General features: G+C 38.3%; 1 protein-coding gene and 1 long non-coding RNA gene across 3 annotated transcripts; both read right to left on the reverse strand.

Moving 5' to 3' along the window:
- Positions 1-6572: 6572 nt before the first annotated feature.
- On the reverse strand, positions 6573-92059 carry RDX (radixin). Of its 2 annotated transcripts, XM_023644764.2 has the most exons (16): positions 91756-92059; positions 75863-75935; positions 66472-66555; positions 62271-62366; positions 61455-61729; positions 56820-56903; positions 56463-56609; positions 53649-53745; positions 52610-52773; positions 46300-46430; positions 38588-38748; positions 37619-37711; positions 33029-33271; positions 31926-32086; positions 9606-9699; positions 6573-7190 (listed from the first exon to the last, which is right to left on the reverse strand). In XM_023644764.2, exons 2-15 carry the CDS (start codon positions 75872-75874, stop codon positions 9633-9635), a joined length of 1815 nt encoding a protein of 604 aa, XP_023500532.1. In that variant the 5' UTR covers positions 75875-75935; positions 91756-92059; the 3' UTR covers positions 6573-7190; positions 9606-9632. The 2 variants fall into 2 exon arrangements, with proteins under 2 accessions (XP_023500532.1, XP_070128856.1); XM_070272755.1 differs by lacking the exons at positions 52610-52773; positions 53649-53745; positions 56463-56609; ... (4 more) ...; positions 75863-75935; positions 91756-92059 and adding an exon at positions 46899-46998.
- Positions 92060-103834: 11775 nt separating this feature from the next.
- LOC111774102 (uncharacterized) lies at positions 103835-112880 on the reverse strand. Its single transcript, XR_011441201.1, has 3 exons — positions 112785-112880; positions 104611-104669; positions 103835-103998 (listed from the first exon to the last, which is right to left on the reverse strand). It is a non-coding gene; the product is annotated as an uncharacterized lncRNA (long non-coding RNA).
- Positions 112881-144179: the final 31299 nt, after the last annotated feature.

Consider the following 144179-nt stretch of genomic DNA (forward strand, 5'->3'; position numbering starts at 1 on the left):
CTCTCTACACGCTCTGTATGAAAGCTAGCCACTTGCAAAATCGGAGGCCAAATGCGTAGCTTTGCCTTGTCCTTCAGGTCTCGTGTGCCAGCCAGCTTGGCCCACATCCTCTTCCCACAACACGGTCAAGGTTTTCCCCTTAGTCCCAGCTCTGGGCCTGGGCTCATTCCTCCCCTGCTTCTCCTTTCGGAATGTTCCCCACCCCTCCAGGCCAGCGCCAAGACTGCTCCCCGGAGGAAGCATCCCCCGCTGACAGGCTCTCCCATCCCGCACTTACGGCAGGTCTCATCCTACACTGGTACCCGGCTTCCTCAGGCCACCTCGTGGGACACAAAGAGCCCCAGGATGGCCCTTGTGAAGCAGCACTGCTCTGGCTCTGATCTGTGGGACTCCAGCCCCGTCACTGGGCTTCTTGCAGCATCTTCAACATGCCACACACCCTCCCATCTCAGGGCATCTTCGTTTGTCTTCCCCTCTGCTGGTGTTATCCCCCCAGGTGCCGCATGGACCCTTCCCGCACTTCTCGGGGTCTCTCCTCAAGTGTCACCTTCTCAGTGAGGCCCTCTGCCCACAGGGCTCCCTCTGTGACGTGCCCCCTTTTAAATGTCCTCCACAGCACTTTTCACCACCTGATGGGCCATGTTGTTTGTTGGTTGCTCATTTCCCTCTACTGGAATATTAACTCCATGAAGGCAAGGACTTGATTCATTTGGTTGCTCAGTACATATATGATGAACAAATAGGCAAAGCTCCTTTTTGCCACACTCCCCATGTCACCTTGGAGTGTGTCTGGATCCGCCTGGGCGAGCACAGGTTAGGTGGTGGCTGGGCCACAGGCTACACACATTGCACACACCATGCGTGGCTCAGGGCTGTGGGTCCCAACCCTCCTCTAGGCCATGAGCTACTTGAGTTTGGTCCACTCCCAGGATGCCCGCTGCCCCCTGTCCTGGGTGGGCAGAAGATCGGGGGCCTAGTGGAGTATGGATGGTGGAGCCTGAGAGCTTGGTTAGGAATGGGGCCATGGCCCTGTGCCCTGTGTTATGACGTGCAGACTTGAAGGGTATTCCCAAAGACAGCAAAGCACAGAGTCAGGACCCGGGCTGCGTAGTCCAGAGCTGAGCTGTCATCTCCCAACAGAGCAAGGACAGGGAGGTGTCCAGGGCCCGGTCACCACACACACCAGGGGGACATTCACTGGGGCAGAGGCATTTTTAATGAGCTCCACCACCCCCAGCGGCAGCCTGGAGAAGAGGCAGCTTTACTCCCAGACACTGTTAGTCACCTCGGACCCAGGTCCAGGACACACCCGGGAGGCAACTCATGATGATTCAGGTTCAAGTGCTTTGTCATGTGGTTGTGCATACACTCCAGGCCCCCTCCTTGTCCCTCTCAAAGCCCACCTTCTCCCTGCCTGGCTGGCTTCAGGACTAGGCCAGAGCAGAAGGGCAGGTAGACGGCAGGATGAATAAAAGAAAGTTGTTCTCTCAGGTGACTCTGTTCCTCATGGCCACGTGCACTCACTTCTCAGAACTTGTACCAAATCTCTTCATTTCTATCTGTTGGGCACCTTCTGGCATGAGTCCCTCAGGGCTAGGTGAACAGGCTGCCCCAGGGTAACAGGATCCATGACTAGCATTGCTGTGTTAAATTAGCCAAAAGGAACCAAAAATGGGTTCTGAGCACCTACAGATTTTATCTATTTGAGGAGAAAAAAATGTGTTATACAAATCAATTCAGTCTTTGACAGGTGTAGAAATTAAAGTCCAGAGAGGTTAAATGAGTTACCCAAAGGCACACAGCAGAAAATGGTAGAGTTGGAATTAGGAGTCTCATTTCAGACCACAGAAGCCAGTCCACTGTGAGGACAGGGACTAGCACTGACTCACTCTTCGGAATTCCGGTTCCCTTCACCTTGGTTCAACCACCACACCAGCAAAAAAGCAGTGCCAAAGAAATATGAGAGCTTCAGGGTCCAAGAGGTCTGGTGTGCACACTCCCAGGCCCAGGGTCCTGCAGAGGCCCCCCAAAGCCGGGGTGGCCTGCAGGCAGTGAGGAGTGTGCCAGGGGAGAAGCTCCTCCTGGCTTCTGCCCACTCTGTGTGAGGCTGGGGAGGGGGTTACGTATACGGTCAGGGCCCTTCTTTCTCTGCCTCACTCCATAACCTGGTTCTTTCTGCACTTCTGCACCGGCAGCGGCCAGGCCACGCCCACAGGCCCGCCATGACCCTTTTCCACACAGTTGCGATCTGGTGGGAGTAATACAACATCTGTGCACAAGGAAACAGCCCCTGGACGGCCAGGGTCCCATCACCCCACCATGGACATTGGGGCTGGGTAATTCTTTATTGTGGGGCCGTCCTGTGCCCTGTAGGATGTTTATCAGCATCCCTGTCCTCCACCCACTAGATGAGGGAGCTCACACACCCCAAGTGCTAACAATTGAATGCGGCTCCAGACATCCTCAAATATCTCCTGGGGAGACATTTGTGCCCCTGGCTGAGAAGCAGTGGTGTAAGGAATATAAATACTGGCGAATAAGGCCGAGGAGAGGGAGCACGATGAGTGTCGCGGGGCAAAGGGGGACATAATCTGGCCTTAAGAATGGCGGGTCCTTGCAGTGTGGCAGAGACAGCGATGCTCAGCAAATATTCCCTCGGCTCCCCTCCCTCTCCCAGCCCCCTGTGCCCAAGAGTGTCGTGTATAGTTCTGACGACTGAAATATGAGCAGCGGAGACAAGTATGGCTCCTGGGCCCCAGGGGGTGGAAAGCCCGTGCCGGGTTCTCCCGCCTCAGTTTCCCCCGCGATGGTGCCTAAGAGACCCTGTGCTCCGCAGGAAAACCAGATCCCCCCGGAACCGCGAGGAGCAAAATGCCCTCAAACGCGCGCAGAGCAAGGGATGGGCGTCTGCGGGGTGAGCGCCGTCTGGGACCGGGCTAGAGGCTGGCCTGTCGTGACCAGTGGAAATGGGCAGATGGGAGAAGGGACGCATTGCTGATGGCGGTGGGGGAAGCCTGAAGGACGACCTGGAGGAGGCGAAGCCCAGCTGTTGACAGCGGCTGTGCTGGAACAGCCGCGCTGTGCACAGAAGGGGGACGAAGTGTGCAGCGGGCAGGTCGCCGCCCGATCACGGAGGCCGAGAGGCGCGCGGGAGCCAGGGCGACGGGGTGGCCGCAGGACAGATTAGGAAAGTGGTCTTTAAGAATTCATGGGTTTGGGGGCTGGCCCCGCGGCCGAGTGGTTGGGTTCGCGCGCTCCGCTGCAGGCGGCCCAGTGTTTCGTTGGTTCGAATCCTGGGCGCGGACATGGCACTGCTCATCAGACCACGCTGAGGCGGCGTCCCACATGCCACAACTAGAGGAACCTACAACGAAGAATACACAACTATGTACCGGGGGGCTTTGCGGAGAAAAAGGAAAATAAAATAAAATAAAATAAAAAGAATTCATGGGTTTGTTAAGTAAAAGAAACCAGGCCGTAGAGAGTGCATGCTGAATGATGGCATTTTTATAAAGTACCAAACAGTCACACATCCCTCTCGCCCTAGAATTCGAGACAGTCCCTACCCTCAGAGGGCGGGGCTAGTAACCGAGAAGAGCACCTGGAAACTTTGGGGGTAAATGTTCTCTTTCTGCTCTTGTGCGAATTGCACTGGTGCGTTCAGTGTATGAGGATTCTTCCCGCTGTCCACTGATGTGCAAACGTCTGTATTTTATATGTCAATGAGAAGGGTTTAAATGCGTTCTTGAAAAGCCCCAGGGAAATATTTATTTGTGCTCCGCGAGGTTTCGTCAAAGGAAACTACACACGTCTCTTGGATTCTGTTTTTAAATTGGCATTTCAGAGCTGCTTTATGGCTGGCATTGCTTCATCTCGTGTTCTGCTTAGAACAGAAATGAGTTCAATCCATAACCATTTGTTTCTCCCCAAGGCCGTGGGCTACAGGACGATGTGGATCTGTAAGAGTTACTCACACTGACCCAAGAGTCGAGCGGAGGACGCTGGCTGACTCAGCCTTGAGAACATTCAGTTCTGGACACTGAGGGCACCAGTAGATGGAACTCCTTCTCTCAGCCACGCGCTCCCTGGGTCTGGAAGCCTGGTCCCCAGTCAGCAGCCACAGCCTCGCCCGGGAACTTATTAGAGAGGCAAATTCTCGGCCGCCCCTGACCTGTGAATTAGGAACTCGGGCAGTGGAGCCCAGCACCTGTGTTTTAACAAGTCCTCCAGGTGGTTCTGATGCACATTAAAGTGAGAACCACTGCGCTGGCTCAATTTCGAACTAAAGAATATGCAAAAGAATACTCAGGTGAAGGCCATAGACCCCGTTCATCCGAGATAAAGCTGGTCCTGGGGCATGGGGGCTCACGACTGCGCCAACTGGGCTTCCCGATGATGAACTCCAGATTAGACAGACTTACCCTCTCTCGGGGGAGCCGGGGCCTGCCTCCCTAAAACTAGGGCGTGGAGGAGCAGACATAACAAACGTGTGCTTCTTGAGGACAGCCAGCCCCCTACAGGAAAAGAGGAGAAAAGGACTGGGTACACAGCTCCTCTCCAAACTCACCAGTCAGGCACTCATCCCACCTGCCCAGAAAGGGTTGAGGGTGGGCCAAGAGGGCGGGGGCGCTGTGCTAGAGTTGTGTCTATGCTGAAGGAGGGAAGTGTTCCTCCCGGTGTGTCCTTAAGTGTGGATGTGGGTAATTAGTGGTTGGAAGTGATCTGCTCTTCTCCCTTTGGGTTGCTGTGCCACTGTCAGTTTTGCCTGACCAGGACTGAATCCAACAGTTCACAAGGGCCAGGCACACTCTTCATGCCACTGCCCCATCCGGTGGCTGTGGGTAGTCTGTGGAAAAAAGTGGCTTCTTGTTCTGAGGCTTCAGCTTCCCACCCATGTGCCCCAATGACAAGCATACATGGCAGACTCTCTGCCCTCTGCAGAAGAGACCCCACGAAGAAGTCTGGCCAACAGGATGTGAAAAGTGAGAGCTGAATATGGCTGGGCGGTGCTTGACTTGCCGTGATCTTAATGCATTTCTTAGCACCTGAAAATAAATGATCTTCTTAACTCTCTTCTGCCCTCAATTGCCCATTTTTGCCATCCCATGACCTTCCTCTTTAGCATTAAAAGTATGCTACTCCCTTCCCTTTCTCAAAGGAGGAGAGACTCGAAGAACAGAAAGGATCTTAGAAATCACTTAGTCCAGACACCTGATTTTCCAGCAGATGAATCAGAGGCCCAGAGGGTTAGAGTGACATGTCCAGGGTCTAACCACTAATTAGTGGCAGAGCCACGACCCACGCCCAGGTTTAACACCCACAGGCTGGAAATCCTCATCCTCCACAGCTCCATAAGCAAGCTATGAATGGTGGGGATCCAGCATCATCTATCACGGGGCTTATCTCTTATCACACTGTAACCAAAAGCAGCCGATAATTTGTCATGGATCATTTTTAATAATTTCCCCCTGTAACACCAGTCGTGGCCAGACAAGTCTACATGTAGAGAAGGTTTGTCTAGTGGTATTGCACGAGAATTTGCTGTGGAAGGCGGCAGCCCACACTGTGACCTCTTTATCTTTTGACCTCAAACCTCAGGTTCTCTGATGAATCTATTAAAAGGTGAATGTAAGAACAGACCTGGCCTGATGGTTCTGGTAATTATCTGATCAGTCCTTCAAAGGGCTCAACCAGATGATTTCCTCAAGCGCTCCTGGTCGATATTCTTTTAATACATAAAAAGCACTCCTTCAAGAGCTGCCTGTGAACGCCTGCCATGGGACCCCCAGCTTCCCCCTCCGCTGCAGCCCAGGTCTTGTGACTCCAGAGTGGTTTTACACCAACTTCTGCTTATAATCAAGGAGAGGCCTGAGAAGGAGCAATTTGATAAGAAACCACACAAAGTATGTGGTTATCTTTTAAGTTTTATAAAAATGCCTGATAACCAAAGATTTCAAATAAATTATGAGACAATTTGGGAATATTCCTTGCTATTAGATAAACAACATTATTTTTGCCAAATAGAAAGTTTATTTGCCTATGTGTCCCCCTTTAGAAGGATACCATTTCTAAAACAACTAGACTTAGTATCCTTGAACAACATCAGGGACAGGTGGAAAAATCAATATCGTGTTGGCATATTTTGTGTGGTTTTTCTGAAAATCTTTAAGGGGTAGCTTTGTGCCCGGCAATAAGTACCTGCCGTGTAATTGCAACACAATACATTCTTGAAGGATGTAAGAGTGACTATGAAAATAGCTGACTCATGTCACGGACTGTCACTCAATCCTCTAAGCTTCAGTCCTTGGACATTCAAGCTGCCTCAGTGCCCGGAACAGTGCCACCTAGTGAATTAGTAATGCTGCTTCACGTCCCAGCCCTGCCCCCATGCTCCTCAACCTTCTTTCTCCAAACACTGGCCAACTCCAAACTAAGACTTTGTGAAATCAGAGAAGATGAGAACCTGAGATGGGGCAGGCAAGCCCCTCTGGTCAGTAGGGCAATTCCTCGAGAATGTGATAGTCACTGCCTGCCATCAGGATGCAGAATCAAGTGGAAAGCAAAGCCCAGGCTGATGTTAGAATATATTTATTGCTACATTTATATACAATTATACAAACAGCCCCAACAGGAAAGGGAATGTTGCACCAGTTTCTCCAGATTCCACAGATGTGTGCAAGTAAACAGAGCTGTACACCACAGAGTTCGCTCTCAGGTCGAAGCCAAAAACAAGTCACATACATTTTTTGAAAAAGTGGAAAATTCCTGGAAATTCTCTCCATATAGCCCTCCTCACAAGCTAGTCATGCAGAAAAAAAGTGGGTTCTCAGAAGCTGATGCCTGCCAGCATCTGTTTGGGGGGTGGTGCCAGGAAGATGGGCTGCGGTGGGTGCTGGCCTGGGACTGCAGGGTGCAAGGCAGAATTCCTAAGTCCTGGCCCATCTTTTGAAGGTCTGTCCCAAGGAAAGGAGTCCAGAAGGGTTTGGAGAGAGACAGAATAGCAAGAAAGGGAAAACCAGCAGTAAACTGAGATGTGGAGAAAACCGCCAGCAAGAGCCCTGGTTGAGGGGACACTCATCCGTCCAGCTCAGCTGAGATTCTGGACTTTGGGGGATATACACATTCGGAACATCAGGGGCGTCTGGATACGTTTTTATCCTAAAGCTCACCATATGTCAGATACCAGGGACCTGCATGAAGACACAGAGAGTAAACAGGAAAGTTAGGCAAGAAAGAAGAAAACGAAACTTAAATATTACTGTAATAGGCTTGAAAAGGGCACGAGCCTGAACCCCTTTCTGCATTCTGTAAGTACCATTTAGCTGTGGTTGAGTTTACTCTTGATTTATGCACAGATTGCACCCAAACAAAGGAGGTTCCACAGATTCTGCACTCTGACCTCAGCCCAGCTAGAATTATTTTTTGGTCTCAAAGGGAATCTAACATAGTAGATCTTGCAACGTTCAGATCCAGAATTGTGATGCGGATATGAGATCATGGTTTAAACACACTCCCTTTCATGTCACCATCATATAAACCTCTGTGTCGTGAATCACAAGAGTTGAGCAGCCCATGGGGCAGGTGTGCCCAAGGGATGAATCACTTTACTGACATCAGCTCCATCTTTCCCATTTCTTACCCCTGGGATCCAGGAGAGAGGGTCTTCAATCAGGTCTAGCCTCCTAAGCTAACAGCAGCCTAGTGCCTCAGAGAAAGGACACGACCTGCAGGTTGAGAGAAGAAGCCTGGCAGTCTGCACACACCAGACGGCCAGGGGCCTTTGAGGCTGATTAGTAACTTGGCTACAGCTTGGTACCTGAGGCTGTAGGGCATTCTATCCCAGAAGAAACCAGCAGCCATAGCTGGTCCATGGCTGTAGACGTCACCTCTAATTCCTCCTCATAATCCCATAAGAAGACAGGATGAGAGTTCTGAGGGAGAAACCCTAAGGACAGCGGGCAAAGGACCAGAAAACCACTCAGAAGTCCCTGTCCTTTTCCTTGAGTCACTAACATTATACTCAGCTATGGAGGCGCCCAGCAGTTCTTTCAAGGCTGCCAACTATGTGACATTTCCAGTTGAAGGATGTGATGGCTGCCAACTCCCTTGATTCTTTAATAAATGCATCTCTGGATAATTCAGAACCTCTGTCATTTGCTCTTGACTTTTCTGGTGAGTCATGCAGAAACTTTCTTTCCCTACTTCTGACGACAACAGCACAGAGTCAAACTCACTGAAAGGATTCGCTCTAAAAAGCAGAAACATTAACGGGTGAAAATCAACGAGGAAAAATTGCAAAACATCAGGCAGATTTTAACTTGGCGGATTTTACCAATCGGCAAATAAAATGGAGAGAGTTACATAAATTCCTACACTGGAAGAAATGGGTCAAAGACAAAGAGCTAAGAGGAGTATCGTTGGTGGCGATCTATGGAACGTTGAGAATGGGTTTGAACCGAGGATATTCTCTCAGATGTCAGGAATAAGACTAACTGGATTCTGTGAATTCACAATCAGCTACACCCCTTTCAAAATGATGCGAGCAAATGAGGATGGATGTGTCACAAGCCCTTCAGGTGGATTTTGAAGCAATGAAAAGGTTTTGGTGACATCATGGCATGTCAGAGATTCTTGCATGACCTTAACTCATTTCAGAGCAATCCCAAATTCAAAGCCAAAGCAGCAGGTCATTTTAAAAAATTCCTCACCCACCTGAAGTGAACATATATGACCATTTTTTTATGTCACATAAAAAATCTAAAAAATAATATTGTCGTAAAGGCCATTATTCCACATCTTAAAGTATTATCTGAAATAACTTCACAGATAGCTAGAGTTAGGTTTATAGAACTTTGGGAGGCTTAATCAGCAAGTTGGGGGAACTGAAATGTACCATTCAAGATGTACAAGATAAACTGTATGCTGTGGCTTTATTTAGACATGGGATGGGTCAAAACAGTCTCTGCCAAAGAAATTAAGGAATTTTAAAACGATCTGTTGTCATGGTAATCAGGTTGATGAATGATTTTTAAATATTTCCAAATTGAGATCAATGCATAATACTAACCTGGTTTATGAACCAATTCTGGAATTCTTCTACTCAATATGTATTATGGCACTCCATTTTGAAGTAAATCTGATTTTTTTTTAAATAAGAAAAGACTGTCCCCAGCACATAAGTGTCACACACGTGAGCTTGCACTTTAACCCTCACTCCACGTCAAGAGGTGCTTTCACAAAGGAAACAGTCTAAAACAGCAAGTGCAGTCAGTTCACCAAGAGTACAGGTAAGATCTCATTTTAATAAACTCTGAGCTCAAAATTACTAAACTGGAGGAAGACGTTCTTGATTGATAAAGAGCCCGAGAGATGCAAACAGTTGAGAAAGCATAAGGAGCGGGAGGAATTAGAGGCAGTGATGATAGGAGTTGCTCCGGGTCAGCTCCTTTGACTGGGAACTCTCTAGCCTGGATTAAAGGCTGTGGGCGGTGGATGAACAGATTTGGGTTTTACGGGTCCCGCCAGCATCCTGGCCGTGGAGAGGTGTGGCAGGTCTAATGGGAGGTGGCCTGGGGGCCCTTGCCGTGGCTGTCAGCTGTACTTACCCAGTGAGGGAGGGCGCCTTCTTCCAGTTACATTTGCTTTATACTGCTTTGGCAAGAACGCATCTGGAACAATGCGTACAGTTTGGGTCCCCACCTTTCAAAAAAGATATCAAGAGGTTAGAAAGCATTTAGCAAAAGAACACAGAAGGCAGCCAAATGGTACAGAATGCCAGGAGCACCCTTGTCACTCTGGACTCTGTAGGGCTTTCTGGGTTACCAAATTGCCAAAGTAACCTTCTTAATCTTTAACCTCTTTTTTTTTCAGTTTACTTTTGGATTTCCACTATTGCAATGTGGAAATGAGAATAACTTTAAATCTCCCTTTTAAGTAGATGCTAGAATTCTAATAGTTGCAGCAACTCTATACAAACTAATCAGTTTCACAAGAATAATGGATCTCAAAGCCACACACGTCACAGCTTTACAGGTATCAGAGTAATGCTGAAGATCCGATTTTATGTTTTATTTTAGGTTCTCTCTTGATTAATCTAGGCACTATTAAAATGTCTTTCAGGGGCCGGCTGGTGGCACAGCGGTTAAGGCCGCAAGTTCCGCTTCAGCGGTCTGGGGTTTGCCAGTTTGGATCCTGGGTGCGGACACGGCACTGCTTGGCAAGCCATGCTGTGGTGGGTGTCCCACATATAAAGTAGAGGAAGATGGGCACAGATGTTAGCTCAGGGCCAGTCTTCCTCAGAAAAAAGAGGAGGATTGGCAGCAGATGTTAGCTCAGGGCTAATCTTCCTCAAAAAAAAAAAAAAAGTCTTTCAGGCACCAACCACTCTTATGGACCCAAAATACTTTGTGGTGCTTACTTTGAAATCAATACTTGCTGTCTTTGAATAAGCAAACTCTCAATGTACTGTACCTGCTGACTAAAAGACTGGGGTGGCTTAAGACAAACAAACAATAAAAACTACCTCCCCCGCAGCCATGTTGGCAGTGCAGTGGTTAAAGAGGCCAGGTTCAGCCCTACTTTCTGTGGTCTGTCTTCTTCAGCTGACTCACCTGCCATTCTCAGATACGGCCCTTAGAGACACTGAAAACAAAGTCAGGATTAACTCTAAAACGAAACTGCGTCAGTTGTCTGACTGGGGAGAATATTGCTCACGGTTTTTCTATGCTTAAGGGTTATGCAGTTAGCAATGCAATTACTGGCAATGTCTATCTTATAAATGGGTTGGATACCAAAAGGGCATCTGTGGTGGGCTGTTTCCCATGGAAACCATGTTATAGATGGTTAGTTCAGTTTCCAAGCAGTTTAACCCATAATGAAAAAGTCTTGGCAATAAAATACAGTAGAAACCTTAAATTTGTCAAAGCCAGTACGAACACAGAAACAATGAAACTTATAACAGTCATCATTTTTCTTTAATCCTTGAGCTTGGTGTTAAACTGGGCAGAATTAATTAGAAGATGATTAAGTAGTACTTGAAATTTAAGAACATTTTAAAGGGATTGTTAAGTATTTTCAGGGACTTTGAAGGTTAGCAGAGATGGCACTTTATCGTATCAAATGTCATTTAACAATGTATTGCTGTACTTTTTCCTTAGTCCTCAGCACTACTTTCACTATGATTAAGCATAATTGAGGTAGATTTATACTCACGAAGGAACAAAGGGAGAGAGAAAAAGAGAAGGAAAAGAGAATGATTTGCGTGAGTATAATGAGAAAATTTGCAAGAGCAAAAGAGAGGAGGATGGAGGAGCAAAGTGGATACATTTAAGGTACAAGAAGGAAAACAGAATTGAGTGAGGCGTTACAAGTGATAACAGGAAACTACATGGCACGTTTCCCTGAGAGAGGCGGTACAGACATCAAGTCAGAAATTTCCAAAGTTTGCCACCAGGTGGCGCCAGAAGCTTAAAATACCTTCGTTGAGACAGCAACCTTCTAAGAGGAATGAGGGGAGAGAGATACAAATCAGAGGGCAGGGCATTCACAATACACGTGGCTCTGTATTCACGGAGCGCCAAGCCATAGGACATACATCATATCAAGTTATCCCAGGAATGCAAACTTGGTTTAACATGAGAAAAATCTATCTAATTCTGCATGTTAATAAATAAACAAAAAAAAAGCACATACACATATTATCTCAATATGCACAGAAATCGCATTTGATAAATTTTAAATTCTTTTTATTAAAAAAAACTCTTAGCAAAATAGGCATATGTATACAAAAGGAAGTTCCATTAACCTGATAAAGGCATGTACCAAAACCTACAACAAACATATGCAGGGCAAAATGTCAGAAAAGTTAGAAGCATCACTCTTAAATCAGAAATGAGGTGCCACTTATGTTCAGCATTGTACTGAAAGTTTCAGTCAAATCACCTCAGTAAGATAAAAGAGTAAAAGTTATATGGATTGAGAAGACAGACTGAGAACACTCATTATTTGCAGAAGACGACTACATGTGTAAAAAGCCCGAAAGACTTCACAAATTATGAAAAACAGTAAGAATTACACAAGGTTCCTGAATATAAGGTCAGCAAACAAAAATGAGGTTCATTTCTATACACCAGCCACAAACAGTTTTAAAATGTAACTCTTAAGAAGATAGTAAAAATAAGATGCTTAATAATAAATCTAACAAAAGAAACACATGATCTTAATGCAAAAATTTAAACAACTTTACTGAAAGGTATTAAGGAAGACATCAATAAAGGCAGAGATATAACATATTCGTGACTAGGAATCCTTAATATTATACAGATGTAATTTCTTTCCAAATTAGTCTATTAGGACACTTCTAACCAAAAGGGTTTTTTTCCCCATACAATTTAAACTAATTCTAAAATTTATGTAGAGGAACAAAGAGTCAAAACTAGTCAGGAGTTTCTTATTAAAACAAGGTGAAGAAACTTTTAAAGAAAACAGGCAAAAAAGCAAAACAGCCATTTCAAAGAAGAGGAAAGAGGCCCAAAATACAAGAAACAGGCCCAAAAATACTAGAAAAATTCTCAACTACATTAGTAATCAAGAAAATGAAAGTCAAAAGCACAGTAAGATACCATTTTAAACCTATCAAATTGGCAGGAATTTAAAAATCTAGCGATATGAAATGTGGTAAAGATGCGGCTATAGCCTTACTTTGGCAACCAATTTGATGGACACACGGTCAAGCCACATACCCTGTAACTGAACAGTTCCCCTCCCGAGGTCTCAGCTCACACTCACTAGGAGACATGTACAAGAACACGTGTGGCTATACTGTTTGTAAGATAAAAAATACCGGAAACAATCCAAAGATCCATCATTAGGGGAATGGATACATTCTAGTGCATTCATAAAAAATAATACACTCGCAGCAGTGAAAACGAATGAACCACAGCTCATTCATCAAAATGGATATGTGTGTGTACTGAAACTATATAAAGTTCATACATGTGCAAAACAATATATTACATTTCTGTGGATACAAATGGTAAAAATTAAAGAAAAGAATGATGTTATAGACGAGGAATACAGAATGCCAAAGTTACTGACAATGTGCTATTTTTTAAACTGATACGTGACTATTTATTTTATATATATATTCAAATATATAACATTATAATATATAATGTATTATATGCTGCATATAATAATATAAATATTCCTTTATTTATATTTCTCTTTCCCTAACACTGTTGTAAAATAGTCTTTAGCTTCTAAGTGTTTAAAACAGAAACCGATGGAGGAAAAATACTACACCACATAGGGAAGTTATAAATTTGGTTCTAATTATCTTTGGTCTTTGAGCTGTTAGAATTTTGACGGTCTCAAAGAAATGATCCAGGTGGAAAAGTCAATAGTCACTCTAAGGACACTGAGTAAAAGAAGCAACTGCGTTACTCCCACAGTGTCGGGCACCCTCATCTCTAAATCAGTGATTCTCAAAAGGTGATGCCAGAACAGCAGCGGCCTCATCTGTTAAGAATTCAAATTCTTGGGCTCCGCATAAACTTACTGAACCAGAAACTTAGGGGGCGGGGCCCTGCAATCCGCATGTTAACAAACTCTCCAGATGATTCTGATATATGCTAGTCTGAGAACCACTGCTAGAAGTCTTTCAAATGTGTAAGGAAACCTCTTCATTACAACAAAAGAAGACCCCTCTATGATCCAGTCAAAAATCCAGACAGCTGAGAAAGCCACACCACTGGCCCTCGGAAGAACGTAACGGTCTTTTTTTTTTAAAAGATTTTACTTTTTCCTTTTTCTCCCCAACGCCCCCCGGTACATAGTTGTGTATTCTTCGTTGTGGGTTCTTCTAGTTGTGGCATGTGGGACGCTGCCTCAGTGTGGTCTGATGAGCAGTGCCATGTCCGCGCCCAGGATTCGAACTAACGAAACACTGGGCCGCCTGCAGCGGAGCGCGCGAACTTAACCACTCGGCCACGGGGCCAGCCCCAGAACATAACGGTCTTTTAAGTCCTTTAATTCAGAGGTCAGCAAACTATGGCTTGTGGACCAAATCCAGGTCCCCACCTGTTTTGGTAGAGACTATGATTTAAAAGTCAAAAGAAGATTTTATGACAAAAGTTACATGAAATTCAGGTTTCAGTGTCCATAAATAAAGTTTCATTGGCAGGCAGCCATGCTCATTCATTTACACGTGCCTATAGCTGCTTTTGCACTATGACAGCAGAGCTGTGTAGCTGTGACAGACTATTTGGCTCACAAAGTCAAAAATATTTAATATCTGGACCTTTACAGAAAAAGTTCGCCAACTCCTATTTTAATTCAGCAATTAGCATCTACTAATCTTGAAGCAAAATATAAAGCAATCATAGTGATTTTTTCTTAAAAATACAATTTTCACTTTAATTCTATAGGGAAAAATCTAATAGTTTAAAGAATCATAAGGAAAGTTAAATCGGATTCATTTTTATCCACAAAGTAAATCAAATAACCCACATAGAGCAACTGGAAAATGTTATTAATTACGCTTCCTCTCTTCAAATATTCTGATAAGTGACAAAGAACTGACAGGTGAATTGTAAGGAAATACTCTATCACGTTTAGTTCTGAAGACTAATTCAGCAATCCCCTCCTACAGATCTTGACTCAGATCATTCTTTTAAGCTGTCAGCTTGTATTGAAGGCTGCACGTGGACTTCCTTTCTGGAAAGGCCTCACACTGGGGCCACCTTCCTCCCCGGCTCTTCCCCAGGCTGAAACTCTGCAGGCAAGAGCCTCCTTCAGGACCTCTGATCCTCAACCTCTTGAATTTTTTCTAGATCGAGTTCGGTTCCTGTCACTGAAGTCCTGCTCACTGAGTTCCTGAAATATTTTATTCAATGTCTCTTGGTGGCCCAAAAAGTGTATTTCTATCCATGTCCATCTTCACATCTCAAATTTCATTTTCCTGTAGATTTCTGAGATCCCTTGAACACAGACCCTTCTTTTGATTTTGAAGGCCTAAACACAATAAAAAGGATGCTTTCTCACTTCTACAAGAGTAAATCATATATTTCAACTTTAAATCTTTAAGTTATATTCACCTTCTCTTGAAAAGGAGAGCCCTGAACTCTCGGTGGGTTGGTGTTACTAGCCCACACAAAACAGTTGAATGAGTGGGTCTTCAATTTGATGGGGTTTGATCTTCAGGTCGCTGTTACTGTGTATTCAACTTAATATTTAAAGCATTCTTCTTTGGCCTCTAAACTAATGGATACATTCACTTTGAGTTAGGCAGACAAGAAAATCCTCCAAAGGGCACTGTGATGTAGACATCTCTCAACTGGAAAGGTCGTGAGTGTTCTGTAGTCAAAAGGATATGGGCTTCCGTTTCAAAGAAAACCAAAAGCCAAATGCAGACTCTGCCATATGGTTGCCTTTGGGCAGGTCACTGACCTGTAAAATGGAATAATGCACCTACCTTCAAAGACACCGCAGCATTTATGACATCTTTGTGTGGATCCGGAACAGGTGCCCCTTCTTCCAGGCAGGTGCAGCCCCGTGCTGCCCCAGGACACATGCTTGTCGAGTCCACACTCCATCTGCACTTGTGTCCCTGCTCTTCTGTCCCTGTGAGCTCCTTGTGATCTGGATCCCTCCCAGCTTCACCTCCCACACACTCTCCTCCAGGGTCACTCAGCTCTGGACATACTGCCCTCCTTTCTGTTCCTTGAACAGTCAAACCCTTTCTTGCCTCAAGGTCTTTGCATATGCTGTTCCCTCCACCTGAACTGGTTTAAGGCAAAGATTGTAAATTGGTGTCCAGTGGGCCACTTCTGGCAAGCAGAGACATTGTTTGGCTTGCAAAACATTTCCTAAATTTTTTCAAATAGCTGACGTAAAATTTGGGAGATTTCACATAAAATTTACATTTCAACTTAAACATCTAAAGCATTATTCTTTGAATGCTTTTTTTAAAAGTTGTTTTCTCGCTTATCTTAGAAAATCAGAAAGTATAACCACACTGGGTCTACTGCTTCTGAGGGGCTGATGTCCTCTTCAGACACGGCGTGAGCTTCCCGGATAGACACAGCCCCCAGCAGGCCCAGGACACTCACTTGATCCTGCTGACATTTGCATTCACCACTTTGATTTAAATAAAAGAAGAGGGGGCCGGCTCCGTGGCCGAGTGGTTAAGTTCACGCTCCGCTGCGGCGGCCCAGGGTTCAGATCCTGGGCGCAGACATGGCACTGCTCGTCAGGCCACGTTGAGACGGCATCCCACATCCCACAACTAGAAGGATGTGCAACTAAGGTACACAACTGTGTACAGGGTGGGGTCTGGGGAGATAAAGCAGAAAAAAAAAAAAGATGGGCAACAGTTGTTAGCCCAGGTGCCAATCCTTAAAAATAAATAAATAAATAAATAAAAGAAGAGAAGCAGCCAGCCTTCTCTTCTTTCAAGTGGCAACTTATACGCCACCTCCTCAGAGACTTTTTCTGACCTTCTTATCCCCAAATTATCCCTGCATTTTCCCCAACTCAGTCCCCTGTTTCTTTCAGAGCATTAAGTTCATATAAATTTGCTGCTGTTATAGGCCAAAGATGGTTGAATATTGGCAATTTCACGATTCAGCCTAATGCAGTTTGTAGCTTTTTAATTATTCTGCTTGTGCTTCATGTCTTTCTATAGAAAGTAAGCCCATTAGGACAAGGATCTAGTCTTAGTCACTAAGATATTCTCAGTGACTGGTACGTACACAGTGCCTGGCAGGTCCTAGGCACTAAAATATTTAGATGAATGAAAGCAAGGACTCCTCCCAGGAAAAGTCCCCCTGCAACTCCAGAACATAAACGAAATCCCTCTGAACCCTTCCTGAGTTCTCCAGAAGCAGCCCAAGTATGAGGGACTTCCTAACCCCCAGCCCAAGGCAGTCCTGCCACCACTTAGCAGGCCCCCTACTCAGCTCCGAGCTGCCTTCACTCCCAGACTGCCTCAGCCTCGCTGCTCATAGCTGATGCTCCTGGTTCTAGCACTGAAAGTTACTCTTACGTTGTGATTTTTCCTGGAACCCCTGTGCAAACCAGCATTGAGACCACCACTGGACACCCACTGAGATGTTCCCTCAGCCCTACAAGCAAGCCGCGGGGCAATGGTCCTTGCTCCTGAGGCAACTGCTGACAATTTTAATAACCTCTACACCTTTGGAGATGTTAGCAAGACATTGGTTGCTGGCCAGATCCTTGTATCTCTCATTTACTTGTCTCATTGTCACACTATTTCTTACCTCTTCTGTCTCCTCCTCTAGATTACAAAAGTCTTTAAAAATTATCTATGAATTCTCAGGACCTAACTTCAGGCATTTAATAAATGTTTAACAAATGAATGAAATTATTTGAATGGACTAAGTGCCACGTGGAGCATCCCTAGCAGGTAAACGTGTAAACAGATTTCCACTGACTAAGTGTAATCTCACGGACTCGAGCAGAGGTGTGGGTGGGGATTACTAGATGTAATTTCATGGACTTGAGCAGGGTCACTGTGGGGTGACCACAGTGTCAGACATCTGGAGTGGACAGAGGACTCTGCTAGAAAGAACATTTTCCTGTTCTATGCATAGGTTTGTGGGAAACACTTTCCAGAAGACACCATACAGTTAAGCTAAGTGAAAAACCATTCTAATTCCAAGGAAATTGCTCTGTTCAATGATTCTATTGCCAAAGCCAGTGTCCATAGTGTACGTTTTAAATACTGTAGTAGACCTCTCGTTTTCATACAACGCTAGAGACCACAGCAGCTCTCCAGCTCTGTCCTGCAGTGCCTGTGCAGTCCTCGCTCCAGGGGTGCCTGACGCCCTCTCTCCTGACGCACTCACGTGGCTTGGGCAGTACTTCAGTGCTGGTGCGCACCACGGCCCTGTACCAAACCCAGTTTTTCTCCTGACTCTTTCCCCTTGGGAAATTTCATCTGACATTCCATCAGCATCCAAACTTAAACTGTCCAAGAAATGTCACAGGTACATCCACACTAGCTTCCGCTCATATTTTCTAGTGTTCCATGGTACCACCCTCTGAATCTTGAACTTTATACTTTTCAATACTAATGGGCAGTTCAGGCACACTCTAAGTTTTCTTGTGCCTTGATGTATTTGCCTATATAGTTCCTTCTATCTGGATAGCCGTCCTACCTTTGCCCCTGATGAAGAATAACTTGTTCTTAAAGACTTGGCTTAGGAATCATCTCCTCCAGGAAGCCTTCCTTGGAACCCTCTAGCAAGATTAGATACCTCTCTTCTGAGCTCCCAGAATTCATCCATCCCATTTGACACATACTATCGAGCATCTGCCACATGCCAGGCATTGCTTTAGGCGCAGAGCACATATCATCGCACAAAACAATAAATTTCCTGCCCTTACGGAGTTAACATTGCAGTGGAAGAAGACAGTAAACAATACAAATACGTAAAATATACATTATGTTGGATGGTAAGTGCTATAGAGAAAAATGAAAAGAAATGGGAATATCGGGGAAGGTGCACTTTAAATAGGGTGGTAAGAGAAGGCCACACTGAGGTGACATTTAAGCAAAATCCTGGAGGTGGCAAGGAGGTGAATCATAAAAACATCTGGGGAAAAAAGGCATTCCAGGCTGAGGTAACAGGAGTACTGGCTAAAGAACAAGAAAGCCAGCTGCTTTCAACTTAATGAGAGAAGGGAAATCAGCAGATGAGATCCGAGAGCAACAAGGGACCAGATGGTGTCAGACTCTGAATGGCCATTGAGAAGGATAGGGCTTTTACTTTGAGATGGGAAAGCTCTGGAGGATTCTGAGCAGTGACAGGGTCTGACTTACCTTTTTAAAGCTGCTGTCTTCACAGACTGTAGAATAGCAAGAGAAGAATCAAGAAATCCCATCCGAAGGCTCTAGCACTAATCCCAGCAATCCTGGTGTATGGAACAAGATGTACGGTCATTTTCGGGATATAGCTGACATTTTGACCACTGGGCGAACAGGGTTGTGGTTGGATTGGATGTGGGTTATTAGAGAAAAAGAAGTCCTATATGCAGTCAAGGTTTTGGCCTGATTCACTGAAAAAATGGACTTGCCACCCACTGACTGAAAACAGGAAGACTGAGGCAGGACCAAGTCTGAGGGGAGAAGATCTTGAGTTGGTTTGACAAAATAAGTTTGGGATGCTTATCAGATATCAAAGCAGAAATGTCAGGTAGATAGTGGATTTATACATCTGAAGTTCAGGGGAGATTGTTCTGGCTGGAGATTTGAGAGTTTTCAGCATACAGATGGTATTTAAAGCAGTAATACTGGACAAGGTCTCTTAAGAGAGCCAACTGTAGACAGAGAAGGCCTGGGCCTTGGGACACTCCAGTATGAAGAGCTTGAGAAGGGAACTTCACTTATTCATAACACACAAACACGTAAATTATTTACTTTCTCTACTGAGAGTAAACTGTGAACTGTCACTGCTCAGGACAGACCACGTCTCTTTTTATCTCCTCATTCTTAGCACACGGCCTGGCACACTCTCAATAAACATATGCTGAGCAATACCTTCTAAGAGAATCTCAAGTAAAATCCTTAAAAGGCAAACAGAAGACATAAAAAATGGAATCCAGGGACTGGCCCTGTGGCCTAGGGGTTAAGTTTGGCGTGCTCTGCTTTGGCGGCCTGGCTTTGGTTCCCGGGCGCAGACCTACACCACTGGTCAGCGGCCATGCTATAGCAGTGACCCACATACCAAATAGGGGAAGAATGGCACAGATTTCAGCTCAGGGTGAATCTTCCTCAAGCAAAAAGAAGATTAGCAATAGATGTTAGCTCCAGGCAAATCGTCCTCAGCAAAAAAAAAAAAAGGGAATCCAAATCCAAAGAACTTGGGTACAAATACTAATATCCACAATACTGACAGAGGAACAAAAATATGAAAAACAAAGTAAGAGAAGTTACTAGTTATTAACACCTTTCATATACCTGGCTGTAAACAAAGTATTCCACGTATATTATTACAATCAATGTTCATAAGATAAATAGTGTTACTTCCACTTAACAGATGAGGAAACTTGGGCTCAAAATGGCTGAGTGGCTTCTTAAAGTCACACAACCAGTAAGTGAGTGGCCAGGCCAGAATTCAAAGCCAAATGCAATTAACTCTACATGATGCTGCTTCGCATCTATCCCAAGATAACCCAAAACTCTGACAGCCAGTCAGACTGGCTATGTATCGAATGCGCTCTGAACTGATAAAACCTGGATCTAGGTGTCTTCTGTGAAAAAACAAAACGTTTGCTGAAGCAGCAGGAGATTCTGGGGAAGGATGCCTGCCCCGCTAGATTGGGGATAAGCATAGGCTACCGAGTCTGCAATTTGACTGCTGACAGTTTCTGGGCATGCCTGAAAAACTAGGCAGGAAGAGCAGGGATCAGAACTCGGCAGCGCTGGGCAGCTGAAAGAGCAACGGGCAGATGGTGACTACTAGAGGCTACAGACTCAGCCTTTCTGCCTCTCTCTGCTACATCAGCTTAGAATTTAGTGTGGATCTCTGGGAAGGGTGGGTGAAAGGGAGACCGCAAACCACAAAGATCTGTATTTTTTCTCTCTGATGAACATGAACTACCATCAGCACTTTTGAAACAAATCTAGGCTGTACCCTTCAAAGCATTTGGGGCCCAAGAAAATCATTTCAGCTAGGTCAAAGTTTATAGATACAGGAGCAGTATTTGATAGAAAAAACAAGCTCTAAAATCAAAGGACATTTTCTTTTTTTTTTTTTTCACCTGGGCTAACAACTGTTGCCAATCTTTTTTTTCTTTTTCTGCTTTATCTCCCCAAACCCCCCCATCCATAGTTGTATACCTTAGTTGTGGGTCCTTCTAGTTGTGGGATGTGGGGCGCCACCTCAACGTGGCCTGACGAGCGGTGCCATGTCTGCGCCCAGAATCCGAACCCTGGGCCGCTGCAGCGGAGCGCAAGAACTTAACCACTGGGGCACGGAGCCGGCCCCAAAGGACATTTTCTTAACTTCAGAAAGATCGAATTAATAATACAAGTCAAGTTTATCTACGTCCTTAAAAATCAAAGAAAACTTGCAGAATCAAATATCTGTGAAACACTTTTGCTGCCGTTTGGTGTTGTGGTTAACTGCCTTATGTCATTAAAATGTTTTGCAATGATCCGAGCTTGTCATTTTCCATTTTAACAAAAGTAGGCAAATGAAAACTCTAAGAACTGAGGAGATGGTGGGAATCAAAGGAAATTAAAATCCAAAAAGCTCCCAAAGTGTATTTAGAAAATCCCATCCTATTTATTTGCTTCTTTTTAAACAATGACATTTTCTGATTATTAAGATTTGCAGAAGTCAGAGAAGTTTTAATTACTGGCAGAACTTTTTCACTTGGGCCCTTAAAAGTGAAATATTAAGACCTTTATGGCTGCATCATCTTTAAGTAAACCTGCAATACAGAAATTCAATTTATGAAAAAGACCAGTGTCTACTTTTCTCACAAACGTGCTTCAACAAGGACATATTACTGTTTAAATTTTTTCAAAGGTAAGCAGCACACCTATATAAGTAAAAATTTCCTATCCTAAAATATAGGAAACCTTATGTAAACTTACCTCATCCACTGGACTATAACACAATTTCTTAAACAGGATAAAACACAAGCAGTGTTTGCACAAGAATACATGACAAAACTGTTCCTAATAGGAAAGAATTGGTAAAAACATAAATGTGCACTGGAAGTAAGGGCCATGCATACAATTAAATACCAGGGTATTTTTGTACTGATATGCAATGACTTCCAAAATACACCCTTCAGTGAAGAAGCACAAACGCGCGAGTGAAGAATGCTCTAATTCACATAAGCAACACAACCACATAACACGCTGGTGCGTGTGCAGCTCTTCTCCGGGAGGCAGACGACCAACACACGAGTTACTCTGGGGCAGGCGGAAGACAGAGGACAGGGAGAGGCTTACTGTTCTAGAGTTAGCCCAGTGTACCTACTGAATTTTGTTTCATGTTCATGTATCACTGATTTTTAAAAACTGTAATGATTTAACCAAGTTTTTAAAAATGAGGCTTCAACATCAAGTAGCTAAGTATGACCTAAAGCACCTTTAGTATTTAGCAACTTCAACACATGATAATACTGGAAGCCAATGAAAAATATACATTTCCTAAAAACATTTGTAATTTAATACCTACTTTTCTAGTTTTTTAAAAACAATTATCTCTAAGCATAGCTGAAAATTGTTTCATTAAATTAAAAAAGGAGAAAATTTGGCAATAACAATTATTTAAACGCTTAAAAAAAGTCCCCCCCCAAAATCCTTAAATATCTGTTTTCTGATGCTTTTGTTATGATACAAGTTACTGCTACACAAACCTACAAAAATTAACACAATCAGTGTTTGAGAAGGAAATTTTACCAGTACTGCTTGAGGTAATGGATAATCTGATAGTTATAGAGTAGAAAAATAATTTATAGTCAAGAGTGGTAAAATTACTGTCAAGTTAAACACAGTAGTTAACCTAAAATGCTATATGAAAACTCTAATATTAAATTACATTTCATTATTGGCTATTCTAATATAAACCATTATTATTAAGGTTGCTTATACTCAATAGACTCTACTACAAGAAAACCAGACACATTTGTATTTGATATTAAAGAATATGCAATTCTTACTGGCAGAGAACCAAGTTAACAAATCTAAACTATTAGCTAGCCGACCTAGTGATAGATTTATAACTTTCAATGAGCCCCAGCAGCAATATGAAGAAATGAAGAAAACATTTCTCAACTTTCTTAGTCAAATCACTATCATGCTGCTTGTTTGCTAATTAGCACCTAAGTGACCTCTCATTTCTCTAACTTCTGTACATTTTATCTCCATTTTTCTTCTGGTATTTACTTTACTTTCTATACCTTAATTTGAGTCCACGTCTCAACTCTCTGACTTAACTACAATTTCCTACAATAGTCACAAGGTCTCGTCTATCGCCCCTAACTCTAACAGCGCTGTGCATAACCAGCAATTGCTCCATAAATCACTGGAAGAATGAATGCCTCTGTGAGCACACATGTATGTATGGATTAGTCTTATTACTTTATGGGAAAAAAGGAGGAATGTTTCCCATTCAGCATTCCTTTCATAACACCATTAAATTGAAAACTTTTTAAATTTCTAATGGCTAAGAACTAAAGCACAATGGCTCAAAAATAAGAGGTGGCAGATAACATGTTCTTACCTGCATACATCACACCACTAATCTAGAAGACATACTTGCTTCCGGTCTTCCTAATGATTGAGAATATTCCAAAAATATTAATGCCAAGAATCTCCTCTAAAGATGCAAATCTACTTTTCCAATGGATACATCTTCTTCACAGATTGATGCAAAGCCTTTGATCCAGCCTATGTCCCCCAAATTCATTATCAATATCCTTAAAACATCAGCTAATATGAAATATATGTGGCCCAGCACATTAAACTATACTATAAACTATACAGATGATTAAGTTCTGGGTTCTAATTCCAGGTTTTATACTGTTTGGTACTGTAAGTTTTTATAAAATTGAGGTATTTTCTCATGCTATTTTGAGAATGTATATAAACTGCTAAGCAACAGTGATTTTATGTTATTTTGCACCTATCAATGAAAACATTTTTCATACTTATGATCAACTACTTTTAAAAGATGTTAATATTTCTCGGAAAAAAATGATAGTTTAATCAACGTAAAGGTTCTAAGAAACTAAAATGAGCTACTATCATGTACTACATTTAGAAATATTAATGAAACAATTTTTAAAAAGTAAACAGACCACTGAATTATGATTTCCTTTTGCATACATTGATTTTGTCTTTTGATAGAAAGTACTTCTAAAAGACAAATTAAAAAGTTGCAAAATTCTACATTTAATCTACATACCAACAGTAAGTCATCATATTTTAAAGTCAGTGCCAAAAAAGTTAACTTCAAAGTTTTCTTTAAAGTTAAAGGAAAACCATCCACTTGTAATTTAGATTACCAAAGGATTATATTTATCTATACGCAAAAACTTCTATGGCCTAAAAATTGAGAAGTATATTGTATTAGGAATTGTCTGGGGAAAACAAGGAAAAATAATAAGATAAAAAACTAATATCATTTGGGCATAAGCACATGAATCAAATCATTCTTCTAGCAGAAGCTAAACTGAGTACAATCAAACGTGATTCTCAACTTTAAAAACCCTACAGAAATTTCCAGACAAAGTAAGTTGTTCAAAGCTGTCACAGCCAGTGAATAATTGTGTGTGTATACTGAGATAATCTTCACTGAGTTGTGTTTTGGTGAATATAAACCCTTCATAATGATCTAAAAGAACTATTTTTCTAAACCATTAAAACCTGTTTTAAAAAAACACTTCAAGTTTCTTTCAGAAACTACACTATTAGGATCATCTTGGAGCAGAAAGGATATTGATGGAACTGTCGTAAACACACTCTGTAATGGTTCTTCAACTAGAAACAAGTATTAATAATTCAAAGTACATGGATATTAACCCTTGGTCAGGCATTACACACTTTTTGGGAAGACAGTGCATTGGTATCTCAGTTTCTAGATCTGATTCCACAGAAATACTCTGAAATAGACAATCTGATTCAGAAGTATGAAACTGCTTATAAAAAACAAAGCACAGGTATAAGACCTGAAATTAGAACTCAGAATCGAAGCCATTTGTGCTTGGGTGTCTTTAATTTCTAGTTCTCGTTTTTGTACCACTAAAGAACACAGTCCCAAAACGTCATGAATAAAAGAATAAAAACAAAGGTTGAAACTGTCCCAAAAGAGGTCACTTGGAAAATAGGCAGAAGAAAAAAACATTACTACATACAGCAAACATGAGAGCAAATTACATCTAGCTATTTCCTTGAGATGCTCAGAAGGTAGGGCTGTAATTCATTCCCATGCCCACAGCCTTTCTTCAGGCTAATTACAGCACATGTAGTTCCTCTATGAAGCTTTCTGTATCCTCTGCACTTGCTAGTATACTATACATAGCAGCACGAATTTTCCTTCGGAGCAAAGTTTAGTTATTATTCCTTTCCGTGACCGCGTTCCCAAAGGCACCACATGTCTTCAAATCAAATTAAACCAGAAGATTCAAGTCTCCAGAAATCCCTGGCCCGGCTCACTCCAGCTCCCCCGTCCCACAGTCAGTGCACAGCGAACCACATTTTCTATTCCAGTCAAGACAGCCTACTTTCCATCTCTCTAGACTCTAACCACTGTACATAACATATGTTCTGCTCTGCTTTTCAGTAATACCATCCTCATCAAAATAATTTTTTCTCTTTAAAAAACATGAAGACTAAAAGCACAGGCAACAAAAGGGAAAAATAGATAAATTGGGCTTCATCAAAATTAAAAACTTTTCTGCATCAAAGGACACTATCAACAGAGTGAAAAGACAACCCACAGGAGAAAATTTGCAGCTCATATATCTGATAAGAGATTAATAACAGAATATATAAAGAACTCCTACAACTCAATAATAAAAAACAAACAACTCAATTAAAAAGCAGACAGAATGTGCATAAACAAACACTTTGGCAAAGAAGATATACAAGTGGTCAGCAAGCACATGAAAATATGTTCAACGTCAGAGAGAAAAATACATCATTGGAAAATGCAAATCAAAACTAGAACGAGATACCACTTCATCTACCAGGTGGCTATTATCAAAAACAAACAAAAAATAACAAGTGTTGGTCAGGATGTAGAGAAATTATGCATTATTGATGAAAATGTAAAATGGTGCAGCGGCTAAGAACAATAGTATTGGCAGTTCCTCAAAAAATTAAGCATAGAATTACCACATGATTCAGTAATTCCATTTCTGGGTATGTACCCAAAAGAACTGAAAGAAGAGACTTGAACAGATATTTGTACACCAATGTACAAAGCAGCATTGTTCATAACAGTCAAAATGTGGAAAGAATCCAAACGTCCACTGACCAATGAATGAATAAAGAAAATGTGGTATATACATCCAACGGAATATTACTGAGCCTGAAAAAATAATAAAATTCTGATACATGCTGTAACATGGATGAACCTTGAAAACATAGTGCAATAAGTCAGACACAAAAGGGCAAATATTACAGGAGTCCACCTATATGAGGTACCTAAAGTAGTCAATTCAGAGACAGAAAGTAGATTACCAGGGACTGGGAAGAGGGAGGAATGTGGAGCTAGTGTTTAATGCGTACAGAGATTCTATCTGGGATGATGGAAAAGTTCTGGAGATGGACAGTGGTGACGGTTGCACAACAAGGTGAACGTACTTAATGTCACTAAACTGTACAGTTGAAAATGGTTAAAATGGTAAATCTTAGGTTACGTATATTTTAACACAAAAAAATGAAGATTCAAATGAAAAGTAACTCCATTAAACTCCTCAATATTTAATATAGTTATAACTAATTACTATACTTAACTGGTTTGTCAGTTGTGTAAAATAAATGAGTCTTCCTAGAAAGTTAGAAAAACTTTTAAAATTAGGCACTTTATTTTTTAGGATATCTTTAAATATTGACCAATATTTAAAATTTGACCTATAAAATAAAAATTAATTTATCAAAGAACAAGCATACTTGAGAAACTATCCTGTATACTCTTCTTATCAGTCACTAATTTTCCTCTATCGATCTTACGTTGTAGTATTTTCTGTCATCATACAATTGTAGCTTTTATCCAAATGAGCTAAAATTTAAAAGTAAATAATTATATAAACGGAATGACGGCATACAGGTTTCCAACGTTAGACTTGAATTACAGAGACTTTTCAGTATAAACAAAAGGAAAGGGAGGGAGGAGGTATTGCCTTAAGAGTCTAAGGCACACACGCACTGCTAGGTCTAAAACAAAAGATAAAACATCTTAAGTTGCAAAATAGTTGAAAGATATCGTGGTATACATTATAACACAGTGCAAGCAGCATTTCATATAATAAATCCATGTGTTATCAAAAGGAACTTTCTCAAGGATCATCACATAAATCTCAGAAATTGTGATCCCATATTACCACTAGGAAGATGGATTTTGGCTATATAAACTTAGTAAACGAAAACCAGTATCACTATTTTTAGGAGCAAACTAGATGACATGCATAAATAACAAAGTGAATCTAAATTTTTAAAATAATCATTAAATAAAAGTGAACAATTAGAACAGAGTAATAAAAATAATAAATTACATGGATGGAAGCAACTGACTAGATAAAAGCACGGAAGAATCTGGGCATACAAATAACATGAATCAACCAAATGGTGTTGCCATCATAAAGAAATCTAGTATTGTAACGGATTAATGCAAATGATCTCAGAGCTAAGATAAATTAATATTTGAAGTTCCACATTTTAAGATAAGCCAAAACAAAGAGGTCACAGCCATTCTAATTTTGCTTCTATATCCTAGAATATAGCAGGTGCTTGATAAAAACGTATTGGCTAAATAAGGTCATTAACTAAGAACCTGGAACCATTTAGTGGCTATTGAACTCCGGAGGCAAACATAAACCTGAATTTACAAGATATGCCATAGGGTAATTATCTCAGTAATGATCTTTAACCTTAAAATTTTATGGGAAATAATGATGGATACTTCAACTCCTAAAGTAGTATATACGTAACTCAAATCAGGAAACTCTTAATCACCAAGTTTAAGGGAGGTTAAAACATTGAGGTGACAAAGCAAGGAGTCATGATCTTTCTAGAGGGAAAATGGCACTTTTTAAAATCTTGAAAGATGGACATACTAAGAAGCAGGTCCACTAGGAAAAAAACGGGACTTAAGATTATTTAATTGGAAAAGCCAAGGATGGGAATGTGATAAGCTTTGACATAGGACACACTACTATGAGAGAATTTTTCCTTGCTACCAGTGTAGAATGTGAGGAGTCAGTTTGCCTTGACATTTTATGAAGTTAACAAAACATCTGCAGAATCCACTGCGCTTTTGAAACGTACTAGAATACCATCATTCTACATGGTAAACTACATAAGAATATTTGATAACCTTCTGGCTAAAAAAAGAATGAAGAAATAAGAAAATGCTAAAGTTCTGTTCATTTAGAACATAGTTAAAGACGAAGGGAACCTGTCTACCAGTGTAGTTCCATAGTTAAATGTTTTCCTTTATTCTTTTTTTCCCCCACTGTGGAAGATTGGCCCTGAGCTAACATCTGTTGCTAATCTTCCTCTCTTTTTGCTTGAGGAAGATTAGCCCTGAGCTAACATCTGTGCCAGTCTTCCTCTATTTTGTATGTGGGATGCCACTACAGCATAGCTTGATGAGCAATGTAGGTCAGCACTCAGGATCCAGATCCACGAACCCCAGGCCACGAAAGCAGAGTGTGTGAACTTAACCACTATGCCACCAGGCCAGCCCCTCCCTTGTTCTTAATAAAGATATCTAAGCTTTGGTTTACTAATCAGTTCAGTAAATCAATGCTAAAGGCAGAAATTCTGTATATTTAAGCTTTAGATTTTAAAGATTGTTTTCATCATGTATAGACAGAATGAGATGCTTTTGGACCTAAAAAGTTTTTTTATATTATCTTCATTTCTAAAAACATCACCCATCAACAAGGTAATCAAAACTGAGACAGAAAGTGGTGGGCATTTTTTATTTTTAATCACAATATTAATATTGAAACTCTTTTCTAATGACGATCAGGAGTGAGTTCCAATACAGTCTAAGATAACTTTGTAAGTGGTAATTCTAGTTAAGGAAAAACTAAGATATAAAAGACATATAAGGCAAAATCTTACATAAAATTCCCTTTACTTTTTTGATAGGATCAGAGTAAAGAAAACACTACTTGCCTTTGGGAATAGAAATAATAAAGTGATACGTAAATATTACTATAAACTGAGAAGATACCTGGCTTTTACTATGAGAATAGATTTATCACTTTAAGAATCATCTTTATGTTAAAAATTAGTAAAAAACTTTTACAAAGAGAATTAACTTCTAAAATTATGCTAACTGCTCTGTAACGTAGCTTTGAAGTAAGAATACGTATTTAAGTAAATGCACTTAGTATACAGTTCGTTAAAGAACATTAGCATTTTAATAGCAAGATTAATCAAGGACAATGAAACTATTTTCCTTAGGAAAAAGAAACTAAACACTATAAAATAAAAGCAATGATTGGAAATCTTAACTGATTTTATGTTATCAAGAGAGTCAATTTAATTTAATTATTTAATTTTTCCACAGAACTAACAATCGGTATTACTTCCATACCAAAAGAGATATAATCTGGGGGAAAAGAGTAAATCTATGAAGATTTTGACATTTTCCCTATCCACTTCTCATTTTTAAGATGTGATGATTCATAAGTCTAACAGAGATTATAACTTTCAGGAAATATACAAGAAATCCATGTTAAATAACAACAGTGGACCTCGAAGGCATGAGCTTTTGTCACTTTATTGTTAACCAATGAATGTTATCCAAAATTATAGATGTAATTGTAACTTAATTGTACAACACAAAATTATGCTAATGGTAAAAGCCTGTTGGAATTTACCAAATACTCATTAATATATTTTTACATTGCTATATGAACATGTGCTCTCAATTGCTAATAATAAAAGTTATAATTGGTTTAATCACTATGAAAACCTATATTGCAAATAGTTGTTCCTGTTTAGAAAAATTCACACAGCTTTAAAAATGGATTAAATCCATTTTAATCCTAATCTACAAATAGATTATAAACAGCAAATATAACTGGTAATTTTTCAACACTGATATCAAACTGATGTGACAATGGTAGTGCACACAATTCAAAATGAAGAAAATTAATAAAAATCCAACGGAAGTCCAAGTTTTCCCCTTTATGGCAATTGTTTTAACGCTCTGGAAAAGTGAACACAGGCTTGAAAGCATCAACAGCAGCGTTCACCCTCTAGTCCTCTAGCATGCTGCAAGCAGAAACATTCTCTTCCACAGTATTTTGAAGCATATGCACAACCACCGTACAACAGTGACTTCAAGGGTAACCAGTTATCTTTTGTCCTACAAAGTCCAAAAAATATATTAAATGCAACCTTTCCTTTTCATTATGTCTGCCCAGATTAATCCTTTTAAAGTCAGCAAAATCAAAAAAGCACAAGAGATATTTTCAGACACAAGTTGGATCTACTGTGCATGAAAAATGTTTAACAAAATGGCAATTTTAATAGATAAATGTAAATTTGAGTGCATAATACCAAATGGAAAGTAGCTGAACCACCCAGAGAAAACAAGGCTTTTCTTATCTCCAAATCTAGATATTTTACAATAAAGAAAATGTTAGAACACGTGAGTATTAGAACATCTTTCAAACAGGAAAGATTTCCTTGTAAGACATAATTGAGCTTAATATAACCTAACATTATAATTTCTAAAATAGGTTTAAAAAAACAAATTTAAGTATTCTTAGTTAGAGATTGAAAAAAATAAGCACAATGATTTAGAAATCAAATATGCTAAAATGATTATGTAACAATTACATCAGGAAATGAAGGTACAGACATTCTTCACATGCTACAAGGGAAACCTCTCTCGCTCTCTCACACACTCACACACACACACACACACACACACACACACACACACACATACTTACTTCCTCAGGCATACAACACCCCTCCAGGAAGATAGTATACCAGCAAGAGCTTACAATTTTAGTACAAAGTCCCACAATTCAGCTCAACAAAAAGGCAGTTAAAAATTTAGCACTCTAAGATATTCTGAAGATAAAAGGAAATCTCAAAAATATTCCTTCATGATTGAAAGCATCACTATGTATTATAAAACATACAGCTGACACACTCTGTTGTGTTTGAACAACCAGTCATCGCAGGTGTAGTAGTGAGGTAGTATTTATTGTCCCTTCTCTGGGACTAATGTTTTCATAGGCTGTCCTTCCAGAAAGGTCCAAGTTCTTTTTAATGATTATAATCAATTACCAACAAACGATATTTTCTTTTATTAAATATCTCTTTGTCTAAATCAATCTATGAAAGAACAAAACTTTTAAATCTTTCAAAGATGACTGTTATTTGCAGATAACGTTTCATCAATAAATTTTCCTAGGGACCTACTACCTGCTGTCTACACCTTTGTGAATTGGTAAGTAAAGAAAGCCAAAGGGTGACAGGAGATGAAACACCAATCAATTCAGCTGTCAAAGATGACTGTAATTTAGTAAGCAAACATCAAATATCCAATAATGTAATTAAATTGGGATTTAAAAACTTAGCCACCAGCTGCACACTACACCATTCAACATTCTAATCCTCTTCATGATTGATATCTGTTTTCTCACAATGATCAAACACTGTCCACCCTGTCACCTACCCTCATTTTAAACACTGCCAATGATCTGTATGGTGGTATGGCAAGATACAAGGAGACATTGAGAAAATATGAATGAGAAAGAATGTGAAAATATGTGCAGATAAAACATGGGAGGGGCGAGGAAAACCAGAGTGCTCTACCTAAACACTCAGTAAGTAACCATCATCCTTTGAAACATACAAAGTGCTTAAATCACACATACACATTGGTCAGACGTGATAATTAGTGTTAATCTTCAACAGAAAAAAAATGGAAAATGAAAATCGTGAAAGGTGATGGAACACTGTTCTCCATTCCCTGGCCCAAAAAAAAAGGAAAACCAAACATGATATCACACTGCCTTAATGAGGAAGAGTTCCCCTTAGATACGTCTGTTAGTCACCACAGTCAAACTGGTATAAGTGCTTTGGCAAGGTGGGATGCACTCCATCACATCTGCAAAGGCCTGCTTTTCTCTGTTGGTGGTTCAGCTTATGAAGAACACGTATGCAAAATAACAGCTCTCACATTGCTTCAAACTCATCAATACGCTGCTTTGTATTGCCTTGTCGAATCTGTCGCAGAGTCTTGTACTTATCACGGCCTGCTTTAACATTCTCAGCATGAAGAACATCATTTTGTGTTTTCTTTGTTTCATCTCTGGCTTGGGCTAATTCTGAACTTAATGCCTATGTTTAAAAAATAAAAATTATGACTATGATTTTTTTCCTTAGATTTTAAAAACATGAAAAAGTTTAAAGACAAAAACATACATATAACAAATCTGACTTTTTTAGTACATTAAAATTTCCATTGTAAAATCTTTTTCTTTAAAGTGTGTAAGTTTGTTTTACTTTTAGTAATAATAGGGGTAGTGGTTAGGAAGGAATACTCATGGCCTTTCATTTCTACACTCATCAACCATGACAATTTTGTGTATTATTCTAAATTTCCTTAAGTTTCTCCAACAATACTTGAAATGACTTACAAAACGTGCAATGTAGCCATTATAGAATAATTTATAGATAAAAATCTACACCACTAGAAACGCTTTCTCCAAAAGTCTTAATATTTTATTCAACTATCACCTCACTTTCTTTATTAATATTTAAAGATTTCACCAATTAAAAAATTATAGAACTTACCTGGAAAGAAAGTTTAATATTAAAATTTCCTATTTTATTCTAATTATGCAAATTTAATAAACTGACCTTTCACCATTATAAAATCTGAACAAATAATTCAGATGATATAATGTCATACAACTAGTGTATTAAATTTTCATTGCCTTTAATATATACTTTACTATTTAAAAATTAAATTCATTTGCTTTTTAAACACAGCATTAAAATATTATCTTTTAACAAGAGTCAAGCTATAGTTAAAGAATAACTTACTGGTTAAGGCCTGATTACACAAGACTAACAAACAAGGGTGTGCTAACAGGATCATACAATAGATGAAATGAAATAATGCAACTGTAGGCCAAGCACCCACAAAGCAATCACAAGACCAGCTAGTGTTCAAGGCTTCCACAAAATCTAATGATCATTTTTAATAAGTTTAACTTAATAAAAAAAGAAAATGTAAACTATATTTTAAACGTGCATACAACTGCAAATTTTAAATACCTGGAGTTGCTTCTTAACACGCTCATTTTTCTGTGTTTCTGTTACACGTTCCTCCTCACTTCTATGGTTCATTACCCCATCATTTGATAATTCAGCGCTAGCCTCAGCATTATTCTCATCATGTTCATCATGTTCATTTTCTGTTGGAGGAATGACCGGTGGTGGTGGAGGTGGAGGGGGGGCAGACATCACAGTTTTTAACTCTTCTTTGGTCTTTTCCAAGTCTTCCTGGGCTGCAAAAGCCTGAATATTATAAAATAAGTTTATCAGCAACTTACTTTTAAAACTTATAATTAAAACAATCATGCTATCCGTCCTTTCTAACAGAAACTATATTGCAGAGTAATGAAAATAGACCCTATTGATGAAAGCTCTATTTTTATAGAAGAATGACAACAGGTAGGAGTGATAGAATTTAAAAACATCACTTTGCACACCCTAACAGAATTATTAATTCTGGCAAGGATTATCAATTGTTGCTAAAATTGTTCTGCAAATAGTCGATGAGAAATGGATATTAGTACAATGCCAAAGAATGCTACACCTAATAGATTACATTTTAGCCACAAAGAGGAAAATGTAACCAGACAGTGGAGGAATCAGACTGTCATTATTCTATTCCAATGATCAATTAAAATCACTAATGGTGGGTTAACTAGATACTGTCTTCTGATATGATACAACAGAAGAATCCAGCATCATTCATTATTTGAGTGACCATATCGTGCTGGTTTGCCTGGAAAATCTTGCATTACACTGTTGTCATGATGTCATGATTAATAAAACTCCCTTTCACTCTCAAAAATGTTCTAATTTGGATGATAAATGATACGGAAGTCTTACCTATAAGGCATTGTAGCCAAAAACTTAACTTGAATCATTCAAGGTTTTAGGTCTATCTTCCAATTTACAGGAAATATTAACAATAAAAGGACAAGCTGAATGACATCATGAGGAAGAAAGGAGACAAATATAAGAGGAGGGACAATCTGAAGGTCCTTTCAATTACTTAGTATCCTAAAAAGAACTGGCCTACTTTAAAAGAGATTTAGAGCAAACAGACGCAGTGCAAAGTCCTACTTTGGACACTGGCCTGGCAAATTATCTATAAAGGACTTCTTGGGTCAATTTTGAATATAGTCTGCCCAGAAATATATATATGGACAACTAATTTACAACAAAGTAGCCAAGAATGTACAGTGGGAAAAGACAGTCCCTTCCATAAACGGTGTCGGGAAAACTGGACAGCCACACGCAAAAGACTGAAACTGGACCACTATCTTACACCATACACAAAAATCAACTCAAAATGGATGAAAGATGTGAACCTAAGACCTGAAACCACAAAACTCCTGGAAGAAAACTTAGTTGCTCCTTGACGTTGGTCTTGGCAATCATTTTTTGGATTTGACACCAAAAGCAAAGGCCACAAAAGCAAAAAGTAAACATGTGGGACTACAGCAAACCAAAAAGTTTCTGTACAGCAAAGAAAACCATCAATAAAATGAAAAGGCAACCTACCAAATGGGACAAAATATTTGCAAATCATATATCTGATAAGGGGTTAATATCCAAAATATACAAAGAACTCATACAACTCAATAGCAAAAAACACAAATAATTCTATTAAAAAATGGGCAGAGGATCTAAATAGACATTTTTCCAAAGAAGACATACAGATGGCCAACAGATACATGAAAAGGTACTCAAAATCACTAATCAGGGGAATGCAAATCAAAACCACAATGAGATATCACCTCATTCCTGTTAGAATGGTTATTCTCAAAAAGATAACAAGCATTGGCGAGGATGTGGAGAAAAGGGAACCCTTTTTTCTTGTGCATCATTGGTGGGAATATAAATTGGTGAGGCCATTATGGAAAACAGTATGGAGGTACCTCAAAAAATGAAAAAATAGAACTACCATATGATCCAGCAACTCCACTTCTGGGTATTTAACCAAAGAAAAGGAAATCACTAACTCAAAAAAATATATGCACTCCCATGTTCACTGCAGCATTATTTACAATAGCCAAGATATGGAAGAAACCTCTAAGTGTCACAGTGGATGAATTAATAAAGAAAATGTGGTGTATACATACACAATGGAATATTATTTAGCCATAAAAAAGAAGGAAATCTTGCTATTTGCAACAACATGGACGGACCTTGAGGACGTTACATTAAGTGAAATAAGTGAGGGAGAGAAAGATAAATACCATATGATCTCACTTATATGTGGAATCTTTTTTTTTTTTTTTAAGGTATGCTTTCTGTTGAGGAAGACTGGCGCTGAGCTAACATCTGTTGCCAATCTTCCTCTTTTTTTCCTCCCCGAAGCCACAGTACATAGTTGGATATCCTAGTTGTAAGTCATTCCAGTTCTTCTAGGGGAGATGCCACCACAGCATGGCTTAATGAGTGGTGTGTAGGTCCACACCCAGGATCTGAACCAGCAAACTCCAAGTCACCAAAGCAGAGCACAAAAACTTAACCACAGCCACAGGGCTGGCCTCTATACATGGAATCGTAAAACAAAACAAAACTGAGCTCATGAACACAGAGAACAGATTGGTGGTTACAAGAGGTGGGTATGGGTGAAACGGGTGAAGGAGATTAAAAAGTATATAAACTCCCAGCTATAAAATAAACACGTTCTGGAAATGTGATGTACAGCATGGGGACTAGAGTTAATAATATTGTATTGCATATTTGAAAATTCTTAAGAGAATAAATCTTAAAAGTTTTCATTACAAGAGAAAAAATTTTACAACTATGTACGGTGATAGATGCTAACAACTTATTGTGGTGATCATTTTGCAATATATATAAATATTGAATCATTATGTTGTATATCTGAAGCTAACAAAATGTTATATGTCAATTATATCTAAATAAAAAACTGAATATAGTCTAAAATTAGATAAGATGAAAACTGACTAAAATGGAATAGTATGCACAGTATGACCTCACTCTGAACATATAAATGTGTATGCATACACATACGCAAACAGGAAAAGATCCTGGAGGGATATGCACTAAGGTGTTAAAATAGTGATCCTAGTTTGTAGGAATGTGATTTTTCTTTTGAGTGCATTTTCTAATTTCTACAGTTCACAAGATTTGCCTCTATGATATGTTATTTTTAAAAGTTTATGTGTTTCAGGGGCTAGTTCCGTGGCCGAGTGGTTAAGTTCACGTGCTTCACATCGGTGGCCCAGGGTTTCACCAGTTCAGATGCTGGGCACAGACCCAGCACTGCTCATCAAGCCATGCTGAGACGGCGTTCCACATAGCAGAAACACAAGACCCTACAACTAGGATACACAACTATGTACTGGGGGGCTTTGGAGAGAAGAAGGAGGAAAAGAACGAAGATTGGCAACAGATGCTAGCTGAGGGCCAATCTTTAAAAAGAAAAAAGTTTATTTGTTTCTATAAAATTCTAATAAAGAAAGTAGTGTAACAGTAGGTTAACAGAGTTTTATTCCTTTTGTGGAGTTATATACACATGAATACATAATTCTCAATATATCAAAAACTTACTTATAAAGTTTAAACTGCTACAAAGAAAATTTAAGCTAAGAGTGAAAGAAACCATATTCACATTTTATTTTAGAAAAGTCATATACCTTCGGGTGTACAAAATTATTATTATAGTTCCTATTATCATAGTTCCATTTAAGAGTTAATGTTATTTAAAGTTTGAATTAAACTCTTATGATTTTAAAATCCCCCAGGCCTCCAACTAAAGCCTGATTTTTCACTTGTGTGCTATTTCAGACAACAGTGGTTTCATCTACTTAGAAACTCATATTAGAAATCTCAGTATCATCTTCACTGCATCCCTCTAATTCAACTTTATATCCGATCATTTGGTTGCCACACCCTTTTGAGTTTACCACAAAATGTCTCTCAACAATTCCTGTTCGTCTTTACTCTGTTACACCCTAGCTTTGGGTCTTTAGCTCGTAAGTAATCCTACCCTTCATCCCAATCCATCCTTCAAACTGATTGCTAAGTTATTTTTATAAAATCATACCTGATCACACTACAATCCTGTTTTGAAACCTTCAGAGCCCAATGTCTACAAATACTCCCCATAATCTTGCTTAGCAGGGCATTTATTTAAAGCCTTTCACAACCTAATTTCCTCTCTAACTTTCCAGCCACATCTCCCAAAATTTCTGAACCTATAGTCTAAGCTTTGCTCACTTACTGGTTGTCCTCACATCTGTCATACTTCCTATACTCATTCAGTTCCCCTGTCTGGAATGACTATCTTTTCAGTCTCTAACCACTCCCAATCTTTCCTACCTCAAAATTGAATTTATTTTATTCAAGACCCACCTTTAACTTATAAGGGCTTCCCCAACACCTGCCTCATTCCCACAGAAATTAATCACCTCTTTTGTATTCCCAAAGTACTCAGCTTAAATCAATAGATTAATATTTACTACAATACACACAGATATCTCTTCCCCTCCAAATTGTGACAGTATCTGATACTCAACTCTATAAATTCAGCATACTGCTGGGTACAAAATGGGTATTCAATAAATGACAGTGAATGAACAAACAAATCATTACTTTGTGCTGCCACTCAGTAGCTTCCTCTTCCTTTTTCTTCTTGGCTTCCTCTAGAAGTGCAATCTTGGCAGTGAATTCAGCAAGTTCTGCTGCCTAAAATGAACAATATAATTACCAACACTAAAAAGCTTAATATATTTCCAATAATTTATATTAAGTCGTCAAAGCTTTAATGTACAATCTTGGGCTGTTTTACATGTTTTTCTTAGACAGACTTCCATTTTAAAAAATGGTAATATTTCTTTAAAATCATAAATATTTATAATAGGTCTAAGGAGCTAATAAGGAGGCAAAGTAAAAGAAAATTATTAATCTACAGACTAGTTATTTCTGTTTCAGTAGGGGGAACTTAAAATGTGCAACTTAGGAGCTACTTTTTAACTTTTATCAATAATATATTTGCTAAAGCCTACAAAAGAAAAAATTGTATTTATATAATGCTTTATAAAGAGCATTTTGTCAAATAATCTCATTTGATTCCCCAACAATCCTATTAGGTGGTATTACTCCTTTTTCAAAAGGAGGGATCTGAGGCACACATCAAGTAAATGCTTGAACCAATATTTAAATCCAGGATCTTCTAAGTGTCATAATACTCATTATTTGCAAGTCCACCAAACAAACAAAAAACCCAATCAATTATGGCCTACAGTTATCTTACAGGAGTTAGAACATATTGTCAATTTATCTAAAGCAAAACATGCCAGTGGCTTATGCAAAGTTTAAGTGAATCAGAATCTTTTGTCAGCAACAGATTCCACTTATCTTTTATTCTGTTTTGCTTTTAGTTTTTTTTTTAAAAGGCAGAAATAGAATTTCTAGGTTTATTTCCACCCTTTATTATTAAGTTACTTGTATCTTTGGTTTGCTTTCCAGAAGGTATAATATACTCAGTCTTGCAAGGTTCACTCCATGCTTTTGTCTAAATTATTCTTTTTCTCTAAGACAGAACTAAGACAGGCGCCTTACTAGCTGCTCCTGATTCTTCATCTGGTCGGCAGCTTGTTTTGCTATAGCAGACTTGGCCTCTTCAGCAGCTCGACGCTCCTTTTCAAGCCTTTCTGCTTCTTCTTTCGCTCGTTTTCGTTCCTGGTCCAGTTCCAGAGCTTTTCGAGTCTGTTCTTCTAGTTCTGTCAAATATATGTATATCCCACAAAACAATGTTTAATTCCAATTACTCTCAATATCAAAAGAAGCCAAAATAGTAGCAAGGAATCTAATCTGTACAGCTTCTAAGAATTAGCACAACTACAAATGAACACTTACCTTGTTTTTAACTTGGCAAAAGCCTAACAATTAAAAAAAATCTATTACATAATTAAATATGAAGAAATGAAAATCCTCTGTAATTCAAGTTATGTCATAAAGCTAGAAGCACATCCTCTATTTTATTTTTAAAAAAATACTCTTTCCAGGCCAGCTGGATGGCGCAGCAGTTAAGTGCGCAAGTTCTGCTTCAGCGGTCCAGGGTTCACCGATTCAGATGCTGGGTGCGGACCTATGCACCACTTGGCAAGCCATGCTGTGGTACGCATCCCACATATAAAGTAGAGGAAGATGGGGATAGATGCTAGCTCAGGGCCAGTCTTCCTCAGCAAAAAGAGGAGGACTGGCAGCATACGTTAGCTCAGGGCTAATCTTCCTCAAAAAAAAAAGAAAAAGAAAAAAAATCTCTTTCCAGAGCCAGCCCTGATGGCCTAGCAGTTAAAGTTCAGTGCGCTCTGCCTTGGCAGCCTGGGTTTCAGTTCCCAGGTGAAGAACCACACCACCTGTCTGTCATTAGCCATGCTGTGGTGGCAGCTCATATGGAAGAACCAAAAGACCTTACAACTATACACGACTATGTACTGGGGCTTTTGGAAGGGCATGGGGAGGAAGAAATAAGGAGGAAGATTGGCAACAGATGTTAGCTTAGGGCGAATCTTCCCCAGGGGGGAAATAAAAATCTCTCCAAAGTTTTATTCTCAACAACTTGCCATCTGTTCCAAAAATCTATAAAATAACACACTTTAAAACTTACATAAGTTTTTACTTATCTTAAACTAAGTATCAGATAAATAAGCTCATGACATTAAGATTGAAAATAATTCTTCTAATTCAATATAGGAATTTTGATGTGAATTATATGAATTACTGAAAATTTTGAGTTATTAGTACACAGCCATTCCTCAGGCATGAAGAAAATTAATATCTGGAGATGAATGACACAGATTTTAATCCTTAAGTGTACAGATCATACACACAATTCTCTTTTCTTATTCTAATGAGTTAAATGAGAAAGGAAAATATCACTAGCACAAAGCCAAAAGTTTTTAAATGAGTTTATTTAAATATTATTCTGACAAGTCTTGGTTAATAACAAGGACGTTTTGTGACAGAAGACAATAGAATGCCACCTATTAAGAGGGTACAATGTCTTAGAAAGAATGACTCTCACTTTCTGCACACTATAGAGAAGAGGAAAAGCAAAATTTGTAAGTCATGAGCTTTGAAAGCTAACTAACATACACACTTCTCCTTACTATTCTTAATTTTGTTGGTCTTGGTCAGAATTAATTTAAATAACTGCAGTTAAGACTTGGGAGGTTTTGAGGCAGTTAGGAAGGAAAATGACTCTGGTTAGGCTTTAAATATTGTAAAACTTCTATGAGGCTATTTGACCATAAAGAAGAAACATATATTAACAATGGATGTTACCAGAGCTGAATTCTAGGATTATTCACCTAGAATCTGCCTTCTAAAACTTAGATATCAAGCTAACCTACCAAACTTTTCTTATGGTTCATTCTTTCCATCTAGTTGACTGATATATAAAATAAAGCCCACAAACATAAACTGAAAGCCATGCCTCTGAGAACAGGAACACGTCAAGGGTGTCCACTCTCACCACTCTTATTCAACATAGTACTGGAGGTTTTGGCCAGAGCAATCAGGCAGGAAAAAGAAATAAAAGGAATCCAAATAGGCAATGAAGAAGCAAAACTCTTGCTGTTTGCAGATGACATGATCTTATATATAGAAAACTCTGAAGAATCCACTGGAAAACTATTAGAAATAATCAACAACTACAGCAAAGTTGCAGGGTATAAAATCAACTTACATAAATCAGTAGCATTTCTATATTCTAATAACGAACTAACAGAAAAAGAACTCAAGAACATAATACCATTCACAATCGCAACAAAAAGAATACAATACCTTGGAGTAAATTTAACCAAGGAAGTGATAGACCCATACAACAAAAACTACAAGACCTTCCTGAAAGAAACTGATGACATAAAGAGATGGAAAGACATTCCATGTACATGGATTGGAAGAATAAACATAGTTAAAATGTCCATACTACCTAAAGCAATCTACAGATTCAACGCTATCCCAACCAGAATCCCAATGACATTCTTTACAGAAATAGAACAAAGAATCCTAAAATTCATATGGGGCAACAAAAGACCCCGAATTGCTAAAGCAGTCCTGAGAAAAAAGAACAAAGCTGAAGGCATCACAACTCTTGACTTCAAAACATACTACAAAGCTACAGTAATCAAAACAGCATGGTACTGTACAAAATCAGGTCCACAGATCAATGGAACAGAATTGAAAGCCCAGAAATAAAACCACACATCTATGGACAGCTAATCTTCAACAAAGGAGCTGAGGGCATACAATGGAGAAAAGAAAGTTTCTTCAACAAATGGTGCTGGGAAAACTGGACAGCCACATGTAAAAGAATGAAAATTGACCATTCTTTTTCACCACTCACAAAAATAAACTCAAAATGGATCAAAGACCTAAAGGTAAGACCTGAAACCATAAGGCTTCTAGAAGAAAATATAGGCAGTACACTCTGACATCAGTATCAAAAGGATCTTTTCGGACACCATGTCTTCTCAGACAAGGGAAACAATAGAAAGAATAAACAAATGGGACTTCATCAGACTAAAGAGCTTCTTCAAGGAAAGGGAAAACAGGATTGAAACAAAAAAACAACCCACCAATTGGGAAAAAACATTTGCAAGCCAGATATCCGACAAAGGGTTAATCTCCATACTATACAAAGAACTCACACAACTCAATAACAAATAATCAAACAACCTGATCAAAAAATGGGCAGGGGACATAAGAGACATTTCTCCAAAGAAGATACACAGATGGCCAATAGGCACATGAAAAGATGTTCAGCATCACTGATCATCAGGGAAATGCAAATCAAAACTACACTAAGATATCACCTTACACCTATTAGAATGGCAAAAATAACCAAAACAAAAAGTAACAAATGTTGGAGAGGTTGTGGAGAAAAAGGAACCCTCATACACTGCTGGTGGGAATGCAAACTGGTGTAGTCACTATGGAAAACAGTATGGAGATTTCTCAAAAAATTAAAATTAGAAATACCATATGACCCAGCCATCTCACTACTGGGTACCTATCCAAAGAACTTGAAATCAGCAATTTCAAAAGTCCCATGCACCCCTTTGTTCACTGCAGCATTATTCACAATAGCCAAGACGTGGAAGCAACCTAAGTGCCCATCAACTGATGATTGGATAAAGAAAATATGGTATATATACACAATGGAATACTACTCAGCCACAAAAAAGGATAAAATCGTCCTATTCACAACAACATGGACGGACCTTGAGGGTATTATGTTAAGTGAAATAAGCCAGATAGAGAAAGACAATCTCTGTATGACTCTACTCATATGTGGAAGTTAAACATGTAGACAAAGAGAACAGATTACTGGTTACCAGGAGAAAGGGGGGGTGGGGGCGGGCACAAAGGGTGAAGTGGTGCACCTACAACATGACTGACAAACAACGTACAACTGAAATTTCACAAGGTTGTAAACTATCATAATCTCAATAAAAAATAAAATAGAAAAAGAAAATCACAATGAGTTACCACTTCATACCCATTAGGATGACTATAATCCAAAAGACAAACATCAACAAGTGTTGGTGAGGATATAGAGAAACTATACATTGCTGGTGGGAATGTAAAATGGTACAGTCACTTCAGAAAACAGCTTGGCAGTTCCTCAAAAAGTTAAACATAGAGTTACCATATGACCCGGCAATTCCACTCTCAGGTTTATATCCCAAAGAAATGAAAACATACAAATACACAATAACCAGTACTTAAATGTTCATAGCAGCATATTCACAATAGCCAAACAGTAGAAACAACCCAAATGTCCAACAAAAGATGAATAAGTAAAATGTAGTATATCCACAAAATGGAATATTATTCAGCAACAAAAAAGAATGAAGTGCTTGACACATGCTATAACATGGATGAACCTTGAAACCATTATGCTCAGTGAAAGACAGTCACAAAAGACCACATTTTGCATGATTCCATTCATATGAAATGTTCAGACAGGCAAGCTTAGAGAGAGAGAAAGTAAATCAGGAGTTGCCTAGGGTTGGGGGAGGGACGACTGGGAAGAAATGGGAGTGACTGCCAATGGGTTGGTATTTCTTTTAGGGGTGATGAAATCGTTCTAAAGTTATAGTGATGGTTGCACAACTCTGTGAATTTAATAAAAGCCATTAAATTGTACACTTTAAATGGTTAATTGTGTGGTATGTGAACATCTCAACAAAGCTATTAGAAAAAAATAGGGAAGGGGCCAGCCCGGTAGCATAGGAGTTAAGTTCACACGTTCTCCTTCGGCAGCCCAGGGTTCACAGGTTCAGATCCAGGGTGTGAACCTAAGCACCACTCATCAAGCCATACAGTGGCAAGCATCCCATGTATGGGGTAGAGGAAAATGGGCACGGATGTTCGCTCAGGGCTAATCTTCCTCAAAAAAAAAAAAGAAAAAGACGACAGAGAAAAAAATAGGCAAGATTAAACTCTATGATGATATAAATCAGAATATAAGTCACATTTGGGGTGAAAGAGTGACTGGGAAGGGACACAAGGGAGACTCCCTAAGTGCAGGTAATGTTCCGTATCCTGTTCTGGGTAGTTACAGGAATAAATTCACTTTGTAAAAATTCATTGAGCCTTACAGCTAAGAGGTACGCACATTACGTATGCTATAGCACAATGGAAAAAAATTTTTTAATGTAACTACAAATTTCAAAAAAATCTCAGAAAACTAAGTTGGAGGTTATTTACTTCCATTTGAGAAATTAGGAACCTAAGAAAATCAAGAGGTTAAAACGACTTGCTTGTGGTCATATTTTAAGTAAATGACAGAATTAAAGCTTGGCTCCTATCTGTGAACAATGTATACCTAAAGAGGACAACCCCTTCCTACTCACAACTACTCCTTTAATCACATTATCATGCTTATTTCCTTCAAAGCTCTTAAAACTACACAAAATGATTTTTATTATATGTTAATTTAATTGCTGTCTTTCCCTAATAAAGTGTAAGCCACCTGACAGCAGGAACCTTATCTGTTCAGCGCAGTACCCCGATACCTAGAACAGAGCCTAGTACACACTAGGTACTTAATAAGTATCCAGAATGAGTGAAATCACCATACCCCAACTCTTTCCTGTGGTTTGTCTGTTTGAAGGTGGGAATTCACTTTGATATCTGTTGGAATAGTAACTGAATGCAAGTCTGGCTGTATTATACTTCAAATACAGTCATTAATATATCTTAAGATGGTTAAAAAATGATAAAGATAAATAATTTAACAATGATGAATTATGGAAAAGCAAAATGGTAGAATGGTTCTATTTAATGATTTGTGACATTTCAAATAATAATGACTTCAATAAAAGAATTAAAAAATAAAATGACAATAATGAAGTATAGAAAAGTTTCTTCTCAAGAAAAAATTATATGTTCATCTACTAAATATCATGGCTTAGATGGCCAGAGTTACTGCATTTGAATGCAAATTTAGCATAAATTACAAGACAATCATGCAGATTTTAGGACAGCCTGGGAAAGCTTTATTATTAGGGGAAAAAAACAAAAAAACAGATTGCGTCCTCTGCCTTAAGAGGACTGATGTGACACTGTCTTGATAGGGATGCTCTATATTCCGTCTTATGTTCTATCTTCCTTATGTTCTTTAAGTGCTTTACTTGAGTAGTTTTCTGTGTGTAAATCATTAATACTTTTATTACACATCCTAAATAAATAAGATTGAAAGATTTAGTAAGTAGCTATTCTCTCAGAAAAGGTATTACGTAAATGAAAAAGTGCTATCATTCAATCTTTTCTTTAAAATCAGACTGTCATAAATTTCTTTAAACTTCCCTTTTTAAAAACACACTTTAGTACATTCCAGATTTTTTTAAAGCCTTCTTCCTATAAAAGTACTGCTTATGCTATTCACACGGCACCTGGTACACATTATCTCCCTTTATTAATATTTATGTATATAGCTTATTTCTGCCAACCACACAGACTTCACTCCCATGCATGCTGTATATTTGTATCCTAAAACTCAGCAAAGTAAGCGCTTCAAGAATGTCTGCTTTAATTGATGAAAAAGGCATCTAAAGTGGTAGAAAGAGCATCAGGTTGGGATTCAGGAAACAATTTCTGCCCTTCATGTTGTGGCCTACAAACAAGCCTCTTTACTATCCCCGCGCTTTGAACTAAATACTTTCTAGGTCTTTTCGAGCTCTGAGAAGTGAGGCTTCTAATGAGTTAGAATAAAACCCAGGTTTTTTCCTATTTTTTTCTCTTAGAAATATTATTTACAATCCTCTTAAAATTGGAATGATAAACCAATTTGTGGATTTATAGCAATCTTTGTGACTCCTCTTCTAGTACCATGTGCAAATTATTCTACCGACCGCTAAAGAGCATTGCTCCAACATGGTAAGCTGGTCTAAGAAATGAAAATAAACCTTGAATAAGGTTTATTATTTAATAAACGTTAAGTAGACTAATAACCTTATTCTAATTCCAGCAGAACTAGTAGCTGATTCTACTAGTTGTCAGGAAAGCAGGTATTAATTCTAGTTTTATAAATAGCATAGATTTCATGTTACCCTCAAGATCCTACTGCTTAGGAAGGAGGAAAACATCTTATTTTGCTATCTTTTTTGTTTTGTCTTCTATTTGATATTTGAAAGTAGAATATTCTAGAGTTAATATAAACCACAATCTCTAAACCCAATGTATTCTTTCTATACACTGTAGCATTTTGGTTTACATACTCTAGGAAATAGGTTCTTCTAAACACATTACCAAAAACAACCAAAAAACCCACAACTCTTCTATATGTTGTGTATTTTTTTTAAGATACTGAAATCAAATTTAGAGACTGAGTTTCAAAAGAGTTTATATAGTGAGAATAACTTAAAATGCCTTAAATTACTTAGATGACTTAAAGTACTTAAATATCCATAAAGCACTGCATAAATGCTTTTGTTTAAATGCCAGAAAAGTACTGAAAATATATTTTTGTTGATGGAACCCTGAACAGTAAGAGTAAATAAAATAAATACATACAGTGATTTACAATATATAAGAGTGCACATGAAAATATTTGATTATTTAAATGAAAGAGAAAGAACACATAAGCATTGTATAGTTGAATAATGAAACATGTTTATGATCTGAGTCCACTAAGCATTAATTTGACAAATAGATGTAATTATCTTACATAAGACAAATAAGATTTAATAGTGGTTAGGAAATACTATTATCTGACCACAGAGCAACAACTTTGAATCCAATGTCAAAAAGAAATTTACCTTTCTGGGCTTTCATTGTCTGTTCTTCAATTTGCCTTAGACGTTCCATTAGCTCTTCCTTTTCACGTTCTATTCTTTCCTTTTCTTTTTCTGCTATTTCTCTTTTCTTCTTTTCATTTTCTAATTGCGCCCTTAAAAGGAATTGCAAGTGCTATGTTACAAATTAATAAATAGAAATTTTCACATGAAACCTAAGTACTAACTGAATCAACTAAGAAGAAACTAAAGCACAAACATTTTAACAGTTTCATTATATTTAGCTGTGTTCAAAAAATCATACAGTTAAAAATATAGGATTACTCTGTTATATATACATATACTGGATTACAATGTATGTCTTACTGTGGGGTCACAATAAATATAGTCAATGACTGTTAAAAAAATTAATAACAGTCATTTTAGGAAAATTCTCAAAGGACAAATTTAAAAACTGCTAGGAAAGTAAAACTGTCAAATACATCCCTTGTGTGCAAAGCATGTTTTTAAAGCAGACTTGAGTAGGGGAAAAAAAATGGGAGATTTATCACTTGTATAGTCAATGAACTTTGACAATCAATTATACGCTGGCACAAAAGGAATTAACTGCACAGTTGCCATACCCAAGAAAATGCCTTCTTTAGATTAGCAGCAGCCTTCCATTGCGGGAAATAACAAAGGCTTGAAGGGAGCACACAAGGCTGTTTCACTTTAAACAGTAAAATAACCTGAGAGGGCAACAATTTTCAATCATTAACAACAAATTAATACAAGTTTAATTTCTAAGGTAGTACCAATTTATGCTTAGATATAAGTTGGCAAACAGGTTTAATCTCCTTTGACAATTCCATTCGAATGATGGTAGGTATCTAATGCTGTTTAAAAAGATCTTCATGAGAGCTCGGTGGGGAAGACTGCCTCCATCATGTACCTGCATCTCCCATGAGCCTATGAGACTGCTTCTTTTAATATAGCCAAATTCATTCATCAAACACCTACCAAGAGCCCACCACAGGTCAGAGTCTATGCTGAGAGCCAGAAATATAAAGATTATAAAGAAAAGAGTTAGAGGAGACACTATGTTAACTATCAGATAATATTGTCTACTTAGGTTTAATCAATACTCAATATTCCCATTACTTTAACAGAAATAAATTTTTTTTTTTTAGTAAAAAAGAAAGCAATATGATTTCATCTATGAAATTTATCTGAGTATATCTAAATGTTGTCAAAAAAGACATCACTGCCATCTGGTGTCAATTCTGAATTTCAGGCACAAAATCACGTAGCTTCTCAACTTCCAGTCTCTAATAAACTTAGTGGCAAAGTTTTATCATCAAAGTTTTTTTTCCTTACCCTATAAACATAAACTTAAAAATTCCTGCAGCTCCTAGATACCTATCTGCCCCCAACACTGAAAGAGAATCCAGCTTTGGGGCAAACCGGTAGGGCTGTGACAAGCCAGCAAGAGGTACGACAGATAACTGACGGTGTCCTCCAGTGCACTTAAGACAAAACATGAAGTCTAAGGGGCACCACACCTCCCCTACTGGTTTTAGTCAATCTTCAAGCATTTAAGAATCCAGGGCCTGGAGTTCATTCATGCGGGGAGAGCTCTCCCTCTGTTCTGGAGTTCCCTACAAGGTACTTTCTCAACAGCCAGGAGGAAGAGTCAACAACTAACCCCGCCCCCACCTCAAGACTTGGGCTCATTCTGAATGGAGCACCTTCACCTCTTTCTTCCTATCCTATTTCAATCTACAGAGGACATACAGGCAAAGAGATCTAAGGACTTGGGAGCCCCCACCCCTCTAGAAAACATGAGTGATAGAGGCCTAAAAGAATGCTTGAGTTCCTAATTTCCTTGAGCAAAAGGGCCTGGGGGCCGCCACTGAGGCTAGTCCCCTTTCAGCCTTCTTTAGAAAGCTGAAAAAGCAGGCTGTTCATGAAAGCAAAAGCACAGTACTTTTCAAGCAATTGGCAGTATGAGCTACTCGTTTCCATGCCCGCCTGCCTGTCACCCCAGACCACTGATTAGCCCACCCGACCACATGCCAGCCTCTGCTCAATCACATCTAGTGCTGCCACAGATCCGCAAGACAGTTAGCTTCCTCTTTCCTTCCCTGAGGCCCTGAGACACTTCACAAAGACTCACACAAACCAGATCTCAAGACCCAAAGGCAAAAATATCCATGAACTCAGAACCTTCCAGGTCCAGCTCTGGCACATATATGGTCCCCTCTGGAGACGGTTGCTGGTTTTATTTAGCTTTTCCCAATTGATGTTTCATTTGTTCTTCCTCAAGGATGGAGGACGTAAGGAAATATGGAAGCAGGAAAAAAGACTGAAGGTAACCTGGCCACAAGCAAGTTGGGGGCGGGGGCAGGGAAGGTTAGTCTTCATACTGAAAAATGAAATAAACTTACAGCAGATATTTAACTTGATTACAACATTTAAATCATTTTGCAAAGTTTATTCTGCTGCACTCTTATGAGGCTTGTGTCTCACATCTTATAAGAATTCTCCCCTGACTACAGCCACCACCAACTAACACTCCATTCAATTGACACAAATGCCTTTGGCTCTCCACATCCCTTAGTGGTCCCTAGTTTGGGCAGGCCTGTCTTGTCTCCCTTATGAAACTGGAAGCGCTTGCTTTGCTCCCAACACTGCTCACTTGGGAGGACCAACCTGGTTCACTGGCCCCTAGGCATGCTGTGTATATTCTTTCTCTCTACACATTTGCTTATGGTGGCTTCCTCTTCTGAAAGTATCTTCCCCTTCTCTCTAACTCTTAAGCCTATTTCTAACTTCCAAGCCTTAGGAAAGTCCCACTCCCCCCATGAAGCCTCTGGTGACTACTCTAAACCACAGACATAAACATTTTTATGTAGAGTCTGGGTTTGGAAACACTCATTTGACCAAGCTGTTCTATTTCAAGAATGTAAATAACATATTAATAAACTATCAATTATCTGTACAACCTGTAAAAAATATTTTACAATATCTTACTTTTTAAAGACTATCAGATGAGCCCAATTACATTTTTCTTAAGTGAAGATCAAAAACTAATTTATACTCAACTTCTATTCAGACTATATTAATAATATTAATAATTATTATAGGGGCCAGCCCGATGGTGTAGTGGTTGGGTTCTGTGCTCCACTTCAGCAGCCCAGAGTTCACAGGTTCGGACCCCGGGCGAAGATCTAGCACCGCTCATCAAGCTACACTGTGGCAGCATCCCACATAAAACAGAGGAAGACTGGCACAGATGTTAGCTCAGCAACAATTTTCCTCAAGCAAAAAGAGGAAGACTGGCACCAGATGTTAGCTCAGGGCCAATCTTCCTCACACACACACACAAAAATTATAATAGCTACTATTTATTAAGCACCAGGCACTTCGCTAAATGTTTGTGTACCACTGTCATTATTTCTCACACAAACTCTTGGAGATAGAACTGTTATTTTCATATTAAGAGTAAGTGAAGAGTGGCTCAGAAATTACTTGTTCAACAATGTTAGAAAGAGGATTCAAATCCAGACTTATCTAGTTCCAAAGCCTGTATTCTTTGTGTGGCACCAGCTGCGTCCTAGTGATATAGACAGCCAGTCATGACACAGAATATCCCACAGCTAACCTACAACTGGCGCATGGATATCTGACTCTAAATAGTAAATCTGAGGGTCTCAGTTTTTAAATTTGGTAACAATTTTTCCCACACACAAAAAAATTTAGGAATTACAGAATGAGTCATTATTCAATTTGGATGTAAATAACTTAAGAGCACAGACTACAGAGACCAACAACCCATGGTATATAATCTCATTTCACTGCAAAAATTCCAAAGTTGTAAGAGCTATGGGGAGAGAATATGGCCACATATACCAAAGTACTGTAGGGCAAGAGGCTTCCTTGCTGCCCCTTCCCAACTACTGTTCTAGCCCCAGAGATTCCAGCAGCACAGACAGCATATCTCTGAGCATTCCCCAAGTATGTCTGCTGGCTACTTTGCCAATGGGCTTGACCAAAACTGTTTCCACATATACAGTTGTCATTTGTCTCTCTCTGACCTATAACTCAGGGAATAAATGAAGACTTGGCATGCCATTTCTGAAAGATCTGCCAAATCACTCTGTAGCTAGACTAATATAAAATATCCTCTAGGCATGCAAATGAATTAAACAGCTACCGAATTCCTACTGTGTACAAGACAGCCAATAAATGCTTGCTAATGAAAGGTTCTAAAATTTATCCAAGACAAGAACCATGGCACTGTTATTTGTGACAAAAAAGAAACTTAAAAGTCTTCCACTTTCATTTAAGCCTTAGAGTAACTCAAATACAGCACCATCACCAAACAGTACTTATTAATCATACTACATATACTAGAAGCCACACAGCACTCCTCTCTGTGTGTGAGAAATAAAGGACAAATAGACAAATATATTTAAGTTAAGAATGTAAATAATATATCAACATTACAGACAAGCAGAACAGTGAGGACATATTATGGAGTGATGAATATGAGAGAGAATTTATCATTTAACTCATGATGGGAGACCTGAAAGACAGGATGGGAAGGGAGAAAGAAGGTGAGGGTGGAAGGAAGGAAAAAAAATCTTTGTCTTTGAGAAGCAGATGGAAAGGCTATGATAGATAAGAATATATAGAAAGTAAAGCCAACAAAGAACTATTTTAAAAAGCACATTAAGGGGCTGGCCCCGTGGCCGAGTGGTTAAGTTCGCGCGCTCCGCTGCAGGCGGCCCAGTGTTTCGTTAGTTCGAATCCTGGGAGCGGACATGGCACTGCTCATCTCATCACACCACGCTGAGGCAGCGTCCCACATGCCACAACTAGAAGAACCCACAACGAAGAATACACAACTATGTCCGGGGGGCTTTGGGGAGAAAAAGGAAAAAATAAAATCTTAAAAAAAAAAAAAAAAAGCAGCACATTAAGACTAGAGCCACAGGGGCCGGCCCCGTGGCCGAGTGGTTAAGTTCATGCCCTCCGCTGCGGGAGCCCAGGGTTTCACCTGTTCGGATCCTGGGCGCGGACATGGCACCGCTCGTCAGGCCACTTTGAGACGGCGTCCCACATGCCACAACTAGAAGGACCTGCAACTAAGATATACAACTATGTACCGGGGAGATTTGGGGAGATAAAACAGAAAAAAAAACTGTCTTTCCTTGATGAGTGCTGTTCCAAAAAAAAAAGACTAGAGCCACAATGTGATCCTAAGCCACATGAGAGCAGTAAAAAAACGACAGAGCACAGTCAAAGTAACAATCCAACTCAGTATCTTTAATGGTGGGGTCAGGAATTACTAGCAAGTTTCATGACTATATAAAAAATGTTTTGTGATGCAGAAAACTTCTCTAAGGCACACAACTTGAGGGAAGCAATCTGAATTAATAAAATATCTGAATTACCTAGAACATTTAAGAAAAAAATACATCATTAAATACAAACGCTGCAAGTATAGGCAGCAAAATTATATGTAGCAGAGGGTCTATTTAATTATTAGATTCAAATCATGTTATTTTCCATATGTTTGAAATATGTAAGTTTATAAATGTTTAGAGTTCCTCAATTTTTTTTCTTTAGGATCTATTCTATTTCTTAGATTATCTTGTTATTCTACAAAGATGTTCTCATTAAAGGTTACCTTTAGTTTGGCCTCTTGAATTTTTTCGAAGAAAGTATAAAGTCTAAACTGATCTAGAATCAGATTTGAGAAGTATGTTGCTGGACCCAGTATTCTGGTTCCAGGCTCAACATGGATTTTATTCAATATCTTTCCATTTCAAAAACTCTCAATTTAATATATTTAACAGTATCTTTTTTCGAAAGTCTAAGTGAACCGTGTTTTTTGCTAAAAAGATCAGTGTCCTTGGTAGAGAGTACTAGTATTATTCCACTCTGTACAGTAACTTTTCACTTGAGTTCTATGATGACACTGACACTGTTTCAAAGCAAAATATTCAGCACATTCTTATCCTGAAAAATTAAGAAATACAAGTCACTAGCAAAACACACTTGAAAATTTCAAACTACTACATACAAACCAATGTCTGTGAGTGAAAAGCATGATAAAAGAAAAGCAAATCAGTGAAATCATGAAAATCTACTTTCTCAGAAATATCTGTCAAAGATTTCTAACTTGAAAATTATAGTTATTTTAAAAGAGAACAGTGATAATACTGCCATTCAATTTTAATACAATGAAAATAACATAAAAATGTAAATTCAAAGTTAAAGAAACTGAGCATTCTTAAATTTTAGGTAGCTTACTCCTTTTAAGAATGGAAGGCTGTAAATCCCGTACCTCTCCAGCTGCTTCTGGTGTTTCTCCTCCCTAGCCTGGGCCTTCATCTGTTGTACTTCAATGGTATCAGGCTTCCTTCTTCGCATGTACAGTTCATGGTTTCCCATACATAATGCCAAAATCCGCTTGTTGATTCTCAGACGAGGTGCATAAAAAACAAAATCCTAAACATAAAGTATTCTGAATTTAGTATCTTCCTGAAGGATAGTCTCTCTCACAATAACCTGTACTAAACTTCAATATGTGGTATGAATTCTAATGTCATATTGCATATAGTTTAGAAATCATAAAACTTCGTAACTCATAGTGAGTATGCCATGCCTTCACATGACTGGTTCCTCACCTTTTCCTTCCCTACCAGTCTTGTGGAGAGGCTAATGATCTTAACCTAACACATTAAATGTCATTTATTCTTTTTTCTTCTCCAAACTAACGATGAGCATCGGTTCCTTCACCTCAGAGGAAGAACTTCTGTTTGTTTTGCCTTTTGCCATTAATCCCAAAATTGGTTGTTTGTTCAGGGCTGTCAAGTTTTTTAACCTGGAAATGTTCTCCTTATCTTTTTGTCTTTTCAATAACTAATTGAATACTAGAGTATACTTGACACTAGAGGAATCAAAGAATCTATTTAAACAGATTTCTTAAGTTTAAGGCTTCGAGTTACAGAAACACCAAGTTCATAATGCAAAACACTATAAACCATTAATTAGAATAGGGCTACCTCTGATACATTTCTAGTCACCAACAAACAAGTTTTTTTTAATTGCTTCTTAGGGAAATGGTGATTGTTTTCAACCACCTCCTAATAAATATTACCTACTTCGTAAAATAAAACTCTAATATGTTGTAAAAAGTTAATTAAAACCTTGTATTTTTCATAACATTCATTATTTCCTGACTAGGAAAGTTAAACTATGGAAAGAGAATGTTCCTCAGGAGCAATCCAATAAATGAAAAATGCCATTCTTCAAGTGATATCACAGCAAAGTGGCAGAAATTTAGAGTTAATACATAAAACATGTAAAAGAATTTTACTTACAGGTGCCTTTTTGTCGATTGGCTTTATAACAAATTTTTTGTCATTAAATGAAATATTTCTGATTTCACTCCAGGGAAAACCAATTTTAGGTGTTAACCTTAAAAAATAAAAGCATCCCTTTAATTAAAAGCAGGAAACCATAGACAAAATTCATAATAACTTTTTTGGGGCCAATTTAACTGAATGAGTAGTCTTAAAGACTTCCAGACTTTCAGAGTGTATTAACTTACTCCTAACACACTGGTGATCTTATCTTTTAAGGAGAAATTTGATAAATTAAATCACATAAAATAAAGAATAACTAGCCAAAGACTTCATAAATGTGTCATGAACCTTGAAAGCATTATACTTATTTTCCTAAAATTACCTAGAAAAAAAAGGAACTAGAATATGGAACTGAGCCTCTTGGGGTTTGCACCAGCTCTATGTAGACTCAAGCTGCTACAACTATCAGTTTAAATATGTTTAAGAAGAGAGGGGAAAAAAGAAAGCCTTTATAAATTTTCATGTGAATTATGGACTAAGTTACTAAATATAAAAAAAATCTTATTTCCTTCCTATGTTTAGTTTTAGTTTCATTATTTCATTATTATTTCAATAATTTTCAAAATAAAGAAAAAGAAGAAAAGATTTTGTCCACAAAAATTAAAATGTTTGGATATCTGTGACTATAACAAAACACTAAACTTTCAGTGCACTTTAAAAGGATTAATTTTATAGTATGTGAATTAAATCTCCATAAAAAAATTTTAAACACTCACATACACAAATGTTTGGATAAATGGTAGAGCTAGAATTTCAACTCTAAGATTATACAACAGTTGTCCCCATTTACCACCCTACAGACAAAGATTTAGGGAATCAGATTGGAACTAGTAGTTTTGTTTCTGTCTTTCATATTATTTTACCTTTTGTGACTAAATGTGTCACTGTTGTCCAATAACAAGAGTGTGAAATGACTGTGACACCTATGCTGGTCAAAAGACATCTCTTGTCAGTCTTCTGATAACAGAGCATGAATGTCTACCTATTTATAGTCTTTTTAATTCTTAAGCAGACTAGAACCTGCAGCACAGTGAATAATTTTTTCTACAGAAAACATTCTGTACTCAATATGCATGTGTTATACTGCCCTCAAATGGCCACTGAGATAAGTCAAAGTTATCTGTTAAAAAAGAGATTGCTAAAACACAATCTTTTTTTTTTTTTAAAGATTTTTTTATTATTTCCTTTTTCTCCCCAAAGCCCCCTGGTACATAGTTGTATATTCTTCGTTGTGGGTCCTTCTAGTTGTGGTATGTGGGACGCTGCCTCAGCGTGGTTCGATGAGCAGTATCATGTCCGCGCCTAGGATTCGAACTGACGAAACACTGGGCCACCTGCAGCGGAGCGCGCGAACTTAACCACTCGGCCACGGGGCCAGCCCCTAAAACACAATCTTTTAAAGATAATAGTACACTATGTTTACATGCTACTTTGAAAAATTCTAAAGTAATCTCTTCATATAATTCTCACAACAATCCTAAGAGGTGAGCCTGGCTTCTATGAATTTCAGAGTTAATAACCTGACCAGGGTAACAGACGGTAATTAGTAGCAGAGCCGATAAGAGAACCAAACTAAGCTTTTAAAGTTGTACTCTACTTTGAATTTTTAAAAAATTGTTTTGGAAATTTAAGTAATAGATAAATACACTCTTATCATAAAAAGAAACTGAACCATTACAGCTAAGACCAAAGTCCCCTTGGTCCCCAATCCCCAATCCCTCCCACCCTGAGCCAATTCCCTCTCATCTTCCCCATCTTCACCTGTATCCATATCTATAATGGGTACTCTCATAGAAACAAACTCAAGAATTTTCAAAATAAAGAAAGAGAAAAGATTTTGTCCACAACAATTAGTCTTGAAGTCATTTTTGCTTTTTAAAAAGTTCAAAATTTTCTCTTCTTAATGATATAGCATTTTCACTTGCTTTGTAACATAAATGAAAAAAGGTATCAGAGCAAAATCAGTAAAATGCTCTCCTTTGGAGTCATTGTATAGGCTTAGAAATGTGTATTTTATTAGATATCTGTAATAACGAAACTAAAATTCTAGAGCCAACCCAGAATAAAGAGAAATACCTCAGGAGAAGGCATTACTGGCATAGACTTGGAATGCTTATGTGATATGGCAAATAAATTAAACAAAGGTATAAAGCAATTGTGGCTATTATTCCTGAAAAGTGCTATAAGAATCTGATGTATTTTATATTAATACAAAAATTAATACCTGGTCAATTTCAAAATAAAATTACACTGTTCAATATGCTTAAATACAGGGATATTCTATTTTATTGATGTCTAAAAACATTCAAAACAATTCCTATTAAGATAAATATTCAAAAAAAGGTGTTATAAAATACAATAAATTATATATCTATTAATTATATTGTCTCACTGCTCCTGATTTCTTTATATGTTATTTTCAAATTCAACCTACATGCCAGGCATAACATTTAGGGAATTATTCTTCACCTCCTGAGGGAACAAATTTTAATTAAATTACTAGACACAAACTCACAAGAGATCAAGAAGCATGCTTTAAATAAAAGTGAACCATCCCATGTGGTAAATACACTGAGAAGTAAAACTCTGAAACTGCAAGATGTTGAGAAAATGGAAATATGATACCTGAAAGCCTACATGGCATTAATTAATCTTTAATTTGAAAAAAAGAAAGGAGGAAAGGTAACCAAGCCAAAAAAACTTTTCCAAACAGAACAGAAGATTAAAGCCATAAAGACCACTAGTTCACTATGCAACAAATTTACTTACTTGTCATCATGCTCATAAATATTCAGACCCAAAGCATCAACGCCTAGCCACAATTCAGTTCCCTTTTTGTTTTTTATTTCAAAATAGTTGACTCCATACATTTCTAGATCTTGTGCAATCTTCAAGTATTCCATCATAGAATCTTCCCTGTTGAGATAAAACTTACTGTAATATATTTAAGTGAGTTTCTAATATCAAACAAATTACAAAAATACTTGGGATTAAAATTTAGTGCTTTATGTTTATTCATATAAGTCAAATGATCTTTTGGAAATAATCTGATATATTAATTAATGTTATGAAATAAAAATACTTTAATTTGAGGAAAAATACTTAAGAAAATAGCCACTCAAATACCTTAGCATTCCCCTATGTTCTTCATGCCAGTTCTGTATTCTTTCTTCCCACTGTTCTTTTGTCAGTTTGTGTTGTTCCAAAACTCTATAGGAGAAAAAAATCTTTGAAAATGCCTTGATGATTCAAAATCAATACTCTTTTAGAAGTCTAGAATCATTCAGTACCTTGACTGTAGTGGTTGTCATACAAATCTATACACATGATAAAATTGCACAGAACTAACAAATACACACACACAAATGACTACATGTGAAACTGAGGACATCTGAGTAAGGTTGGTGGATTGTATCAACGTCAATGTCTTGGTTGTGATATTGTAGTAAAGTTATGCAAGACGTTACCATTAGGGAAGGTTGGGAGAAGGATACACAGGATCTATTATTTTTTACAATTGCATGTGAATCCACAATTATCTCAAAATAATGTTTCCAAGATCCTGATATTACTTTAAGTAACACGTTTTTAAAATAGTTATTAAACAGATAGTTTACGGGAATGCAAATGTTTCAAATGAATAAAACATTAGACCAAAAAATGACTTTCTCATTATTAACAGAAAAATTAAGAGAAGAACAGATCGAAAATCAGAATTCAAAGGCCTTCATTATTCTTTTACTTTATGTATTTACTTTTCTTAGAGGCTAAGTTGTGTTAAAAGGATACAAGTAAAAAGTCATACTTTTTTCATGACCCCATGCCCTCCAAAACTTATTAGTTTCTTTTGTATCCTTCCAGTGTCCCTTATGCTAAAATAAGCAATATAAGCAAACAAACATTCTTATTTTCTACCACTAACATTTTAACACCAAATCAGCAAATTCAACATGCATATAAATTTACCTGCTATGTAAACTATAGATTATGTATTTCTATTCTCTTTGGGTCATATAACAATAACTATCCATCTTTCTTTATTGGTGAATCCTCAGATCCTACTTTACTGATAGCAAAAGCTGTGGTGTTAAAATATTATTGTTCTACTATGTAAATATTTTACATGAAACCTAGGGATTTCTTGGCAGTATAAAGGAATCTTAGCATGGAATCTTCCCTTGGACAAGTTACTATTTAGAGTGGATTCCATAATGGGGTCTCGGACCATTACGTTCCTATTACACACTGCTCCCTTCTCTATATAGCCTCTTTTAGGCTCTTGCTTTTGGGGAGAGGAGTTTTGTCTTTCTTCCTAGAGTACTTATGTTTCCACATTTTTCTTATCTTTATACTCTCTTGCTATATCTTCATATTCTCTCTATACTCTGTGCTCACCAAGAGGAATACAATCAGCTTTGTGGGCCTGATCAGTGCAGCCAACTGCTGGTACCATGATGTTAACCAAACCTGAAAGTATGGGTTAATTAAATTAGATGCCACTAAGATTTATGTTTTAGCTTTTATATCCTGCATTTCAAATCTCATTTATTTGCATTTTGCATAATGTACTTGCATCATTAATCTGCATAACTAGTTTGCAGGTATCCAAAGATTCCCACCCTCTGGTTCTTCTGTCCAGAACAAAGGAGTCCTTCTTCATACCCAATACTAATTTGTTCAACTTGACTTTAAATCTGTCTATCTGGGCTTTTAAATGACTTCTCTCTCCATTGTCTTAGGATCTTTACTCCATCATTTATGACATGGGACATATTTACTGTCCCCTGCCTACATATATTATCATATATACTTGTCTGTGTTACAGAGGGCAAAAACCACATCCATGTTGCTTACCACTACACGCCCAGTGCCAGAACTGAAGAGGTACTCAAAAATTTGTAGAGTGAATAAAAAAATTAAAATAAATCCTTTTCCATCTTTTAAAGAACATGCCTATAAACCCATGTTTCCCTACACCTAAGTTTTGTTTTTTTTTTCTTTTCCACAGCCAAACTTTAGAGAACTGTCTATATTCACTATCCTTCCTTTCCATAGCTTGCATCCACTGCCCCTTGTCTACCACAATCTGGCTTCAATCATGAACACTCTACTGAAACTGCTCTTACTAAGGTCACTAGCAATCTCCTTATTGTTAAAGCCAACAGATACATTAGTTCTCCACATACTCGACCTCTATGTCCTGTTCGACACTGCTGACCAGTCTCTCCTTGAAGCATTCTTTTATCTTGGTTTCCCATGATGTAACACTCCTCTAGTATTATTCTTGACTCTGGCCATTTTTTCTCAATATACTTTACAGGAACCTCTTCCTCTGTACACAAAAGTTAAGTTTCAACAAGGTCTGTCCTAGGCCTTTTTTCTCATTCTATATGTACTTTCAGGTCCATCTTTTTCATTCCTATGGGTTAATTATCATCTATTTGCTGATTACTCCCAAAACTCTATCTATAGTTCAGACTGCTCTCCAAGATCCAAACTCACATCCACAAATGAATACTAGCTATCTCTCTTGGTTATACTATAGATTTTTCAAACTCAGTATGTTCAAAACTAAAATCTTCCTCCTCTGAAATGTATTCCATCTCCCCATATCTTGGCAAAAAGGTATTACCAACCACCAAGATGCCCAAGTTAGAAATCTGGCATGTAAAAATTTATGTATATCTAGCTCTTTTTAAAGGAGAGAGATACTATCTGGTGAAGCTGATTATCCATATCACCAGAGAGCTGAATTTACTGTAAGAGAACAGACTGCTTATCTGGATTTTTCAATACAAGAATTAAAAGCATCTAGTAAAATCATCAAATTATTGCATCTGATTTATAATTACTAAATAACCTTCTGATTACTAATTTCCCTCCAAATACTTAGATAGTGAGAAAAAGTGTGCCATATATCATTCATGGAATAAATTAATCACTGTGAAGGTATTTTCTCCATTCTAAACCAAAAAATTAGTATTCAGACTTTACGAGTAAGTCTCTTTTATGCGTAGATAGCTGGAATTAGTCCTCAGAGACTATCGACTTGAAGAACACTTGATTGCCTAGACCTTCAGTTAAAGACCAAATCCTGAAGAACATGGGCTATCTTCCTTTTTAAATAGAGCAAGTTATAGCACACATGTATTCAAAATAAAGAAGTTAATTGTGCTTACATGTGATCCAGTGTTTAAAAGAGGTTTTTCAATCATACGGACAATTAAATGTAACCCAATTAATTCATGTGCTGATAGAACACTGAAAGAATATCTATGTTATACTTGTTGAGATAAAGTATGCCTATTCTTTTATGAACAATTAAGAAATTTAAGAGTAATTTATCTTAACATATTACCTTATGTATTGATTTAAAACCTAATCCACTGTGCATTTTACTATATATACATTATACCTCAATTAAAAACAAAAACTAACCCTTATCTGAAATGGAATTTCTACTGAGCCAGTAATCAATTACTCAATCCAGTGCTTAAAAAAATCCTGAGACAAAGAATTTGGGGTTGGAATAATAATCAAAACCAAACATACAGACTAAAAGTATCTCATAATCCTGATTCTTATAGTGAACACGCATTATTTTACTCTCTAAGATAACTACTACTGTGCTAAAACAGTCTAACACTTAATGATCAAATATTAAAGCTACTGTACTCAATGGTACCTTAAAAGCATATATCAATACAATTTATTAGCTAAAAATAAATGTTAATGCCTACCACCAAACGAAATTAATAAAAGTCAACATGAAGTAGAACGTCTTTCTTCATATTTCACACCTATGAAAAAGAAACTACATCTAAGAGTTTAAACACTATGAGGAAGTGGTGCATGTAGAACTGAAATTTTAGGTTAATAATATACAGTTTTGCATTTACATAGAAATTTCAAAATTCAGCAATTTGGACGAAGAACAGTAACAACTTCTTTCCAGGTTCCAAGAGAAAGATCTCCGAGTGCACTCTAAGGTCAGGGACATGTGTGCTACTAAAATCAAGAACTGAGATATTTAAAAGCAATACTTGACGTCATAATTTCTAGATTTCATAAAAAATACGACCAACTAACACATATCACATTTTACAGCTAAAACTGTAAATCATAGAGTTCATGACTGTAAGCATAAACTTTAAGGTAAGCAGACCAGAATTATTATCCCCATTTTGCAGATTCACAGATTTTAGACTGTGCACCTAAGCTCACATAACTAGCAAAGGATAGAATCAGTACTCAAAATCTAGGTCTTCTAATGATTTTTTCCTATGCCATGCTACTTTAAAATAACTGTTACAGAGGCAGCAATATACTGCAGATAAGAACAGAGCACTAGACTAGGAGCCTGAAAATGGAGTTTAAAATGCCTTTTAAAAAGTTAGAAAGTTAATTTTAATTCTGTGGAAAAAACATAGCCTGGCACTCATTACTGTCAAAAGCATTTACTAAGCACCTATCTGCCTGTGTAAGAACTTACCAAGCAGCAACAGTCATATCCTCCCTCAAGCCCAAATTATCTCTACCTCCATTTATTATTGCTTATCTTGTGGAAATGAGGAGAGAAGAGGCAGACAGCTTATGTAATTACAGAGTATATAAACCTATGTAGCTACTAGGCCATGATTTCCAAAAGCCTACTCTCTAATCCAGCTGGAAACCTAAAATCTAAAAAAAAGAAAAATCTATTTACAAACTTCTGAAATGTAATTTTCCAAAGGATATAACATAAAAGCATGTTTCACTTACCGCTGGGGTAGGAGTCTATCATTAGCCAGGTAGCCTGGTTTATGAATCTCTTTATTATAATCTCCATACTTGGCTTGCACAGCATAGGAAGCCAAAAGAACAGCAGTTTCTGGCGGGCAATATATCTCATCATTTAAGATTGCTTCTTTAACTTGCAAGAAGAAAAGTCTCTGGGTTATTTCTTGAATTAATTCCTCAGAAACATCTTCAGGAAAGAATTTAGCTCTAAATTTGAACTGTAAAGGATTCTCTTTTTTAACATCTTGCTGTGTCACCTGAAACAGTAATTTCAAGTATAATCAACAAAAGTCGTAAGTTCACAATAACTGAACCTAGTCATATCCAATTCTTTTTGGAAGAAAGTAAGATGTGAAACATAAGTAATATTCTAAATCTGTAAGTAAGATTCCAGTGTGTAAGATTCAAAACCTATAAAAAATATAACATGTGAGAAAAAAGATTCTACGTTCACAAATGTGAGCTGTAACTCATAGATCCTATCTAATAACCACATTGAAACTTGTCAAGAAGCTTATCCTGCAGATGTTTAAATCAAAGTCAAAGTACTAAGTTACACATAGTATTTCATATGTGTTCAGTTTTCAAATAGGAAAAGTAAATATTTCTATTTTCTAAGATGCTAAGTTGATGGTGCCTTATGGAATTAAAAGACATGATACCTTGAATGATCCACAGAGATAATTGGAAAAGAAAGCCTGAAACCATGAGGACCCTGAGCTCTTCTGGCACAAATTCATCATCAGGATAACTTCAAAGTAAGTTAATTATTAGCTAATGGTATCATACATATTTTACCTTTTTATTTAGCTTAAGCCACGTAGAATAACCTTTGCTGTCCACATACTGCAGCCCAAAAAACCAGACCTCACGCAAGCCAACTGTTTTCACCACCTTAAAAAAAAAGTCAATTTCAGTTCAGCATTCACATTATAACTAAATGGCACTACACTTCAAAAGAAGAACAAAACTACAAATGTATTATAGGTATATTCCTTTGTTATAGAGAAAATCTTTCCTAAATTTAACATATTAATTAAAAGAACATTTCTGAAAACTTAAATTCAGATTTTATATATTAAATTTTGTAGCATCCTTTCAATCCTATTTGTTGATCCACTTTTTTCTACTTCCTTTCCTTTTCATCTCCCATCATGACCCAACAGATAAGAGGAGCCTGGGAAAGAGACACAGAGCTGTCACAATCCTTTCCTATTTCAATTTATCCCCATAGGTAGGCAAGGCAAATAGTATCATCCTGGCGATGAGAGTTTCTGAGGACATTTACATGCCACACCCCAGGTTCTCCAGCTGGTGATTTCACCCCCAACTCCTGCTTCCCTTCAGTCACCATCATAGATTCTATGTTCTTCCCTCAGGGAGCAAGAAGCCGTTCTTGGAACATCCCATAAATTTCACCTTTCTACAGCTTTACTCACACTTTTCCCTCTGCCTAGAATGTCCATTCTGTACTTTTACCACCTGTTGAATAACTTATTCCTCAAGGCCCACCTCAACTAACATGCCTTCTGTGAATGAAGCTCTCCTATCATCAACATAAAATTAATCACTTGTTCCTTGATGTCTCCATAGTACTTGTCTATACTGCTATTAGAACATTTACTCTATCATAATTAACTATATTATTAGTAGTGTGTCTATTACCCTCCTTGACTGTTTAAAACCAAGGACAGAGATTACTGCCTTATCTTACTATCCATGTCATCTCAAAGAATGATTATCCTGTGGTAGGCACTCAAAGTGTCAGAGCAAATGAAGTGGGGAGCCAGGCCCCACGTGAAGGACTGTAATAACGCTTAACAAAAGCATATTGTTTTTCTTTTAATCTATATTTAAAATGAAGGAAATGAGCCAGGGGAGGTGAGAACTTATCACATTTTAAAAGCTTTAGAGAAAGATTAACATTAGTTCTTAAGCAATGAACATTCTTCATTAAAAAAAATCTAAAAATATGCCAGGCTTTTGGTTTCAAGACGGCAAACTGAACCCTTCAGTTTATTTTCCCTCTCTTGAAAAACTTCACTGAAGTGACACATAAACAAAAAATAAAAATAAGGAAGAACAGGGGCTGGCCACGTGGCCTAGTGGTTAAATTTGGTGACCTGGGTTCGGTTCCCAGGCGTGGACCTACACCACGCATCAGTGGTCATGCTGTGGCAGTGATCCACATATAAAATTGAGGAAGACTGGCACAGATGTTAGCTCAGGGCACATTTTTCTCAAGCCAAAAAAGAAAGAAAGAATGAAAAAATATTCAGCTGTGCTAAGAAAGGTTATCATCAAAAAACCAAAAGCTGAGAAATTTTTGGATGATAAGGCATGTAAAGATTCATAATGATACAAAAGCAGATCAATGCCAAATAACCAAAACTTGAATGTGGACAAAGGAGATCCCAGATAATTTAACTTTGGCAAAAGATCGGCTGTCCCAGCAGAGCCACAGAAAACATTCCTGTTCAGAGTGGCAGGAGTGGGGAATTTACACGGGTCAAGAGCAACAGAGAGAAGTGTATCAAAGAAAGTGGCCTCAGCTTTTGCCTCCAATCTTTGTGTGGTTCACAATGCTGTCTAAGTCAAAGGAGGGTTTGCCACAATGGGCACAAGGGACAGTACCTTAACTGACTTCAGACTATCACAACACCAGGAAGAATAAAAGAGCTCAGTTGTGAGATTCCTTAAGAGGCCGTTATCTCCTAGCAGCTCCTTCCCTACTTTTGGAACTGTTCTCAGAAACTTTCAATCACATAATTTTATAAGTAAAAAAAAATGCTTAGGCATATAACTACCATATATATTTACTTATAAATTATACAAACGCTATCACACTAATACATTATAAAGCATATATTTTTTAAAAAATTTGAAAGAGGAAAGACAAAAACATAAACAGACATTTTAACATTTTTTTCTTGCATCCTAACAGATCATGTTGAGCACTCTCTGGGGATTTGAATACTCTCTAATCACACAGGTAGAAGCTGGAAGAGGAGGCCAGTAAAGGAAGAGTCAGCAGGGAGCAAACCAAAGGAGCTCCAGCACTCAACTAGAGCCCCCTGCACACAGCAGCTGGCCTCCTGCCAACATCACAATCAGAAGCGAGGCTTTGCTACAGGTGGACTCAGGTGTCTACGTACCCTCATTTGAGGATGACTCCTCTTCCAGCTCTGCTCCTGGCCCGACCCTCAACCTGTCTACCCGCCAGCTCACCCCATATACTCACTACATCCAAGGGAAAACCTGCTTTTAGATGCTCAGATTCAGGCTCAAGAGAAGTGTCAGGAAACAGAACACTGACTAAAAGAATTAACTACTGAGGGAGTCATAACAAATAACAATAGTCCTTAATCTAGACCTTCATTTACAATATGAAATATACGTATGTTGTGTGTATGTACATATGTATCAAATACTGTTCTATGTATTTTACATGGATGCTCATTTAATTCGCATAACAACCTTCTGAGGGAGTAATGTTATCATCATCCTAATTGTACAAATGAGAAAAATGAGGCAAAGAGAGTAATCGGTCCAAAGTCAAACAGCTAGAGCTGGGACTCAACTGCAGGCACCACAGCTCCAGAGCCCACACTTCTAAACTGTTATACATTACTGCACTATAGTAAATAAGGTCTCATTTTCCCTGGTATCCAAACTAAAGCAAACCTACTTAATAAAAAACACATACTTCTCTGTATCCAATACCAAAAAGGCCCACTTGCTGATTAGTTCTTGACTACCACAAACATTTCGCTCACTGTAAATAACATTTCAACTTGCTATAAAGTACAATAAATGCTAACTCCATTCACATTTTTATTCAAATAAGTAGGCAATATATTTACAAACAGGAGGTCAAGAAGAATCAACAGAAGGGGATATTTGTTCACAGGTAAAATATCCATAATGTAGGATCATGTAGCTGCTTATGATTTTGCTTTAAAAATTCGCTCACTCACACAAAAACAGTCTTTCATCCTCCAAAAAAGACCTTATCAGGGCTTTCAAGATCATTAATCACCTAGTCAGGAGATTAAGTATACTACTTTGTCAAAAAAAGAAACCACCCTATTAACTTTTTAAAATTAACAAAATTTTAAAATTTTATTTCATCATATTTTGGATCAGTATATAGATAGAATGACAGCTGATAACACCAAGACATCTAATGGGTTATTTATTGCTGTGATTCTAGGAACTTTCTCTCCCATTCTCTAAGGTCAAGTTAGTCTGACCACAGACCACTGCGCTCCTGCTCATATGTAAGTTATCCTCCTCTAAGACTCCTGCCATGCAAGATACCTCACCTTCCTCCTCTTTGCAATCATCAGTTCACCTTCTTAATCACTTGACCTCTGGGCACCAATCTCTTTCCTCCGTTTCTCAATAAAACTTGACTACTTACAACATTACATATAGCATCACCTGGGGAGGTTAAATTAAAAAATACTAATGGTTTAGAGTAGGCCCCAGACACTTAAATCAGAATCTCTGGAGATGGTTTCCAAGCACTGCCTTTCTTTTTTTAAAGCTCCACAGGTGACAAACGTGTACTCAAGAATGAGAAAAAACATCAATAGTCCAAGTTCTTTAACATGACATCAAACTGCTCTTAGGTGCCTACTTTAGCCTATAATTCTGCGCCTTTGCTCTTGCCATCTCCTCTGTTTAGAATCTCCACCTATTCCACCATGTAGATTATCTTTTAATTCCTTTTAGTCTTCATTTCAATGATTTACATAGCAGATGTTAAATAAATACCTGCTAATAATTATTTTCAAAAAGTCCTATTCCTCAAATCTAGGAATGAGAAAGAGTAAGAATGTCACTATAGTTGTTAAGATCTCTGAATACCTATGGAAAGTTCCTAGTGTTACACTGTTGCATTATTAGTAAAGGTATAGGAAAACACAGAAACAAGTTGCAGTAGCATCCAAATTATGATGTTAAAAGTTGCATACTTTATGTGGCTAAACGATACCTGGTCAAAAAGTTGTTTGCCAGTTGTATTAGGCTGAATGGCAAATTCCAGCTCAGCATCCATTGTGGTTACTCGTACATTGATCTGTAATAAAAACAAAAGGGATAATCAGGAGAGAGATTATACTTACTAAGTATTAGGCATGAGAAAATACCTTCAGCTGATTTATAAAATAAAGTCATATAATATGTAGCCAGTCAAGAGCAACTTCATAATTGTACCTAATATTTTCTTTATTAAAGTGATAAAGTTTGATTTTAATCACAGGAAATCTCAAATCTACTTGAAAAACAAAGAGCTTACAAAGTTCTCTTTTAAAAACATTTATTGAATATTTAACATATATTAGGCACAAGACCATGAGCTTTCCATATTCTCATTCAGCCCCTGCAACAATACTAGAAGATGTTCATTTCTATGGAAACTCAGAGTTCCCATTACTTGCCCAAGGACACATGGATATCAAATGGCAGGGCAGACATTTAAACTGAGGTATAACTACAAATTCTTCCAATGTCATTCACTATCTCATATTTCTTTCAACACAAAAATCAGATATTTAGTTTTATTCATACTACAAATGTATTCTTCACCTTATAAAAAGCATTCATCTATTGCCCTTTGTTAGACTCTATCTTAAATTCTAATTTTTTTGTGTAAATACCTTTCCAAATATCTCACCAAAAATTTAACATGCCTTAACCAAAACAATTTTAACTCCAGAGTAGCATCTCCACCTAGCATTCACCATGATGTGGTACAAATCTATCTTTTTGATTTTAACTCACAATGTTAGAATTCTAAATCAGACTTCTTACTTCCCCTTAAATGTTTTCCTCATTCTAACAAGCAGAACCTCTACACATGTAGCTTTTGCGGGGGTGAGAGTAGGGGTGGGGAGTGTTGGGGGGGTGGGCGGGGATCAACCCTGAGCTAACATCCACCACCAATCCTCTTCTTTTTGCTGAGGAAGACTGGCCCTGAGCTAACACCTGTGCCCATCTTCCTCTACTATATGTGGGACACCTGCCACAGCATGGCTTGATAAGCAGTGAGTAGGTCCACACCAAGGATCCCAACCAGTGACCCTCAGGCTGCCAAAGCGGAGCACATGAACTTAACCGGCCCCTGCACATGTAGCTTTTATCTGAAATACTTCTCTAGTCAAATAAATCTTTCAGATCTTTCTTTAAAACAGTTATCTGTTAGGAAATACTGATACACATTAAACAATACATGTAACATACGTAAACAATGAAGCATAATAAAATGAAACCTCCTGGGATACAATAATACGTATTTGATCTTCATCTTGGTTCCTAGCAGAGTTTCTAAAACCCTTGGAGTTTCCTGAATGATAGATGTGAGAGGAGTGTCTTCTGTTATTCATAATAAGCTCCTTTCAACCACAGGTGAGTTTATGCTAATGAGGTAACTCTGGATGGGCCCCGACATAACTCCAGAATGGGGGCTGGTAACCAAAGGAACAAACTACACGATTAGAGCCACCCACACCAACCTCCAGGAAGAGGAGAGAGGATGGGAATTCAGTTAATTACCAATCACCAATGATTTAATCAATCATGCCTACGTAATGGAACATTCATAAAAACCCTACACAAAAGGGTTCAGAGAACTTCCAAGTTGGTGAATGCATCCACATGCAGAGGATGGTGCACCTCAAACTCTACAAGGACAAAAGCTCCTTTGCTCAGGACCCTTCTGGACTCTTCCTATGTGCCTCCTCTTCATCTGTATCCTTGATTTGTACCCTTAATAAGATCCTTTATATTAAGTGGGAATAGTAAGTAAAGTGTTTCCTTGAGTTCGGTGATCTGTTTATAGCAAATTATAGAGTCTGAGGAGGGGATGAAGGGAATCCTCAGTTTGTAGCCCAATTAGACAGATGTATGGGTAACCTGGGGACCCACTACTTGTGAGTGGCACCTAAAGTGGGGGGCAGTCTTGTGGAACTGAGCCCTTAACCTGTGGGGTCTGTACTAACTCCAGGTAGTTGGCGTCAGAATGAATTAAACTGCAGGACACACAATTGGTGTCTGCACAGAACTGGAGAACTGCTTTGCGTGGAAAATCCACATTCTGTGTGAGAAATTTTCTGAGCAAAGAAAAAGTTCTTCTTTACCCATAAATCTACTATCCAACTTAATAACTAGAAATAACAAATAATGTTGCATATATCAGTGTATTTCTTCTTTTTGAATTTCTCTGTCCCCAATCCTCCACAGGTAAGCAATAACCTGAATTTTGTGTTTGTCACTACCTTGCTTTTTTAAAAAAGAATAGTTCTACCACAAATGTAGGTATCTATATGTAAAATATTTAATTTTTCTTGATTGTTAGCTGTATTAAAATTTTATAGTACTTACCAAAAAAGTGCTCTTTCTCGATGTGGGCAATGGTTACATCAGTATATTTATTTTCTGAAAATTCATCAACTACTCACTAATGATGTATTCTTTTGGATACGTATATTCTATTTCAACAAAAAGTTTAAACAGAAATTGCACTACACTGTAGTTTGTTTATTCACAATTACATTTCTAAGATCCACTCACATTTTTGTGTGTATAGTCATGTGCTGCATGATGACATTTCAATCAACGAGGGACCGCATATACCACTGTGGTCCCATTAAGATTAGTACCACATAGCCTAGATGTGTTGTAGGCTATACCATCTATGATGTTCGCACAAGGACAAGATCACCCGACGACACACTTCTCGGGACATGGTTAAGTGATGCATGACTGTAGTTGTAATTACTGCCATATAATATCTACATGTGACTAAACAATCACGTATTTACCTAATAATGAACATTAAATGTTTCCAACTGTCTGGCTATTAAGAAGAATACTGCTATGAACATTCTTGTAAATGACTCCTAGTGCATGTGTCTGAGTTTCTCTACAAGTATATACTCAGAATTCCGAAGGAATAAAGTATCATTCCTTCAACTTTACCATGTATTGCTGAATTGTCTTCCAACATGATTGAACTTACACTCCCATCAATAGTACGTAAGAATTCCTGCTGATCTATATTTTTACCAAGGGTTGGTATTATCAGATTTTTTAATGTTTGACAATCTACTGGATATAAAACAATATCTCAATATGGTCTTGATGTGCAAATCCCTGATTCCTAATGAGGCTGAGAACATTTTTGTATGTGAGGTAGGCAGAACTCTGAGACAGTCCCCCCAACCCATCATCTCCACCCTCTGGTATTACTCTCATGATTATGCTATGCTACATGACAAAAGGGATTTTGCAGCCATACTTAAGGTTACTAATCAGTTGATCTTAAAAAGATTGTGTGGGTGGGTCTAAGCTAATCATGAGTCTTTTAAAATCAAAGCATTTTCTTGACTGGTTGCAGAAGTCAGAGAGATTGAAAGTGCGAGACGAATTTGACACAAAAGAGGTTCTCCATTGCTAAAATGGAGGGGCTATGGGGCAAGGACCTGACATCAGCCTAAAGGAGCTAAGAGTGACCCCTCGCCAACAGCTAGCAAGAACACCAGAGACTTCATTCTCCAGTAAAGAAGGATGGATCATTTCGCAAGGAAATGAATTCTGCGTTGAGAGCCTGAGCAGAGAACCCAGATACATCATTCTATATTTCTAACCTATAAAACTGTGAGATAATAGACGGATGTTGTTTTAAGGTACTAAATTTGTTATGGAGCAACAGAAAACGATGTTTATTGACCATTCAGTCTCCTTATCTTTCAAATCCTTTTTCATGCCTATAGCTTATTTTTCTATTGGGGTGTCTTTTTCTTACTCCTATGTTGGAGCATATTCTAGACATTAATCCTTTGTCAGTTATTTGTGTTACAAAAAAATCTTCTCCCAGTTTGCAGCCTGTCATTTACTTCATGAAGTGCCCTTTACGGTAAACACATTCTTAATCTTAATGTTGAATTTATTAATGTTTTACATACAAGTAGCATTTTTTGCCATCCTTAACAAATCCCTCCCTACTATGGAGTCATAGAGATAGTCTTATATTTCCTAGTAAGTTTTATTTTTCATAATTTGTCTTGAGTGATTTTTGCTAATGATTTGAGGTAGAGGTCCAATTTCATTTTTTAATCCCCATAAGGATAATGATATGGAGATTTAAAATTTCAAAATGATCTATATTATTAGTTAATTTGCTCTTGAAAGACTACTCTGTCACAAATCAAATGTCAATGGGTATGAGTCTGATTGTGTGCTCTCTATTCTGTTGCATTGGTCAATTTAACTATTCTGCCAATACCATACCATCTTAATTACAGTTACACTTTACATAAGTCTTGATATCTGGCAGGGCAAGTCTCCTCTCATTATCTTCAGGACTGTTTTGACTATTCTTGGCTCTTTGTTCTTGCTCTTGGCTCATACAAAGTTGCAAACTTATCAAAATACCACAATTATGATTTAAACTGGAACTACACTAAACTTAGTCTCTTAGGGTAAGAAACGACAACTTTTCAATATTGACTCTCCCTAGCCATGACTACAGCTCTGTGCACTAACTTAGGTCTTCTTTAATATCTTCCAAAAAAGTGTTTACAATTTTCTCCATAAAAATCATATCGATCATTTGTTAGATATCTTTCCCTTAGATCATTATGGTTTTGTAGCTCTTATAAATACAGGTCCATAATCCCTTAACATCCTAAAAGCACTGAAAACTGAAGTTTAGCAATTTCTAGCAAAAATCTGACATGAAGTGATGTGAGATTATCTGGTGAATTCACTTATCCTACTTCAAATGAACATTCAGCTTATAGAATTATGTTCCTGAGGTGATGCAACAGATCTTGATTACAGTTTCATTATATAATGACATATGCACATAATATACAGCATATTCATCTTTCTAAAATCCCAAAAATTTCAAATACTAAAAACTCATCTAACTGAAAGGGTATCAAATACAGGATTTTGAACCTAATAAAATAGTTTTCCAAAATTTTTCCTGGTTTTGCTTCTGGTAGAAATGCAATTGATTTTTATACTGATCCTTTTATCAGTTCCCTTGCCAACTGTTATAATGAGCCTGCCAATCTTTGTGTTTACATAAACCAGAGATTAGAAAACTTTTTCTGTAAAGGGCCAAACAGTAACAATTTTAGCCTTTGCAGATCATACAGTCTGTTGCATCTACTCAACAATGATACTATAGCAACCAAGCAGTTACAGATAATGAACGATGAGCATACTGTATTCCAATAAAACTTTATAGGCACTGCAATTTGTATTCACACAATTCTCACGTGTGAAATATTCTTTTAAATTTTTTTCAACCACTGAAAATGTAAAAACCACTCTTAGCTTGCAGACTGTACAAAAACAGGTGGTGGGCTGGATTTGGCATATAGGCCATAATTTGCCAACCATTGATATAAACAAAGAATCTTAACATCTTCAAAGAGTGTTTCTTCCTTTCCAGTCCTTGAGCTTCGACTTCCTTTCCTGTGCAGATTTCCCTGTTCAATGCTGAACAGAGCAGTGATAATATCTTTTGTTTACGATTTTTTTAAAGAAAGGTTTCCACTGTTAACACATTAAGAACAGCTTTTGCTGTAGGTTTTCCTCTATACCTAGCTTAAGAGGTGTTGGTTTTTATTTTTTAAATCATGAATAGTTGTTCAATTCTAGTAACTGATCTTTCTGAATTTATCACATGATTTTTCTCCTTTAAACTAACCATATGATTGTGGCAGAGACTGCTTATTGTTTGACGGCCAAAATTTTATAGAATTATAGCTGGACATATGACTACTGAGCCACAGAACATTTCTCAGTATCTCTTGCAATTAGGTACGGCTATATGACTAAGCTCTCACCAACAGAACATGAGCAGAAAAGACAAAGGCCACTTCAGCGCCTAGGCATAAAGTAGTGAGCCTGCCTCCCCATGCTGTTTCTTCCATTTCTGCTGGCTGGAGCTCAGACATTGCAATAACTCACCTTTAAAGAGACAGTAATAATGGCCTAGGCCAGAAGTTCTCAAACTTTTTGGTCTCAGGATCTATTTACAGTCTTAAAAATTATTAAGCATCCCAAAAAGCTTTTGTTTATGTGGGGTGTCTATCAACGTTACCACATTAGAAATTAAAACTGAAAAAATTTTAAGCTATTAACTCATTTAAATATAACAAGAATAACTCTATTAGATGTTAACATAAATAACATTATGAAAAATACAAATATTACTTACAAGTATGTTTAACAAAAAAGCACTATAAGGCAACTTTTAACGCCTTTTCATTTGATCCTAATAGTAATTCTCTGAGGTAATCAAAGCACTTATTAAATCAACTTTATTTTACAAGTAAAAAAAAAGTCTATAGAAGTTGTGACTTGACCAAGATTACACATCTACTAAGTATAAAATGGGGCCAACACAATCAGTGTAAAACATGGAGATCAAATGAAATTTCTCTAAGCTTTGTGTTTTGAAAAATTAGACTTTCTCTTTTTTATTTTGCAGGAGTTTGGAGGTGGCAAATTATACTCTCACCTTAAAAGTTTAAAGGAAAAAAAATCTAACACTATTAATATCTTAAAATCTTTTCTTCCAGAATTTTTTGCATTAACACCACATAATTTATATCAAACTGTATATACAATTTTGAATCCTTACTCCAAGGAATAATAAGTGTTCTCCACTCAATTATACTAATAGCTTACAAAGCAGTTGTAAACTTTTACATTCCTCCCAGAAATATATTCAAGTTACAGCTGATCCACATCCTTACCAAAGCTTGATATTATCAGTCTTTATTTTAAGCCCTTCTAGTGAGTATAAAGTGGTGTCTCCCTGTAGTTTTAATTCATGTTTCCCTGCTAACTAAAGACACTGAGGATCTTTTTTTTTTTTTGAGGAAGATTAGCCCTAAGCTAACATCCACGGCCAATCCTCCTGTTTTTGCTGAGGAAGATTCATCCCATCTTTCTCTATTTTATATGTGGGACACCTACCACAGCATGGCTTGATAAGCAGTGCTTAGGTCCATGCCTGGGACCAAACCGGTGAACCCTGGGGCCACCAAAGCAGAGTGGGTGAACTTAACCAGTACGCCACAGGGCAGACCCCAACACTAAGGATCTTTTCATGTGGTTGTTGGCTATTAATGTGCGTTCTTTTGTGAAGCATCTGTTCAAAGTTTTTGCCCATTTTTTAAGAACTAGGCTGTCTTAGTGAGTTCTAAAAGAACTTTATATCTCAATTATTTTCTCCCATTCTGTCTTGCCTTTTCATTTTCTTATTGCTCTCTTTCAAACAGAAAAAGTTTTTGTTTGCTTGGTTGGTTTTTGCTGAGGAAGATTCACCCTAAGCTAACACCTGTTGCCAATCTTGCTCTTTTTTGTATGTGAGCCGCTATCAGAGCATGGCCACATACAAAAAAGGTCTGCACCTGGGAACCAGGCCCAGGCCACTAAAGCAGAGCACACCGAACTTAATCACTAGGCCACTGGGGCTGGCCCAAGCAAAAGTTTCTAATTTTGATGAAATCCAATTTTTCTTATTAGATCAAACTTTCTGTATTACCTAAGAAAGTTTGCCTATCCTAAAGTTGTAAAAATGTTTTATCTTTTCTTCTAGCAGTTTTATAGTTTGGGCTTTTGTATTTAGGGCTATGATCCTTTTGGAGTTAATTTTTTGGATAAATTGCAATATAAGGGTCAATGTTCAAGTTTTTCCATATGGATAACTGTTCCAACATCATTTGTGGGAAAGAATTTAATTTCCCCATTGAACTGTGTAATACCTCTGTTGAAATTCTAATGAAGATAAGTGTGTAGGTGTATTTTTATTCCACTGATCCTATTATCTATCTTTTCACCAATACCACATTGTCTTCTTTTCTCCGCTGAGGAAGATTAGCCCTGAGCTAACATCTGTACCAAGGTTCCTCTACTTTATATGTGGGGTGCTGCCACAGCATGGCTGAGAAGAGGGGCAGGCCTGTGCCTGGGATCTGAAGCTGTGAAGTGGAGCACACCAAACTTAACCCCTATGCCACAGGGCCAGCCCCCACACTGTCTCATTTTCATAGCTTGTGAGTAAGTCTTGAAATCCAGGAGTGAAGGTTTTCTAACTTTGTTCGTTAGCCAAAGCAGCCTGCTGGGACTTAGCTGACTGGAATTGCATTCAATCCACCATTACGTCTTGGGAGAACTGACATCTTAATATTTTCTAAATAGATCTATGAACAATGTATATTTTTCTGTATATTTCAGTCTTTAATTTCTCACAAGTTTTCAGTGTAGAGCTCTTGTGCAGGTTCTGTAAATTTATTCCTAAGAATTTTATGTCTTTAATGCTGTTATGAATGAAATTTTTTTTACGTCCTTTTTCAAATTTTGCTGCTAGTATATATGGAAGACAACTGATTTTTACAAATACAACTTTGTGTTCAACAATCTTACTAAATTCAGTTATTAGTCCTGGTAGTTGTTTTGTAGATTCCTGAGGATTTTCTACATAAACAATCATGTCACCTACAAACAGAAAAATTTACTTCTTCCTTTCATTTCCTTCCTGATGTTCATGCCTTTCATTTCTTTTTATTCTTCTCTCCCTCCAACCATGCACACCTTGTTACCTGCTGAGTCTTTAAATTCCAAAGTGATATCCATACCAGAAAATTCCAATAACTATAACCAATGATTTTCTTAAAAAGATAATTGGCCAAAAGAAACATTATTGAAAAAACACCCTAGTTTTGTTAGATGAAGAATATTTATCCTAAGACAAAAGGAATAAACCTTAGTCAAGAACTATATAATTATAAAACTAAGCAAAATGATCACACATGTACCCTTAAACAAAAAATCTAAGACTATACAACATCAGCATCGGTATCACTAGCACCAAAGCTAGAATTATGAGAACATTAATAATGCACGGATCCTTCCAACTTCTCGTTAATTCTTCCTATTTAACAATAAGTTACCACTTAGTGAGCACTGAATGTGTACCAAGATCTTCTAATTCTCACCATACTCCCTTAAGTAAGTAAGTAATTATATGTCCATTTCATATATGAAGAAATTAAGAATTGAAGAGACAGCACTAATCTAACAAAAGTCACTCAAATTAAGTGGCAGGGCCAGGATAAGAACTAACACAGTTTGATCCCAGAACCCATGAATTTTAATCTTAACCAGAATGTGACCTACACCTCTTCTTCACTGGCCCACAACACTGTGCTCTAGACATGTTAATCGAAAACAAGTAACAGTAATAGCAACGCCTTTTTCTTCCCAAAAGCTCTACCATAGCACTTTGCCTTGCTCCAAAAAGAACTCAATACTATTGACATTTTATTAAGTAAATAGTGGCAAAAATAAAATACACTTACTGGTTTCGGCATTTTCCTTCTCTTTGTGTCACCTTTAAAAATTCTTCACTTTTATGAATCCTGTTGTCACTTTCTGTTAAAGAAAAAGAAAGCATAATTGACCTATTCTATTTTTATATAATGCTTTTATTTTAACATGATTTATATAGGATAAAATAAATATTAAAACATTTTAAAATGAGTTTAAAGTAACAGAGCTCTCATTTTAATTTCCAATGTCTTCTACTATCATTTCACATTCTCTAAAAACATTCACAGATGTGACTTAAAACAGCACACATCTCAAGTCACACAATATAAACATACTGATCACTAACTACAAGTTTTAATTTAATTAGTGACAGCACATAGCAAAGAAACAAGATTGCTCAGGGCTCAAATGCTGTCTCTGAGTCAGGTTCACCCTTACATCAGCATGGAGTAGACAGAAGGAAACTAACAGTGAAGAGAGATGGATTCAGATTCTAAAGAGAGAAACTCAAGAACGCTTTCCAACCTTTTTTCTGAACTGCCAAAGACAAAAAGAAATTCTGATTAATGTAAACTATAAAAAGATAACTTTTTAAAGAAAATTATTTTTTCTTCTTGAGAGCTTAAAAATCCAAGTAGAGAAAAACATGTAAAAAGTAGCTTATTCACCTAAGGTGTATAAAACGGCCATAGTCTCCTCACCAGCAAGCTGCAAGCTACTTAGTAGCAGGCTAGTTGCCTTAACTGAAACTTAGAATTGTCCTCAAGACCAACGTTAAATTGTATCTTCTCCCCCAAAAGCAACTGAAGGGAATCCTAATCTAGGAAAACTGTCATGCTGTCTTTGGGTAAATGTTCTTACAAACATCTAACAAAATTGGTTTTTCCTCTTACAAACCTAACCAAAATATCTAACATTCTTAATCATTATTAGTTGTCCTGAAAAAGTGATTATCATTCCAATCTGAAAATCTATAGCAGGAAGCGTATTAGATAAATTATTACTTTAAAATCAGCTTACATTGGTAATATCTCTGCCAAGAAACCTTATTCACTATACTAGCGTCAACTAAATTAATACAATGTTTTACATTTACTACTACATTATCAATTGTTTTTAAGATGCTATAATCAACAAAATTGAAAATTCTCCAAATCAAAATAAAAATGAAGCATCGAAGTCAGTCCACTTCCCTAAATTTTATTCAATCACATGCCAATAAAACTTTCTATAGAAGGAACTTCCTCCTGAGATATTTTTTATCTCATACACTGAGCTATGAAATTCAGTTGGTAAGTATTAAACTCCTCATTTCCTCTTATTTCCTTAACAATTATCTAGGAAATGAGAGACCAACATTCCCTTCCCGCAGTCATCTACTTTCATGAACCCAAATGTACTTCCACCCTATCTTATAATTCTGTATTCTCTTTTCATCCCACTACTATGGTCTTAGTTCAGACCCATATCATCTCAGGTCTTAAGAGCCTCCAAATCGACCTGCTTTTCACATCATTTATAAGCCAGTAACTCCCAAATCTGTGCCTCCAGAACTTGCTTGGCTAACTTGACCTGCTCAATATCTAAAAATTATCTCAAACATAACATAGTCAAAACTCTTAAGTCCCTACTCCAGAGCCAAGTCTGCTTTTCTACGAGTCTTGGTGACATATTTCTAGAAAGTCAGTCATAGTATTATTCTCTCATGATTTTTTTATATCTCTACTACATCTGCAGTTATAATCCTCTTTTCATTACTAATGCTGTTAATTTTTGCTTTCACTTTTGCTTGATTAATCTTGCCGGAAGTTTGCTTAGCTTATTGGTCTAAAAGCCAGCTTTCAGTTTTGTTGATCTTCTGTTTCTTTTATTTTTCTCTTTTACTAATTTCTGTCCTTTTCCTCATCATTTTTCTTTCTCACTAGTTGGCTTTACTCTGTGGCTCATTTTCTAATCCCTGAAGTTGAAAGTTTACCTAAGTAATTTCCAATCTTTTTTCTTTTCTAATATGTGTATTAAGGTCATAAACTAAATATGTCTAAGTATTAGGCAACTCCAAATATAAAGTCATCCCCCTATTTTGCAAGTAAGAATATTTAAAAATAATTTTGTATCATTTGAACATGTAAAATAACCAAATATGTATTTAGATTATTTATTAGTATACTTAAATATCAAAAACACATGATCTGGGGCCAGTGCCATGCCGAGTGGTTAAGTTCGCATGCTCCGCTTTGGTGGCCCAGGGTTTCACTGGTTCGGATCCTAGGCTCGGACACGGCACCACTCATCAGGCCATGCTGAGGTGGCATCCCACATGCCACAACCAGAAGGACCACAATCACAGTATACAACTACATACTGGGGAGCTTCGAGGGAAAAGAAGAAGGGGAAAAAAAAAGAAGATTGGCAACAGATGTTAGCTCAGGTGCCAAACTTTAAAAAAAAGACCTATAGGGGCTGGCCCCATGGCCGAGTGGTTAAGTTCGCGCGCTCCGCTGCAGGCGGCCCAGTGTTTCGTTGGTTCGAATCCTGGGCGCGGACATGGCACTGCTCATCAGACCACGCTGAGGCAGCATCCCACATGCCACAGCTAGAAGAACCCACAACGAAGAATACACAACTATGTACCGGGGGGCTTTGGGGAGAAAAAGGAAAAAATAAAAATCTTTAATAAAAAAAAAAAATAAAAAAAAAAAAACCTATAAAATATTGATTCAGAACATTGTTTGCTTTATCTCATATTTCATAGAACAGTTCTCTTCAAACTCCTCACACACATGAGACATGAGGGCTTTATATCAGAACTTTTTGAATTACAGTAAATTTTTCAGATTACACAAGCACTTTTTGAATTAGTCTATTATACTATCACTAAAATTTTTATCCCAAGCCACAACTACCCATTTATATAAAACATTAGGAATTTTTTCCCTAGTTGTACTGTTGGAATATATTTTAATATCTACAGTGTAACCGCTGTATTCTTTTTTAAGTGATTTTTTTAACCATATCTGCTCTACATTTCTTTACCTCTTTATGTTTAAATCACTTATCAGATGAGCTCTGTGAGCTTTCCAAACTCATCTGCACTAAGGCATTTCAGGTCAGCGGGCCTGGCCTAAACAGCACTTGTCTGCTCAAGAGAGAGAACATCTCACAATGAGAGAGCTCCTAGGAACACAAATATAAATCTCCTTTTCTGGGGCATAGTTTTTGAGAAAATTGTCTTGCCTTCTATTTGAAACCACACCATTTTCCTAAGCATCACTTTAGTAGTTTCCCACACAGGTTTTTATACGTGGTTTTTTCATAATGGTTAGCTCTGTTTTAATTTCCAGTTACAATTTCTAATCACTACTAAGAAATTTTTTTAAGGTTTCAAATGGAATGGTTAGAGGCCTGGGGCCGAGTGCTGTCTTTTTATTATTTATTTCTAAGTTTATTATACTATAACCAAAGAATTCATTAAAACTTCCTATTTAGTACTTGGTCAGTTTAGCTTCTTTTTTGATGTTCCAGATATAAATGAAAATAATGTCTTTTCCGCATTTGATAAATTAGATCAAGCTAGACCAAGTACTTAATGTTTTGTTTACAGTCTCTCCACTATCACCCATTTTAACCCATTTTAGTCTTCTTAATCAATTTGAGAAAAAAATGTATTAAATTTTCCCAACTACGATTGTCAATGTTAATTTCTTCCTGTATACTGCCACTTTCTTATTTATATGCTTTTAGGCTATGTTATTGAGTATAAGTTTACAATTGCTGTATCTTCCCTGTGAATACTTCCTTTTTTTCATTAAGTAATAGTTTAGCTGCACACAAAATTCTAAATTGACCGTGTTCCCTCAGCATTTGGAAGATATTTTCTTCTGGCATCTGCTGCTGCTGATGACAAGTCTGTTGTCAATCTAACTCATTCCTCTGAGGTAATCTGCCTCTTTTTAAGATTTTCTTTTTTGGTGTTCTTCAGATTTACTTTTATTTATCTTGTTCAGGATTTGGTAAGCTTCCTTATTCTGAAGACTCACACTTTTCTGAAATTCTGTAAAATTATTAGCCATCGTCTCTTTCCATTCAACAATTCTTATTAGATACATACCAGATATCTTATTCTTTAATCTATGCCTACTTTTTCATATTTTCCAACTCTTTATCTCTCTGTGCAACATGCCTTTAGTCCTTAATTCTCTCTAGTTGTTTTTAATGTTTTATCTCTCCACTAGTTTAAAATTTCAGTGATTATTTTTATTTCTAGAAATTCCTTTTCGGATTTTTAAAAAATGCTTTTTAATAATGCCATGCTATTTTATAATGCGTTTTAATTCTTCTTTTATACCTATGTTTATTTTATGTCATTATAAAATTATTCTACTATTTTCATTTCATTAGGGCTTATTTCTTAATGAAGTTTCTAATTCTGGACAGAAAGTTCATGTCCTAACCCACTCCCCGATGTGGGAATCCTGCAAGGCCTGATTTGTATATGTATCCCTACAGAGGTGTTTCAAGTTTGCTCCTACCAGAGCACTAGGGATTTAATTGTCCTAGACTCAAGTTTTACATTAACTCCTTGATTTAGCATCCATTACCATCTCAGACCCATGGCCACACCCTAGAGAAGTTAACAGATACTCAAGAGAGCTTCCTCATCTACTGATCATGTTATTTATTAAACCATATGGCTGTTGTGCCCTTCCTGTGCAACCTCTCACCAATAACGAAGATCAAAGGAAAGAAAGTGAGCATTAATTACATGCCAGACTACAAACTAAGTTAAAGCACTCAAATTATAGAAAAAGTATCAAACACGAGGCCAGCTAAGCAGGTAAATAAATATCAAGTATGCAGGTTTATAGAATTTCTGAAGTTACGTATTAATCAAATACTGAAACTAAATGAAGGCAGAGTTTTTTTCTTTTCCTTTAAAAAGTAATTTACCCATATTTTCAATTCTTAGAGTTACTTCAAGTTATACTCTACAGAAAAGGACCTTTCAAGCAAAATAATCCATACTAAAGTTTCAGGTTTAATAAGAGAGCTCTGCTGACATAAAAGTATTAATATATCATAGGCCAGGATATACAAAAATCAGGTTGTTAAGCAAGCTAATTAAGCTTTTAAAATCTCCAAAAGCCTAAGTGATCTATATGAACTGTGGGGAAGTGGGGCGGGGGGGGGGGGAGGGGGGGGGTCCCTAACAAAAAGCCTTTGCAAATAAGGATACAGCTGACTTCTAAAAGAAGCCTCTAAACACATATTTTCAGACCAGTGTTCTCTCTTAAAAATCAAGTTAGTCTTCACCCTGTTTTATTTCAGTTAATTATAAATTATCTGAGAAGAATTTACTAAAGCTCTACATCCTTATTTACCAACTGAAAGTAAACTGATTACTTAACAATGACTTATATTTATAGAATACTTCATAGTTGTATGTTCCTATACATTATTTAATTTTCTTCTAACTAAAAACTGAGGAGACAAACAAGACAGGTCACATTATGACCACTTTACAGTTGAAGAAACAAGGTCCACTGCATAAAAGTGACTTGTCCTAAGTTACAGGGGTAATAAATGGCTAAGAGATCTTTTGACACTTATAGTCCAGTGTTCTCCCATATACTAAACTGTCTTCCTATTTTTGATATTTAAAAAGTGCTAAATAATTTCATTTGCAGAAATTTACCTGAAGAAAACAATAATGAATGTATACAATGTTATAACTACAAAGATTCTAGTTATAGTGCTGTTTATAAAAGTATATGTCATACTGAGAAGTCAGTTAAGTGAACCATGCATGGCACACTTGTACGCTCTGCTAGACCACAATGCAGCCAATCAAAATGGTAGAGAAAAATATTAAATGACACGGCAAAATAAAACTACTACGTAAAAAGGCAAGTTATAAAACCATACATACAGTATTATCACATTTCTTTCTAAAAAGTATGAACAAAGAGAAAAGACCAGAATAATTATACTCCAAAATGAGTGTCTAGGAATTAGAATGAATCTGTAAATTTCTAAAATGAAAATATAGAGCTTTTGTAATAAGAAAAACAACATAGAGCTTTTGTAATAAGAAAGAACATCATAATTCTAAGAAAACAAACTGAAGTTGGACCTATAACTTCACCGTAACATTTAATAAAATCTAAGTAATTTAATCTTTTTTCAAAAAGAGAGACAAAAAAAATTCTAGCTTTGGAGGAAAAATATGACTAAGGAAGATAGATAGGTTATGATGAAAACAGATTAATGTTTTATTTAAAATTCCTACATAGGTAGAATAAAATAAGTATCAAAACAAAAGCAACAGAGTAGAAAAACATGCAACAGCCATAACAAAAAGTTACTATGGAAAGTAAAGAAATAACTAAATATATAAAGATATCATTCAGACTCCACATAGTAAATAGTTAAATGAGAAACTCTTTACAAACAAATCTTACATTAAAAAAAAATGCCCCACTGTGCTGATTAAAACTACAAATCAAAACAGCTTTAAGGTATTACTGATTACATACTCATTAAACTAGCAAAATAATTATTAATTATACATGCCAGTACTGAGGAGACTGTGTTGGTAAACAAGTAGATAAATACTGCTTTCACACCATAAACTGGCTCTGTATTTCTAGAAAGTGAGTTGTCAATATATAACAAAAGCTACAAGCTTTTCTGATCAGCAAATTCTGCTTCTGGAATATACCCAGAGAAAGAAAAAATACAAAAGAAAGTAATCTGTGCCAAGATAGTCTCAGCAATCATTATAACAGCCAATAATTAAAATCACAAGTAAAGTAATGTTGAACTACGTGATAACATGATGGACCATTACAGGGTTTTTTGTATATTATGACAAATTGTGTCAACTTTTACACAAGGATAAGGGAAAAGGCAGAATAGCCACGCATTGTAACTAGATAGAAACACAGGTATCCTTACAAATGATCTCTGGGTATGTAGAACTGAACACTTAATACTAATCAGGGTCTTATTTTTGTTAAGTTCCTCATTTCAAAAATTAGATGAGAACCTCAAAAACATATTTCACTAAATTGTTTATGTATCAATTTACTAGCTGACATAATATGATATACGTAAGAATTGTCCCTTAAATTTTTTAGGATTAAGCTGTCTATAAATGTAATTAAAACCTAAGTGTTCAACCAAGTTGATAATTATTGAAAAATATTTATATGATGATATTATTTAACTTCAATAGCACATTTCCAGTCCTTCTATGATTGTATTAATGTTTTTTCTTAAAACTGGCATCTGTCAGTAGCAGAATCGACAATTTAATAAAGTGTCACAAGAAAAGCCAAGATACCTGGATAGATGACCAGGAATTACATCTCTGATTCATCTTGAAAACTAACTTTGACTTTCAGTGTCTTCTTTTCTTTCTTCTCTAAAAAAACTATTATAATCACTTAAACCATTGTATATCAAAAATAAATAATAGAAATCAACTCCTCTCTCTACCCTCATAATACACGATCATTGAAAAAACATTTTCTCCCTCCCCTCCACTCTTCCTAAATTACTTAGTGGTCTTACCCTACACCTCTTTTCCATACCGACTACCCCAGAGGCAAGGAACGCAATCATGGCAGCAAAATACCAACATATCCAGTAAGTAGTGTTAAGAGACGCTACCAGCATACACATCTCTCATTTCCAGAAAATTACGTGTATGAATACGTACTCAAACAAGGTGCTACATTTTAGAGACAAAACACTCATATAAAACATTCCCTTCTTTGTTCTTTAACTTTGAGAGTGACCAAAACAGCCTCCTCTCTACTTCATACAATGGAAAAGCACAGCCTCATGCTTAACACCTTGAGCTCTATTAAGTCAGGGCACAACAACAGACTCTTCCCACCTGCCAGGTGGTAAAACAGGTGTTAGGTCTGGTCCACACTGAGCCTACACGGAAGCTTCAATAATTTATACCAGGCTGCCTAATTTTACTCTTACGATATTCTTTTCCCTAAGCCTAATTGTATATTTTTTTCTGTCTTTTGAGACACAGAAGCAATCTCTGAACATAACTGTGGTCTCTCCACAGACCAAAAAATTACAAAAGAATTCCTCTGCCAATTTACCAGGGATTGAGAAACAGTGTAACCAGGAGAAGTATAAACTAAATAAGGTAACTCTGGCAGTCAAATCAACATAATAACATCAATCTACAAAAAAGTTCTTAATCGTTTTTTTCCCCGCATGAGCCCCTCTGGTGAAGCCTATGAATTGCTTCCTAAAAAAGTAATAAATGCACAAAATAAAATACATAAAAGACCAATTACATTGGAATACAATTATCAAAATATAAAAAGCACAAATTTATGATATAATAATATATGTACTTCTTTATTAATCTTTAAATAACAATACCCACCAGTGGATCTAACAATTAAACTTCTAAGCAATGCTGAGTATAAATGCTATTTTGAGATATCTGCAACACTAGTAATGTATTACGCAAATATCTGCAATTTCTACCGGAAATAGTCTCTGCTACTGCTATTGCTGCCCACATTCATAATGGAGGAAAACGTGTAAATAAAGATGTAACTTTTTTCCCTATCCAAGTTCACAGACCCACAGGCTAAAAACCTCTAATATACACAGAACTATGCTTATTATATTTTTAGTTCAGTGTTAATATTGAATTTAATAGCAATAATAATTCAGTTTTACCTACAGATAAAATGCCACGCAATTCACCTAGTGAAGCAAAGAGGACAAGAATTCTTAGTCCATTTTGCAAATAAAGAACTAAAGCCAAAAGCAAGGACAGGGAAGTGCCTGGAGAAAGTATCTGTAGAATGTGCACTCTTCAGCCACTTCACCTCCATTATCTAATCTTCAGGATAACTGCCCTTGATAGGTATCACAATCCCTCATTCTTCTAAAAAGGAAATTAAGATTCAGATAAGTGACTTGCCCAAAGTAATAACGCTAGTTAACAAAGTCAGAAGTCCTTCTAAATCTACTTCTGGGCTCTTTTGGCTCTTATTCTGCCTTTTTCTGACATTTTCTAGACAAGCTCATCCCAAACAATTACAAGAGCTTTTCAAGTTAAAGCTCTCTCCTCTGTAGTTTTCAGGTCAAGAGACTAAAGACATCCGTGCACACTAATACTGGTATAACACATCTGTAAATGGATTTCCTGTAACAGTGATGGGCAGTTCTATTTAAGGTATTAAGCACTTGCCTATGTAAAAACTGATTTTTGTTCAAAGGCATTTTCAAGGAAATGAAATATTCAACATTTTTGAGCAATATATACATGTTACTGAAAATGCAAATTTCTAGAACTTAAATATAAAGCAGAATTGCAAAATTAAAAACAAAGTTTTATATTGAACTTAGATTCTCTTTTAAAAGAATTTTGTAAATTTAAAAGAAACACCACATCTGTATTGCTCCCAAAGTAGGTAGAAAACAAATAATACGTTACCATTTGCAATGATTAATTTTAAATGCTAAAAGGTAAGGAAAGCTAAATCTAGTTCAATTTCTTCATTTTACATTTATGGAAATATCAAAAATTCATATAATAAATGTTTAAAAAGGGAAAAACAAAGAGGTTCATGTAAGTCACCTCTAAGGCAGGAAAAAAGCAGTCTCAAACTAACCTGAAGACTTCTCACAAACAATTCTACACCTTATATGTTCTGGAACACCAGATATTACAGTAGCTTATTTTCAAAACAGAATAAATTCAGTATGTTTCTTAAATATCTTTATAACTACACAATATTCTCTCATGCAGACAATAAGGCTATATGGCAGTTCTATCATGAAGCTTCTAATTTTTGAGATATTCAATCCCCGTGTTGAGAAACTGGAATGGTGCCTGGCTCACAGTAGAGCCTCAGATGTTTGCTAACTTTGTTGGTGAATTAAGTTTACATACAATATTCATTTGAATTTTTCTATTGATTATTGCCAAAGGAAGTATTTTCCTTTCAATTTTATGTTGTAAAAATGACTGAGCTAATAAGCAACATGCTACAAGAGACAGCACACATGAATGTAGGAAAAAAAACTCCTCCCAACTAGGTCTCCCAAATTCAGGCCTTTATCATCTCTAGTCAAGACTCTTTCAGTAATCTCAATAATTTGACAATCAAATTAAATGTAAAGGCTGGATAATTTGACATTTAATAACTATAATTATCACGCTGCCTGTTGGTTAGATGAAAGTAGTAAGCTCTTCACGTATATATACACCAACTTTACTTAGTAACCAAACTAAGTTTTTACAGTTTCTCTAAGTCTAGATTCTATGAACAGCTTAAATATCAATCAAATATCAAATACCTCATGGTGGCTAACAAAGTTTAATCCATCCCACACACTCAATAAAAGCCAAAGGGTTCCAGATTCAATTAACGATGGCTGAGACTTCCTATGCCCTCATTCTCCCTTTTATTAAGATTCTCTCTGTTGTACTCATGTGCCCACATCAATCCATGTACTAACCAGGGATTTTTGGTTCCAAACAACACCTACTCTGGTTAACTTACTGAAAGGTTACTAGTTAATGAAAAAAAAAAAAGTAGGAAGCAAGAGACACCCAGAAGTCTCCTCACAGAAGACTCGGCTTAGAACACTGTTGCACTGAATATTAACTCCAGTTTATACACATAAGAGCACTTAACACACTTTATGGTATACAATATGGCAGATCTAGATTCCTATTAGAGGGTGACCTGTTCAGTATCTTACTCATCAAATGCAAAGAGTATTTGGCATATGATTATACATGTCTGAATGCAGGAATGATATCTTCTACCAAGGGTCCGCAAACCTTTTCTGCAAAGGGCCTGGTGAGTAAACTTTTTAGGTTTTGTGGGCCACATGGTCTTTGCTCCAACTTCCCAGCTGTTGTAGCACAAAAGCAGCCACAGATAATACATAAACAAATGAGCTATCCTATGTTCAAATAAAACTATTTACAAAAACAGGCAGTAGGTTGGATTTAGCTCGTGGGCCATAGTTTGTCAACCCCTGCCTCAAAAAGTATTTTAGCAGGACTCAAGACCTTTCACTCCATAAGTTAAATAAATTTGGTACCCAAGAAGATATGAACTCATATATTCATGCTAGACTACATATGACAGACCAATCTTGGACTTGATTTTGGGAGGGGGTAAGAAAGAACCCAAGACATTTGACATATGAATAGGAAAATAATCTAATGGGAACAGAGCTGGAAGAAAGGGCAATTCCATTACCCTTGCCCGTGACTGGTTAGGTATGGAATGTGCCCCAATCCTGGCCAAAGAGACTGAGAAGACATCTGATGGGGGCTTCTGGAAAAGAAATAGTCCTCATTCTTTTGGATACTGCTGTGTCTAGTTGGCACGCTCGTTCTGCTGCAGCCAAACTGGGGCAAAGGGAAAGCAGTCCTACTATGAAGCTAATGGGGAAAACTACAGGGCACTAAATTGGAAAGAGAATGAGTCCTCAATGTCATTACTGAGTCACTCTTGAGCCTCTGGACTTTATCATGTAAGATAATAAATTTTCTCATTATTTAAGCCAGTTTGAGAATCTTCTATTATTGCAGCCAAAGCATCTTAAACAATGTAATGACTGGAAACTGAAGATTGCTCACTTCACAATTTCACCTGCAGCCAGTCTTATTTAACTTCAACTTTTCAGAAATAAATTAAAAGAAACATTTAAGGCCCTAAAAGCCCATAAAGATTAACTACAACTCAGGCAAAGCTATATCAAACACTGATACTGAAATTCAGAACTTTACAAATTCCCTAATTCTGGAGGAAAAAAACATGCAGTACCTCCTTCTTTGATACTGTATCAAAAACATTCCTTCAACAGGATTTCTTTTCTCCAAATCAGGGGTTGGCAAACTTTTTCTGTAAAAGGCCAGACACTAAATACTTCAGGTTTTGCAAAAAATATGGACTCAGTAAACACTTCATGTTTTGCAAAAAATATGGACTCTTGAGTCATTTTAGCTCAAAAGCATCCATACATAATATGTAAATGAATGGGCAATTTGGTGTTCCAATAAAACTTTATTGACAAAAACAGGCAAGCAAGCTTGATTTGGCCTGCAAACCAGTTTGCTGACCTCCTCTCTAAACAGTTAACAGTAACGAGAATATCTTTCTCAAACAAATCAACTTTATGTGAACTCAAAAATAGCTTATTTCAAATGTACATAAATTATGTAGAAAAGTAACCAGCATTTCTCAAGCATTCTATTCATATACATTAGATCGCTTGACATAAAAAAAAAGTTCACTTATTTATATATATAACTAACCCCAATAAAATTAATTTCAAATTCTATTGTTAAAATGTAACTGATATTACAACAGGAAAAAAATACAAAACTTACTCATATGCAAATTTATAACATGTACCTATTTAACAAAACTAAGGTTTGTTTTTGTGGGTTTTTTGGTGAGGAAGAATGGCTCTTAGCTACCATCTGTGCCAACCTTCCTCTATTTTATATGTGGGATGCCACCACAGCATGGCTCGATGAACAGTGTGTAGGTACATGCCTGGGATGCAAACCCATGAACCCCAGGCCACTGAACCAGAGCGTGTGAATTAATCACTATGCCACCTGGCTGACCTCTAAAACTAAGTATTTTAAATTAGTGAATTTGCAAAGATTTCTATACATACTGGCTATACAAAGAAAAAAAACAACACCCCTACTTAACTCCTAACCCAAATGTACCCCTCTCTTCTAGGAAGCTGAAGATAGAGTACACTATTAAATGGAATGAAGAAATAAAGAAGTGAATCACACCGACTATATTTCCTTTCCAAACAGTTCCCAGGTACAAAGAAACACATTATATGGACATTTCACTACCCAAAATCATAAACCCTTTTTTAAAGGACATCATTTTTCACTGTCAATTATATAACCATACTTTAAGAAGAAAACAAAAAATGAACTTCACCTTCAATCACTAATCAAGAAAATTTGCACACGTACATAAACATACTTTCAGGAATTATTATAGGAAATTCAATTGTGATTTCATTCAAATGATGAAAATCTGAAAAACATTACTCAATGTGTAACACAGTAATAAATCAAATACCCTTTCAATGTTTGTTACAAAATAACCTTATTTTTATAGAATTTAAAATCACAAATAAGGTATATAAAGTATATGTTTATCCTTGCATAAGTATTGGCATTTTCTATATACAAAGAATTGCTAATAGCAATTACCTATGAAAAACAGGACTGGGAAAGAGGTGGGGAGTTCAAGGGAGTGAGAAGGACTTTTACTTTTCCCCTTACATCTTTCTGGGTTTAACTTTGTCATAAAATCTATTACTTTTATTGTCTTTAAAAATGATTTAAAATATATGTTCAATATAAATTAATATTGAGAAATATACCAGGAACTAAAATGAATAGGAAAGGCAGGATTTCTCTGAAAGAGGCTGGAAACTGAGGAGCTTTCTGGGGTCAGGCTGGCCACTTCTACCACTGAAGAGGTGAGGAGATACTGGCTTTGGAAGTTAGGGAGGTTCCCCCAATGGCCTTTAGCCATCAGGAACTCGGTGATGGTTAAAATAACCCTGTAAGGGTGGAGTCTACAGCAACACAATCCAGCTCCACTGAACCCAGTACCTCAGGGGTAATATCAGGGTAGCTAAAAGAAGTGCCTGTTACCTCTTGGTTTGCAGGAGGTCCAAGCCATCCAAGAAAAGGTGACTTCCTTGACCTCCCAGATTTACAGCAATAGCATGATTATATTAACTACACCCTAGTGGGTATGCTCCACCAACATAGCTCAGTCTTCACAACCTTAATAGAACACATTTTTTTTAGGCTTTGGTCTTTGGAAAATATTGGTTAAAATTTGCCATTTTTAAATGACGGAAGTCAAAAAGCATTAAGTTAAAAACTGATGAAAAAACAAACTCCCACCATGATTCAACATTTCAGATTCTATTAGAATCTATAGTGGATTATATTAAAAGATTGAGAATTGAAATTAAGATAAAAATACATAAAAGACTTTCATTTCAACAGCCTGCCAAAGATAAACATGAATAAGAAAATCCAATTCTGCTCTTGGGAATGGAGAAGCAATAAAGAAACAACCCTTGTTACCCTCCCTGAGACTACTGAGAGTTAGCAAGAGAGAGTACAGCAAAGCCTGTCATTTCTTACCACCACAGGAAAAAGAATAATCAATTTAATTTCCAGTTAAGCAGTAACAATGTCCAAAACAAAGGACAGACTCAACATACTTTCCCCACACTGAAATTAATTACATTTAATTTCTGAGCCTCTCCTACATGCTCTTCCATGCGTGGGGATACAGGAGTCAACAAAACAATGTATAATCCACAAGGGCAAGAATTTAACATTTCTAAATGCCATAATCAAATTTTGCCTCATTTAAATAAAACTGTAAAGAATGCCAATGCACATCTATTCATTCCTTACTAATAATATATTAACTGTTTATTAAATTCCATCCTATATAAAAAAGAGATTAAGCAAAGAAACAAAATTCAGTACAATCCTTGTGACAGCATACTATTAACTTCAAAACAAGTGTCCTACATTTTGCCACATTTGAGGTAAACTGTTAGTTTCTGGAAGATAAAGCACAATGGTGAAAGCAATGGAAACCTGAAAACAAACAAAAAAAGTGCAATCCTGAATATTAGCCTCTCTTTTCAAATCTAATAATGCTGTTTTGGCAAATGGATTAAGCCATTATTTATCCAGCAAAATGAATGGGCAATTGTTCATTCAGAGCTCCGTTCGAAATATAAAAGGGTATTTAGTGTTCTAAAAAATGTATGCTCCGTAAACAATAGATTGCAATGTCTATGCCCAAGTACTCGTTTATCAAATAAACTCTTATTATCTCAGGCTTTTACATTTACATCAGGCCAGTCTTGGCGCCATAGGACTCATTAAAACGTCTTCTACAAAACCTCAACTGTATTTAAAATATATTTTTGATGAAGTTGACTTTTAACACATTTCTAACCTCATTAATAATCACTCCTTAAGGGGGGTGGGAAACCCCAAATATTGGAAATAATCAATCCATATCTGGATAGGAAGTGATGTGCTCTATTTAAACCGAAATACTAATGTAGTGCCCCCCGTTTCAAAGTTAGCCCGGGAATTAAGTTTAGAACTCTTTAAAGGAAGGGGGGACTGCAAAGTGCTCAATTCGTCTGAGGGGGTCTAACACAGCAATCGGGCTGCCTCGAGGGCCCGAGCAAGTTGCCAGGTCCGCAGCCGCAGCCGCAGCCGCAGGCAGAGCGGAGCGGCGGCCCTCGCTGCGCGGGTGCGGCTGGCAGCGGCTCCGCGCCCCAAGCCCCGTCGTGCAACATCCCTTTAGCCACTAGGGCGGAACGCACGCTCTCTAGTAATTCAACACCCTCACTTTCAAACGGGTGGCCGGGGAGAAGTTGTTCTCATGAATTCCCTCCCGACACTGCAAAACGTAATGCTCCCCGCGCTTCATAACTGCATTTCAAACTACCCAGACAGGACGCGCCAGGCCGAGCCCGGGGCGGCGCCCAGGCGGCGGGAAGCCGACCGTCCCGCAGGCCGCAGGGGGGTCCGCGGCCCACGCCGAAGGCGGACCCCGCGCCCGGGAGGAGGAGAGACGCGCGACGGCGTGTTCCGGCCACGACTCAGGCCAGGCCTCGCGGCGCCCTCCCCGGGAGCGGCCTGGCCGGCCGGGCCGTGTGGCAGCAGCGCCGCGGCCCGCGGGGCGCGAAGGGAGGCGCGCGAGGCCCTGGCGGCGCCGCCAGCGGCAGCGCGGCCCCCGCCACTCCTCGCCGCCACCTCAGCGTCTCCGGCGGAGCCTGCGAGCGCGCGGTGGGGGAAGGGAGGGCGCCGGCGGCTTACCCCGAGAGCGAGCGGCTCCTTCCCGCCCGGAGGCTGGCTGGGGCGCTGCGCGGGGGCGCCGGGCGTCGCGGCTGCGGCGGGGAGAGAGACGCGGTGGTCGAGCGCGGGACCGCGGGAGAAGAGAGGCGCCGCCGCCACCGCAGACAGCTCCGCAATATGGCCGCCCGGCGGCTCCTCGGGGGAAAGGCGGGGCTGCCCCGCGCCCCCCGCCCCCCGCCCCCCGCCCCCCGCCTCCCCCTGCCGGCCGGCCGGCCTCGCGCCGCGGCCTGAGCGCCCGAGCCGCGGCCGGGGCCGCCCGCGCCCCGCCCCTGCCGCCCCGCCCCTCGCGCCCCCACCCGCCGCGCGGGGCGTGGCCGGGGGGGGTCGCCCTCCGGGGCGGACCCCCAAGGGAGCGGGGCCAGCGCTGAGGAGGGGGTTCTCCTTCCAGGGAGCGCCGGGCTGGAGCGAAGCCCGCAGGGGAAGGAAGCGGAGACGCCCGAGCCGAAGCTCCGAGCGGGCCCGCCGCCTCCCGCCGCGCGTGGAAACTTGAAACTCCCGCTGGTGCCAGAAAACTCACCGAGGGCGTTGCCGTCGCCCCCACGGAGGACTTCTTCCCCGAGGGAATCGGAGCCGAGTCGAGCGTGGTCCTTGGCTGTTCAGCTTGAAAATCCTGGACCGGGAGAGACAGGCCTACGTTAGAGAGTTTATATATGCGACAAGGAACGTTTACATTAATTTGGCAGGTTTTACTCCACTAGAAAAACATGCTTTTGCAGGGGCAGTTTTTCAACTCCACCAAAACCTCGATGGATTATGGCCCCAATCGAGAGTGCAGATTTTCATCCAGGCGAGGATGTTTGATAATTTTTTATTACCACCGCATTCTTTGGCATTTGGAGTCGGTTAAGAAGAAAATGTTGGAAGTGGAGCCCCAAAGAGCAGCCAAACCTGAATTATCCTGGATTTACAGAAAGTTGGACATTTGATCATAGCCTAACTCGAGCCCGCTCACTTTAGTAGTGGCTGGGACTAGAAAGACTTGTGGTCAGTGTCGTATCATCTACGCTCTGCTCCCTCTCCTCGGTATTTTCTGCTGAGATTCAAAGAGCAAAACTTGTATATATAAGTATACAAGCGGCAAGCGCACAAAATCAGATTAGCCTAGCTTGCCCTATTTGCAATGCTTTATATAGTTTACCTTTTATGAACAAACTTTAGATTGAAATAACAAAACTTCACAAGTGTACTTAACTTTCATGGAACAAATAATCCATATCCTTCCTGCCTTAGCATTTTCCCTTCTCTGAGACAGTAGCTTTTCCAGGAACTCTCCCCAGATCATTTTCACTAAGCTTACTCTTCAGTAAGTTTCCACCGTTGCCCTTTGAGACCACTCCAAACAATTAAAAGCCCCAAGAGTTAAAACTCAAAGGCCTTTAGATTGCAAATTCCTCAAGGATGGGAACCAGGTGTGTGTGTGTGTGTGTGTGTGTGTGGTTTTAACTAAAAGATTGCTCCCTGACTTTCTCCCTGGGATGCAAGAACTTTCCAGGTAATTGTTCAGCCTTCCACAACAAGCTGCACACATAAAGTCAAGGTGTTATGTAAATTCCTGGATGGTACCCTAATCAAACAAAAGTGTATAACATACTTTTACAATGGAAAATGAAGCATTAGCTGTTGTCATTTGCCAGGCACTGGTGTAAAATGCTTTTAGGTGACTCTTTTAATAATTATAGCAACCTTGTGTTTGGGGTAAGTATTATTAATGGCTTTTTTTTTAAGTGATGAATAAACAGAGCCTCAAAGGAGTGAAGTAATTTGCTCAATGTAACACAGCTAGGAAGTGGCAGAGCTATGAACAAACCCAGTAATATTTGACTTCAAAGCCTTGATTTTATCCTATACTCTGCAACAGCAAACAGACCAGAAATTTTAACATTTCAATTGGCTATCATATTAGTAAATATTTAAGTAAAAGATAATATTCAAGGCTGGTCACATAACAAAGGTACTCCAGACATTGTGAGTGGGAGTGTAAACTGAAACAACTTGTTTAGAAAGCAGTTTGGCACTGTGATTCAACCTATAAAAATGTTCATACTCTTGAAACCCGTAATCCATATCTGGGATTCTTTCTGAATGAAATAATCTGAAATAGAGCAAAAGCTTTATTCATAAACTCTACATCACAATATTTATTCATAAGATGCAAAAGTAAAAATTATGGATACTAAATGTCTTCATAGTAACTGTGTCTACTCTGTCGCATTTTAGGGTAACAATTTTAAATGTTTGTGTAATGTATATAACATCACGGCAAGTGTTTTTTTAATAGTATAAAGCAGGGGGAAAAAGTTTTGAAGCTCTCCATGCAGTATGATCACATCTATGTTGTGAAAGAACTATGAGGTGTTAGAAAGATTGATTGCTGGCCAGCCCCTGTGGCCTAGTGGTTAAGTTTAGTGCCCTCCGCTTTGGCAGCCCGGGTACGGTTCCTGGGTGTGGACCAACACCACTCTTCTGTCAGTGGCCACACTGTGGCAGCAGCTCACATACAAAAAAAAAGAAGAAAAAAAAGAGGAAAAGTGGCAACACATGTTAGCTCAGGGTACATCTTCCTCAGGGGGAAAAAAAAAAGATTGAACCCAGAGTTGTCTGGGTAGTGTTTCTATGGGCATTTTTTTGTCCTTTATTCTATTCTTCAGTATTTTCTGTAATTGTTTTGCAGTGTAAAAAAAACCCAATTTATTTAAGTTGGGTTTTACTGCAATATGGACCATCAATTACATAAAAGCAGCAAAGCCACTGTTTCCTAAGTGTGAGGTTGTTCTGTGAAGAATTGTGATGAACTGAGCTGACAGAATTTTATAGTCACATGTCAGGTCTACTGTTGATTGTAAATGTAATCTGCACACACCATTATTTTATTTTGTTCCTTACATTAAATATAGGCACCTTTAAATGAAATATTAAGATTTAATTAAAAATTTTCTTTCTCAGTTTATCTAATATTTCAGATTTCAGGGGGAAAAAATCATGCATATTTGCTGAAACTACTTTTTTCAGAAAAAAAATATGTCAGTAGTTACAAAAATTTTTTTATATATGGCACATAATAGGCATAAAAAAGAAACACCAAAACTAAATCTATTTCAGTCTATTACTAAGGCTTCTATGCTACAATCCTCCTCTACTCCACCACAATATATTGGCTAATTCTGAATTCTGGAATTCCAGTAATAGTTGCAAAGCTTTTATCTCACTAGCACATATAAAAGTCTTTCTGGAAAAGGAAGAAAATTCATTTTTGCACGTATGGTTTATAAATGGAAGTTTTTCAATCTAGAATAAACATTGCGTTCTAGCCCTCTGGTAGTTTGAATAAGACTTCGTCCCTGCCCTCTAATTTCAGTAATGGGAAAGGCAAACAAACAGTTCTGTGCTCTCTGAGCTGTAATAAAGATAGACACATAGTGTCAAGGGAGACAGAAAAAATGGCATTCCACTCTGCCTAGAGAAGAAAAAGCCACATGGGAGGGGTGAGTTAAGGGATGGGTACAAGTTCCCTAAGAGGAGGAGTGGGGAAAGGCAATCAGCTTTGGAGACTGAGTAGCAAGATGGGGTTGATGTTTAGACATCAGGGTGCTGGTAACCAGAAGTTTCAGAAAGGTTAGTTGAGATCCCTTTGGGAAGTTCAGAATTTGTCTTTCATCCCTGAGGTAACTGGAAGCCATAAGAGGTATTAAGAAGAGGCATTATGTGATCTGATTCACGCTGGTAAAGTAACTGGCAGCCATGTGGATTGCTTGGGACAGAGGTTCAGTGACAGAGTGAATGGTGAAATCATCAGGGATGCCTTAGATAAACAATTTTGCTATAAAGGCTCAGGCAAGAGAATGAGAGACTACACTTCGGAGGGTGTGAGGATGAAGAAGAGGAAATAGAATCTTTTAAAAGATTTGGAGATAGACTTTGAGGAGTGAGAGAAAAGGAGATGTGAAAATGATTTCGGAGTTTCCAATGGGTACCAGTGAGATAAATGGGGAGTATAAAAGAAGTAGAACTGAGAGATCGAGGTAATCGGGCCTGTTAGGAAGATGCTGACTTTTAAGTGTCTGTGGGCAATCTAGGAACAAATGTATATTCAGTAACTGGAAATATATGAACTATAAGAACTATGGCAAATGAGACATCCAATAAATACTTGTTAAATAAATGAACATTGATATACTAAAACAGGCCTTTCTTTTCCAACTATGTCTTTGGAAAGTATAGTCTTGTTCAAGCCAAGGATTTTAGTACAAAATTAGATATTAAATTAATCTGAAGCATCATAATATACTAAAATGTTTTTCCATCAAAAATTTTTATTCACTATTTTTAAAAAGCTATAAAAATGTAAAATCACAACTATTTTTACAAGCTATACATAGAAAAATACAAAAGAAAATTTCCTTTTATAAATCGTGATATTTCATTCTTTTCACACCATCTTGCATATTTAAGTACATATTCAATAGTAGAAAAGCCCTCAGTAAAAATAGACAAAGTAAATAAAACAATCTTATCATCTGCTTTGTATGCCTAGTAAGCCATACAAATTTAATTGCTGATATAAGCTATAAAATTTCAGTACAGTCAATACAGGTTTGGTGCCTAATATGCCTAAACTAAGAGTCAGGAAACCACAAGTCTATTCCTACCTTTATTCTCTCCCTATCTAAGATCAAATTACATAAGTACATAATTCATAATGTGTTCACAGATATGAGCATATTAGTCTTAACAAAGACAAGGTAGAAGTTATTACTTAATCCTCTCTGCTTATATAATAAAGCCAATTTAGTTTGTGATAAACGGCAATAAAATTTCAGAGGTAAGTAATAAACTGAGTGGAAAGAGTCTAAATGAGGGAATCTATAATCTTGGCTTTGTTCCCAGTTCCGACAAACAAGTTGCTAAGTGACCTTGAAAGATCCAATGGACTATTCTGTAACTTACTTGCAAACAATGTTAAAAGAGGGAGAGTCTTAACGCCTCTTGTGCCTTTCCCAGAGATCGTTTTAAGACCTCATAGATTTTCAGGACTAGAAGAGGACCTCAAAGAGCCTTGAAGCCCCTCTCCAACGTTATCCTGAAATGGCCAGCCAATCAAAAGTGGCTTCCTGCCACTTGTGAGAGCTCTAGGAAAATCTTTTTGTTAAATGAACTCTCAGTTTTCTCAACTGTTAAACAAGAGAGCTGGATTAAACAGACCATCTGCAAGTTTTTTTCAAGCTCTAAAATTCTTCAACTCTGACTCTGATTCACACATGAAATATTTGATTCTCATACATAACAATGTGTAACTTCTAGAATTAATTATGTATTTTCCAACATATGCAGAAAGCATTATGTACAGAGAATCACTTACCATATTTCATACTTTTTGACCCAAATGTCCATTAGTTTATGACTCAAAAGCTTTATACATTGTTAGACTGTCCTTGCCTCATTACAGAGATAAATAAATAAATGAATAAATATTTGTCCTGAAGTTAAGCACTAAGTATTCTAGGCAGCTGTTTTCTAGTTTATAACACTTTCATTTTATTTTAATTTAGTTGACTCTATACAACAGTGTTATTTACTATCAAGGAAAAGTGCCCAGCAATTTTCAAAGTGTCAAGTGTATAAAATTTAAACTTTACTGTGGTAGTTTTAAAATATATCCAGAAATTATTTGGTACTCCTCCCTGCACGAGATGGAGCCTAATTTCCCTCCCCAAGAATGTGGCTGGACTTAGTGATTTGTTTCTAACAAATAGAATAAAGTGGAGTTGATAGTATGTGACTTCTGAGACTAGATCACAAAAGGCACTGCAGCTTCCTCCTCATTGGCTGTCTCTCAGATCACTTGCTTTGGGGTAAGCCAGATGCCATCTTCTGAGGATGCTCAAGCAGTCTGTGGAGATGCTCATGTGGTAAGAGATGGGGGCCTCTGGCCAAGAGCCAGTGAGGCCCTGAGACCTTCTGCTAACAGCCGTATGAGTGCGCCACTACGAAAGCAGTGCATCTTCCAGCCCCGGTCAAGCCCTCGGATGACTGCAGCCCCTGCCTACATCCTGAATGCTACCACCTGAGAGACCCTGAGCCAGAACCACCCAGCTAAGCTGCTCCTGAATCCCTGACCCACAGAAACTGTGAGATAATAATTTGTTGTTTTAAGTCACTAAGGTTCAGGGTAACTTTTTATGTAACAATAGATAACTAATTTATTTACCTACAGAGAATGTTTTACTCTAATTAGGATGCTGCTTATTTTCAAAAAAATTATTTAGTTATATAATACCATCATACAATTTTAGAACTGGACAGGACTTTAAAGAAAAGTTTGCCTCTTATTTTGCAGAAACAGAAATTAAGATATGCAGAGTTTGTCTTGTTCAAATCAGGTATACTTCCATTGTTCCCTATCTCAGCCAGGAGTGTAGAGCTATCCTTAGCAGGTGCCTCTCCTTCACCTCCATTGTACCCAACCTATTCCTTAATCCTATCGCTTTTACCTCCTCTTGTCTCTGTTCGCTTTTTCATATCTATACCACTCCCAGCTAAGTCAGACAACAGTTATCTTTTCTGGGCTTCAGCAATAGCCTGCAACCTAGTCTTCTCATGTCAACTTGTGCCCCCTACAATTAGTTCTCAATACTGAACCCAGGGTTAATTCTTCAAATACAAATACATCTCATTTTCATCTTCTCCCCCCCACCCCACCCCTAGACCCATTTGTTGACTTCCCATTGCTGGTCATTGGTTTACACTTATTCTCTAAGCTCAAGCCATTGTGGCCTTCTGCAATTCCTGGAATATACGCCTGCTATCCCATCCAGGCCACTGAGATTTTGTATATGCAGTTCCCTCTGCCTCATTTACCTAGTTGACACAGAATCATCCTTCGTATCTTAATCATAATCAAGCCTGTACTGACCACCCAGCCACCCTGGTACAATTTCTGTGTAACTTTTTTTTGTAGTACTTAATAGAAATTGTGTAGTTAATGCATAGATTTTTTTTAAAAAATTGATGTCTGTCCTGTTAGACTGCAAGTCTATAAATGTAGAGACAATGTCAATTTCCTTTTACTCTTGTGCCCTAGCATTTAGCACAGTGTCCAGAACATCATAAGGTGTTTAATAAGTATTTGTTGAATGAATGAATGAATGAAATCACCCAAAGAAGTTAGTGTGGGACTAAAATCTAGGTTTCCCGATTCCAAATTTAATGTTATTTATAACCCACCTGCTGCTCTCACTTTGGTGTCCTCACCTCTGAGTATCAACACAATGCATTTATTAAGTGCAAGGAAAATCATTGATATTCCTTAAATGTTGTTTTTGGCAACACTAGTGGTATATAATATCTAGGCATGGTTCCATATTAAAAAGACAAAGTTGTCATGTGGGCTTGTTTGCTTTGTGACTTTGCCACTTATTTCCTGAAATACAACTGTGGTGGTTTTTATGTGTCAGCTTGATTGGTTTGTGGGATGCCCACATAGCTGCTAAAAAATTGTTTCTGGATATGTCAGTGAGGCTGTTTCTGGAAGAGGTGAGCGTTTGATTTAGTAGACTGAGTGAGGGGAGAGATCTGCCTTCACCAATGTGGGTGAATCATCCAGTCTGTTGGTGGCCCAAATGGAACTGAAGGTGAGAAGAAGGGTCCATTTTCTCCTGCACCAGAACATTGAAGCCTCTGGTTCTTGGGCCTTCAGACTCCGGGACGTAAACTATCAGCTCCCCTGGTTCTCAGGCCTTGGGATTCAGCCTGAATTACACCACTGGCTTTCCGGGGTCTCCAGCTTGCAGAAGGTAGATTGTGGGACTTCTTGGCCTCCATAACCATGTGAGCCAATTCCTATAATAAATGTCTAATGTATGTCTCTATATATCCTATTGGTTCTGTTTCTCTGGAGAACACTGATATAACAACCATTACTTAAAATAATTCAAAAGCAACCTGCACTATAGATTGCTTTACGTAATATGAAATTTAATAAGTTAGTAAATGAATGTATGCATGCTTTTTTACTCAAGAAATTAATATATAAGTGTAATGATTACAGAGAAGTTGGAGGGACTGTCTGAATCAGAGTTGACTGCTACTGATAAATATCTAGCTATTGCTGATAACAGTGTGTGAAGAAAGGGGCAAACTCTAGGCCTTCTTCACATCCATTTGGGTCCTCGATCTAGTCCAATTATTAGTTTCTGGAGTCCTTTTCAAGGCACTAGCTGTGCCTCTGTTCCCTTCCTCAAAACTTCTTCCTTGAGGAGTGACCTGATTCCAAAGGAGAGTGACTAGCGTGGCACATAAGCTTTGAGGTAGTGTGGTGGTCACTCTGAGATGTGTGCTAGACCTGATGGCTTCCAGGATGCACGTGTAGGCCATTACAGTAAGTTCTTCAGGAGAAGCATAAAAGAATGACATTCCCAACTAGTGAAGGACCTTTTTGTTCAAAGGCATGGAGTGAACTACTTTGGGATTTGAACACTGTTTTTCTTGTGGAAAGGTGTTTCTCTTTCTCCTGTGGAAATGATTTTGAAGGATGGTTCAGTTCTGAGGCTAGCCCGCAGAAGCTTATTAAAACATAATGTAGCTGGATCAATGGTACTGTGCAACCAACTGAGGTTTGTAAACATGTTTCCATTGGAATATATATTGGGGTTTCAACTTGAGATGACAAAACTGTGTCCCTTTTTTGACTGATTGAAATTCATTTATTTAATCTGTCACTCAGTCACTGAGCAAACATTTATTGAGCATTGGCTATGTTGTAGGTTCTGGTCTAGATGTTGGGACAATAAGATTAGCAAGACTACTTCTCCCCCAGGAAACTCAGTCTACTGGGAGGAGCAATGTCACAAGCAGAAAACTACAAAATAATTTGTGAAGTGCTCTAGCTAAGCGCTCTTCCCTGAGCTCCAGGCCCATATATTAATTCCTTCTTGGCATCTCTACTTGAGGCCCAGGAATATCTCAAACTCAACATGCCCAGGACTGCATCCATCATCTCTGCTAAGCCGCCTCCACCCGTCCTCTGCCCCCTCCTCATCTTCCTCCTTCTATATATGTTCATCTTAATTTGTGGAACCATCTTGTAACCAGACATCCATCATAGAAACCTGAGAATGATCCTGAGCTCCTTCAACCCCCACATTCCATCAGTCACCAAGTCCTACTAATATTATCTCTTGAAGAGTCTTCTAGCCCACCCCTCCTCTCTAACTCTGCTACCTACCACTGTCTTAATCCAAGATGCTGATAAGGCTCCTAACTGGAATCCCAGACCAGTGCTCTGTCTTTCTCAGACATATCCTTCACAGAGTACTATTTCTTAGGTTTTCTAGCTAGAGAGCTTAGCACAGGGCCTGACCCGCAGTAAATACCACTATTGTAATTAACACCATGTATTAATGCAGATGAGAAGCACTGACAGGCCAGGTTTCTGAATGGGGAGCATTTGCTTGTTTTGTGCTAGTCTGGAATGTCAATATTCTGTTAACTCACAGATGATCAGGGTCACTGGCAATCTGGCTTATATAGTCTAAATTTACAAGAGATAGTATAATGTAATGGTCAAAACATTGGCCTTTGGATCCAGTGCTGCCATGTAATGCATGTAAAATGACACTATGCTATTTTTTCTTCCTTTCTCTTCATTTTATTCATATAGAAAGTCAATTTTCCACTTGACTAGTTAGAAATAAGTTCAGCAGAAAGTGACAGAGAGCCCAAAATTACGGTGACTTTAACAAGATAGAAATTTATTTTTCTGTCAAAATGATATCCGGGTAGGCAGTCTAGAACTGGTGTGGTGCCTGCCCAATCATCAGGAGCCCCAGCTCCTGTTATCTTCATGCTTTGCCATTTTCAACATGTAACTTCCACCTCGTGACCAAAGATGGCTGCCCCAGCTCCAGCCATCATGTTCGTATTAAAGCCAGGAGGAAGGAGTAAAGAAAAGGACAAGGGCATTCCCATTCTTTTAAGGACATTTCCTAGATTGCATATATATATATACACACATACATTATATATATTGCATATACTATACATTATATATAATTATATTATATATTTTGTATTATAATTATTTAATGTAATATACATTATTATTATTATAAATATTATATATAAATCATATTATTCATTGGTCAGGACTTAGTCATATGACCAAATGTGGCTTCAAGAAAGGTTGGGAACTATAGTGTTTACTGTGGGTAGCCGTGTGCTTAGCTAAAAATTAAAAGTACTATCTTGTATAAAGGAAGTAGTGATGAATATAAGAAATGTCTTAACCTGGGTTCCCCAGAAATCAGAGCCTGAGGCAAAAGTTTGTGTACTTCTCTTTACCAGGGAGGACAGAGCCAGGGGAGCAGAAGTGAGGTGGGGAAGGAGGGAGAGCCAATATGAGGGTCTTGACTTAGCTGCCCGTCACTTGGTATCGAGCACAACTGACTGCTAGATTTTATAAGACAGTCCTCAGAGAGGAGTGTGAATGACGATATCTCAGAACAGTCTTTCCAGGTGAGAAAGGAGGAGAAATTCGACCGCTGGTTCCTATCTCCTATCAGTTGAGATTTTGAGATTCACCCCATCAGGCATCAACTTTCTTGCAGTTCCAGCTGTTTACATGGGCACGGAACAGGTCCTATCACATTTCATGCCTTAGCATCTATAGCAAAGCCTCAGTGAGGGGGTCAGTTTGCATGTGACGTGGGTGTGAGGGGAGTTGCCATACCATGGCATCTGCATGAAGTCAGAGCACAGGCACAGGTGGTACAGCAGCAGCAGCTGGACCCAAACAAGAGGCTGAAGCCTTGGAGATAGGTGAGGCTGAAAGCTCTCAAGTGGTACCTAAGAGATGGCTGATGCAATAACCATCCAGCAGTCTCTGCCACACTGCTCTAATTTGAGTTGACTTCTTACTGACAAAGCCAGTGAACCCCTGGGGACTCCATGCCCAATACTGAGATGCTCGTACATCTGAATCAGTAACAACAAGAGCATTGAGCAAGACCAGGTAGTCTGCTAAGAGCTTTACAGGTGCTGTTTCACTGAATCCTCACAACAAACCCAGATAGAAGGTGCTATTCTTTTCTTTTTCTTTTTTTTTGCTCTTAATGTTATATATGAGGTAACAAATGGACATGTTAACACATCTGGTAATAGGTGGGGCCAGGATTTGCGCTCAGGAAATCACCCAGAGCTTTTATGCCGCTCTGCTGCAGGGCATTAACAATGAGAAAGTGGTGAAATCAGTGTGGGATTATAAGAAGATATTTTTGGGAAAGAAAACTTCGTGATCTTAAAGAACATGTCAGTATCTGATGGAAAAAACTAGTGATCTTTTCTTTTCCACTGTAGTGTACACTCATCTATGCCTACCCAGAGACTAGCAGTGCCTTTGGAGGCAAGGTTCTCCTGCTAAGGTAAACTCCTGAGGACATGTCTCCCAGCCAGGCTGCTCCTTTATTCATCCTTTTCTCCCAGAGGATCCCAGTCTCATCCCAGATTTCTGCTGGCATCACCCCTCATTTGCCAGCCCGAGTTTTCTTCCCTCTTTGATCCTGAAAACAATGTCATTGTTTTCTCTCTCCCTTCCTTGTCTCTATGCCGGAAAATGATTCTGAGTGCTTCTGAGAATTTTACAGCTCTCAAAAGAAGAAAGGCATATGAGGGTTTAAAATAACATCATAGAGAAATTTCAAACTTACAAGCAGCTTTAAAAGCTTGGCAGTTACACTACTCACTCATTTTTCCTTGGAATGTAAACCTACCTAGGTCAGACTTTCTAAGGTTCCTTTTTTTCTCTGGCCCATCCTTTTGGTAAAAATTGGATCCAGACAATCCAATTTCTTGATCTCTTATTTACTCTCAGGGCTGGAGCCTCTGAGACCTCCTTCCTTTGATAAGGAAGGCATCCTTCTTCTCCCTCTATCAAATCTCCCGTATAAGTCTATATGAGAAAGGACAGAAATACTGAGGAGTGGAAGAGGGTTGATGAAGGCTCAAATATGATTTATTAAAATTTTAAGGAAAACTCAGACTGCTCATCTTCACTGCTCATCTCTTTATTCTTCACACAGGAAATCATCTAAGGTTGTTCTGGGAGTAACACGCAAATCCAAGGGGTCTCTCCTTTGTTGTTTTATTTTCCATCTTTTTTCCGGACTCCAAGATAACAACCATTTGTTCAGTCAGCAAACATGTATTAAGCACCTGCAAAGCATCAAGTACCGTGAAAGTCACAGGGGTAAGATATTTGCACCTGTCCCTTCAACACTGCTCTTCATTGTTTCAACATATTTTTATAACATACTACAATATCTAGTGAATGTGTACATTATTTACTTTAAAATCACATTTTAGATCATTTCTCTGAGCAGATTCCTGTAGACTTCATTCATAATATATTTATTTACTCTTTGGCCTCGAATAGTATAACTTTGTCTGCTTCTTTACCACTTTTCTTTCCAAATACCCCACTGAAAGCTGATCTAACAGTGGACCTACAGACCTTAGCCCTGCCTGAATTCTCTTGAGGGCCTGGCTCCAGCAGCATTACAACCGTCTGAGGCTAGACCATTCATTGGTGCTAGACTAGCAGGGACGCATCAGTAAACACTTGGGTAAAGGTATGAATAGTCAAATAAAGACCCAGAAGACTCAATATTCTGTAGAATGCACAAAAATGAAAAGGCTCTACCACTTGACCTGTGTCTTAGTTTTGTCCCTGATGTAACACAGTTAAGAAACAGGAAATCAGTCTGGACTGTGGATCCTAGAATGACTCTTCACAGTTTTAACTATCCATAGTCTATAAAAGTATACCTGATATTCGTAGTTAAGTAATTGTTGCTTCTCACCAGGTGACAATTTCTGCTGGAAACCTATAATAAAACATTAAGCAAAAAAGAAAAATGAATTTATCATTTCACAAGCTATGCCTTAAAAATCTTACAAGGGGCCGACCTGGTGGCTCAGCGGTTAAGTGCGCAGTTCCACTTTGGCAGCCCAGGGTTTGCCGGTTCAGATCCCAGGTGCCAACATGGCACCGCTTGGCAAAAGCCATGCTGTGGTAGGCATCCCACATATAAAGTAGAGGAAGATGGGCACGGATGTTAGCTCAGGGCCAGTCTTCCTCAACAAAAAGAGGAGGATTGGCAGCAGTTAGCTCAGGGCTGATCGTCCTCAAAAAAAATTTAAAAAACGCAAAAATTTTACTTGTTTGAGTATCGGAATCACAGACTATTTTTGGCAGATAATTTGTATATTAGCAAAAGGAAAATTGTGGGATTAACAAAGAAATAGGTGAGTTACAGTGTAATGCAAAGTTAATGAATGTGACACTACTCGTCTCTTAAAAGTGATACTTCAGTTTTTACTTTTCTGCAAAGCTGACTCATACCTTTTAAGGAGGATGTCATATCAAAATAATAATTTCCTTCACGGAATTTCCTTGTTTTCTTAAATAGTAAGGGGGAAAAATGGTGTTAAAATTTAAAAGCTCTATAAGATTCAATACTTTGGAGAATATAGTAAGATAGGTTCTCTCATATACTTTTATATATTTCCAATGGGATGTAAGTTAATACACTGTTGCTGAAAAAAAGTTTGGCACCATGTGTCAGGAATCCTAAATATATGCATACTCTCTAATCATTAATCCATCTTTAAGAATCTATACTAAAAAATAAGGACATGGTTTAACATACATCCATGCAAAAATACTTGATTCAGCATTATATATATTAGTACAAAGTTGAGAACAACCTAAATGTTCCCAAACAAGTTAAATAAATTACTCCATACCATGTAATATTTATTCTACAACAGAAAAATTGCATTTTTGAAAATTATGTGATTATGTATAAAAATGCTTGTAATGTAATGTTAAATTAAAATCAAGATACACGGGCTGGCCCTATGACCAAGTGGTTAAATTCCTGCGCTCCACTTTGGTGATCCAGGGTTTCTCTGGTTCAGATCTTGAGCATGGATCTGGCACCACTTATCAGGCCACGCTGAGGCAGTGTCCCACATAGCACAACCAGAAGGAACTACCACTAGAATATACAACTGTCTACTGGAGGGCTTTGGGGAGAAGAAGAAGAAGGAAGAAAAAGAAAGGAAGATAAGCAACAGATGTTAGCTCAGGTGCCAATCTTAAAAAAAAATCAAGATACAAAACACACATAATATAATTCCAATGTTTAAAAATTTTGGTTTTATATATTCATGAAAAAGAGTGAAAATGAAAATAGCAGCTGTTATTCCTGAGTGGTCAGAAATATATTTATTATTTTTTAATATTTTTCACATTTTCTAAAGTAACCTTTAATGATAAAATATTATTAAACCACATTTAGACACTTAAACTCTAACTTAACTGTATAACTATATCAAACACTTTTAAGTATAAAATTTTGAAATGTTGGGTCAAGCACATGCAAACTTGGATTGCTCACATTATATAATTCATGAACAAAGAGGGAAGAATACAAATAGCAATGTTTGACAGAGCACTATTTTTTTTCCAGCTTTACTGAGCTATACTTTCCATCCAATAAATTGCACATATTTAAAGCATAAAATTTGATGTTTTGACATATTTATGCTCAAAATCCATTAGCATCACCACAATCCAGATAATGAATACTTATACCATTGCCAAAAGTTTCTTTGTGCCCTTTCATAATCCATTTCTCCCTTCTCCCAACCCAGGCAACCACTGAATCTGATTTTTGATGCTATAGATGAGTTTGCATTTCCTAAAGTTTTATATAAATGGAATCATTCAGCATGTGCGTTTTTGGTTATGCTCCTTTCACCTTATGATAATAATTATGAGATTCATTTATGCCATTGCATGTATCAATAATTTGTTCCTTTTCATTATTGAATAGTATTTTGTTGTCTGGATGTATTATCATTTGTTTATCCACTCAATTGTTGACGGACAATTTAGTTGTTTCCAGTTTTTGGCCATTACAGATAAAGCTGCCATGAATATTCATGTATAAATCTTTGTATGGAATATATTTTCATTTCTCTTACGTAAATACCCAGGAGTGGAATGGTTGGGTAAAATTGTAGGTATATCTACAACTTTTTAAAGAAACTGTCAAACTGGTTTTCAAAGTGGTTGTACTGCAACCATCCTACGATGATTGTACCATTTCCAACAGCTGTGTATGAGAATTCCAGTTGCTTTGTATTCTCACTAACACTTGATATTGTCAGTCTTTTTACATTTAGCCATTCTAGTGGGTATGTAGTAATATCTCATTGTGATTTTAATTTGCATTTCTCTAATGACTCATGATGAGCTTTTCAAGTGCTCGTCATCCATATATCTTCTTTGCTAAAGTGTTTGTTCAATTATTTTGCCAATTTTTAGTGAGTTGTCTTCTGATTGGTTTATGACAGATATTTTTATGTTCTAAATAAAGTCCTTTGTGTGATGAAAATTTTGCAAAGATTTTCTCCCAGTTTGTGACTTGCTGTTTCGTTTTCATAGCAGCATCTTCTAAAGAGGAAAAGTTTTATTTTGCTGAAGTCCAGTTTACTACATTTTTTCTTTTTCACTTCATGCTTTTTATGTCACATTTAAGAACTCTTTAACACACCAAAGACCATAAGGATTTTCTACCTATGTTTTCTTCTATAACTATCATAGTTTTAATTTTTACGTTTAGGTCTATAATACATTTCAAGCTAATTTTTGCATACTACGTGAAGTAAGTTTTGAAGTTCATTTTTGGGGAGTGTTTTTCCAGTACTATTCATTGAAAAGATTTTCTGTTCCTCATTGAATTGTCTTGATAGCTTTGCAGAAAATGAATTGAATCTATTTCTGGACTCTCCCGTTGGCTATTTTATGCCAATACCACGTAACTTTGATTACTGTAGATTTGTAGTAATTTTGAAACCATGTAATCTATGTCTATCAACTTTATTTCTTGTTTTCAAAATTTTTTGACTACTCCAGATACTTTATATTTGCATATGAATTTTAGAATCAGTGTATGAATTATTAAAAAAAAGAATGCTAAAATTTTGTTTGGGATTTCACTGAATCTACAGATCAATTTGAGAATTGATATTTTTGCAATACTGAGACTTCTAATGTATTAATGCCCTGCGTGTCTCCATTTATTTAAAACTGCTCTAATGTCTTTCAACAATATTTTATAGTTTTCAACGTGTAGGTCTTAACATGTTTGGTCAAATTTGTCTTTAAATGTTATATATTTTTGATGCTATTATAAATGACAGTGCTTTTTAAAATTTCAAATTGAGATTGTTGTTCACTAGTATGTAGAAATATAATTGACTTTTATGTATTAAACTTGTATCCTGGAACATTACTACCCTCAATTATTAGTTCTAGTAGCTTTTTTGTAATTCCATAGGGCTTTCTATGGGTCATCATGTTGCCTGCAAATAAAGACAGCTCTGCCTCTTCCTTTCCAATCTGTGTGGCTTTTATTTCTTTTTCTTGTTTTATTGCACAGCCTAAGACCTCCAGTACAATCTTGAATAGAAGTAGTAAGAATAGACATCCTTGCCTCATTCTAAATGTTAGGGGAAAACCAGTCAGTCTTTACCATTAAGTATGATGGAAGCTGTAGGTTTTTCACAGTTGCCCTTTATGAGATTGAGGAGGTTCCTTCCTCTTCATATTTTGCTGAGTATTTTGTTAAGAGATATCGGATTTTTAAACATTTTGAGCATTACTTGAAGTTTGAGCCAATTCCTGTAATATAATTTTAAAATTTGCACCAAATACTTACAAGAGTAACTCATGTTTTAATTTCCTTTGTAAATTTGTCAAGAGATTTATAGTGCCTCCAGTTAATAAAAATGAAGAATTTTCTCATTAATATTAAAAACAAAATTTTTTTTTTAAAGATTTTATTTTCCCCTTTTCTCCCAAAGCCCCCCGGTTCATAGCTGTGTATTTTTAGTTGTGGGTCCTTCTAGTTGTGGCATAAAAACAAAATTTTTGACTTCTTTATGGCAACTTCAATAATAAACAGAACCTTAAGTGATTCGAAGTTGAAGACCAACCTCAAATTTTCACAACCAACAATTAAAAATTTTAATTTCGATATATTGTGACAATGAGGGAAGATAGCAGCAATTACTGCAATGTGCTAAAAAATACAGATATGTGGTTTCAGATGTGTGACCCTCGAGTCATACATACGTTGTAGGTGATGTTTGAGAAGCAGTTTTCTCTGCTCTGTACTCTTCTTTGAATGAGTGGAGGCCAGGTTGCTGAATGGGCGACATGGCTCTTCTTATTTATATAATGGGGCACCACTGAGTACATATTTTGAGGGATTTGGACTAAGGCGAAGTCAGCCTTGATGCAGACTAACAAAGTCAAAAGAGAACCATTGAAAATAAAATTCCCCAAATACCCAGAATCAAAAAGCTGATATCAAAGACCCATTGTTTCTTATCATAGGTGCATAACGTACCATTTTATGAAAACATACAAAGATATTATCATAACTTCTAGACAGATTGTCAGGAAATCCTCTTTTAAAAAAAGAAAGAGAAGAGCCACACCTAATTTACTATTATTTGGAAAAATCCATTGGTTTGTGTGATAAACACTAAAATAGACTGATTATACATCTGGCTAAGTGCCAAGCCATTCTTCTGTGAACTCTAAGATAATGGACTTTCATTGTTCTGTTTGTTATCATTGCCAATTCCTGTCAGACTGGTCCTCAGCAGTTACGTGGGCTTCTGCCATTTATCAAGTCTGTGTCTTAAAAATCTCTTTCTACTTGTCTAAAACAACAATTCCTTTGTTTAACAAACATATATTTGATAAAATTTTCAAGGTTCACATGTAATTGGTAAGTTTCTGTTACTTGTACATAGAGGAAATGTGTAAAACCATATTGCCTTAGGAAAAATTGTAAAATCAGCTACACATTTCTTTGGGAGAGACATCTTTTTCGTTCTTTGATTTGACAATGAATCATTTTAGATTTCACTAAAATAAGAGTTTTCTATTTTTTAAAGGAAGTCGTATTTAGTAAAACATAAACTCCAGCACACAGAGTTAGTGATAGTGTTATAAAATTACATAACCTTAAAGCAAAAAGGAACCTGATTTCCTCCAGAATAAATTCTCCTAGAATTCCTATGCCAGCTTTGATCTTCCAGAGATGAAGTTTTCACCGTGTCCTTTGGTCTTCTCTCTACTGTTTAACTTCTATACGACCATGGTCATAAAGTTCTTTTGCTGAAATTTCTTTTTGCATTTTAATCACAAAATCCTCCGGTTCTGTGATTAGCGATAGGAATTATTTTGTCAATTAGACTCTAAACCTGTTCAATTACGTTATGTCAAATCTGTAAGTGTAGGTTTATAAAGCAATGATAACATCAGCTCACAATGTATCTTGTATAAACTTATAAGTGTGTTTTCTTTTGGTTTGGTGTGTGAGTATATTATAGACTAGACTACAAAGGAGAACAATGAAAATAGGAAGACAAAGACATTCAGTTTTTAAATTCACTTTGGAAAGCTGTTTTGAAAAGTGAGCATCAGGGGGCTGGCCCCGTGGCCGAGCGGTTAAGTTCACGCGCTCCGCTTAGGTGGCCTAGGGTTTCACCGGTTCGCATCCTGGGCGCAGGCATGGCACCGCTCATCAGGTCACTTTGAGGCGCTGTCCCACATGCCACAACTAGGAGGACCCACAACTAAAAATATACAACTGCATACTGGGGGGTTGGGGGAGAAAAAGCAGGGGGAAAAAAAGAAGATTGACAGCAGTTGTTAGCTCAGGTACCAAACTTTAAAAAAAAAAAAAAGAAAAGTGAGCATCAAAAATAGAAAGTAAAGGGGCTGGCCCCCTGGCACAGCAGTTAAGTTTGTGCACTCATGCTTTGGTGGCCCAGGGTTTACCAGTTTGGATCCTGGGTGCGGACCTATGTCCTGCTTATCAAGCCATGCTGTGGCAGGTGTCCCACATATAAAGTAGAGGAACATGGGCACAGATGGTAGTTCAGGGCCAATCTTCCTCGGCAAAAAGAGGAGGATTGACTCTGGATGTTAGCTCAGGACTAATCTTCCTCAAAAAGATAAAAGAAAAGAAAAAGAAAGTAAAAACGAGAAAGACAAGAAGTAGGATTGTAAATTATTCACGTATTAGTCACAAAAACTAAAAATCATACTTTATTTGCTTAGATTCTCCAGAAGAGATTAAGGAAAGACAATGTATAAAATCTTAACACAAAGGAGGAAAATGTATTTCTTTAAAAACTAGGAAATGACTTTTGAAAAGTCCCTTAATGTCTGGGCAGTTTCAGAGTTGTGAAAGCAGCTGTGTGCCCCAAAAGGATATCTAGGTACTCTGTCAGCAAGACACAGCGACCTGGAAGTTAAGCTGGGTCACATTGACCTTTTCTAGCTTTTTCCAAGCTCTTAAACATACCATCCACCCTTGGTATCCACAGGTTCCACATCCTTGGATTCAACCAGCTGTGGATGGAAAGGCCTGTGATGGTTGCATCTGTACTGACATGTACAGACTTTATTTTTCTTGCCATTATTCCCTAAATAATACAGTATAACAACTATTTACATAGCATTTTTATTGTATTAGGTATTATAAGTAATCTAGAGATGATTTAAAGTACATGGAAGGATGTGTAGGTTACATGCAAATACTACCCCATTTTATATAAGGGACTTGACCAACCTCGGATCTTGATGTCCACCAGGGTCCTGGAAAGAATTCCCCTCAGATACCAAAGGACTGAGCTAGGAGTTCACAGCAATATTTGTCAATGAGTTCCATTTATCATCTCTGGAGTTGAGCCTAGATGCTCTACTCAGGGCTCTAGCCTCCAGGATCCTGCCCTCTGGAAAAGGAAAAGGAGGAAAAGACAGGGAGGAACCAGGGTTGAGATCAGGTAAGAAGAGGGTTTGGTTTCATGGTCATTTAAGGGCCTGAGCAGCTGTAGAGGTTGCTTTTGAACTTAGCCACTGCCCCTGGATGGGTGCCCACAGACAGGTCACCAAACCTTCCTGTGCTCTGGTTTTCCCTTAAATTAAAGACACTAATCTTATTGTGGTAATCATTTTTCAATATGTATGCATATCAAATTATCACATCGTATACCTTAAACTTACCCAATGTCATGTCAGTTATATCTCCATAAAGCTGGAAAAAAATAAATAAAGGCATTGAAGACTGCTTATTTCAGGGCAATTCTAAGATAAGATGATGGGATTTCCCTGTGAGAGAAGACAAATGCTTTTCTTCCCTTTTTTGGTGGGGAAGATCAGCCCTGAGCAAATATCTGTTACCAATCTTCCTCTTTTTTTGCTTGAGGATGATTCTCCCTGGGCTCACATCTGTACTAATCTCCCTCTATTTTGTATGTGGGATGCTGCCATAGCATGGCTTGATGAGCAGTGTATGGGTCTGCACCTGGGATCTGAACATGCAAGCCCCGGGCTGCTAAAGCAGAGAGAATGAACTCAAGCACTACGCCAGCGGGCTGGCCCCACAAATGCTTTTCTTTAGGATAATAAACATTCCACAGTTCCCTGGAGATGATCGTTTATTTGTTCCTCCTGCTCTGACAACGGGAAGTCACAAAGTCTCTTTCACCCCACGCCCAAGGCCACTGTGCAAGCACAAACTTTGAGGAAAAGCACAAACATAAGGTAAGGACCCCTAGGAAGGAAAGCATTAGTTTGCCCTACTGTTCAGACCTTTTCCCCATCCTCCGTCCTTGCTTTTCTCTCTGCCTCGGATCCCCTGGCTCTACCACCACCGTATCTGCCTCTGGAAGACTTCCATTATTTATCCTGATTTAGGTGTGGGAAATCAGTTTTCCTCTTGGTTCAGCTGGGACTTGGTTGGAACTTAAAACAAAACAAAACTAAACCAACGGAAAGGAAAGCAAATATGAGAGCCGAGAAATGGATAGGTTTATAAAACTCAGATTTTTTATCCTAATCTCACCAAGGTCCAGCTACAGCAGCTCCAGTTCTTTTTCCTGGCTTCCACGCTGTCTGGCCCGATAAGGCGGAAGCCAGACTAAGCTCCTCGGATTTCTGGCACAATGTCACTTTGGACAAATGATCTCAGATGGAATCTCAGGAAGGATTTTTTGGTTCCTTCTGGAACTTGCTCCCATGTCTGTTCTCTGAGATCAGCTCTCTGATGGTCAGTTCCAGGTTGGGCTCAACTGATTTTCCTTCACACAGCTCCCTGACTCTTTTGGCCCAGCTTTGTTTCTCTGTCTTTCTAAGTAGAAAAAGCATTTCCCTCTCTGATCTGCAAGGATCCTGCCCCTGATCTTCAGGCATCTGTATTCAGCACAGGCGCTCCAGTTCGTCTTCATGCCTCCAGCCCTTGCAAATCCTACTTTTGCTCTTCCTTTCTGCTTGGTTGGTTTGTGTCAAGTGGGTTGTTAGGGCTGGGCTTACCCTTTGGGTGTAACATAACACAGTTTCTTCATTTTACTCTAAGCCAACATGTGGGCTTGTCTCATGTATCTTGGGTGGTCACTATCCCCTAGAGCCTGTTTCCCTCAAATGATGAGGAGCAGACACCTTCTCTATTTCTGTCTGAAAACATGCATCCTCTTTGGACAATCCAATTTCCTATTTGAGGAGGGCCTCCTGTTCTCAGCTCAGCAGCCGAGTAGAGAGAGAACAACAACATATTTTGAACCCAAACACTTTACAATTCAGTTGCCATTTCCACCAATTTTCACCAGATTCTCTGAGATAACTCATCACCCAGGGACCTCCCCACTTCATTGGAGCCTGCTTACTAGATCTGACTGCTTTAGCTGCACCATTAAAAACAAACACCCATATACACGGTTCTGCTCACCGTCAAGGAAAGAGGAGAGATGTTATACCACAGTTTCTAGGTTTCCCAACTCCAGCCTTCTTTCCTACAAAGCATTAAAACCCCTGCACAAGGAATTCTGAAGCCCTGGCTATAGTTTTTACACCAAACTACTGAGCTTCTAGAGGCTGGATTGCATGGAGGTCAAGTACATAGGGTCTAGAGGTGGGCAGTGGGATTGGAATGCTAGCTGTGCTGCTTACTAGCTGGTTAACTATTGACAAATTAGTTATCCACATCGTGACTTAGTTTCCTCATCTGGAATATGGGGAGAAATAATAGTAACTACCTCTATGGCTATTGTGACAGTTATACCAGTACAGCACATAGAACAAGGCCTAGTACATTTTAAGTACTCAGTAAATACTGGCCACCATTATTACCACTGTCCAGGTCTCTTGAATAGACACTATTTTAGAAAGCAATGATTGGTGTAGCGGTTTTAACAGTGGTACTGGATCTAAAATTTAGAGACTAGTTAAGGGTAATTCCAATGCTCCCTTCAGTGATAGTTGAGTTAGACAGATGAACAGGATGGACTGTGAGAGAGGATACTTACTTGACGTGTTGAACAACTGTGTTTCTGTTGTAGGGTACAGGAACCCCTCAATACTTCCGCCGCATTTTGTATTTGCACTAGTATTCACCTCTCTAGAAAAGTACTCACCACATTATTTCTGTTTATGACTAATTCTCCCATTCTCCAAGCTCACTATGAACTCAGATTCGATCTAACATGGCGTTGGGCTGGTCTGCTGGTTAGTCTAGGCATGTAAATCGCTGGGCTATTTAATCCTGCAGGACCCTAATTAAAATGATGTAAGAGATTCCAAGAATACCTGTTATGCAGGATCCACTAACCCTCTCATGGGATATACCAGGTGGTCTTACTCTCTTCCAAAGCAAACCCAAAAACATCCTTCATCCAAAGAAGAACTAAGCCAAAACTCAGATGAGAAGTTTCACTTGCTTAGAATGATTAGGTTCTGATGCAGTAGTGTCAATAACGGTGCTGAGTATGTTCCAGTACAAATACATCAACCAAAATGTAGGGGAAGATAGACACGTATCAGCACAGAATTGGTATAATTTCTCATTATAACAGCCACTGTAAACATGCAAACATACACAGAGTCCGGCTTCCACGTGGAAAAGGACATATGTGCATATGAAGATTTCTTTGAGTCTTTTACCCATCACTCCGCCCTCCATGTCTACCATGCTCTCTTTCCCAGTGTCAACAAAGAACTTTGGGTTACAAAGGTTATAGCTGTTTCTCTCTCTCAAATGACCTTATCCACCACTATTTCAAGGAATTATATTAAATTCATTTAAAAATACTTCTTTTTATTTCCAGCTTTTCTTTCTCCTCCATTTTAATAAACATATGGATTTTAGGGGGAAAGCATTCAGTGTTTCGCTAATAAGTATCATGTCAGCTGTAGGTATTTTATAAATACCATTCGTCAAATTAAGGAGGTTCTCTTCTAGTCCTAATTTGTTGTAGTTTTTATTGTGAAAGGGTGTTGGATTTTGTCAATTGCTTTTTCTGTGTTTATTGAAATGGTTACATGGATTTTGTCCTTTATTCTATTAACATAATGTGTTTCATTGATTGATTTTCAAATTTCAAAGCAATTTTCCTTTCCTGGGATAAACTCTACTTGGTTGTGATGCATAATCTTTTCTAGATGTCGCTGGATTCTGTTTGCTAATATTCTATTATGGGTTTTTGCGTCTATGTTTATGAGGGATATTTGTCTGTAGTTTTCTTATGATGTAGCTTTAGAATCAGGATAATGCTGGCTTCATAAAATGATTTGAGGAAATGTTCCCTCCTCCTGTACTTTCTGAGTCCTGGAGGACTGATAATATTTCTGCTGTAACGTTTGATAGAATTGAACAGTGGAGATTTCTGGGTCTGGGATTTTCTTTGTGGGAAAGTTCTTAACTAAAATTCCATTTCTTTGCTTGATATAGATCTCTTTAAATTTTCTATTTCTTCTTGAGATACTTTTCTAGGCATGAAGTTGTTTATAATATTCCTTTTAATTTCTGTCAGGCCTTTCTCATTCCTGATTTAGGTAATTTGTGCCTTCCCTTTTTTTTTTTGTGGTCAGTCTAACTGAAAGTTTATGAATTTTGTTGATCTCATCAAATAACCTAGTTTTGGTTTTATTGATTTTTTTCTATTGTTTCTTTATTTTATTTTATTTATTTATGCTCTGATCTTTATTATTTATTTCCTACCTTCTGTTTACTATAGGTTTGATTTGCTTTCCTTTTTCTAGCTTCTCAATGTGAAAACTTACATTATAGATTTTAGATCTTTTTAATAGAAGCATGTAAAGCTATAAATCTCCCTCTAAGCTCTGCCTAGCTGTATCCCATGAATTTTGACATACTGTATTTTCATATTTATTTGATTCGATATATAATCTAATTTTATTCATGATTTCTTCTTTGACTCGATTATTTTAAAGTACATTGCTTAATTTCCAAGTATTAGAGATTCTCCAAATATGTTTGTCTTGCTAATTTATAATTTGATTCCACTGAGGTCAGAGAACATAGTTTGTGTGATTTCAATCATTTTCAATTTATTGAGATTTGTCTTATATCCTAGCATATGGTCTCTCCTAGAGAATGTTCCACGTGTGTTTGAAAACATGTATTCTGCATTTCGAGGGTAGAGTATTAACATATGTCAATAAGACCAAGTTGGCTGGTGGTTCTGTTCATGTCTTCTATATATTTACTGATTTTCTGTCTAGTTGTTCTATCAATTAGTATGAGAGGAGTACTGAAATCTCCAAGTGTGACTGTTGAATTGTCACTTTCTCCTTTCAATTCCATCAGTTTTTGCTTTGTGTATTTTTGGGCTGTTTTTAGGTGTTATCCATTTACAGTTGTTAAATCTTCCTGGTGTGTTGACCCTTTTTATCATTATGAAATGTCTCTCTTGGTCTTGAAAGATGTTTTTCTGAAAGTCTGTTTAGACTGTTATATCCAGTCCACTTACCAAATAGTTTCTGTTTGCATTATGTATCTTTTTCCATCCTTTTACTTTCAACCTATTTGAATCTTTGAATCTAAAGTGTATCACAAAGGTATTCAGACCTAGACAAAGACAAAGAGAAAATCTTATGTGTTTATTCTTCCTTCTTTCAAGAATTTTTCTTTGTCTAGGTGTGTATATCTTTGTGTTTATCTCACTTAGGATTATTTAAATTTCTTGGTTCTGTAGATTTATGTTTTTCATCATTTTGAGAAGTTTTTGTCTGTTATTTCTTTGAATATGTTTTTCTGCCACTTTCTATCTCCTCTCTCTTTCTGGGATTCCTACTGTATGTTTGCTGTCTCAGAGGTCTTTGAGATTCTGTTCATTTTCCCTCAGTCTTTTTTTCACTCTGTTATTCAGATTGGACCATTTTTACTGCTCTATTTCAGGTTCACTGATGCCTCCTTCTGACACCTGAAATCTGCCATTGAGTGTGTCTAGCGATTTTCTAAAAATTTCAGTGTGATATATTTCAACTCTAAAATCTCCTTTTTTTGTAGTTTCTGTTTCTCCATTGACACCCTCAATTTATTGAGTCATTGTTATAATATTTTCCTTTACTTATTTCAACTTACTTAAAACGACTGCTTTGAAGTCTTTTTCTGATAAATCAAACATCTAGGCTCACTAAAAGTCAGTTTCTACCAATTACATTTTTTCCCCAATTGTGAGTCATACTTTCCTATTTTTCTAATATCTCACAATTTTTTTTGTAGAAAACCGGACATTTTAGCTAACATGTTGTAGCAACTATGAATTTTTTTCTTTTTAAAGATTGGCACCTGAACTAACAACTGTTGCCAATCTTCTTTTTTTTTTTTCCTGCTTTTTCTCCCCAAATCCCCCCAGTACATAGTTGTATATTTTAGTTGTGGGTCCTTCTAGTTGTGGCATGTGGGACCCTGTCTCAGCGTGGCCTGAGTACTGCCATGTCCACGCCCAGGATCCCAAATGGCAAAACCCTTGGCCGCTGAAGCGGAGCATGCAAACTTAACCACTTGGACATGGGGCTGGCCTCGCAACTATGAATTTTGAGGGTTTTTTTTAAAGTAGCTTTCCTGTTCTTGAACTGCACAATTTGTCTTCCCCACAGTACATGGCTGCTGATATGTCTGCTGAGATTTTAGTTGTAATTTTTATTTCTTTCAGAGTAAATTCCTAAGGTTTAGCTTTGTGTCTGCATAGCCTAACAGTCAACCAGTGATTTGGGCAGAGGTTGTTTTCAAACTCCCCAAGCCTATATGGCCCCCACACCCTTCTGATCCATTTGTGTGGTGCTTGAGTACGACATTTGAAGCTTAGCCAGCTGTCAAGTGTCCCTTGGCTTATGTTTCTACCAAGCTCTCTTCAGTCTCCTTTGTGCACCTTGTGGTTGCCCAGTTACCCACGGATGTATGAAGAGCTTATTTAGCATGTGTGAGATGAGTAACTCTTCAGTGGTGAATTATTCAGATTCAAAAAGAAGTAAAAACCACAGGGGCATAAGGTATTGATGAGATTATTAAAAAAATGTGCTTGGGAGAGTAAAAGCCGAAGAAATTACCTGGCAAGTATATGAAAAGGGGACCACCATGAGGCCACTTAATCAGTTGGCAATGAGATGATTTGTGTGTATCTCTTAAAATGTTAGGCTTAGCTTGTCATAGTATGATGTGGTGGTCCTATGCACATAGTTCAATTTTTTTATTTGGCATAAAATTCCCTTTAATATTTAGCCCAATTTTTATCAGCCTCATTTTTCACTTCCCATCTATTTTCATATCTCCACGCAGTCCCACACGTCATTTCCTATGCCTCAATAACTTTCTTCCACACATCTCTACTTACCTGATCATTTAAGACCCAAAGAAAATAATATAAATTCTGTGATACCATTTATGATTTCTGAAGGCAAAATATACTCTACTCCCTCGTGTGTTACAAACAGGAGGGAAGGAAAAGATGTTCAATAAATGATGGATCTTTGGCTAGCTCTGGTACAGAGCTAAATTCAACTTACATCCTCATCTCCCTCCACACATCAAAATAAATATTTGATAGACTAGAGATGAAATTTTAAAAAGTGAAGTATAGAAAAAGATAAGAGGGATTTTGGCTAGATGTGATGGAACAAAAGAAAAGACTTCTCTCTTTTCTCCTCAAAACTCACTAAAATCACCTAAGTGCCTACAGGAAGAAGGTAATAAGAAGCAAAATAGTTTCTGCCCTTGAGTTCTAGAAAGATTCAGATATGTAGTCTTCAGCAACCTTTGAAGGCAGGGGTATAGGGATGAGCTGAAAACAAGAAGGTTGATTGAAAGGAGCAGTTAGTACACCTGGATCTCCTCCCCTGCTCTATGGCCCCTTTCTCACCTCTGTAGAAAACTGGAGCAAAGTTCACCCTCTGGAGAAACTGATCTAGAGAGACTTTGAACTCTGGAACAGTAGGCTTAGCTGAAAGCGAGGGTGAGCCACCACCACACCAAAAAGGGCAGGTTTGGGGGAGTGTTAAAACCTTATTAATAATTAGTGAGATCTCCCAGAGTTCTGAGAGGCAGGCTTGTATGATACCTTTTAGACCAGAGATTGGAGGAGTTTTTTCCTTGTGAAACTGACCAGCCCAAAACAAGAACTTTTATATGCTGACATATGGAGGAGGATGCCCAATGAAACAGTGGCACCCCTACTAGAGTAATCTGTTTTGAGACCCATCCATTGACAAGTCCTTCCCTTGCGTGAAGAGCTTCCAATCAGCTATTTCTCTCTCTCTCTCTTTTTTTTTCCAGCAGAGCTTTAGAAATTATTCTTCATTGATTAAGTATTTAAAATTTAAAGCAAAATATTTTTCATTTTAGCTATGACCGAAGCCTGGGTCCAGGGGCATTGCTCAGCCTCCCTCACCCTTTGAAGGGGTTTAGTAAAGAAACAGCATTTACTGAGACTGAGTCTATGGCAGTCCCAGTGTTGGCAGATCCACCCCTCCGCCCTTTGCACAGGCTGCTTTAGATTTTGTCAGCTGAAAAGAGCCAATGCTCCAGAAGAATCTAATAGATAATGTGACTTTGTAGTATAGATCCATTTCATCAAAATTATTATTATTCCAAGCTTCCTTGTTTGTGATCTAAGAGTTTTCAGTATGCACTTTACTTTTAATAAATAATCCATTCCCTATGCAGAGATGTAATCAACTAGTGCAAGAAAAATCCTCAAACTTGAATAGCCTCATCTTTATCTTGGAAAAGGGACATAGAGGTCATTCTACTTTTCTGTTATTGAGGAAAAAAACAGGCAACAGACAGCAAAGACTGTGGAGGTGACAGTGCAGGCAGATGACGGGCCAAACTATGGTGGAGCTGTGACTGCTGCTCAGGGGATGGTGGCAGAGAAGATGGCAGCTGAAGCAATGGCGACTGAGGAGATGGTGGTAGATGTAATCACAGTAGACCCAGTGGCACAGACAGTGGTGGCCCAGGTGATGGGTGGTGACATGGCTTCTTCTCATGGTGAATCCAATGGTGACAGCAGCCAAAGGGCTGCAGCCCAAAGGTAACAGGCCTTATTGGTGATGGGAAATGAAGCAGCTGTTGGTAAGGAGGAGATGACAAAGTTGCTATGACCACAGGAACTGGAGATAGGAGATAAATTTTTCCCAATAAGCAATGAGATCTTTTCTGTTGTTTCCCAAGGAGAACATAGCTAAGAGTAGAAAGAAAGACCACTGGCAATGTGCAGGCATAGCTGTTTCTTATGGTTGCGAGATGTAGACTGAGCTCTTCACAAATTTGAAGGCAGTCTGGTCATCTCTAAGGTGTTTATAGGCAAATAACCCCTTCTGTGGCCCAGAGAAGCTAGAAAATGCGTAGCAACTGGTAACTGGTTCCTGGAAACAAGAACCACAGATCTATATACCACCTCAGCATCAGAGCTCCAGCCTTTGGATTCCCTTTCTTGGGTATTCTGAAGGGCAGTTCCCCATTCTGAACTCTTCTGGGTGTAATTGAAATTGCTGTCCACTTGAGGCTAGGCATAAAGAGAACCAGAGAGATTGTTGATGGGGGTGAAGACTCTGGGAGCAGTGGCTACAGACTCAGAAGAGGCTGCCTTCTTCCATGTTCTCTAACACACTGACACTCTTCTCTGTTGTTGACCAATTTTTCAGTGAATAGAAGTGAATCAGGTCTAGCCAGACACTTTCTCGTTGCTCATCACCCTGGGCTCGAACTCTTCAGAACATCTTCTCTGGCTCATCCCATACACCATGCCCATCACTCACACACTCGCGTGCAAGCGCCATATTCTGGGTTCAGAATAACTGGTTAACTCCAGTCCTAATCCTTCCTACATATGTGTCAGTCTCAGCTGGGACTTTCAGCACAAGCTTACCTAGTTCTGCTCTTAAAAATGAATTTTTAAAATTTGGGAATACAGATCAAGTTTGTATATTAAAAGAGTGTATGTACATATTTATTTACAACGACCAGCAGAGTCAGGAGATAGTATAGAGACTTGCATCCAAGTAGCTAAGGGTCAATAGGGTCTGTGCCACGTATTTTTGACCTCGGATAAAATCAGGAGAGGAAGAAAAACCTGTCAAAAAATAGTGGAGCCACAGTGAGCCAGATGGGGACCCCTGGGCTGGTGACATTCAGGACATTTGGAAAAGAAAAGAGTCAGTGTCCAGGCAGCGGATGACCCTGGGCCATTAGGTTAGAGCCACCCCGTCTCCAGACAGCCCTGTAGGCAAACTCTGATCCTCCTTCCTCCAAAGGAACAGGTACCACCTTCTTCCCTTCTTTCCTTCTCTCCTCCAGAGACGGCAACTCCTCTTCCACTGCACATCAACAAACTCAGTCCCAGATTGACACTCAAGGCTTAAGACTGAGAAGTAATAAGCCTCCTTAAATGCAGAATGCCAACTTGGAGAGGGGGAGCAAATAGAAAGAACTGAGCGTTTACCTCACATCCTCACTCCTGCAGTTTTTACCTTATCCCACACTTAAGAACATCTCCAAATAGGAAATGAAAACTGATATGAAAGAAAAGTGTCTTTTCAATCACCAGAAAAGCAGTTTGCCTGAACGTTCATGAAGCTGTAACGTAGTTCAGTTTAGAATGGAATGACTTCTCCTCTTACTATGTAAATAAATGTTTAAACTACACATAACAAAGCACAATAAAATAATACCATGAATAATTTCAAACAGGAGGAAGACTGTGTCTATGAGTGTGTTTCAGTCACATTTATGTTTCATACTTTGGGCAACATGTTGATTATGGGATCGATTCTCACACCTGCACAGTAAGCTGACTCTCACAGAGTAAGATGTCCTCATGGTTCCACAGTATTTACTTCTATTAGTTATCTATTGCGGTATAACAAATTATGCCAAAATTTAGTGGCTTAAAATAACAATAAATATTTATTATCATCACAGTTTCTGTGGGTCAGGAACTCAGAAAGGTTCTAGCTCAGGGTCTCTCATGAGGTTGCAGTGAAGATTATATCAGGGGCTGCAGCCATCTGAAGGCTTCTTGGGGGCTGGAGGGTCCGCTGCCAAGGTGATCCACCCTCATGGTTGGCAAGCAGGTGCTGCTTGTTGGCTGGGAGCTTCCGTTCTTCTCATGGAGAACTTTCCACAGGTGAATGTCCTCCTGACAGTCACTCCCTCAGAGCAAATGAGCCAAAGAGCAAGATGGAAGTGACAATGCCTTCTGTAACTTTGTGTGGGAAGTCCTGCACTATCACTTCTGTCATATTCTAGTTTTAAAAAAGATTGAGGCCAAGGGCCAGCTCAGTGGGGTGCTGGTTAAGTTTGGCACACTCCACTTTGGCAGCCTGGGGTTTGCAGGTTCTGATCCTCCCCGTTGACCTACACCACTCATCAAGCCATGCTATGGTGGTGACCCACATACAAAGTAGAGGAAGACTGGCACAGATGTTAGCTCAGGGACACTCTTCCTCAAGCAAAAAGAGGAAGATGGGCAACAGATGTTAGCTCAGGGGCAATCTTCCTCACACACACGCACAAAAGATCAAGTCCAGCCTGCACTGGAGGAAAGGGGAATTAGGCTCCATCTTTTGAAGGGAGGAGTGTCAAATAATTGAAGGGCATATTTTTAAACCGCTACAATACTGATTATTAAACACTATTTCCCCATGCTTATTTTGGATATAAAATCTTCTTTCCCTTTAAGGTAGACACATCTTCTGTCTAGGTCTCAGTTTTCATGATCTAACCCTCGGTTTTTTAAAGAAAAAGAATAACAAGGAAATATATTAATTACCAGATGCTGGTGGATGATCACTCTTGCATAGAACCGTAATATGGGATTGTTTTGTCATTTGTGCTGGTCAGTCTGAAATTTTGAATGTTAAGACAATGCGATATCAAAAGGTAATTTTTATAGCTTATTTTGTAGCAAACCGTGAAAGTGGAATAAATATATGAATATGTTTATCTTTAAAAGTGCCAGTTATCACTTTATTGTCTTTAAGCTCCAAATCTACCCGTCTGTGTCCTGTTTCTATTGACCAGCTCTTCTCTACCCATCCATTCTGGCAATGGTGAGCCACTTCTACAGACCAGCTCTAGCCCAGACCCTTGGGAAGCTCATTCACATGGGCAGGCTGTGTATTTCTGTGGCAGCCATGCCCTCTCTGAAGAGGTCTGATCTGCTTTGCTAAGTCCCTTGTTCCTGCATTGTTCACTCTTCCTTAGTCTACAAGAAGCATCTTCTTTTTTGCACTTGCTACTTACGGATATTTTAGAGTTCTCTTTTATCTTTTTTAGTAGGTAACTTCCTTTTATAAGTTAACTATTCTTTGTTTTAAATCTCTCCTGTTCTAATTACTGATGTGATTTCTGTCTCCTGACTGGACTTTGACTGCTATAGAATTCATATCTGGAGCGGTCCCAGGACAGAGACCTGCAAAGATGGATTTTGGGAATTGGGTGACATGTTGAGCTTCTTGTCAATGGGAAATAAGATGCTAGTAACCCACGGAATGCAGCAACATTGCAATTAGGTTATCATCAATGGTTAATTAAATGTCAATTAAATAAGCGTTGTGGGAGCCCACGCAGCTTCTGTACTTGACCATTACAAACTCTTCTGAGGGTACTGGAGTGCTTACAGAAAGAAAATGACAATCTCAGGGCCTATAACTCTTAGTTAAAATTATGGTCTTGAAATCACAGAACTATGACATCCTTAAAAGAATCTCATTTCTTGTAGCTACAGGGCTGATGTTGTTGAAAATCAAACACAAAACTTAATTGTGTAGGTTGTAGAATCATAATATCAGTAGAATTCACAGCCTCACTAAGAATCTCATGTGAAAGTCAGGGCATTGACTGGGACATGATGGCACCCTGAAACTTGAGATGAAAACACCTAGTTGAGCTCAGATGAAACTGAGAATCTCAGACCCCTGAGAGACACTTTACTCTGAGCCTTCCTCACCAGGGGAAGTCACTTTACCTCTTATGTCTGAGATTACCAGCCTTCCTGTGATAATCTTCCTTCAGGCATGAGCCTTGCAAGTGGATGTTCTTTATTCTCAAGACCCACCGCAATCACCCTCCATTTTCACTAGACCCATAACTATGGTCAAATCTCATCATGAATCAGAGGATCAAAACGACTACGGGAGGTAACAGATTACACACGAAAAGAATTGCAAGATTTTGTGAATATGTATCAGCAGAAACTGGGGAATATGTATGGAAATGGATTGTAAAGATGTTAGACTAAAGAGGGAAGAATATAGAAATGGGCCAAATGAATTGATACTGGAGCAATTACTAAAGATTCCAGATTTCATGTGCTAGCTCACGCACCCGTAGGTGCCTCTAATAGCTTACTTGATGGATTTACCGAAAGTTGTACTGATGGGCGGCCTGTGACAATGAGTTTGAGATGCCAGAGCTTTCCTGGCATGATGTAAAGGAGGGAAGCCAAAGGTTTAGGAAGATAGGAAAGTTGGAGTGGATTTATTATGTGTGACCTACACATCTACCCTTCAACTACAGTCCCTTTTAAGTCTTGGCACACTTCCAGGGGTACCTGTACCCCAGATTGAAGGCCACTCGTGTAGAGACTTGGCTCTAAAAGGAAGAAATAAGGTAAAATAGTAACTTGAGACGGATGCAAAGTCAAGATTTTTTTTTTTGAACCAACAGACTTAAGTATGTTAAAGAGACAGGTAGAGGAAGCCACAAGGAGGGAAAATGAAAATCCAAGCATGAGGTTCTATATATAAGATAGTGCATGTCTAAGAATATGATCCTGAGTATCACATATGAACATAGCAGGCTTATACCTCCAGGAATTAATCTGATGCTTTCTGTTTTTTCCCCCTTTCCCTTCCATCTTCTCACTGGTACTGGGAGGACAATATTTCTCTTCCTCAGAGCACTATGATAGCCATGAGTTACCCACTTTGTGAGCAGAAAGAAAGCTCAAAGAAGGAAGCTACGGAAGCTTTATCTCCCAGAAGCCACATATGACTCTGGCTGGGGAAGGCAGGGGAAAGAGTCTAGAAGCTAGGTTTGGAAAGATGAGGAAAGAAGGGCACTTTCAGCCTGTGAAAGATCAAACACAGAGTTGCTTGCCACTAACTTCCAGTGCCCCAACATCCTGCTGGGTACTCTCCTCTGCCCGCTCCTTACCTACCATGCAGCAGCTTCGAACACGAGCAAGCCTTCACTTTTGGACGCCTCGTGGTAGAAGTGCTGTATCCCCCTCCCAAGGTGGGATGGAAAAAACCAACTGGAAATTTCCCTATACACTGGGCCAGAGTGAGCAGGGAGCCCAGTTGTTTATGTAGGTCATAGCTGTTTTTGTTGCAGCATTATGGCATTGCTGATCTTTATCCACAGGAACAAGTGACTTGCCTCCTGAGCTCCTATCTGTAGGCTTTCAGTCTGTTGTTTTTCTTTCGTTATGGACTGAATGTTCATGTCCCACCAAATTCATATTTTGAAACCCTGCCCCCTGATGTGATAGTAATGGGAGGTGGGGCCTTTGGAAGGTAATTAGAATGAGATGAAGTCATGAGGGTAGAACTCTCATGACTGGGATCAGTGCCCTCGTACGACTCACGAGAGAGCTTGCTTCATCTCTCTGCTCTCTGCTGTGTGAGGACACAGTGAGAAGGCCGCCGTCTGCATCCCAGAGAGGGCTCTCTCTCACCAGAACCCCACAATGCTGGCACCCTGATCTTACACTTCCCACCTCTAGAACTGCGGGAAATAAATTTCTATTATTTGTAAGGCGCCCAGTCTATGGTAGTCTGTTATGGCAGCCTAAACTTACTAAGACATTTTTAGAAATAGCGACTAGATAAGACTGGTGACCGGGCTCAGGCAGTAAAACTTGGAACATGGACCCTCTGAGAATTGTATGCATGACTTTGGCCTCATTGAGTCATATGCCCCAAAGGAGAAACAAACAAAAATTCACTTAAATCTGGGCAGCTATAGAGCCGTTAGCTCAGGACATGGATGTAACATAAAATGTAAAAGAATGTGAATTATATATTTGCAAAGACTGTTCCACTACAAGTAAGGTCTGTAAGGAGCTATTTACTTTCTATCTCAAATATATTCCCAAAAAATGAATCTGCCATCTGCCAGAGAACTGAGGAACACAGAGGCCGCTTATAGTATACTTTTGGGTCTCCTTTAGAAGTACCATTGCATTTTTCTCATGTACTTTTTGGTAGCTGTTCAAAAATTAAGTGTCATAAACTTGGAAATATTGTTGAAATATCTCAGCTGTTAAATGTCCAACAGTAGATTTCAGGACTCTTAAAATGCTTCTGCCCTGTTTAACTGACTTTTAAATACATAGGCTATTTTTATGGAATTTGGTACCAACATGTAACTAGGCCACAAATGAAGATCTAATCAATACAGTCAAAACACACGTTTCAAATCATTTTTACATTCAGCTAGTGACAGTAATGATGACATACAATCCAAAAGAGTCTTCAAGTTTGAACTTTACATAAATACTTCAATATAAATGTCACGACAAGTGCAAAAATAAGAAAGAGTTCTCCCAAAGAAGAAAAATGGTCAACTGTGCATTAAACCATTAAATATACATATTTATTGAAAAGCAGAAACTTCGATATCTTGTCTTCTATGGACCTTGGGGGACAGTCGCTTATATAGTGTAAATGATTTTCCTTATACATTTTTAAGAAAATGTTTTCTTCAGCTTTAGAAAGAAATATACTGTTCTGTATCTAGAGCTGCACAAAGAAATAAAGGATTCTGGCATAAATGAAAGTAAATATAAAATTATTTCTTTTCTTTATTTTTGAATGCTCTAAAAGATAATTGATTATGTAAAACAAAAATCAGTTGTATCAATGTATTTTGTTTTTATAGCGTCTGTAAAAGTATAACGTATGATAACCATAAAACAAAGGATGGAAGGATATAATTGGAAATATACTGCTGTAAGGTCCTTGCACAATATATGAAGTATTAGAATATTATTTGAGGGTGGACTGGGATGAATTAAAGATGTACATTTTAAACTGTAGGCTAAGTACTAACATTTTTTGAAAATGAGATATAAATGGTAAGCCAAATGGTCTAAACACACCAATTAAATGACAAAAATTGGCATTTGAATAAAATGAAAAGATTGGAATAAAAATTACCCAAGAATGTACTGTCTTCCAGAAACTCACTTTACCTATTTTATCTGTGTTTTTATTTAGGATTAGCACCTGAGCTAACAACTGTTGCCAATCTTTTTTTTTTTTCCTGCTTTTTCTCCCCAAATCCCCCTAGTGCATAGCTGTATATTTTAGTTGTGGGTCCTTCTAGTTGTGGCATGTTGGACCCCGCCTCAGCATGGCCTGATGGGTGGTGCCATGTTCACGCCCAGGATCTGAACCAGCGAAACCCTGGGCTGCCAAAGCAGAGCACGCGAACTTAACCACTTGGCCATGGGGCCGGCCCCAAGAAACTCACTTTAAATATAAAGACATAGACAGGTTAAAAAGTCAAATCTATCTTAATCCTCTATTTATTAGAATAAACAAAAAGTCCAATATCAGGCATCGTTGTCATCTTTTCTCTGTCCACAATTAGACTGCACAAAAATATCAGAGCCTGTAGGAAAGCAGGAGGCCTGGTCCTTGGTCTACATGGTTCCCAGAGCTACACTTGTTCCTTCCACTACCGTGTGATGCCATTTTCCCTGGCATTTCAATGCTGTCTCCAAGCGTTGCTCCTTTGGGCAGGTAGAGAGATACCCTTTACAAAGACCTTCTCTACTGGCCACAAACCCAACCATGGCTCTCAGGAATGTAGCACTTGGTGACACAGGTAACAGCCACCTTAGGTCCTGCCCCTCTGACACACTGTATAGGAGCCACTCAAGGCCCTGCTTGATTCTATTTATAGAATCTAATATTTCCCAACCTTCCCAGTCTTGGGACTCTCTTTCTTCCCCCAGATTAGATTCCTTCCTTCTCTTGAATAATTCAGCTCTATCCTCCAATTAGCCTACATTAAAAAATAAAAACATCTTAGCCTTCCATGGTGACCAAGAAGCCCTAGTCTTCAATTTACAAAGCTCTGGCTTCTGTCTTTAAAGGAGGATATGGTGTGGTGATGAGGAAGTACTTGTGTATTGGTTAGACTTGCATTCACCCACAAATAATAGGAAAACCACCCACAGTCATTCCAAAGACAGAGGATTATTTTTCTCACTTAACAAGAAGTTAATTGCTGGCCTTTGTTCTCCAAGTCAGTGATGTTATGGTCAATGCATCTGTGATTCTCCTGACCTTTCTCTCCTGGTTACAAAATGGTACAGCAGATCCAGCCATCAATTCTGCATTCAAGACAGGAAGAAGCAGGTAGAGGGGAAGAGGCAACACTGGTCTGATCTGTTTTCTTTCTTTTTTCTCTCTCTCTTTTTTTTTTTTGGTGAGGAAGATTGGCCCAGAGTTAGTATCTGTTGCAAATCTTCCTCTTTTTGCTTGAGGAAGATTGTCCCTAAGCTAATATCTGTGCCAATCTTCCTCTGTTTTGTATGTGGGATGGCGCCACAGCATGGCTTGATGAGTGGTGTGTACATCTGTGCCCAGGATCCAAACCTGTGAACCCCAGGGCACTGCAGTGGAGCACACAAACCTAACCACTATGCCACTGGGCTGGCCCCCTGTTTTCTTTCTTTCTTTTATTTTAAAGGAAAGGTTGCTACCTCTCAGGGCTCTTTAAAGGTATGCTCCTTTTTTTTTTTCCCTCCCCAAAGCCCCAGTACATAGTTGTATATCTTAGTTTTAAGTCATTCTAGTTCTTCTACGTGGGATGTCTATGTCGAGTGATGTGTAGGTCTGCGCCCAGGATCTGAACTGGTGAACCCTGAGCTGAAGCAGAGCACGTGAACTTAACCACTCGGCCACAGGACCGGCCCCATCCCCTGTTTTCTTTGTTCAGGAAAGCAGAATCTTTCTCAGAACACCCTCTCCCTTGACTATAAGGCCCCGGTTGTGTCCCATGACCCAGAATTGGGTCCCAGGGCCATCTCTAGATGCAAGGAAAGATGGAAAAGCAAGCAGCCTGATATTCAGGCTGTACAGGCATAAATGGACAAGAGGTTTGGGAATGGCTTTTTAGCAGCCATTTAACATTTTCTTCCATAACCCCTCATTCTTTCCTGATAAGTAGGAAACAAGGCAGAGTTAATTTCTCAAACACAGTATCCTGGCACTTGTGTTGTAGCAGGTTATCACTTAAATATGACGTCTGGACACTGCACATAAGAACCACTGTACCCACGTAGGTCAGAAAAGAAAGAGTAGAGCATATAGTGTGTCCGAAATGGGGAAAAGAGCCAGAGGACAACATGTATTGGAAGAGCTGGGAGTGAAATAGGGAAGAATCACAGGGACATTGCCACAGAGAAGCTCAGAAAGCAGCAGCCTGAGAGCCCAGCACCCTGAAGACCCATATCAGGAGCAGAAAGGGAAGCACTGTCAGATGCTGTGCTGTAGCCAGGAGCATCACATTTGTGAACACATCAAAGAACATCTTCTGTGGACTGCTCGCACCTAGTTGGACGAGATTAAGGAATTCTAAGGGCCAAGTCAAATTGATGCTGTTTGTTACTGTCATTTTGATCTTACCGTATGCCTGCACTGGAGTGGGAAAACATAAGTTACACAATTAAATCTGATATATCAATAAGATTGCACTTGGCAGATATAGTTTCTTTATAATTTTGAAGAAAAAATACTTTGATGTAAATAAGAACTATCCAGTAGTTGAGAGGTCACTGGGAGTAAAAACACAGAACCCAAAGAAATGGAGATAAACTCTCCATTCAATTCCACACTGCGATTCCATAAATTCCAATTCTTTTTATGCTAGTAATTAAATTCTTTTTCTTCACATAAGCCCAGATCATTAGGAATTGTACCTCTGTGCGTGTACATCTGAATACATACAACAAAACCTTCTTTCTTGTCCCTATTTGTTTTACCAACTGATTTATCAATTCAACGAGTATTTATAGAGCATCTACTATTTCTTCCTACACCGTTCCTACCTCCTACACTGCACACTGTAAGGGAGTCATGATGAGATTTATAGGTGGTGGTTTGACTTGAGAAGATATAAGAGAAAAGACATCCACTCTGTGTAGATATGCAGAAACTTCTCTTTTCTCCCTCCACCTCAGGTCCTGGAAGCAGAGATCAGTAATAAGTTAGGAGGATCAATTACATGTCTAGCTCTACCACTGTCATGCTGGGCATGTCACAAGACTTCTCTCTGTTTCACCACCTTTTTACTAAGACAAAACTAGTATTCTTCCTTTCATCTCTCTTCTCCAACTACCTAACAGATCTGTTACACAGATGCATGAGATATTGCTAGTCATATTTCTCTGGGAAAAAACAAAACCAAGCTATACGTGAACAACACTTTCCTTCAATAGAACTTTTATGCCTTCAAACTTTTATACCATCAAAGGGCAGCTCGGAAGGAGGAGTGTGCAGCTTGCTTGAGAGTATTAGAGAGCTCTGGTATTCACATTTGGGCAGCTGCCTTCTCTGTAGAGAGATATCAACCAGAATGCGTATTTACTTCCTTCACTGTCTTCACTGATACCCCCCAATCTAAGTTATGTCCGTATATATCTTATCATCCCCTGTAATTTTCCTTTTTACTATCTTCACATTCTTTTTTTTAACCTATATATGAAAAGTACTTACAATGTGCCAGGCACTCATTGTTCTAAGCACTGAAGATACAAGAGTGAACGAGACAAAATTTCCTGTGCTCTTGAACCACATTCTAATAGGAGAGACACATAAAAACAAATAAACACACAAATGCAATGTCAGGGGGTGATAAGAACTAGAAAGAAAATAAAGCAGGTCAAGAGGACAGAGAGAAAGAGATGAGGAGGGAGTGTGGTTTCAGTAGTTTAGTAGTAAGGGAAATCCTACTTAACAGTTGACGTTTGAACAGAGACATGTAGAAACTGAAGAAGAGAGCCATCGTAATATCTAGGTGAACAACATTGAAGACAGAGGGACATGAAAGCCAAGGCCCCAAAGCAAGAACGTACAGAGCAAACTCAAGAAATAGCAAAAGGAGTAGGAGGGAAGGTGAGCAGAGAGGCAGGCAAAGGCCAGATCATGTAGAGCCTTATGTGCCATGGTAAGGAGTTTACTCTAAGTGTGATGGGGAGCCAAGGAAAGGACATGCTCAAGGAAATGACATGATCAGACTTATGTTTTAAAAGACTCTCTCTGACTGCTGTGTAGAGAATAGAACAAAAGCGCAGAATCAAAGAAATCCATCAGGAATCTACTAGCATGATCCAGATGATAGAAATTGGTGTCTTCAACTAAGATCACAGTGATGAAATTGATGGGAGATGGTAAAATTGTGATATAGGTTGAAAGCACAGTGATGTGTCATTAATGACAGGGATACATTCTGAGAAATGTGTCATTAGGTGATTTCATCCTTGTGCGAACATCATGAGATGTACTTACGCAAACCTAGATGGTGTAGCCTACTATACACGTAAGCTATATAGTACTATTCTTATGGGACCTCTGTCGTGCATGCAGTCCATTGTTGACTGAAATATCATTATGTGGCACATGACTATAAATCCAACAGGATTTTCTGATAAGTTGAATGAAGAGTATGAAAGAAAGAAAAGTTATGAACAATTCCAAGACTTTTGGCCCGATCAGCTGGATGGATGTGGGTTCCATTTAATAAAATAATGAACACTAGGGGAAAAGTAGATATGTGCAGAGTAGATAAGGGAATTCAGAGTTTAGTTCAGAATATATTTAGTTTGAGATGCCATTAGATATCTGAGAGGGGACATTGAAAAGGCAGTTAGATGTTGAAGCGTCAAATTTAGAAAACTGGCTGGGGCTGAAAATATGAATTGAGGAGTCATAAATAAATTTAGGAGTCATACCATGAAATTGGAAATCAGCTGAAGAAATGTTTAGAAAAGGAGGTTGTGATCAACTGTATCAAATTCTTCTGAGAGGCTTAGATTGACTGAAAATTGACCATTGGATTTAGCCATATGAAGGTCAGTAGCGATCTTGACCAAAATGAATTCAGTATATTATTGGGATCAAAATCCTCAGAGTTTTGATTAGCCATTTATTATATGTAGACCTGTTATATCAACATCCACAGCTGGATTGTAAGTTTTGTGAAAGTAAGGATGATGTCTCCTTTAGTCACCATATTATCTCCATTGTTTGGCCCAGTGCCTGGCATCTAGTAAACACTCTACAAATATTTGTGGACTATTCCATTCTGTTCAGATTATTTCAAAGGAATTTGCTGTCAGGAATTCCCTTGAATATTTGAGGATTTAGTGGTAATATTAATGTAATGGAAAAGGATAATTTGCAAAGTCATTAAAGGACCACTCTTTTATCTTGATAAATGTTGACTTTCTGAGTTTAAAATCACGAATGTGTTTCCACACTACACTGTAAACAAGAAATGCCTGATATTTGGTGACCTGAGATTTAAAAATACATGCATGTTTTAACTATTACTTGGTGTATAAAGTAAAAAATTAACTTTGAGAGAAGTGATGAAAGGGAAGCAGTATTTTTCCCTAGGTTATTTTCCTGAGAGAGGAAAATAAAGCATTTCCATGTTCAGAGGGGCAGGCTTGTATCTTTGAGCACATATCCTGTACGTGCTCACTCAATTAGGCAACATTATTGCTCTGAGGACAGGGAAGATCTAAGATTACCCATTTGTTCACATTAGCTCAAATCTTCCCTTTGCTTAACTTCCTGGAAGCAAATTAAATACCGTGAAAAACGCAGCAATTTTTTCCTCAGATCACTGGGGAACATTTGGTAAATTATGGCTTTAGTGCATAAAATAGTCTCTACTATCCCCAAAGCTTTGATGTCACCTCCCAATGATCCTAATTTGCTCTGAGCTTGTGGATTGAAAATCTGGCTCAGTGAGTAACTACACAGAGCAGAAAGCTGCTGTGAGGAGGCCCATGCCCAGTGGAACCATAATTAAAATTAGACAGGCCAACCAGTTACAAAGATGACTGAAATATACTCAAGAGGAAATAGGGACCATTTGGAGAGGTCACAAGACTCCTGTCATGTTAAAATGCTTCTGAAAATGATGATGGAATAAAATGGGCCTGTTGGAAAAAAATGTCTTTGAGAAAAAATAAGGGAAATGGAAATTTCCCATGCTATTAATATACAGTGTGTTTACCAAGCAAATTATCATACCGAGGGAAACTGTTAGGGAAAGGAAGAACTGAACTTTGTAACAACAATGCAAAGTGTGACATACAGCAATAGCACTGAACTCCTCTGAGCTTTAGTTATCACTGAAGCTGCCCATCCGGAACAATGCACTAAGACTACTGCTGTGTGCTTCTACAATGTCCTCTTGCCCTTTGAACAGAAAAGAGAGAGGAGAGTCACGTGGTCAGGGCCAAAGGTAGAAAAGGGCTGATTGGTTGGTTGTTACTCTGATCTTTTTGGACCCACAGGCCTCGAAGCTGACCTGACCTTTCCCCCTTAAATATTGGATCTGAAAAGTAGTGATATTTTACATGTTGTAGAGGACAGAATTACTTCTGGCTCTTTCTAAGTGCTTGTGGATGTGAGCTTTAGTTATTCAAGGTAGAGCAAACCTGGAGGAGGATTTGTTCCACTTAAAGTCTACGGCTGAAAGTCTGCTCATTCTCAACCTGCCTCTAACACTGGTGGTTCATCAGTTAGTCCACAAGCATTATTGAGCATCTATTATGTGCTATTCTTGCTGCCAAGCCACGGGGCTTTAAAGTTAGTCCAGTAAGCAGAGACAAATGTGTAAACCTATAATGCCAATAAATTATTACAGCTACTGGGACAGAAGTAAGGAGGAGGTCATCAGTTCTGTTGGTCGTATACTCGTGAGGCTTCAGAGAAGACCGCTAGGCTGAATCTCAAATGGTAGTAGGTGAGCAGCCATGAAAGGAGGGTGAGGAAGAGGACAAGGTACGAGCGTATGGAGGTGGACATAGCTGGTGGATTGAGGGACTATGAATAGTGATGTGTCAGTATCATAGAGCAGGAAGAGAGAGATTTCCAAGGACCAAGAGGCAGGGGGTGAGGGAGGCTGAGGAGAGGAAGGTAAAAAATGGCAGATTGTATAAACTTCCTCTGCAGAACTATTGGTAAGCAAGAAGACGTATCTTCCTCTCTGAACCTTGAACAGACTTTGTGCTTAAAATGGGGATATATTGACACATCATGATGAGTCAGTCTGCTTTTGGGATGCATGAGCCAAAAGACATTTATACTATCTTGAAACAACAGAACTGATTCTTTGCCCTCCACTAGATCTTCAACTCCTTGAGGTTCTCTACTTGTTGAGGCGACCCAAACTTTCATTTCCCAGGGATCTGAGCCTTAGTGGACCTGCCTTTGTGATGTCTCCTACTGACTCTTAACACTGGCCATGGGGTGATGAGGAGGAGTATCTGGGGAGGACCTCTCTGCCCTCATTATGCTACAATAACTCTCTTTCCCTTGATAGTCAGAATTAATCACCTAGCCTACACTTGAACTTTCTTTTCTGTCTGTGTACCGAGAAACAGCAAGGTAAGAGTTTCATTTCCCGATTCATTCCCGAATCTTGAATGTGTCCCATGACTGGAGCCTTTTTTCCTTGGATTCTAAACCCACGGTCATTGCTCCTTCCAGGAAGGTGGGCAATGAGATGTACTATTTAGAGTTCTAACCCTAGGAAGAGCTTCCTTCCCAATTATCCTTCAAGGTCACTTCTAAGTGGCTGTAACTTGCAACAGTCATTGTGCTAGTGTCTGTATATCAGGGAAGAGCCATCTGAAAACCAGTCTTGAATCCTTGCGTCTTTAGGCAGCAGGTCACAGGGTGTTCCCCACAAGGCCGTATGTGTGGGCTGGAGGAGGGTTGATCCCTCCAGCTCCTAAAGTAGGAGGCATTGTGCTCCGTCCCACCAAGACCACTCACAGTGGGCACTCCTCCCTTAGAGGGCGTGGATCTGATGCCGGGACAGCCAAGTGCCGGTCTTCAAGCCCTCCATCTTTCAAAAGTTACAAAAATATTCATCTATAAGTTTTTAGTATTTATGATTTTTTAAAAATTTATATCTTTATTCCATCTGGAAGCTTAAGGTTGGGATCCAACTTTATTCTTTTCCAAATGACTACTCAGTTCTCTGAATAATACACTTATTTTCACCACTTTATTATACAATCAAATCGAATTTATATTACGATCTACCTCTGTACTCAATATGTTGTTTTATTCGTCATCTGTCTATTCCTGCCGCACTGTATCAGCGGTAAATACCGCAGTTTAAGTAACTGGCAAAGTCCGCCCTAATGCATTCTTCTGTATTAGCATCTTCCTGGCTATTCTTGCATATTTTTATTCTTCCAAATTTTAAAATTGTTTTGCCAAGTTCCAAAAGAATTCCATTAGAATTATATTGGGCTGTAATAAATTTATAGGTTGGTTTTAGGAAAAACTGACACTTTTACAATGTGTGTCTTCCAAGCCAAGAATATGACATCCCTCTTTATTTACGTAAGTGTTCTTTCTCACTGGACACTGATTCTTAGTGATATGAGCTAGTTTCTTCTGAAGAGACCAATTTTTTGTTGTTGTTACCAATCCTGCTGTAAGCAGCAAGGTCAATGTAATCATTTCACGCTGGGTCACTGAGTACTCTTGACAGTTAGCATAGACACTTGGGTGTATTCTTGAAAACTGTGTTGTGATGATTAATTATCCAAGATTTCAGGTTGGGATTTTTAAAACTGAATATAGAGGGATGGCCAGTTGAAAAAACTGCTTGGAAAATTCAAAACATCCAGAAATCACCAATTTGTATTTTTGCTATTTGCCTGCAAAAGATTTCTTTTACTGAAAAATGGTGTCATTATTCCAGAGCAGGAATGGCGACTATAATGTTATCTTAGCCACATATTTGTGGCACATCTGAGAGTTGTTTGCATAAAATGTACTGGCTAGAAGCCACAGCTACTGATCCAAAACCTATTCTAATATTGACAAGACAATAAAGAAGAATGGTACATGCCAAGTTATTTAACAAAGCTTGCCAAGGAAGCCACCGTGCCTGCTTTCCTTTTCCATTGTGTACTCAATGCCTAATACAATGCCTGTTACATAGTTGGTGCCTAACTATTTATTAAAGGAATGAACGCAGTCTTCAGCAAGGATTTACAAGTATACTTTTTAAGGTAAAAACTTGGAGAATGTAATTTGCTGCCAGCCTGGCTGACCAGCACCCATCTCTGCTTCCATGGCCGAATTAACAGCTTCTGGTTTGGTAGCTGAGACTACTGAGACTTCTGCCTTTCCCTCACCTAATAACCTTCTCCAAGACCTGCCCTGGAAGCTTGGGCAGTTCCTCCCAGTTTACCTTCCATTCCACTGGTGGGTGTTCCTGAAGAGCTGGCTTCCGTTTTCCTTCCCACCAGCCTTCTGTTGCCAAAGATCCCTTGTGCCTCATACCCAGCCAAGTCACAAAACCTTGAACAAACACAGTGACATTTCGTTGTTGGCACCAGAATCAGAGAGTATACCATGTTACAAGTTGAGTGTTGGAACAACACTTGAATGACAGACTTTGCCTGGTCTCCTTTCATGAAGAGTAGGCTGGTGGGCTAGAATGAGTCTATCGTAGCCAGAAGGCTGCAATGAAAATACTTTTTACCCACAGTTGCAAATATGAGTTTATGAATAAGAATGTTAGGTCAAAGAGAATGCAGAATGAAAGAGGAACGTATCCACCTACATAATCAAAACCAGGAGAGTCTGCAACTGATATTAGGAGCTGGAATAGAATGCCAAGGGGTTGGAGACCAGAGAATATTGAAGGATGTATCCAAGATAGCTGCAGCCAAAAGTTGAGCTTTTACATACTTTCAGAGATTCATGGCATGGGCAATCTGAATTTATTTAAATGTCCTACCATGAAGCAGATGTAACAGAGAATAATTGTTAAAGAGGTGGCGTAAATGTTAGGAGGCTATCGCATCTAAGTGAGAATCATTAAAAGACTAGGAGAGTCACAGTGGGAACAGAGAGGCCAGGAACCAATTCGAAAGTAATTTCAGAAATAGAATAGTGGGAACAAATGGTTGTATAACCAAAAGTCATGAATTCTAGAGATATTAGTTGAAGCAGGGAGAAAGTACAAATAGAAAAACTCAAATGATAGAATATGATCCATAAAGATCAATAGGCACTGTGAAAATTTGGATAGTGCAATAATCATTTTCATGGATCCTTTTAAAATTGCCTATTTAAAATGCATTATCGTTATTGTCCATGACAATTCCGTAAGAGTGACATCCTTTAGAATTACTTCCATTTTAATAGTTCTGAGAGTGTGACTTACTCTGATTTACATAGCAGCTTGGAGGCAAATCCGTAAAACCTTAGGGCTTTTAATCTCCATGTCCTGTTATTGGATTCCACTCATATTTGAATTCAACTCTCGCAGTCCCACTGCAACTCGGAGTCACACACACAATCTCCTAAATTTTAAATGTGACGTCTGAGACTAAAATGAAAATGATTTCTCTATTATCAATACTTCCAGATATAGATAAGTAAATAGATAAATAAATGTATTGATGTTGCTAAATGCTTTCGGAACGAGGGAGGTGACCTCATTGCTACACTTTTTTCAGGAACTGTAGAGTAACAAGTAAGACCATTGGTTCCTCCCTCCCTCGCCTTCCTCCCTCCTTTCACTTGTTTCTTCCTTCCAAATTTTTTCCAGCAAATATTTATGGAATGCTAATGATGTGTCAGCTCATGCTGGGCTCTAAGAGATACAAAACTAAGAAAACCAGGTGCCCTAACTTCTAGGATGGGGGAGTCAAATTTGCATGAAGCCCCTCAGAGAAAGATCAAGGGTGCCTGAGGGGCATTTGGGTTCTGAAGAGCCAGCGCTCAGATACCAAGATGAAAAAGGATAAAAGTCTTCCCAGTCCTGGCAGGAGAAGCCTGAGGTGGGGGAAGGGAGTGAAGCCTTCTCAGGGACACAAGGTCAGGGTCAGTAAGGAGGATATAAGTACAAAACCCGTAGAGGGTTTTGTGACACAGATAGCCACCTCCCTTTGGCAGGCAAGAGATACAACTCTTTAGAGGCCATATCATCTGAAATTGGCTGAAAGAGCTGTCCTAACAAGGAGAAAAAAAATCTCCCTTTGGGTCATGGAAAGAGCTGGAGCTTTTAGCAAAGCTGGGGAGTGGGGTGAGGGGTTGGGGGAGAACTTTTCATGTGAAGATGAGTTGATGCTGGGTAGGGAGGTCGTGCAGTGAGGTAGAAAGAAGAGGGTTAGAAGACTGAGATTTCAGTGTTGTCTCTACCACTTATTAGCTGAGCAATCTTGAGCCAATAATAGCTATGAGCTCTTGTTTCTCCTTCCGTAAAAACCCCAGGTCATAAAAATGAGTGGTCCCATTTATCAAATTATGTGAATTATTTTTTAATCCTCACAACAACCCTAAGAAGTAATGATTATTACTATCCCCATAATACAGATGAGGAAATTGAGGCTTAAGGCGGTTGAATACATTTTCAAAATTTACGTATCTAGTTAAGGGCAGAGCTGGATTTTGAACTCATATCTTGACTTAAAACTCTGTGTTCTTACCTATTTATACTCTTCTGCCTCTCGCCCAAGGGTTTGTATGAGGAACTAAACGCGATCAAGTTTTACTGAAATGTTGATAATTAATTTGACGATTCAAGCCCTGATTGTTCTGATACTTGCAATTTTAATTTTCTTTAGAGAATAGATTTGAGCCTGTGCATTTATATTATTTTTCAAGCATAATTACTTTTTTCTTCCTTTTTCTGTTTTTGTTCAGTTTATTTTGTCACATAATTAGCTTTTTGAGGAAAGAAAAATCTCTTGAACATTACAAAACTGGTTAGAAATAATTAGCGTACCCTTGTGAGGGCATTGTATACTTTATTAACTGTGGTTATCCATAAATGGCTGTTCTTCTCTTGCTGTAGCAATGATGTGGGAAAGGATTGTATGAGTGCGAGTCTAGGGACCAAGCTTCTAATCCAAGGTCTGAGTTCATCGTCCTGTGTTTATCTTAGGTCCGCTACCCTGCTTGGGCTGCTGTCGCTTCACATTTAAAACAAGCGGATTAGATGAAATGACTGGCAACGTCCCTCGCAACATTAATAGCCTATGATTCTTTGTAACTTTAGAAGCGGACTTCGTTCAGAGGTATATAATTTTAAATCAATTTCTATTGTTAAGACTATTAATATATGGAGTGGCACTAAGCAAGTAATGGATGAGAAAAAGAAACTGCGAATTAAAGAAATTTGACTAGATAATTTCGAAGTTCTTTCCAACATTGAAATTCTATCATCCAAATAATCCTGTATTGTAATCTCAGAGCACTGTGTGATATTTCAAAAGACTTTGTTTGATTTATCCTTCCTGATCCTCACGGGGACAGTGTGAAGTAGTGAGGAGGGTGGTTTCGTCCACACGCTACAAAAGAAGGAAATAAAGAGGAAGCGGCGGCGGGAGCAGGGACAGAAAGACTTTCTGGTTCCTGGTCTGTCCGCTCTCCCACGGCATTTCCCCGCTCAATAAATATTAATCGTTAAAGACGGTTGCTTAATGCAAACTGCATTTTATTCTGGTTTGACAGAGGAGTAATCCTCAGCAATGAATTCCTTCTTTGAAAGGCCAAAGTCTTTAGTTCATCAGTTTTTGAGTCATTTGTAGGGTCAACAAGGTTGGAACACACAATATCGGCAATTTTCCCCAAATTCGAAATCAGAAAAGCTGGAGAATGGGTTTTATTTTTTTCTTTTCAACTTAAAAAAGTCAAGTAAATAATACCCTAAACTCTCCTTGATCTTAAATACATTTCCTGAAAACTATGAGATTTTGAGGACATTTAGCAACTGTGACTAAGCAGCGCACATTTCAATTGCATTTACCTGTTAAATATTATTGTTATGTTTGTGGAAGAGATTAATTTAGCATGTTTTCACTCTTTAAAAATATTAATGTATATATTGTTGTCCGAGCAATGTACTATTATTTTATAGCAGTTTTACATGCACATGATAAAAAAAAATTTTATTAGTACAGAACAGTGTAAAATGAATATGATCTCCATACCATTCCAGCCGAGGCCTCCTCTTCAGAAACAAGCACTGTTAACAGCTCCTGTGGTTAGATCGTGCAGCAGTCACCATTATAATTTAAAACAATATGCTTATAGCTCTATTTCTCAGTTTATCAGCTTTAGAAAGGGTCTACTGAGGCCAGCCCGTGGCCGAGTGGTTGAGTTCACGCGCTCTGCTTCGGCGGCCTGGGGTTTCGCTGGTTTGGGTCCTGGGCATGGATGTGGCGCTGCTCATCAGGCCATGCTGAGGCGGCATCCCACATAGCGCAACCAGAGAGACCTGTAACTAGAATATACAACTGTGTACTGGGGGTGCTTCGGGGAGAAAGGAAAGGAAAAAAAAGATTGGCAATAGACATTAGTTCAGGTGCCAATCTTTAAAACAAACAATCTACTGACTTCCACCTATAAAAGATGAGGAATTTCTGGTGTTTATACTTCCTCCCAACTTCTCTCTTCCCTTCTATCTGCTAATTTTTGTTAGTCACATTATATTATTTATAATATATTTCTAATTTTTTTCTAAAAATTCTATTTAAAATTATTTCTTATAAAACTTTAAATAATGTACCTAAACTTCTACTTCTGGATTTAGTTGTTTAGATAGATTCTTTTGATTCCCAGTTATGTAAGAGGGTCCAGATCTCAATTTTTGTTACGTATATATGTGTATCTATCTAGTCATCTCTCTCTATAAATACATGGTCATGGTTGACTATATTTACATTCTGCTCTGTAACTATAATTAATTCTTCTGAAGATTAAAAGTTAATCCATATAAATACTCAGCACACTGCCAGGCACATAACTGCTCCGTAACTGCCAGCTGTTATTATCAACTGAGTGGTGTGAATGAACCCCCATTGAGAAGGAAATGTCATCTTATTTAATTGAAATGTTGCAGCTTAAATGATATTCTTTTAAGCTTGAAGAACTAATATATCCTCCCTCCCCCTCCCTTTCCTCCTTTTCTTGCCTTCTTCACTTCCTCTGGGTCATACTCAGATGGCATTGCTTCTTGTTTTCTTTCTTGAATTACAATTCATTGGATTACTTCTCTGAGTTTTTGTTTTGCATAGGAAGTAAGCTCTCTGAATTCTTTCTTTTCTTTTTTCCCCTGAGGAAGATTAGCCCCAAGCTAACATCTATGCCAATCTTTCTCCACTTTATATGTGAGTTGCTGCCACAGCATGGCTGACGAAGGGTGTAGGTCTGCATGTGGGATCTGAACCCACAAACCCAGGCAGCTGAAGCAGAGCACACCAGACTTAACCACTATGCCACAGGGCCGGCCCCAAGCTCTTTGAATTCTTAAACACCTAAAAATGATCTTTTTTAGCCCTCACATTTGATGGATAGTTTGGCTAGGTTTAGAATTCTGAGCTCCATTTTTCTTCTCAGAATTTTGAAGACATTCTGCCAATAGAATGTGAGACCCACCAGGGCAGGGTATTGGTCTGTTTGGTTCACAGATACATCCCAAGGATCCGGAACAATGTCCAGCACACAGTGTATATTCAATACATGCCAGTTTTGTTAATGAGTTATCTTCTAGTGACTAGTATTGCTGAAGAGGAATTGGGTAACAGTCTGATTATTCTCTTTTACTTCCTGCCTTTTGGGAAGATTTTAACATTTTTTTTGTTTCTAGAGTTCTAAAATTTCACCAAGGTGTCTAGATGTGTTTTTCTTTGTTTTTCCTGTTCCATAATTGGTAGGCTTCATCAATCTGAAAACTCTTTAATATAAGAAAATTTATCTCATTATTTCCTTCACTATTTTTTCTCCATAGTCCCTATCCCTTCTAGACTCATGTTTAGATAATTGTTAGATTTCCTAGTGCTGACTTCTATGAGTCTTAACTTTTTCTCATTTTTCTGTCATTTTACTTCCTTTACTTTATCTTCCAGGTAACCAACTTGATCTTCTATTGCATCTATATTATTATTTAACAATTCTATTGAAATTTTTGTTTTAGTTTCCAAGAACTCTTTCACCTTCTCTGATTGTTACTTTTCATCACAAACCGTAATTTTTTTTAAGAATGCAGTAGGTTAGAACTTCCTCTGATGATACTGACTATTGTTTTTATTATTCTTACCGGAATTGTTTTAAATATGAATTTTCTTAATTGGCTCATACAGGTTTTAGGAATGTGATTGATTTGTGTGTGTTTATTAGGTTTTTAATTTTTAAATTTTTTGTTTTTTTTGAGGAAGATTAGCCCAGAGCGCACATCTGTTGCCAATCCTTCCCTTTTTGCTGAGGAAGACTGGCCCTGAGCTAATATCTGTGCCCATCTTCCTCTACTTTATATGTGGGACGCCTGCCACAGCATGGCTTGACAAGCACTGTGTAGGTCCACTCCCAGGATCCCAACCAGCGAAGCCTGGGCCACCGAAGCAGAATGTGAGAACTTAACTGCTACGCCACTGGGCCAGCCCCAGGTTTTTAAAAAAAGTTCTCTTTAACTGCTTGGATTACCTTTCTCCTTCAGCCTCAGTTATCTAATTTATTTTTCTAAGCCTTTCCCTTTTGAGCTGTTTTTTCTCACAAGTTTGATATTCCCTGTTGCCCATTTATATGAATGAATTAAGAAGTAAACAAACATCTTAATTCAGTATAGGTAGTTGTATGCGTTTCCTCTTCAATTGTTTAGGTTTGTTTCCCCAAAAAGCTTTCCCCCTTGAACAGAATGATTGACAGTAGTTTTTGTGTGAGTAGGTGGGGTTTGTGGACAGGAAGCTCCCCTGTAGGTTTTCCTGTGGGCAAAGAGCACGCAAGCAGCCTCGGAACCCAGAGGTTTCCAGGTGGAGGGGGTGGAGGTGCTTTTGAGTCTGACTATTTCCCCTCTGAGTTTACCAAGCAATTCAGAACTTTTGCAGTATCTCCTCTCAGGCAACAAACTCTTCACCAGGAACCCTCTACTTCCTTTCTAGAAGGCGGTGCTGCTGGCTTTTAGCCTGAGGGCAGAAGTCTCAGCTGCCAAGTTCTGTTTACACAGGTCAGAAGGAAGGGGCCCAGCTGTCCCTAGGCACTGAATCCAGTTCTTTAATGAGGCCACTGATGATTGCCCCACAGCCCATCATTGTATTGTTGACTGAGTGTGAGCTCCCTTCTGGGGCCCGCTTGGGAAAACACATGCTCATTTCTTGTGCCCTGGCCTGCAGCTTGCTACACTTTCTCATCAGTTCATCCATCTGCTTTCTGTCTCTCAGAAATTTCTCAAAACTTGTAGTCTGCTGATGACACTTTTTCTTGTTTCCTATTGCTGTCATTATCTCATTCTCTTTAAAGAATCTTTTCTGTCACTTTGATGGGAATATGGAAGGTAGTAGAGATACACGCATGAGCTTAATCCACCATTGAGTGTGTATGTTTGTACACACACACACACACACACATTTGAAAAGCAAATATAACAACACATCTATTTAATCCTTTGGGGGAAGATGGAGTCCTATAATTTAACAGAATATAGTCTCTGAATTTCTTAGTTGGTTCCAGCGTTTTGCCCAGTTTATGCTTATTAAAAAAATTAATGCTGAACGTGTCAGGAATTGCAGTTATAAAGTATGAAAATAAAAAAGTTTCAAAGTGAGATTTTAGAATTATTTTACAGAATTATTTGCACCTGAAAAGGAAGATTTGGTCTTTGTGGCTTTTCTGGTGTCTTTACCTCTGAATTTAGACCTGAGTACCCCGACTCCAG

Source organism: Equus caballus, chromosome 7, assembly GCF_041296265.1.
Source record: "Equus caballus isolate H_3958 breed thoroughbred chromosome 7, TB-T2T, whole genome shotgun sequence".
Lineage (NCBI taxonomy): Eukaryota > Metazoa > Chordata > Mammalia > Perissodactyla > Equidae > Equus > Equus caballus.

Excerpts from the sequence above, each read along its gene's own strand:
- RDX (XM_023644764.2), bottom strand. Across the intron at positions 46,431-52,609 it reads CACCAGAAGCAGCTGGAGAG|GGCGCAATTAGAAAATGAAA; the intron begins GTACGGGATTTA and ends ATTCCTTTTAAG. Across the intron at positions 9,700-31,925 it reads ATTGATGAGTTTGAAGCAAT|GTGGGGACCCAAACTGTACG; the intron begins GTGAGAGCTGTT and ends CTTTTTTGAAAG.